This window comes from Ostrea edulis, chromosome 5 (genome assembly GCF_947568905.1).
Source record: "Ostrea edulis chromosome 5, xbOstEdul1.1, whole genome shotgun sequence".
Taxonomy (NCBI): Eukaryota; Metazoa; Mollusca; class Bivalvia; order Ostreida; family Ostreidae; genus Ostrea; species Ostrea edulis.
In genome coordinates this window covers 68,819,254-68,955,494 of record NC_079168.1, presented here as the reverse complement: position 1 = coordinate 68,955,494, position 136,241 = coordinate 68,819,254, and the positions used below count along the sequence as shown (strand labels likewise).

Genomic DNA, 136,241 nt, shown 5'->3' with positions numbered 1-136,241 from the left:
GAGTTCAGTTTTAACAAGTTCATATTGGTCTTAATCCTAATGTGCATGCAACTATTTTCCAGATAAGCCAGAATTTGTGGTGATTTATTAACAAATTACCCAAATTTAATTTTCTTCTCGTTTCCTTCCAAGTTCACTATAAAATATCACTTAATTTAGATGATATCTGGAGATGGTGTTACTTTTAATGTCACTCCAACAGAAAACATTTCGTTTTCATTTATTATTGTTGTCATTTCTATATAAACTGAAACATTTACATTGAATAGAGTCATCTGCCCATTTAACAATTTTTTTCATATGTAATGTAGAATGGCTCTGCTTTTCTTCTTCCTCTTCTTTTATAATAAACGAAATTTTGCAACATGATACAGACTCTGTAATGTCTTCATTTTTATCATTATTAACTAGCACCCATATTTTTTTAACACCCATACAAATACATTTTCCCCAACTCACCACTACCCATATAAATACAATTTCCCAAATCACCACCAGCCATACAAAATAATATCAACTGCCTTCCCCCCCCCCCCCCCTCCCCAATATGTTTTTGCTGGAATAGCCAGTAGATGGAAATCTTTTACCATGTTTACAACTCAATGGTACAAACCTATAGCATCAATCTCGTCCATAAATATGATACATGGCTCATGGTCTCTGGCAAATGCGAACATTTCTCGGATCAGCCTGGCACTTTCTCCAATATACTTATCAACAATTGCACTTGACACAACCTTCACAAAAGAAAAATAATTTTATTAGATCAATCTTCAATTAAATATCATTAATCTTGTAAAATGATATCTTTGTGGGTAAACACGAGTTGATGAGCTCTCTCGCAAGTATGTAATTTTTGTGTATGAGATAAACAGTCAACTTGTACAGAAGTATTTATGTATAAACTGACTTCCTGTGTATAAGTTGGTTTGTACGAGTTAAATCTAGCAACATATCAAATAAAGCAGTATAAAAACTATTGAAAATTGTAATTCATTAAATCAGTAAAATGCTTTGACATCCATTGACATGTTCCATCGTAATTATGATTCTATGGTGAATCAATTTAAACTAACATACTGAAGCTGAATATTTTCAAAATTCTGACTTCACCTTAGTAACATCGTTGGAAACCCATGGTTGATTACGCTTCGTTCCTCTCTCCATCATCTGATGGAGAGAGGAACGAAGCGTAATCAACCGTGGGTTTCCCACGATGCCTTAGTAACAGATAGGTTCAAGAGCAGCTAGGCATTGAAATCAGTTTTGAATTTAATATAACATATTACTTCAGCATCATTACTAAACATTTAGATTGGTAATCAGAAAACAACAAGGCATATTAAAAGAATCATTTCTGATATTTTGAAGAAAAAAATATTTTGCTATAAATTACCGGACTAATTATCCCTTTGGCAACAGTATGACCTACATATGTTTAGCTTTCTAGTATTTGTAGATTTATATATAAACCAACAATTTTTAAATAATTTCAGTAATATGAACAGATGAATATACTACATTCAAGCAACTCATCATTGAAAAATCTTTATGATGATCATAGTCACTCAGTTAAGTTGGAACTTAAAAAAAAAACAACAACCCAAAACTTGTTTTTCCAGTGTCTTTCATTTTAGCAGGAATGAAGACCTCAATACTTTATTTGACAGTTGGCCAATGGAATTTTGTCATGGTCCTCAGTACATGTAATGTAGGAGTCTTATTTAAGAAAGAATGATTGATATTTTGTAAATTAGGAGGCTTTTTTGTATAATTTGTCTTTTCTTGTTTGTTTAGAAATACAATCAAAAGGAAATCAAATTAGCTAATAGGGAGTATTTCACTAAAAGCATATCAACCACACACACATGTATAAGTACATGTTTTCAGTATTTATGTGCATACAGTTGCATCATGCATAGAGTATTGTAAAGTCTTCATTCACCTTAAGGAAGTTGGCATCCAGTTGACTAGCAACAGCCCGGGCTAACAATGTCTTTCCTGTTCCTGGGGGTCCATACAACAGGCAGCCTTTAGGGGGTGTTATTCCGACTCTCTGAAACAACTCAGGATTCATCAGAGGAAGTTCTATCACCTAGTAAATTGTAAAAGACATGTACACTGTGAAAATTGAATTATGAATGATAAACATAATACTGTAGATTCCTTTCTATACATAGGTAATTAATATTCGTGTTAATTTACAAAGTACCCTCTCTTGATTTTACTTATTAAATACTAATTACATGTAGATTTACAGTAGAGATGGGATAATATATTGATACAACTTCTTAATAGATACATGTATATCCATGTCTTTTGTTGCCACTAGTGCAAGCATGGTAAATGGCTACTATTGCAGAAAATAATCAACATATGCCTGATATTGAGAACCCACCATGCACATACAGTATAAATGTTATCAATTTCAAAGCAAATGTGATTTAATTTTTTCATCATATTTTGTTGAATACTGTCAAAATGATAATACTTATTCTGTTACAATTTTATGAATTATTATAATATTGAAATACATATATTGTACATTGATTTCTCACATAATCACCAATGTGAGACCAACTTTAGCCATGTGAGATTTTTCTGTCTCGCACTGCTGCTTGATTGTGACTTCATATATTTTCTATGATTTACGTTACACGGTGAAGTCAAATATTTTGTATTGTTTTCTTCCATTTTTTCTGGTAGACAGTCTTAGGTTTAGTTGTTTACACTCATAGTGTAAACCATTTTTGGGTATGCTCTTTCATGTTGCGTAGTTTTTACATATACGAGGGCTGTTCGATATGTAATGTGTATTGTACGATATCTTAAAAGCATTAGACTCAAATAGTGAAAGGAGCATTACATCCCTTCAAAGTACATGCATTCTCCGCGGTTTTAAATACATAATTTCTATCTCTGAATCCATTTCTGAAATGCGTCACGGTATACTGATTTAGGTAGACCTCTGAAGCACTGATTGATGGCTGAGCCAAGGGCTTGTCAGAACTTGTAACGACAACCAGATAAGAACTTATTAAGTTTTGGAAAAAGTCGCATGGGGCTAGATTTGGAGAGTATGGTGGGTGTGGTAAGTAACCTTCTCCAACTTAAAAAATTGCTTCACCAGCTCAGATGTATGTGATGGAGCATTATCATGAAGTAGACAAACATGCCTAAATCCTGACACAGGGTGTCATTTATGATAATATTTCTTGAGCTATTTTAGTATAACATCTCGGTAATACTGACCTGTAACACTTTTGCCCTTCGACACCGGAATTTGTACGGCTATACCATCACACAAGAAGAATATGCAATAAAGACACCTTCTTTAAGCTTATGGTTCTTTTGGCAACTACAGGCCTTCTACCGTGTTTAGTTGGCCATATTTTGTTTCCAATTTTTCTTACTGGTTCGAAATAGTGAACCCATGGTTTGTCACCAGTAACAATGTTTGCAAATTGTCTTTGATTGAATTTCAGAAACATTTTGAGCAATTGCTTAGCAGTTTGTACTCATACCCATTTTTGGTCATCTGTCAATATATGCAATCTGGCAGAAATCTTTCGTACTTTCAAAAAAGGCTTCAAAATGAAATGCACCCAAGATAGCGATATGCCAACAGCTTTGGCAATATCACGAATCGTGTGTCTGCCATCACCTCCAATTATTTCCCTGACTTTTGAGACATTTGCCTTGCCTGTTACAGTCACAGGTTGGCCAGATTTTGCTGCATCTTTGACGGACTCTGTGCCAGTCAGAAATTTCTTTCTCCACCTATGTACTGTCTCATAAGATACCTTATCAGACCCATAAACTTCCCCCAATTCAGTAATAATCTGCATTACCGAATGACTGAGTTTTGTGCAAACTTTTATATAAGCTCTAATTTCTTCGATATTCTCAACCCGTTTCTCAACCATTTTTACAACAGTGGTCAACGACTGGCTCTATTGAAATGACTATAAGTTTAAAACTATGTGGATCTGAGGGCTAGTGTTTATACCGTTGGAAAGGTATTGAATAGAGCTATTCAAGAGTATAATCATCCATGAAATCGTGCAAAGCATTACTGCGCTGTGGCACAACACACATTACATATTGAACAGCCTTCGTATATTCAAATGAGGATTTTGATAATTTTGAATTTTCTCAAAGCTATTGAATCAATGCACTAAACTGTGGATAATATGTGAGAAAAATACTCCTTCGTTATTTACTAGTGTGGCATTGTGAAATTCCACCTCTGTGACAAGATTCGTTCTATGAAATATCTTATCCATGCAAAAAATATTGCATGAACAGGATTGAACAGCAGAAGAGACTGAATCTTGTCCCAGAGGTGGGATTTCCCTATCAAATTAATGTAGGATTCTATCAATATCGAGATACAAATATCATAAGGTATGTGTATCACCCACCCCTGAGCATTGGTGATCATTTTACAATCTTGTGAAATGATGCTGAACAACATTCCCCCCAAATCAAGGTATTGCATAATATGAGGACTCTACAGTATAAATTACGTGTATATGAATGACTATAAATGAAATCTTAATTAAAGCTCCCAATGACACCCCCCCCCCCCCCCCTACCATTTAACCTACCTCTCTCCACATTTAACTTACCTCTCTAAGTTCTCTGATCTGCTCTCCAAGTCCACCAATCTGATTATAGCTGATTTCACCAGGGTCCTCCACCGACATGTTATAAACCAATGGATCCACCTCCCGAGGTAAATATCGCATTACTGTCAGTGTAGTCATGTCCAGAGCCACCCGAGTTCCCGGCTTAAGCTTACTTTTGTCTAACTGTCTTCTACAGCCCACCACGTACCTTGGTCCATTTGTTGCTTTGACGATGAATTTTTCCTCTGTTAATTGCTTCAGGACCTCACCAACAATCTGGCCTACACTTTGCAGAGCCTTCAAATCATTTTCTGACTTGTCATACTGTTTGTTTAATTCTTTGGCATTTTCTCTCACTAAAATAAAAAGTACAATGTAGAAGAAATTTCCGTTGTAAAATAAGAACTGATGAATTATTTGCTACCATGTACTAGTACATAAGGGTACATTGCAGTATTTGTGAAACTTAAAAGTTCACTGTTGTAATAAGAGAGCAGTTGTTCTGAAACTGTGAGGACTTCTGCCCCAGTGCTAATTAGAAATACCTTAAACTTGCAAAAATCCAAAATGTAAGGAAAGATATTGGACACAACTAGAGGCTAGTGTATGCCTTTTGGTATCTATTCATGATTTAGATGTAATCTCATGATTTCTTTTTCACTGAAATTTATGACAAACATAATTATTATCCTTCAGAATAATACAGTCAATTTTATTGGTCGTGGGCTGGTCATGTGGAGGGAGACAATTTGTGATGTCTCCCTCACGTGCAGGGTGATAACTGTGTTGTCTCCCTTTAGAAGATAACTTAAGCGAGCAAAGTAACCATAGGAAAATAAGCGGGGTCGTAAATCATAAACTTCAGCGTCAACATTAACAGTCACAAATAAGAATCGAGAAGAAATATATTTCCATTCTAATGCAATTTTGCATTTCACTTGATGTTTACGTTTTTGTCTTGAAATATGTTACAAAATGTTTACGTTTGACGTTTTGTTTTTGCGTCATTCTAATGTGATGTCACAATTGAAAGTTTCAATGTATGTAGTTGAGGGCAACATTTATTTCACTCCTCGAAAACTATTGAAAAGTTATCAGAATTTTCTGCAGAGAAAGTTATTATGAATTTGTTCACATTTTAAATAAAAAAAAAAAAAAAAAAAAAAAGCACATGACACAAGTCAATAAATGTGTGATAGTTTTTTTAACGTTCAGATTCTTCAGGATAATAAAACTATTATGGACTGTTTAGCAGGGAGACATCACAAATTATCAGGTCTTAGTAGGGTTATCACCCTCAGGTGCACAGGCACCCTCAGGTGATAAACCTACTAAGACCTGATGATTTGTGATGTCTCCTGCTAAACAGTCCATAACTGTATAATAACACTTTTATATTGGTCAATAGTTCTGTGAAAGTTGCATCATAAATGATCAACTTTTATAAAATGTCAATAAAATACAATGGAATTAATTTTTAATGCCTATACATGTATTTATTAAATACAGGAAAATCTGCTTTATTAGATACAGGTAAATCTGCTTTATTAGATACAAGTAAATCTGCTTTATTAGATACAAGTAAATCTGCTTTATTAAATACAGGAAAATCTGCTTTGTTAACGTTTAGGTTACACCAGGACCTATGGTTTAGCCATCATAACAGAAAGCAGAGGTTTATGTGCCATATATCATACCCAAACAATTTTAGTTTCCACAGTAAACAATTAGCTGTTGCTATGTGTATCTTCAAAATTCATTCAAAACTTAAAAAATAATTCTTCAGAAATTTTTCCCCATGCAAATTATTATTTACCTTAAAAACAGAAAAGTTGTTTTTTAAAACGGGTAAACACATACAAAATGTGTAATTAATCAAAATACATGGCAGGCCATTTGCAACAGCCACCATTTCATATTTACCTTCTCAACGCTGAAGAGTTTCGATAGTTTAAAACACCTTCAAATAGACTGAGTAAAAATTACAGTTTTCTTTTTATTACTTTTAATTTTTATGCTTAAATGCTTTGCACAAAGTAATTGTCAATCAGTAAGTTCTGTATTTCCAATCGTAGTACAACTGTCATGAAATAGAATATTGGAACTCTTCCGTGCTGAGAAGGTAAATATGAAATGGTGGTTGTTTGCAACTGTTTCGAAAATAGCCAACTTTATTTACATCATGTAAAGGTAAGAAATGCATGTTTCATTGTGGGGAGTTAATAGTATGTCTAAGGCAAAAAGTTGAAGCAGACAAGAAATTCAGTTAAACACACTTTAATTGCAACAGGCGACTGAAGTTCAGGCAAGATTTCCCAAATCACTTTGTGCGACACTGGTCTGAGATTTGGAAGAGGCGCAAGTACAAATATCCAGCCTCGACGAATCTCGCTGACATTATGACCACAGGAGTTCCCACTGTTGGCAATTTTATCCATAAATATGTAATAGCGAGCGCAGCGAGCCAGCGCAGAGCGCTGGCTCGTACTGCGAGCTCTAATGACTAGAGCGCGGGAAATAATCCGAGCTAAATCTCAACCTCTAACAAGAATTTTTTTTGACGCCAATCCCAGAAGTCTCTCGTACAAAATGGCGGATGGTTCGATTCGTAAAATAATAATAAAAAAAATCTTTGAAGTATTACAAACCTTTCTTATTTGAAAGGAAAGGATGAAAATCATATTCTTTTTGAAATATTGTCTAAAGAAATGTAAACAGTCACGTCACAACTACCAGGCTACGTCACAACACGCTCGTTGTATTTCCCGCTAAACTGGTTCCTACATTGCCGAGAAGAGCAAGACAGTAATCCTACGTATTGACAGTGAACCAGATCAGTTTTCCTTGTTTTCAATATAAATTTTTTGAAAATGTATTCAGATATGCTGCGCTCGCCCCAACGGTCACACCGTAATCATATTATTGTCAAAAATCCTAGCATTGAGCTCTGCCATTCGGAGGTAGAATATATCAGAGATTAACTAAGAATAAGAATACGAACGTGATCTCACAGAAGTCGGCAGTTTTACCTCATTGGACTGGTTGTTGTTTACATTGCAGATAAAACTGCCGACTCCTGTGGTGTCAGATCTAGACTAAACTGCGGATTCAAGATCCAGAGCAAAATTTCGCTGAAACACGTTGCATTTCTTTGGCTTCGCTCGCGAACCTCAGTGCTAGGAGTTTGACTGTATTATACATTTTTTACTCCTGTGCTATGAGTACGTATGACAAAGCATAATTTGGATTTTTAAAATCCCCAACTTCTTAACGATGAAAATCGTTCCAAATGATTTAAAGTGATAAATAAACAAGCTGCATACTTTCTTTCAATCTCGCTTCTAATTCTTTATGCTCCAGGAGCTTCTTTCTGTAGTCTGCCAACGCTTTCTCGCGAACGGAGTCGGTCACAGGCGCAGCCATTTTCTTTCTTTTCTTTTCCAAATTAAGTTAACTCGTCCTTAGAATGTTTCACGATTGAGTAGTAACTTGTACAATAGTAAACCATGCGATCACTGATAACTTCACGATTTAATTTAGGGTTAAAGGCACATGGACACGATTTGAACTTGAAACTTTTCAAATTTTATTTTTTTTATTTTTAATGCTTAGAATGATTAACTAAAGTATTTATAATTAATGATCAGCAAAAATTTGAATGTCATTAGTCCTTGTTATGTAAACAAGGCTCGTGCCATGATTTTGTTTACATGGGTTAATAAACTAGTAAAAGTTTCGTTTAAAGCAGATTTTTTTTCAATTTATGAGTGAATTCTTAACACAATTAAATATTTTCTAGTGTTTGGCATATCTCATTTTGCTTTAAACACACATTTTCTATTAGACAATCTAATGTAAACAAAAACATGGCACGCGCCTTGTATACATAACAAAGAATTGCGAGTGCTGTATCTCACTTATAACTCAACAACTAATATTCAAATTTTGGTTGACCTTTAGAAATACGTTAGTTAAGCACTGTAAACAATAAAAATGGAAAAATAAAATTTGAAAATTTTCAGCTCAAATCGTGCCCATGCCCCTTTAAATTCAACTGGTCAAGTTTGCAACTGTATGAAAAGGTGTTCAAGATAACGAACAGTGATAAATCTCATAACTCCTATAAATACTATCATTATTTAATTTATTGTTATCAGCTTTACACATGGCAATAACCATGTCATGTTGATGTGTTGCGCCAATAAAGAAATATTAAGGAATACAAAATAGAAAGCTGGGCAAACCAGAGTCCAAAGAGGAGTAAGTTTTCCCCTGTATATGTCGACCGATCACACTCGCCGTGGGCCCTATATCTTGATCAAGTGATCCGTGGTCAGTATCAGTCAAGAACGGCCTAAAAAGCGCGCAACAATTCACTTAAAGATCTCTTCAAATAATTAATGATATATTCAAATCTAAATTATTGTGCACATTATATTGTTGATAGCATTATTAATTATTCTGCTGAATTGATACGTATGGCGCGCTATTGTTGCTTTCTTCAAGTGAATTGATGATATGAAAAATGCAATTCATGCGCTTAGCGTTGAATTAGATTGGGTAGAGCAATAATTCAATTAATGCACACATCAATTCCATAATGCGCGCAATAATTGAATTATTACTCTCTGCAATTGAATTAATGATATCATTAATTCATTTGATCTGCGCAATAATTCAATCAGAGATCTAGCTCCTCAAAAAATTAATGATATGTTCAAATCTAAGTTATTACGAACATTAATTGATCATAGCATTAATTAATTATTCTGATGAATTGATGCGTACGGAGAACCAAATTGCAAATGTCTAATTAGAGATATCTTCAGTTCAACATATCCACAAAAGGAATTAATGTTCGCTTTAATTTAATTGTTGCTTTCTATAAAGGAATTGATGCGCGCTTTAATTCCTTATGCAAAATTGTTGTATATATTTTCAATGTGAATTAAAGAGATCATCAAATCATTTATAACGACCTCCAAATTAAATACTCAATTAATTGTTTGGAGATATCTTTAGATATTTAAAGATATCATGAATCCAATTATTGCGCGCAATAATTGACATTGATGTGCCCATCAATCAAATCAATTTTTGCCCTCATCGATTGAATTGATACGCGCATAAATTCAATTATTGCGCGCAATAATTGAATTAATGCGCGCATCGATTGGATTAATGGATTTACTATAATGCATTAAAACTTCTACATTGCATTAGTGTATTTACGCAATCATCAACGTATATTAATTAATATATGCAGGGGTGGATCCAAGACTGTTTAAAAGGGGAGAGTCTACCATCAATTTTGGTTTTCAAAGGGGGGGGGGGGGGTCCAGCCTTTTCAAAGCAAATTTGTCTAACAAAAGGGAAGGTTCCGAACTCCGGATCGCCCTCTAGAGCCGCCGCTGTATATGTGACAGAAGTCGCGATCGTTTAGATAAATTATTCTTTTCATTTTTCGTGTTCTTTTAACGGCAGAAATGAAATCATGCTGCTGTGTGCTTGGTCGCCCTGTGTTTTCATTTTTAAAAGGAAAAATGTAAATCCATGCATGAATTCAAAATGAAGACCTTGTAGTTATAAATTTCAGTGCCAGACAGATATATCTGCCTGCTACCTGGTATATCTTCACGAATGAATATATCATTTATTGGTGAACATACAAACATACGTGGTATAAATACGTATAGTGTTTATGTATATAGTGATAGTAGATGAGCGGATCATAGGATCTAATTTTAATTAGATTGATAGAATCTGGAACTAGGCTGGGTGATTTTTTGCTCAAATATCGATTTGTTATTGTAAAATTTGATGGGTTGTTTTAAAAATTGGTGCGCATTCGTGATTCTATCGAACGTCATTTTTGCCGATTTGAACAATTTCTAATCGTTATGTTGAATTTTTGGGGAAAAGAGGTTCTTTACAGGGCCGTAAATTAACCTTCAATTTGGTGGAGGCAGGAAATTAGGCGGGGGTCTGGGGGCCGCCCAGGCCCCCAGACGCTGAGCACATTTTGTGCACACTGAACACGTTTCGTGCAAAATCCTTGATTCTAGGGCCTTCTAAGATGTTACTTGACTAACTCATTCTAAAAGAAAGATTTGGAATGCTTTTTAAGGGAGGTATCATGTTCTTAGTTATTGGAAACAACATAAATTCTAATGAACTTTAAATTTTAATTTTTTTTTGGCTCAAAAGTTGGAGGGAGAGCTCGTTCGGGTTGTAACGCGATAACTAGCCTACTTACAAACTCCCCGTCGAGGCCTCATTACGTCACCTACGAATGTGAGCAAACGAACTCTGGTGGAAGTTTGGCCTAGTTATACATATAACGCGATAACTAGCTTACTTAAATACATCGCGATAACTAGCCTACTTATACATATAACGCGATAACCAGGCACATGCTAACTTGTTATGGTAGCGAAATGATGAACTCTTAACGAGATGCGGACTCATTAAGTAGACAACGGTATGACGAGATAATGAATTCGAGATAACTAATTCGTTATAACGATATAATCACAGGAACCAGTAATATAATAATATGGATATATACCATATCACCACCCCCTTATAAAAAGGGGGTAGTATAGTATTATATACCCATACTATTATTATTACAGACAAAATTACCGGTTCCTGTGACATAATTAACTTGTCATCACGAAATGACTAATTCTTTATAAAGAGATGATTGATTTTTTTTCTCACACACACACCCCTCCCTCCTGTGGGGATCCGGATTAGAATAGATCCTCAATACCCCCTGCTTGTCGTAAGAGGCGACTAAATGGGGCGGTCCTTCGGGTGAGACAGCAAAAACCGAAGCCCTGTGCCACAGCAGGTGTGACACGATAGAGATCCCTCCCTACTCAAAGTCCGTAAGCGCCGAGCATAGACCTAAATGTTGCAGCCTTTCACCTGCAATGGTGACGTCTCCATATGAGTGAAAAATTCTCGAGCGGGACTTTAAACAATATCCAATCCATCATTCATCCCACCCCCATCCCCCACTTTCCCTCTAAAAATCTACTATGTACGGCTATCGTATCATACGAAAACCAAATAGGCTCATTTTTAAAAACCGAAGAAAAAAAGATGACTCGTTAGGTTATAACTCGTTAGTATCTCGCTATAACTCGTTAGTATCTCGTTATAACGAGTTAATATCTCGTTACAACAAGGTGCTAACTCGTTATAACAAGTTAAATATCTCGTTATAACGAGTTGATTACCTCGTTATAAGGAGTTAGCATTTCGTCGGTGCGGTTAAATTATCTCGTTATAGTTATCTAGTTATAACAATTATTTCAATCGTTATATAACGAGTTAGTATTTCACTATAACGAATTCATTATCTCGTTATAATGAGTTAGTTATCTCGTTATAACTATGGAGCGCCAAATTAACATAAACTCAAATAATTGAAGATATCTTCAATTATTTGAAGATATCATCAATTCAATTATTGCTCTCTTTAATTGAATTAATGCGCGCATTAAATCAATTATTGCTCTCATCAAATGGATTAACGCGCGCTTCAATTCAATTATTGCTCTCATCAATTGAATTAATGCGCGCATCAATTGAATTAATGAGAGCAATAATTGATTTAATGCGCGCATTTATTCAATTATTGCTCTCTTCAATTCAATTGATGAGAGCATCAATTGAATTAATGAGAGCAACAATAGATTGGATGCGCGCATTAATTCAATTATTGCTCTCTTTAATTCAATTGATTAGAGCATCAATTTCGTAGAAATATTGCTCGCAATAATTGATTTAGTGCTCGGTATAAATAATTTGATGATCTCTTTAATTCAAATGAAGATATCTTTAATTATTTACAATGATTTTGTATAAGGGATTAATGCGCGCATCAATTCTTTTAAAGAGAGCAACAATTCAATTAAAGAGATCATTAATTCAATTGTGGATATGTTGAATTGAAGATATCTTTAATTACATAGTTGCTCTCTCTAAAAGAATTATTGCTCTCTTCAAATGAATTAAAGATATCATTAGTTCAATTGAAGAGAGCAATAATTGAATTAATGCGCGCATTAAATCCATTATTGCTCTCATCAAATGAATTAATGCGCGCATCAATTCAATTATTGCTTTCATCAATTGATTTAATGCACGCATTATATCAATTATTGCTCTCTTCAATTGAATTGTAGCGCGCATCAATTCAATTGTTGAGATCATTAATTCATTTGAAGAGATCATTAATTCAATTAAAGCGCGCATCAATTCAGCAGAAGAATTAATGTTATCATCAATTCATTTAATGCGCGCAATAATTCAGAATTGAAGATATCATTAATTATTTGAAGAGATCTTTAATTAAATTGTTGCACTCATCAAATGAATTGATGATATCTTCAAATAATTGAAGATATCTTCAATTATTTGAGTTTATGTTAATTTGGCGCTCCATATATAACGAGTTAGTTATCTCGTTATAACGAGTTAGTTAGATCCGGGTTAGAATAGATCCCCAGTACCCCCTACTTGTCATAAGAGGCGACTAAGAGGGGCGGTCCTTCGGATGAGACCGCAAAACTGAGGTCCTGTGTCACAGCAGGTGTAGCATGATAAAGATCCCTCCCTGCTCAATGGCCACAAGCGCCGAGCATAGGCCTGCAGCCTTTCACCGGCAATGGTGACGTCTCCATATGAGTGAAATATTCTCTGAGTTATTTATCTCGTTATATTACGAGTTATTTATTTCGTTATATTACGAGTTAACTATCTCGTTAAAACGATCGTTATTTACGAGATAACTCATAATAACGAAGTTACTGGCGGAAACATTTCAGGATCTTCTCATGTTGTCGACATTTAAGATTAGTTCCAAAAACAAGTTGTAGCTATTGTATAATTACATGTACATCAACAAATTAAAAAAAAAAAGTCAGTGCATGAAAAAATTGAACATTTTTACTAAATCGACCTGCATTTCTCTGCCCCATCTTCATTTTGGTTTTAGTTGTTTGTGAAAATACACATATGTTGTAAAAGTTACCAACGCACTTTTATTTTAAGAAAATCTTACATGTGACTTTAGTCGTACATACGATAATATGTGAATAAATGTTGGGTTTCCTGTGATTTTTTTAACAGCATGAATAAATTTAAGTTATTTCAAATAAAACTGACTAGTCCAAGCATGACTAAACCACTGAGTATTATTGTAAAGATGATTGGACTTTCCTCATTAGAGATTTCATATGAGACATTTAGTAATAAATTAAGAAGCTGTTATGAAAATAGAACATCTAATCAATTTGATAACACACAATAAATAAATTGTGGAAAACTTGTATTTTAAATCCAAGTATACAATTATGATTTTTAAAATGCAAGAATATTTGAAATTTACATTACCAAAAACTTACAGATCTCATTAATCTTCACGATCTAATAGATTTTGCAAAATCTGCTTGAATGAAGTTGCGTGAGGATGAGAAATACTTCCTATTATTTTGTACAAAATACGATAATTTAAGGAATAAATACCAAATGGGTGATTTGAATGCAAATTCCATTAAAAAGTCTCATGAATTCAGAAAATCATACATTCACAAAGCATTTTTGTCAATATTTAAATGAATGTTTAAATCTAAGGTACACTGAATTGAGAAATCGGGACAATTGGGTTAATTTGAGATTGTGTATTATGTTACATTTATAAAAGTGTATGATGTTAATTTATGATTGATATACGCCTCATCATGAGGCTCATGTCTGGTAATCGTCAATAAAGCATTTCAATAACGAGGTACTAACTTGGTATAATGAGTTAGGTTTTATTAAATTTTACTTCTTTCGTAGTATCATATTTAAGGCACTGCGCGTATTATTTTTGTTTATTTGCCCCACCCCCCATTTCAAGCGTATTTAACTCCCACCCCATTTTTAGTCAATACCGAATACAAACGTTTGTACGACTAAAGGTCGCTGAATGATCGCCGTCGTTTTGATGTTAGCAATGGCGGAATAAAAAAAAACTTTATCAAAATATTTTGATACTTTTGTTTTGTGCTTTGGTTTGAAAATGTACATACAAGGACTTTGGAACTTTAAAATTGGATGAATGGCGTAAAAGGAAAACGATAATGTCGAAGTGCAAAAAGTGAGTGATTTTTAATAGATGTTTAGCACCTGTCAAATTTCAGGTGGAAATAATGTCAGTCATGATGCATGATATGACCTATATAAGTTTGAAGCATTGTTTTGTAATGATGTTTACGTTTTTACATTGAGTATTCCATGCTACTGACATGGTTTATTGCAAGAAGTTTATTACCTAATATAAATATACCTGGACTGGCAATTTGACTACCGTGTTGTTCATTGGTATTCACTCGTGCGTGACGGGTTTCCCCTTCAAACTGTTAAAAAATAATTATTATTCCATGCTTATCATTGTTCGTTGGTTCAAGTTAGAATAAGCAGCATCGTTCTTCATCGTGTTTTAGTGAATGGTTTTGATATAAATCCTAAGATTACGGCAGATCTTTTAAACATGAAATTTAAAAGGTAAATATGATTTAATCAATTTGACTGAATCTTCAAACCACATAAGAGGCTGATACAGTGCAAGAATGGTGAATATTTATTATATTGTTCATATAAAGTGTGTTTTTGTACCAATTAATATGATGTAATTTATACTGTTGAACTAAAAAAGAAGTAGTTCGATTATGAACAAGCTTAATAGTAAGTACTGTAATAGTTTCTGCATGTGAAACTTGAAAATCTTTATATAATGAAATAACCCTCTACTTAACCATTGAAGAGATTTGATTATTTAAATATAAGCCTTTTCTTATAAGTTTTTCTTATATCCCTTTATGTTTAGAATTAATGGTTAAGTCTTAAAACTTGCAAAGTGATGACAAGTAATGATTTGTGAAGATGAGAGTGATAGTGTACTTAAGGAATTCAAGGGAGATATGTATTGTAATTTTCTTGATATTCAACTTTTTATTCCTGGAATCCTAAAAGCTTAAAATAAAACATATCACATGGTCATTTCAGATAGACATTGCAATTTTTTTTTCTGTTTAGTTTGTACATATTTCCCCTTTATATATATATATATATATATATATAATATATATATATATATATATATATATATATATATATATATATATAATTCAATAAAAGGTGAAGATAACGAACAGTGATCAATCTCATAACTCTCACAAGCAATACAAACAAGAAAGTTGGGCAAACACGGACCCTTAGATATACCAGAGGTGGGATCAGGTGCCTAGGAGGAGTAAGCATCCCCTGTCAACTGGTCACACCCACCGTGAGCTCTATATCTTGTACAGGTAAACGGAGTTATCAGCAGTCAAAATCAGTGTGCCAAGAACGGCTTAACAATCGGCATGAAACACGTCAGACAGGATTTGACCCAATGATAGGCTGTATTGGCAAACTAGATCATTATAACGACCATAGAATTTGCGAAATGCTGACTTTAAACGAGACTGATGGAACTCCTACACCATCAACTTGTTTGTAAGTAGCCTGCTTCAATTTAAAAACTGACCATACGCAGAACAAGCTCTTGTGTATCAAATCAGTTGAGAGATGTTAACACCATATATACAGGTGATATTAACGGAATATTGCTACATAGATATGGGAAGTTGGCGATGGAGAAGTTGAAATCATCCCGTTTGTCATAAAGTTGAGTTGTTAGTTTGCCGTTAATATCTACTTTCAATAAAATATCTAAGTATGAAGCAGAAGTGGATGACTCTGTGGCACCTTTTATTTCGAGTTCATTGGGATATATTGAATTGACATATGAATGAAAATTATTATTGTTAATAAATAATATGTCGTTGATATATTTAAATGTCGAATTGAAGGCCACAGCAAGAGATTTTTTCCTCTCGCATAAAAGTTTTTGAATAAATTCTACTTCATAGGAATATAAAAACAGGTCAGCTAACAAAGGAGGATAATTCGTGCCCATGGGGATTCCAACAGACTGTTGGAAGACCTGATCACCAAAGACCATGAAGATATTGTCAATGAGGAACTCCAGCATGATTTCAATAAAACCATTTGTATATCATGCAGAAATATTCTTGGGTCTGAAGGTCATGGATACAAAAGGCACCTTTGACATATTCGAAGTTATAGATAACATTTTTGTGCTTTTCAATTTCTACAAGGTAGTTCCCCCTGGATTATACATGTCATAAATGATCATATACTCAGTATAATTTTCAAACATCTATGAGGATATAAATACATTTGGTTACATCACTGAATCTTCCCTGGCATCAGGTTTTGTGGGATTTGTTCATGTGACCAAATGTATCGATATTCCCATAATAAGATGTTTCAATGTCGGGCCTGTTGTATGTTTCATGAAAAATATCCCGGCATGAAGCGTTGCAATTCATATGATGTATTTTCAAAAATGAAATTTAGTTTAAATTTTATACTAAAGTCTTATGTTGTTCTTTCATTTCTGTTGGAATTCCCAGCTGTTTATTAAGATTCATTTGCGCGTTGTTCACAACAGTCTGAACTGCAGTACATTCATTAGGAAATGGCTATCAGTTGCAATGTATTACTAGTTTCCTTCACAAGATGTAATATAAGGGTGGAGTTTGCATGCCCAACTATAGTCACAAAAGTAAAGGTAAAGTTCACTCGAATGTGCTTTGGTTTGCCGGAAGTGAATGAGTATAGTAGAAAATTATTAGCTATTCTCCCATTTACTAGCAATCTAGTTCAAAGTGGACAAAGTGTGATAAGTAGTTTCTGTACTAAAAGCATAGGTTAATTTTGAAGAATATATGACAGAAATTACAAAAGGGTGCATATTTTCCGTGATTATAGTTGCATGATTACACTTCTTTGGACCACTGTTTTACAATTGACTCTTGTCCATGGCATGGTAATTAAAATGCAACAATTGAAATTGAATTTCTCCACTAGGAAAACGACCTTAATAATTGCAATTAAATAACTATTTTAAATTTTGATTTGTAATTTCGGGGAAATTTTCTATCCCAAAGAACACGATTATTGAGAAACAAGTTGTAGTTGTTAGATGGTACATCTGTAATTCTTCAACGCTGTCATCGAAATAACATTGCAAAATTGATGATTCCACAATGGATTTGTTGCAGATGGCAACATTTTTACGTTTGAACTAAACTAAGTATTTGTTTGTGTTCATTCACTAGACATGCATAAACTAAACTGCTGCACTAGACCATAGTTAACACACAAACTCCAATTGTTTTAATTCCATTAAAAGAGAATAAAAACAAAATGGTCAACAGAACTCTTTTATATGAATTGTAATGATGATAAAAAAAAATTTCAACAGCGAGTGTATTTTGTTGTAGAATAAAATAATCTACCTATGACATATATTCATATCATAGGTATATTTTAAAATGTTCAATATACTAACAGCAAATAGGTATTGAATGTGTTACGGTGTATGATCATTCTATCCATGAATATACATTCAATTCATCGGCAAATTTCTTGTACTGCTACATTTTCCAAATCCTAGAAGGCATTACTTAATGAGAATTAACAGTATACCATATTTAAGTGGAATTTTTAGCAAGACACAAATTTAGCGATTTTTCCATAAAATGGGTATATATATTAAGCAAGAGCTGATTTTAGCGATTTTATAATTCCAAGAAAGATAACTATTGCCTACAGTTCAGAATAAATTATTAGTGATATTCAATTTTAGTGCTCTTTACACCCTCATTAATAATTGCTAAAATTAAATCCTCGCTAAAAACTCTGCACATATGGTATACATTAGAATAACATAGAAATTGATCTTATATCAAAAGCATGAATTTTTACTCAAACATTTCTTTGTTATGATTTCTTTTTCAGGATAAAGATGTTGTCTGTGCAGGACAACAACAAGCTAATTGAGAAAGTGGAGAACTTTGAAAAGATGGAGACAGGAGGAAAAGGAAGAAAATTAACTAGGTGCGTAAAAACAAATCATATATTAAAGGATCATTTGTTTTTAACAAAGTCGCCATGGAATGAATCGATCTGTAAAACAAAGGGGATTTTAAAACTTTCTTTGTATATTATATGAATACAAATGACTGTCAGTAGACAGATACTAGATAATGAATATATTTGTGTTAATATTGGACTTTTTGGTTCATGTACATGTATTTATAGATTTTTGAAATTTAATGAATGATTCAACTATAATAGAGTGATAAATATAATGATTTAAAATTTCTTGACAGAATTTTTTTTAATTACATTGAGGTATTGGCTGTGAATATGTTATTGAAAAATGATTGGAGGCTGTATTAAACAATTACCATTACATGTAATGATTACAAGGTGTTGTGTTCTATATAAAAGCTGTCATTTTAGTAGAAATTATTGAAGAATTTATGGAAAGTATGCCAGGGTATAGTTTTTTGTTTCATATTTATCAGGGCTGAAAAATCCAAAATCGCGGCCCAGAGTAGGCGAGACAAAGAGGCGGTTGAAATGGAAAAGCTGATAGAATTACTTCCCTTTGAACGTTCCACAATTCTTAAACTCGATAAGAATGCCCTGCTGGAGCTAATTCTGAACTACTTACAGATGAAACAGTACCTAGAGAAGGGTAAGTATATCTCAGCGGCTTACGGAACAGATATATATTCCACTAATCTGACAGCAACATATGTTTTAGCTGTGGCTCTGCTAGCCTTTCATTCTGGGACTCTTGAGACCATAATTTAAACCGTACTGACTTCTACTTTGAACTCATTCAATGAATTTTCTATATATTTTAATTGTAAGATGTAATATTGAGCCCAAAGTTAAGCCCATCTCAGATTTTTTGGCTCTAGAGCCAGGACTGTAAATGAAAACATCTTTGATTGCTTAAGATATTCTTTTTTTCTTCTTATGGTTTAAAAAGTCCTTTTTGTTTTATTATTAAAGTACTGTTATATTAAAATGATGCCATTGTAAAAGAATATTATGTCTAGTATCAAACCTTTACTGATACAGTAGAAGAAGACCTCTTTGGGTCTTAGTGAAATATGCCACTGTGATTACAACAATATGATCATCTTTTCGCTGGGATTACTTTGGAAGATGCTTCAGAACTATTTTAATACTAAAAACTTATGTGTTTACTTCTCATATTTACCTACCAGTTACCCCATCTCACATATACAGTATCAATTGAGTTTTATGCCCTCACTTTACTGACATTGGACATTCAATAATTGTCCTTCAATCTGTCTGTCAAGCTGAACTCTCTATACTCCATGGTAATCAGCATTTCTTATGAATCTAAGGAGAATTGGGAATTAAAGCATTGGTTTCACTTCCTACATATCCACAGTGATCAGCATTTTGTATGGAGGATTTGAGGGGAGTGGGGAATTCTAGCTATATATCCATGGTGATCAGGATTTTGTATGAAAGATTTGAGGGGAGTGGGGAATTCTAGCTACATAACCATGGTGATCAGGATTTTGTATGAAAGATTTGAGGGGAGTGGGGACTTCGATGATGATTATCATTTTGTGAGGAATTTTCGCTTCATATCCATGGTGATTAGCATTTTGTATGAAGGGTTTGAGGGGAATGAGGAATGACAATCACAGAGGTTTTTATTCTCAAAATGGCTACAGTGAAAGCGATCAGCCCGTGGGGGAAACTGATTGATTGATTGGCGATGCTGAATTATATCAAAGAAATTATTGATGTCCCTCCCCATTATCTGTGCAATCCCTGATCTTCCAGCACTCAAGTTTGTCAGTGCAGTTTCTCCTACACTTTAAATTGGATTGGATTAAAACCTGACAAGAATGTTCAGTTTACATGTAGTTTTCAAGATGTATTGATTTTGATAAAATAAATTTCTAAGATTTTTAGATATATATATGGGGAATTTTGGTGACTGCTGTTGCAGTTTTTCCTATAGTTTAAACTTTATTGGAATAAAACTTGACAGAAATTTCAGACTTAATGATTTTGAGATGTTCCTCTGCAGATGAAAGTCAATCTTCAGTCCTAAGTGTAGTTGTGTGAGATATATCTACCGGTAATTAATTTTTAAAATCAGAGAAATAATTACCTGTACTTTTGTATTTTTCTGAATAATTTTTCATTCACATGCAGCAGTTTTTATTCTGGTAAAATACTTGTAGTTGTTACTCTTACAGATTTTGAATTTATAAATTTATGATATTCATTCCATTGACACATTGTTCTATTGATATAAAAGTACAGAGGTTAAAGGTTAAAACTTGTGTTTCATGTCCAGTGACTGTAACGTCCTATTGCATGTTGTAGCTTTGTGATGTAAATCAAGCCCTTCCCTGTCTCTTGTGTACGTGATTACTGTCACTGAACTTCCCAGTACCAAGCTGACATAGAACAAGGATGATATAGTGTTTACAGTCATTTCAGGGGAAAAACCCCAGAATAGCAAAATGCTGGTTAATGTATTCTATGACCTATTGAACTTACAGGGGATAATTCAATAAAATAAACATGTATTTCAGGTTGATTGCTCTTTTTTTTTTTTTGTGATCTGCTTTGTAAGCATGACATTGCATTTTTTTCAGTTAGATAAAGGATTGAGACATGCTTCCCTGTCACTTTAATGAGATTATTTTTATTTTCAACTTGTGGTGACTCAAAATTATGTAAATTAAATTTCAGAAAATGTCCAGGAGACACATTTTTTATCTGTAATTAGAGTGACAGAAATGTGCAAACTAGTCATCATGATATTAAATTTAATGCATTAATTTTGAAACAAAAAACAGCCTGCATCTTGAATTTATGGTAGACAGCATGAAATTGTTTTTCATGAAATTCGAATTATAATGTCCTTTAAAAAAGAACTGAAAATAGATCTCTTATCTAGTGTGTAGAATTTCCAGTTTTTGTCTTGGACACTGCTCGGCTAGAAATCATGCAGTAACACACAAGGACCAGTTCTTTGCTGTCATTTCATTTTAGAAAAACAAAAACACCGAGATCATGTGAAATGCTCCTGAATGACATTCAGATTTTCTGTTGAATAGTTTTAATGTTAATTCTTTAGTGCTCAATCAGACCTTGACATTTTAGTTACGGTTTAGATGTCGCAAACAGAAAAGGACTATTTAGAAATGAGACCATGGGTTATGATGATAGTAATATTTATATGCAATACATGCATTTGCCTCAAACCAAGAAAGAACAGAATTTGATTAAAATTTTAACGAAAGCACTTGTTATATTCATATACTGTAGCTAGAAATAATTGCTTGTGCTCACAGATACAAGCATCTACATTGGCTTATTTTGGTTTGATTGATTTTGATTTGATTGATTTTGGTTTGAGTGGATAGACTCTTTGTCATAGTAGGGAATTCTAAACGTGTAGTGTCAGAAGAGATTATACGCTGGAAAGCCTGAACCAGTAAAATGTGGTTATATGTCTCTTCTTTACTGATCTGTTGATTGACCGGGGGGGGTTCAGGCTGTTAGAATTGATGTTTGTATGTCTGATCTATTGATTGACCGGGGGGGGGGGGGGGGGGGGGGTCAGGCTGTTAGAACTGATGTTTGAATGTCTGATCTATTGATTGACCGGGGGGGGGGGGGGGGGGGGGGGGGGGGTCAGGCTGTTAGAATTCATGTTTGTCTGTCTGATCTATTGATGGTGGGAGTGGTGGGTTGTTGTTGTTAGAATTCATGTTTAGGAAAAGAAAACCATGTATGTCTCTTCTTCACAGATCTATTGATTGGGGTGGGGATGGGGGTAATCAGACTGTTAGAATTTATGTTTGAATGTCTGTTCAGAGAAATTGACAACAGAAAGAGCTTAAATTTTTGATCTATTTTAAAATGTGTGCTTGTTTGGAATACTGGTGTTATAAAGAGTTATGGATCTTTACACAGAAGGAATACAGCATTCATTGCTATCTGGGTTTACCACCCATCTCCTGTTTTCTTTTACATATTGTAGTAAGAATCAAATCTCAGTACTTTACAAACTGACCTAGTATATATAGGTAGATATATGAACTTGTACTGAAATAAAATTGAAAATACTGTGACATCTAGCAGAACTTACAATAAAAATCAGTGTATAAGAATTTTATGGATGCCGTCATCAATTATTCCCATATTTGTCACTCAGCATTTACGAACATCATCACACTGGGGACTGGGTTGTCAAACGACTGACACAAAAATCTCCAGTTCATCTGTTTTCTTGATTCTGCAGTATTGATGTCTTTCCTAAACAATCAGATGATACGACTAGATTGTGAAAACTAAAGATTACTAGTTGATCATTGTTAATATTGATTCGTTTGGATGGACTAGGATATTTTCGTAAATTATCGCGTGCTTTAGATTAATTAAGAACGACATTTTTTTTATCCTTTAGTGTACTGTGTTATATTAATGAATATTAAATGAAATTTACTTCAGTTATAAAGTGGTATCCATTCTTTAGAAATATTTGTTATTAAAATTGATAGAATTTGAAATGTAATTGTATTGTCCCTTGCAAATTTTGAAGAACGTTGATGTCATTTTATATTTTCTTCTGATTTTAAAAATGTCACAAAAATAAGTACTGTTTTTCTTTAAAATTTGCTAATTGATTAAAAGAGTGCTTGCATAATTTTTAGTCATAGTGTATATAAAGAATAGATTTATGTTTAATTTTTTCTTTAATTGAATTATCTCCAGTAATTATAAGGTCTTTAGTCTGATCCTTTCATTCCTGTTATTGTAAAATTAAAAATCAAGCTTAGCATACAGATTATTCCTAAAATCATAACATCTTCCATAGATTTTCATCTTTCACAACACCTTGGATGTTACAACTAAGGAAATCCTAAAATTTCCGAACAATGTCCACCTAACATCGCTATGTAAACAAGCAAATTTTATTGAGGCTGTTAGTTTTGGCTTTGATAAGTGCTTGAATGTATGTACAGTCAAACCTTGTTATCTCAAACTTGTTAAGATCAAGAAATAACTTTGAGATATCCGAAGGTTCGAGATACTGAAGATAAAATACATAAAGAAAGTGTATTTGGGACTTCAACTCACTTTGACATATTCACGGTATTCGAGATAAATGATGTTTGAGATGCTGAATTTCAACTGTAGCATGGATTGGGTGCCAATATAAGACCTGAATTATATGCAGAAAAAATAGTGCTGTAAGTCAAAGTTGTTTTTTTTTGTATAGCAGATGGATCTGTAGCTCTCAATTTTTATTTTTTCCAGAGTGCTACAGTTCTACAGCTAGCTCTGTTGTGACCATGGATTTGATATTGTTAGATCTTTGAGTACTTACCTACCAAACTAAATGCGGATCAAAGGATCTGATTTTAAAATTTTGGTCTGGTTAATCTATTCATTTGATGCATGAAATGTTGTCCACACCAGGCAACCAAACTGATGACTTGATTTCATCTCTACATACTACATACTAATCTGAATACACTAAAACATCCACACAAGCGACATGATTCGATCTCTATACACTACAGAGTTGTGGAAAACTGATGGTCAATTGGCCATGCCAGCAATACTGATTTAAATTGCTCATGACAGGTAAAAATGCAGTCAGTGTCAGTTTAAATGACCAGCATATTTTTTCTGTTGTAATTTTCTTCAAAATTTGAATGTAATTGCACAATAGTGTTGAAAAATCGGAAAAATTTCATAATCGATAATCGTTCATAATCGGAAAAATTGTATCGATTAATGATCGATATAATTGGTATTTACATGTAGTTGATAAATGCTTCTTATTTTGGAGGTTATTTCTATTTAGTTTTATGGATATATGTGCAGCATACACGCTAGCTGGTGTCACTGAATTCCCACTTTTCAATGTGGAGTCCACTCTGACTCTCCCCACACATGTCTCGATATAAAAGCGGGATTAACAGTCAGATGAATCTCGGATTAGATATATTAGTGTACAGACGATAATCGATTAAGAAAAATAGAATCAATAATCGGAATTGAAGAGCCAAAAATGATCGTCAATTGATTGTCGGCGACAGTCGTTTCATCACTATTGCACAATGTTTTTTCGCTGATATGAGATGGAAGCTGTTTTAAAGTAAAGACATGTCCAAAGTGGACAGTTTGGGGCAAAACCTGCAGAAAAAAACCTGAAAGTTCTTGAGGATGGCAGGATAAAGTATGAAAAATCAGAAGTAGGAATTCAAAGAGAATCGGAAAGAGGGGTGGGAATGACTTAAAAGTTTGACGTTGATGAAATGACATGACATCTAGCATTTGCAATGACAGCACAAGTAGTACAGATAAGAGAACTTTACGAAAGAACTGCAAACAAAATACTATTGGCTGTTTAGATACTACAAAACATGAAAATTCCATTCAACACTAAAGAGGATGAAAATTTCAACAGTTAAATAAGATGCTGGGGAAAACTGGTCATCCATCCATTAGCAAGAAATGTTATTGACAGTGAATGAATCTGTTAGGGAGTGGAGTGGAGAATTTGAAACATACATGCCTTGATTAAACAGAACCGTCCTATATCAGGTTTTACTTGATTAAACAGAACCGTCTTATATCAGGTTTTACTTGAATGAATTCTTTAGATGAGGCAGAGGAATTGCAACATTTTTGGCGACATACAACGACGACTGGACAGTTTTCATTAAGTACACACTGTGAACTTAGGTGGCTCACTGCCAGTGTGATAATTAAGATGAGCAAAGAACCTTAATAACATCTTGCAACACATTTTTAGACATTTAATCTGCCTATTCATTTGATGCAGGAAATATAACGCAGTCGATGTAAACAGTGCATTGCAATGTCATATTAGCTGCAATGTTTTTTCTTTCAAACCAAGCAACAAAACGTACGAAGGTATGAGAAAGCTTGTCTGAAATTTAAAAACGTTGGTGGTACTTTCGAACAATTTATCTATTTTATCTTCGGGATTGTCAATGAAGTAAACCATGGTGACGGTGACATTTTTCCGGAAGCACTATGGGTAATCCTCATCATTTTTCATCTGATGAAGAACAAATCACATGTGTGATCATTGGGGCGAGCTCGTCACGTCGCTTCGCAGCGCCAATAAGTACATAAATGAAAAAGGCAAAAAATATGCAATTTTACAAAGTATTTAATTTAAAAACCGCCATCTTGTGACGTAGTGTCGTAAAAAGTATAAGTATGGATGTAATGAGCTACCTCAAGGAAGAGACAGTATTTCAGATTTATGGTTTCAAGTTTTCCCTCTAACCATGCATTGACAGTGGTACTGTTTAGTATAAAACAATTTTCACTAGCTGCTCTTCTGCTGCAAAAACTAGATCAACATTACTTCACTCGACTTATTAAAGTAAATGAAAAATACACAGGAAAATAAACTTTCTTATCAAATGCACAAACTAATATCTGATGAGACTATGAGCAAGATGTCTTAGAGAGTGAAAAATTAATGGGGAGGGGGGGGGATGAATCAAGCGATAAATGGAATAGTTATTAGGTAGTTAATAAAACATTATGGACTTTTTATTGGTATTCTATGACTTCAGCTTTAAACTGGCATAAATCACTCTAAACGGGCTTACTTTGTCTCCTTGATAGTCCGAATGTCTAGCTCTCTAGATACTGTTTTCCACAACTCTGTATGACCGCATCCAAACATAATTTAATGTGTATACCCTACAGCATCAGGACAGATGACATGATTTGATCTACGTAAACTTACAGCATCCAAACACATGATTTGATCTGTGCATACTATGAGATCCAAACACACATCATGACATTTGTTTCATATACACATACATTACAGTCGGTGCATTCAGTATAGTTAGTAGTGGAAGTGAAAACAAGGGCATGGATTGTGCAATTATCATATAGTAAAATTAGATTGGTATGATCACCCAATAAACCACTGGAGAATATAGTTGCCAATATTTAGTTGCCTTGGGTAATCTTTTGACTTTTCTGTCTTACACTTAGAACTCGTCAAGGTCTGGAAACACAATAAGGATTATGTGTGCTCTGTACCAGTAGGTAATTGGGTTAATCCATGATACTCAGACTTCTTTGGTAACCTTCCCCCCTCCCCACGGAAGATTTTTATCGTGGGCAGCATGGCTATTATTTTCTGCAACACAGAGATAAAGTTGAACGTATCCTGTCACACATACACCTATCATCTCAGGTGCACGATATAACGCTCCCCAAACAATAAATCTCCTCCGCCATCCTATCTCATGGCCAATGTGTTGTTAGTGTATTGCTGGCTACACAGCAATACAGAAGCCGGTGATCAATACCTTATTATTACCAGACTACACAGACTTCCCCCTTCATCATCGCTATATAGATGTCCGAGGAAGTAAAACTTGACACGGCACAGTGTCCTGGCTCAGCACAACAAACATGGCTGTGTGCACCCCTCGCGCTGCTTTTATGTTTAGAAATGTCAGGATTTTTAAAATTCGACTGCCAACTCTTATGCATAGGAAAAAATTCAGAGGTATGTTTTATTGGAGTTAAGCATTCTCAAATGTGCATGTAGGTAGATTGAAACATTGGGGAGGGGATCTGTTTAATTGGAGGTGTAAAGAGGATCTGTCTAATTAAAGGTGTAAATGGATTTGTGTAATTTGAGAAAGTACATTTAAATGATAACCTATGAGAACTTTATTTAAAAAAGTGCAGAGTATATCATGATAACAATGCTGTTTAATTGAAAACAAATAGAAGAACCTACACTACAGGTAATTGTCATGAATTTCTTACGAATTCCAGAGAGAGCAAGGAATTTACTTGGCAAAAAGTAATGGGGCATGTGTTCATGCATTTTAATTTATCTTTATGGAATTCCTGATAGGGGCCACATGATGCCATAATGAGGGTTAAGAAAGAAAAGCTTTCAATAAATATATATAATCAAGTAGTTATTATATAATTGATAATTTACCTATTTGATCCCAATGAAACAAGTTATTTGTCCTTTATGTATTTTATTCCCCAATATTTTCCAGTTGGGTTTAAAACATTTTACTTCAGCTGTCCCTGCAGACACAGCTTTAGTAATAGATCACTTGGTTACCCTATATATTGGCATCCCAGTGATTGGAATGCAGGCTCTTGTGTCGCTAAAAAAGGAAAGCAATTTGATTTTGGTATTTAGAAGTTATTTTTAAGACGCTCCTCGATGAAGCATCAGGTGATGGGATGAAGCAGATTTCTCTTGCATATGACAAGTCCTCTTCTTTTTTTATCAGTCTCAATTTAATATTCGGTTTGAAATGACATATGTAACTGAGGTATTAGCATTATTTAGATTGTCCAGCTGGTCCTGCGAATTTTACCGTTGAAAATCTTATATAATAGGTAAAACTTAAACTATACATATATAGTGTCATGATTGATTAATTATAAAGTGGATTTTTATGAGTAGATTTCTTGGCTTCATTGTCTTGGCAGCCCATCTGCTGTCATTCCTATGTATCAGACAGGCTTAACCAGTCAATCATTTCTCCTGTCTCCAAACCAGACAGCACAATTTGTTTATATACTGTTTACCCTGGTCACAAATATTTCTCTCCTTTTCTCCACAGTAGTCCTGCAGGGTTTATGAAGTTGAATAATACCACTGGACAGGTAGAATTTTTGGGAGGTCTTTTCTGGCGGACTAATGTTGACCCTAAATCTCTTTTGTCATTAGGATTCACATGTATTTGAATGTTTTTTGTAGCTGAGATTGAAAATAAGAGACAAGTTTTAGGCTGTTTTGTCTGCAAATATATTCATGGTTTAAGAGCTTTGGAGCTGTAAAAGATGAAGACTTTACATTTGATGAACTAAAAAGTCAAGATTGCAGTCTATGCTCTGTACGCCTATTGCTCTATGCTCTCCCCTTAGTGCTCGTATGCCAGTTCCAACCATCATCAGATGGTCTTCAACCTTCCTCAGATTTTTTGATCCAGGACAATGACATCCTACATTTGATGGGTCAGCAGTGGTGGCCAGCTACTCGATGGATTCTGGCTTCCAACACAGATCGTCTTGACGATGCCTTAGCCAGCATGTTGTTTCTCTACGGCTTCTAGTTTTTCACCAGTCTTACTTTATCTGCCATGTATCCCTGGTTTTCTGAGCATGAGCTGATTGTGTGCTGGGAACCTTCTACACCAGACCTCAGCAAGAAAACAGCCAAAATACTCCATTCCTGATCCCTACAGTCTGCCTACTTGAAACTCTTTTTCTCACATGCCTCCTCACAATGCTCTTGCCATGGTACGGTCAGTTATAGTGACCAGTGTCTTTGATTGCTGAGAGGCTTAACACTGCTTCATGTTGTTTCCATGATGTTAACCTTAACTCGGCCTCAATTCTCAGTCTCACCCTCTATCCAGCAATGGTGTTTGTCCTAACCATCAGCTATTGCTTCACTTTGTCTCACAAACTGAATCTTCTTCTGTTTTACTTCTGTGGGCTGTATCCTATTCCTTTCCACCTCCAGCACATCAGCTAACTCCTGCAGGACCTTTCATGCCACCGTTTATATCTCCCCTGAGAACCTGATAGAATATGTGCCCCTTTTCCACATTTGTAGTTTGCGTCTTCCGTTAGTCTCTACTGTTGAAGGTTTACAGGAGATGGGAGCCTGTCATACACCTACCTCATTAAGAATGAAAGTCTGAATTGGTCTTTTCTCCACAACTCTGCCCATGTCATCTTGCATAAAAGCAAGCCCCACTTCATCCAGGCCTCTAGCTTTCCAATTAGCTCTGTCTTCTGTGTGCTTTACTTTGACTTAAACCATACTGCGGCTCATTGACCACTGCTGGAAGTGTGTCATACCCACACCTTGTCTTACAGTATATATAATATAGCATGCTCTTTGCTTGGTCAACTAATGTTTTTGCAGACCACTCAATTTGTGTCTGGAGCCCTGAGCGTTGGCAACTCGGTCATCTGCTGAGTCCCTGGATCATTATTAGGTGGCACCTACAACTAACTACCTTGAATTCCTCCACCACAGATGACAAGGGATTGGGATGACTTGCTATGAAGTCTACTTGACATAAGTGATGGTAGAACTCCAGGCCATCTCCTCTGGTAACATACACCACTCGTTCCATGGCTTCCTTCCACTGTCATGGTACAACCTCATATAGAAGGATCAACCACATTTGTTGGAGTAGGATCCCGTGCTTGTAGGTCCAGGCTTTGTACAAATCCTGGGTAATCCACTACCATCAACTTTCTGAAGCCACATCTGTACTTCATTGTGGTGTCCTTGATGCCACCTTTTTCAGTGAATGGATTCATTTATCATTTCTCCAAGCATTTTATTAGATTCCCGTTTGTGGATGGGATCTCCTCCTCTTGGATGTACATCTTGATTTGATGGTATATAAGACATTTGGACTTTTCATGGCTGGATCTTCATGCAATCCCAGGAAACACTGTCTTCAAAATTACAGACAATAAAGCATGTTTAATGGGACATGCACCAAGGGAGGTATTTTGTGTCAGTTTGCACAGTTAAAAGAACAATACTGGGAAATAAAAATAATTTGATATGAAAATTAGAGTAGGAATTCACAGTAGAATGTGTTATACTGGTGTTTGATTCGACAGATTTAACTACGTGGGTATACAGTGGTTAATGCACTGGCTTCTCACCGCTGCAACCCGAGTTTGATCCTTTAAGGATCAGCAGTGGTTGTATGTGAGGTGGTGTTGTGGTCACCGACTCAGACACATGGTTTCCTCTGGGTACTTCTGTTTCCTCTGGGTACTTTGGTTTTCTTGGGTACTTCTGTTTCCTATGGGTACTTTAGTTTCTCTGTGTATTTCTGTTTCCTCTGGGTACTTTGGTTTCTCTGGGTACTTCTGTTTCCTCTGGGTATTTCTGTTTCCTCTAGGTACTTCTGTTTCCCCTGGGTACTTTGGTTTCTCTGGGTACTTCAGTTTCTCTGGGTACTTCTGTTTCCTCTGGGTACTTTGGTTTCCTCTGGGTACTTCTGTTTCCTCAGGGTACTTTGGTTTCCTCTGGGTACTTCTGTTTCCTCTGGGTACTTCTGTTTCCTCTGGGTACTTCAGTTTCTCTGGGTATTTCTGTTTCCTCTGGGTACTTCGGTTTCTCTGGGTACTTCTGTTTCCTATGGGTACTTCAGTTTCTCTGGGTATTTCTGTTTCCTATGGTACTTTGGTTTCTCTGGGTACTTCTGTTTCTTACGGGTACTTCTGTTTCCTATGGGTACTTCGGTTTCCTATGGGTACTTCAGTTTCCTCCTACATCAGTGACTCCTTCTTGCCAATATCTGAGCCGATGAGAAGATTAAATCCTTTGTAAATTCAAACACATCAGTTATAAGATACAGTGTGTGAGGTGTTCTTTCCTTGACCCAGTGCCTCTTTAGTCCTATTATCATTCTGTAGATTGATGTTGACATGTGCCGACTCAGCTTCTCTATGTGTGAGGATCTTATTACATGTAATATTCTAGGAATTAAGTAAGCCCTTAGTATGCACGATTTTAGCATTTAATGACAAGCCTGGTATACTTAATGAACTTCAATGTTAAATCTAGCTTCTGGTATAGAGGAGGAGACACTTGTTAAAACTATTTTCTACTGCATTCTGTGGTCATTGATAAGTATTCAGCAGCACTCTTACAAGTAGACAGCAACCAGATGAACAAAGTACATGAGATATTGTAGTTTCTTTGACTGCCAAGAAATATATGATTCCCTTATATTGTGATAGAATATGCATGTACTAGACATTGATACATTTAATATCATATATATTGGTTTCCTTAGGCTTGAAGAGGAGCAGATGATGTCAAAATTTCTATACACGGCTCTTAGTATTATTGCCCAGCAACTTATTAAATTAAGATTTTCATGTTGATTAAATAAATTGCTTCAGAAGATTTAGAAAATCAAATAATAGATTTTGAGAAGGTTATAGGATTATAACCTGGTTTGGATCAGTTTGTATTGTTTTATTTAAACCCCTCTGGAGAAATACTTGTCAAAAACTAGAAATGTTGCATTCTTGAAACAGCAGACACTCTCCAAGCAAAGTGTTGGTCGTGACTGAGTCACATTCAAGACTTTAGCTGTAGTCAGGGGTTTCTGGTTTTTTCTTGCCATGAAAAAAGTTATTGTGCAGCAGCCATCTGTAAAACATCAAACCGTGACAACCTTATAGAGTTTGCAGATTAATTTTGTAATGGTGGGTTATATTGACTCTACTGTGTATGTTCTGTTGGAAGACAAGAAATGATTGAAATGATTACCATGACATGGGTGGATTCATTGATTACCAGAGGAATTCTAAAGACAATATCATCATGGATCCCTAGTAAATGTTATCACTTAGAATATTACCCCAGTGATGAGGTGTTGATCGCGTTTATCAGGAAAATTGAAAGTAGAATTGAGGGGTGTTTTCAGAGCATAAATTTGACATTTATTGGCTGTTTATAATTCTTTTAAGTAATGAATAGATTTAGCTGAGGTTGTATGGGAACATATCAAGAATGACATATATAATTGTTCTGGCAAGCATTCAATACTGTTCATATCCCATTACTTCGCCACTTCCAGACTTCATGTACATGCTGTGTAAAAAAGAATGTCAGTAGCCTGCATTTCCTGATTAATGATGGTATTAATTGGAATCTGTGGTAGAATGCACTGGCTTGATAACATTGAATGCACTCTGCTGATTGTGACAGAACCCCAACTGCAACCTTCATCTATCCAAGAATTCTGCTTTGCTTTGCCATATTTTAAGAGGTGTAAATTCTATGGTGATAAATTGTATAAATTGCATGTCCATTTCGTGATATAGAGCATGGTCCTTTACCAACAGCATTGTTTTTGTCAGAAGTAATTTTTTCAGTTAACACAAAATCTAATGAATGATTGCACCTCTGGTTGTCTGAAGGGATTTCAGTCATTTGAAATAAAGAATAGACTTGGCTGTACAACACTATTAGCTACTACTGGTCTAGTGATATGTAGACATTCACAGCAAAAGTGACAGGCCTTGTGGGCATGGAATACAATTTCACATTTAGAAAATAGGTTTAGGGATATTTTTCCCCTTCACCAGAGTGATTTATCACTTTATCTAATTTCCAGACCAACTTCTATAATTCTTTTTTCTTTAGATTCAGTAGACAACAAGTTAATGTTTGTTGTCACATTGTTGGGTGGTGTAGTTGTCATAGTGTTGGGTGGTGTAGTTGTCACAGTGTTGGGTGGTGTAGTTGTCACATTGTTGGGTGATAGAGTTGTCTCAGTGTTGGGTGGTGTAGTTGTCTCAGTGTTGGGTGGTGTAGTTGTCACATTGTTGGGTGGTGTAGTTGTCACAGTGTTGGGTGGTGTAGTTGTCACAGTGTTGGGTGGTGTAGTTGTCTCAGTGTTGGGTGGTGTAGTTGTCTCAGTGTTGGGTGGTGTAGTTGTCACAGTGTTGGGTGGTGTAGTTGTCACAGTGTTGGGTGGTGTAGTTGTCACAGTGTTGGGTGGTGTAGTTGTCTCAGTGTTGGGTGGTGTAATTGTCACAGTGTTGGGTGGTGTAATTGTCACAGTGTTGGGTGGTGTAGTTGTCACAGTGTTGGGTGGTGTAGTTGTCACAGTGTTGGGTGGTGTAGTTGTCACATTGTTGGGTGGTGTAGTTGTCTCAGTGTTGGGTGGTGTAGTTGTCACATTGTTGGGTGGTGTAGTTGTCACAGTGTTGGGTGGTGTAGTTGTCACATTGTTGGGTGGTGTAGTTGTCACAGTGTTGGGTGGTGTAGTTGTCACATTGTTGGGTGGTGTAGTTGTCACAGTGTTGGGTGGTGTAGTTGACACAGTGTTGGGTGGTGTAGTTGACACAGTGTTGCCCTCGAGGAATATGATTTTTCTTGGGTGAATAAATCTTCATATCTCCCTCACTATCATGCAATAAATGTATAATATTTCCTGGTTAGGCAAACACACGAGAGATCTAGACATCACAAGGCAATGCTTAAGTGACTAAAACGTGGGTAAAATAAAGTTGTGACTGTTGAAGATGCTTGATGGAAGTGATAATGCCAATCTTGATATATGCATGATCATTCAGAATAACGGTGATGACTTTCTTAACACAGCAAAAGGAACTCAAGGTTAAGAATATGAAAGAAGCATGTATGATGCGATGATAAAGACGTCTTTGATCATAAACAGGTTATAAATTAAAATTATAGAAAATGCAGAAAGCGATACAATTGAAATTTCAAGACTAGACATAGTTCAGGCAATATTTATAGACTTGTTAGATTGGATTTTCATATAGTTTTTATTATTTATTCATTTATTTGATTATGCATAAACTGTTGACATAAGATTATTGAGTCGAAATATTATGCAAAGACTGCAATCTGATTAAAACCAGATCTTCAATCCGCTCCTCTATTGGCCATGTCGATCTGGTTTTATCAGTGTCGATCTGGTTTTATCAGTGTTTTATCAGTGTCGATCTGGTTTTATCAGTGTCGATCTGGTTTTAATCACAGGCAATTTCATCGCTTGGGGTCGAATTTACTATATAAAGAGTATTTATATAGTAAATTCGACCCCAAGCGATGCAATTGCCTGTGGTTTTAATCAGTGTCGGTCTGGTTTTAATCCATGTCGATCTGGTTTTAATCAGTGTCAATCTGGTTTTGATCAGATTGTGCAGACTTAACTTGGGGCTGGTGGGGAACATTTACTGTAATTGCTATGCAATACTTACAGAATATTCAAGTTTTACGTATACTTTTGAGCAATCACATTACATTATGATATCATTGGTATAGACATCTGAAGAAATTTTTACTTGGATATCCGTAAAAATAAAATTCTGGCTTGATTTCGTGGAAAACTTACAAATAACGTACTAGATAAAAACGCGTGTCATTCAAAGTACATATGAAAATGATTTTGTAGAAATGGCTAAGTTGTCTCTCGAGGACCCTGTGCCTGCTAGAGAGGAAGAATCTCCACTGCCTGTTGTTAAGAATGGCACGCACCAGATCGTCGTCAATGGTAAGTTACTGTGACCAATATATCTTCTGAATGAACAAATGTTTTGCAACATGCATTTTTTTGTAATTTTTATTCTCACTGACTGATTTATTATTACCTCATCAGAACTTTGTTTCTAGTTGTCCTGACTTGGGCTCTTGATTTTAACTGAACTTAAACGAAAATCCTCTCCACCATATGTCATATTTACAAGCTTGATTTAACAGCCAGATATGCTGGGAGAATGGACAAAATGTTGATTTCTTCCACATCTTTATGTCAGTTTCACTGGCTGTAAGGTATAAGCTGTCCTTAAAATGAAAGGTCTACATAATGACCAGCCTAAAACCAATGAATACTCTTGTGATAGTACATTTTGTTTGACTTGTCATTAAAATTCTTATGAAGCATATGTTGCTAAACTTTTTTAGCTCACCTGAGCCAGAGGCTTAAGTGAGCTTTTCTGATCAAAATTTGTACGTTGTCTGTTGTCGTTAACTTTTCACATTTTCATCTTCTTCTCCAGAACCACTGGGTCAATTTCAAGAGCTAAGATTTACATGAAAGCTTCCTGACATAGTAGATTCAAGTTTGTTCAAATCATGGCCCCCGGAGTAGGTTGGGGCCACAATAGGTGATCAAACTTTTAAATAGAAATATATAGGGAAAATCTTTAAAAATCTTCTTCTCAAGAACCACTGATCCAGAAGAGGTGAGGTTTACGTAAAAGCTTCCTGACATAATGCAGATTCAAGTTTGTTCAAATCATGGCCCCCGGGGATAGGTTGGGGCCACAATAGGGGATCAAAGTTTTAGATAGAAATATATAGAGAAAATCTTTAAAAATCTTCTTCTCGAGAAACATTGGGCCAAAGAAGTTGACTTTTACATGAAAGGTTTCTGACATAATGCAGGTTCAAGTTTGTAAAAATCATGGCCTCCAGAGGTAGGTTGGGGCCACAATAGGGACTAAGGTTTTACATGCAAATATATATGGAAAGTCTTCAGATAAGGGCCAAGGTGACTCAGGTGAGCGATGTGGCCCATGGGCCTCTTGTATGTTATTTGTATATGTATGTGACTCTTGTAACATCGGTATAATTAGTAATCTGTGAACCAAACTTCATTTTACCACCCACCCACGAATACAAATTACTATTACCATACCAATCTGTCTGTCTGTGTTTGTGTGCTTCACAGTGTGTTGGGATCATAACTTTGAAGTGGAAAGGCACTGAAGGCCTATGAAAAGCTACTGATATAAAGGGGTTGTTTTGTTTGCACATACAAGGTCATTTCGACATGGTCAAGGTCACATGAATTTGCTTTTTCAAACTGACTTTGCAACGCTTGAATTGTAGTTCTAATTTTATGCTGACACTACATTGCTTATGATCAAAGAGTGTGATATTTCTTAAGTAATGCAATTTGGTCAAGGTCAAGGTTATAGTGATTGAGATGGAGGCTATGCTTTTGTTAGTCAGTGTTATTTGGTAGACTTAGAACAAAGGTCACTAGATTGTTGAGCTCTCTAATGGGAGATTACAGATCACCCTTTTTATATTTAGTAGTAAACCACATGCCACTAAATGATCACATATCACTCACCGGCTAATTGTGTGTGGAAAGTAAGACCACCTGAATATTAATGGTAAACGTGTGTACATTATTTTTTACATGAAGGATATTCTTCACGCTAATTATGAATGAATATTATTAGACCCTTATGTTCCTTACTAGCATCTTGGTATTGACAGCTGTTGAAAATCAAGCTGCTCAGCCTCAATGTGGGAGTTCAGGAAGTTCAGTGCAGGCCTACTGTTCATGATATCCTAAGAATTTATACCCATCTGTGTACAAAAACTACTGTTGCATACAATAGATGAATCACTTCATTGATACCTTTATAATCACTAAAGAAAAATTATTCTTTTTTCTTGTTAGAAGATCTTTTTTTTAATGTACACATTTTTTTTGTGTACTTTATTCTTGTGCAATACTTACTGTATACTCTAACAAGTGAATTTCTCTTTGAATATCTCTATTAACATTCTTGTCTACCTATCCTTGTTCTGGGGGGGGGGAACAAATAATAACATTTAATTAAGACTACCAGTATATGCAAGCACAAATTATTTTCATACACTGTTTCCAAATAATAACATTTAATTAAGACTACCAGTATATGCAAGCACAAATTATTTTCATACACTGTTTCCAAATGTACTAAGTTAGTTAAGATGTAAGATCTAAATGATTTGTAGAAAACATTTGGTTGATGATGTTTAATTTAGCTCACCTGAGCCATAATTAGATTTACTGGTCAAAATTTATGTACTGGCATCGTTATTTATTCAGTGTCTTCTTTAAAATCACCTGGCCAATTTAAACCAAATTTGGCACAAGGTATCCTTGGATATTAAAAAGAAAATTTAAGTTTATCAAATAAAGAGTTGTACTTCTCCCAAGGGAAGATAACTTACAATGATGAAAATATAATGGGTTGTTTATATAAATCTGATGATGTAAAACCACTAAACTATAAAAGACTAGATTTGATAGAAAGCTTCCTGATGATAGTGAAGAAACCAAGATTTTTAGGACCAAGGCAGGGCCACAATATAAAGATTTACAAAGGAATTTGATGGAAAAGTTGTTCAAGTTCATATATATTATATTTGGGGGGTGGGTGGGGGGTGGGTGAGTTGCAGAACAGGGTTAGGGAAATGAAAATCGTAATAACCACAAAGACAACAATATGTCATTATGATATGCAAGAATCCTTATACAGCAATTTTTTTCAATTGGGAAAAATAGCGTCAAAATCGAAGAAATTGGGAATTTCCTACCAACGTATCGGCAAATGATTTCAACCAAAACAAAAGAAAAGAAAGAACAAAACAAGAAGTATTCATCACTTTACAAACTTTTTATACGGTAATATTTGCTGTTGTGAAACATAAAGAAATCATCGTAGGCTCGTTTTAGAATTGTCATAGCTCTACAATATGTGATCTGTACTTTCCATTTAATACCGGAAGTGAACATTTTAGTTAACTCGAACAACGTTTCAGACTAAGTAAATTACGATGTCAGTGGTCTATTTTTCGGCAAGTGAATAGGGAATTTTTAGTCTCAAAATTGGGAAAAATCAACGGTTTTTGGCATTGGGAATGGTACCGTTTATCGGTACCAGTTATGTAAGGAAAAAAATCGCTGCTTATATATACGATAATGTGATTCAATTATATTCAAACCATGACCATATAGGAAAAAATTAAAAGTCACTTTCTTAATAACCACAATGGTAAAATTTGTCAATGACAAATAGATACATGCAAGTATCATCACGTAAAGAAACATAGGTTTACAATGTTCTTCACTCCATTACATGAAACCAGAAAGGGGCCACAATTTGGGTTTTACACTGATTGGTGTCCCATGCAAATGAGTCTTTATTTCTGCATGAGCAAGGAGACTCAGGTGAGCATTGGGGGGATGGGGGGGAGGGGAGGCTGAGGTGGATTAATATGCAATTTCCGAGTTTCCCAATAGTTTATTTCCTTTGTTAAACTTTTACGTACGGTGAGACACAAAATATTGTTTCGTACATGCGCAGTGGGTACAAATGCTTACTGTTGCGTTCATACATTGCCTAGAGGATGATTACCAGCTGTCGTGCAATTACTTGAACTCCAGGGAAACACTAGCAATTTTATGAGTATTTGATAATAAAATAGCTCGCACAAAAATCGCTAATCATCATCTTCCTTTAATAAAAGTAGCACTCGTGTCCAAGAGGAAATACATAATTATTTTATATTGAATTTAATGGCCTAATTCAAACAAATTATTCTTGATAGGGAGAGGGCTAAAATAGGCTATGCCTGCTGCCCAGTTCTGTTCACTTATTTGTGAATAAAATATTGTTTAAATCAAATTATTCTTGATATGGTCATTCTAATGTATACCAACAGCTGAAATATACAAAGTTTACACTTTCATAACTTTTATCTTTATCTACATAACTAGTCATGATATTGTATATGTATACATCTTGTACCTACCCAAGTGGTCATTAGAGTACTGAACATACCTCCATCACAGAAGAGCTGATATCTTGGAAATTGTGGATGATGATGGTATTTCTATAGTGTGAGGTGGATGAGATGATTAATCTGAAGTAATTACGTTGTGCATAATGATGTGATGTAGATGATGTTATTTTTAGTGTTAAAGTGTTGAATATGAACTTATTTTTAGGTGTGGAACAGTGTAAAGTGGAGGAAAGCCAGTTGATGCTGGAAGCCATGAATGGATTTCTGTTATTATTGGACCGTAAAAAGAAGATCCTGTATGTTTCTGATGGAGTGGCCACACATTTAGGCATTGATCAGGTACGATGGGTTATTATGCAAGTTGGTAGTTCTCCCTCGAGATTGGGGCATAGGAAGATAGACTTTGAACTGGCACTAATGGTTCAAGCAGTGAGAAACTTTCAATCAGACAGCAGTTGGTGTACATCCCAGTTCACTTCAATGCTTGGATTTTTCCAGCACTACACTGAAAGCATTTTTCATATAGATTGAACCAACTCTAGAAAATCTTATGATTATGAAACCCTATTATGTTAATGAAAGATACAGTGGAACCTAAACTGACCACTGGTCATCCACGTCGCTCAGGTATTCTTAATAGAATCTTTTGAGTATGGGTGTGGGAAATTCCTCTGAAGAGACAAGATTCATGTTTAGGACAAGGACTGAGTCCATCAGTTTTTATACTTTTGTTTTCAACTTGGCATTAAATCACCTCATTAGTACACAAGAGAATCTATTGTTGTGATATAAGAATTCACGGGACACTGTCTATATACTGTATACAGGATTACTTTTCCCCCATGTTTTTTTCCCCCACCCTTTTTTATATGCCCGTCGTTAGACAGGACGTATTATGTTATGGCATTGTCCATGCATCTGTCTGTCTGGCAGTCCATCAGAGGTCATGTTTTCCAGACTATTTTCTGCAAACTTGGGTCATAATTTCTCCCTCAAGAAGTGTAAGAGTGAGTTTGCATTTCAGCTGGATTGGTGCACCATGACCTACTTTAGGGCTAATGGTAGGTCAAACAGTTTTGTTATGGATACAGGTATTGCCCTGAAATTTGGTCATAAACTTCCTTTGGAAGGAATACAAGTTCCTTTTGCATTTCAGAAGGAATGGGCACGATTACTCAAACATATGATAAATTTATAATTGACTACCGGTACTTGGAGGGGGTTTTGTGTAATCGATTACAGTCATTTTTCTTCTGTAATCAATTGCTGTCAATTACTTAGGATGATGTAATCGATTAAAATCATTTACTTTAAGGTTTTTATTATACATGTATATAAAAACAGTTATATATAGTGGAAACAGAGTTAACAGAATTCAACTATTTGTACACTCAAGTGAACCTGTGTATATCCATAGGGCTATTAAATTGTGATGAACAGTCATCAACATTGATTCACTAATTAAAACAGCTTTGCCAGGAATTTAAACTTTAAACTATAATATTTCCAACTTAACAAAATGACAATATTTTAGTGTAGAGTAGTTGAATGGAATTGAAAAAGTAATTATAATTACACCACAAAATTTAGCTGTAAATAATTAAATTACGATTACAAGTAATTCAAAATAGCTTCGATTACAGATTACTGTCGATTACTTGAAAAAAAGTAATGATTACTAACGATTACTCGATTACGATTACTCCATGCCTGCTTTTCAGTAGGATTGGTCCATCCATGACCTACATTAGAGCTTAAAGTAGGTCAAACAGTTTTCCAGATTTTTTTCCATTATAGATACAGGTATTGCCCTGAAATTTTGTCACATCTTCCCTCTCAGAGAAATACATAATCAGTGTACATTTCAACTTAATTGGTGCACAGTGACCTATTTTAGGGCTAAAAGTAGGTCAAATAATTTCCTGGACTTTTTCCTCTTCATAGATACAGATATTGCACTGACATTTTGTCACAACCTCCCTCTTGGAGAAAACATGCCAGATGGATTGGTGCACCATGACCTACTTGAAGGCTTTTCTATTCAGAATATGTGATATCAATTCAGAGTGCATAATATACTTGCAGGTTGAATATCACTGTCCGACAGGCGTATGTTGTACTGTTTGTGTTACTCTTGTTACACTTGCAAATGATTTCACCCCATTTTAAATTTGTTTGGACAGTTTTGTTAAAAGAGAGATAACTTGTCTCATTTACATTTGCCCAGTCTTAAATTCACTCACTGACAACAAGAGCAAAGGGGGCAAAAATAAAACGGGGCTTATATTTCCCTGTATACTGTGGATTGAGAGTTTAATATTTGCTAAAACTCAAGATTTGCAACCCCACCCCCCCCCCCCCCCCCACCCCAAAAAAACAAACAACCAAAACAAGATGTGTTTGTGAAACACAAATGCCCCCGATAATGGCCAATTCCGAAGATGGCCAAGGTCACAAGGGCAAATATCTTGGTACCTGTAGAAAGATCTTGTCAAAAGAAATGCTCATGTACAATATGAAATCTCTAATATTTACCATTTAGAAGTTATGACTAATGTAAAACAATCAAAAGTAGGTCAAAAGGTTTACTACCAACGGAAAGGTCTTGTCACAAGGAATACTCATGTGAAATATCAAAGCTCTATCACTTACTGTTCAAAAGTTATTAGCAAGGTTAAAGTTTTCAAAAAGTAGGTCAAACTCCAAGGTCAAGGTCACAGGGTCGAAAATGTTGGTACCCATGGAAAGGTCTTGTCACAAGGAATACTCATGTGAAATATCAAAACTCTATCACTTACTGTTCAAAAGTTGTTAACAAGGTTAAAGTTTCAGACAGAATTATAGAATGACAGACAGGACAAAAACAATATGCCCCCTGATCTTCGATCTCGGTGGCATAAAAATAGCCGTATTGAAAGGTGAAGATAACAAACAGTGATCAATCTCATAACTCCCATAAGTAATACAAAACAGAGAGTTGGGCAAACACGGACCTCTGGATATACCAGAGGTGCCTAGGAGGAGTAAGCATCCCGTCGACTGGTCACACCTGCCGTGAGCCCTTTATCTTGATCAGGTAGATGGAGTTATCCGTAGTCAAAATCAGTGTGCCAAGAACGGTCTGATAATTTGTATGAAACACGTCAGACAGCATTTGACCCAATGATAGGTTGTATTGGCAAACTAGATCGTTTAAATGACCATAGATTTTGCAAAATGCTGACTTTAAACGAGACTGTTGAAACCCCTTTACCATCAACTTCTTTGTCAGTAGCTTGCCTCGATTTAAAAAAAAATTTAACCAACGCTGAATGACCAGATGTAATGTATAGAAGCTTTAGTATTATAGATAAGATTTTAGATTCAAACTTTTTTTAGTATTTCAGAATTTCTAAGTATTTCTTGCAATTTCACATGATACTTTTAGGAACTTGTTCCATTGAATCTGAGTTTATAGAGTTCTCCAGATATCTATATACAAAACTTCAGATATCTTAAAGATTTATTTGAAATCATAATTCATAACAAAGGTATGTTCATTTTGAAAATAGAATGGTCTTTATCTTATGACTAAGAGTGTATATGAATGTGTAGGTATATTATGTTAACTAAAAATGTAGTGAGAGAACAATTTCAATTAAGGGGAAACAACAACAAAAAGTGGTTCTTGATAGTAAATCTTGCATGTAATGTTAATGTTAAATATCACAAAGCATTACAACAGCCCAGTCAAAAGTAACTCGAACTTGAGAATATTAAGGAAAACTGCTGTGGACATCATGAGTTTAACGATTTTCCAGGTATACCTGCTTGGTAAGAAAGTGACGAATTTGATCCACCACAGTGATATACCTGAGCTCAAAAAACAGTTCAACCTCAAACCATGTGAAATGCAGTGTTCTTGCCCAATTAACAAAGAGAATAGTGGTAAGTAAGAAAAAAATGCAATTATGTTTATGGGGAAAACAAGATTGACAGAATCTTTCAAACTCTGATATTGTCTTACCTGAGTGAAGTATTGCTGAGAGTTGTCTCTCTTTGCAAGTGTTACCTGTTTACATTGATACTTTCAGACAAGCATGCCCCACATCTCGATGATAACCGAGTATTCTACCTCAGAATGAAATGTGTCCTGAAGAAAAATGGCATTAAAACAAAGCAGTCGGGGTTTGTGGTAAGTGTACTGGACAGTGATGGTCACCAAATTAGGTAAACATGGTCCACATGTTGTCAGTGCATTAAAGAGTTGAAAGATTGCACTAGAAATTATTCTAAACAAAACATTAGAAATCAAGTATCGTTAAATTGTCTAACCATTATTGACTACCTCCAAATGTTGGTTCTTATCTGGTAATACGTTACTGATAAACTGATTTATAATCGGGTTCAATGCTTCATCAGTCTGGAGAAGAAAGGATAGAATTGTTAGAAATGTGGTGATTTGGGACTGAAGAATCTGTAATCAATGAATATTTGATTCACTATGAACAATGAAATGAGCTGCAGGCTTAAAGCCTGATGACTTGAGTTCACTCTTACACAAGTTGTTATGAAATCTGCTTGATATATTCACAATAGTCACCATTGAAGGTACCAAGTCAAACCAAGAAATCATGAAAAGTCCTACAACCCCAATACTAAGACTCATATGGGCGTAAAGGAGTGTGAAATGCTTTTCAAGAGATGTTGCATCTCGCGGGAACAGTTCTATGTTGCATCTCGCGGGAACAGTTCTTGGCTCTTGTTTCAGTCAGATCCTCAGTAGTAGCCTGTAGAATGCTTTGAATTGTCATTTTCTTTGGAGCCTGTAGAAAATTTCTGTAATAAGAAAATTTACATGTTCCATTTAAGAGGCCTATTGACTGATAGTCCTGTTTTATGCAAATGAGTCAAGTATTGTTCAAATTATAGCCAGGCCAGTAAATAATATACAAATATTACAAAATACCCAAATTCAGAAGTTTTGATTCATCTGTGAGAAATTTATATGAGTATTTCCTGTTTCAACAGTAGCAACACACTGTACTTGAAACATTGTACTAGTGTGCTGAATATAAATCTATGTCATATCAATCACAGGCAGTTATAAATGTGCAGGCATTTAGGAAATGTTTAATAAAAAAAAACCCATGGGATTTAAAACAGATCTATTTTTAACATGTATCAATGGATAATGAAAATACAGCTGATGATATCATTACAGTATTGTCAATTAAATCTGAAATAGGAAAACTGTATATTTAGTTCTACTAGGGTTTCTGAATTTGTATTTAAATTGCCTTTAATGAATTTAAAGTTACTAAATTGTGTGAGATGTATCAGTACAATAGCCTTTTTTTCAAGCAACCTTGATCTATTATTGTCAAAAGATGAACTTTCCGAGAGACGGGAATAGTCCTCTGTAATTGAATGTCTCATTTTGTATTCTGAATGTCATCCTAAACTAACCATTAAACAATGAAACTGCGACAGAGGATAGAATCTTACCATATACAATAAAATCCATTTCTAGTTTTGGGAAAAAATAGAATGAAAACGATACTTGGATTAGAAGTTGATATTGGAAACTTCTATTGGGGATGTCTTGTGTGGCCAGGCATGGCTGAAATGACCCTGTATATTTGACTGCCCACTTTATTGTGTCAGTGGGTTAATGAGGAGTCAGGTTCCGGAATTCGTGAGATATTTGACATGGAAATGAGGAGCATTGCTTGGCTATAGGTTTGAAATATCATACATGCCAATATCTATATGGAACATCTTGTGTCCACATTATGTAATGGTCTTTTTTTGTCATGCTTTTAATGGGGACTTAAATGAATTTTGAGAATAATGAATTTACCTTGAGATGAGAGTGACAGATACTGACAAGATTTATTGCATCTTAACCCCAATCAGAGAGATCATGTGATGCACCCCCTCAACTCTCAGAATAAAATGATGCAGCATTCTGATAAAGCTAAACTTCTACATTTATATTTAAATGTTATGGAGTGTAGGTCTTATTACATTTACAAGTCAGTCATATATATATACTACACACCTAATAACCATTGTATTCTCTTATTACATTTACAAGTCAGTCATATATATATACTACACACCTAATGACCATTGTATTCTGGTGTTCTACATTTTTATTTGGATTAAAGAATTGAAATAGCAAATAAATCAAATTTTTGGTTTCAAATAGACTATGTAAATTTTCATATTGGCTTGGAAGGTATTTTTTCATCTACCAAATGATGTTATTTTCCTTTTTAAGAAATAGGAAAATGAAAAACTTGGCTTTTTTGCACAGAAGCATCTACAAACCATGTATATGTACTATTATTTAGAATATGAATTTATTTTTTGCCTCAGTATTTTTTTATTTAATGGGAATTAATTTAAATTTTTTTGAAAGTTTAATCTGTTAATGAAGATGGATTGTGGAAACCTCCTAATGATGAGGCTGTACTGTGTGTGTTAACTATATAATTGTACTACATCCAATATCCCTACGGTAATAACCAAATAGGTAGTGTATGACGTAGAAAGTAATCCTTGAACCTTAAATCTTTTGTCACTACCATAATCAGAATTGGACATGCTTGACCAATCTATAATTGGTCAGTATCAAATTTTCCGTGACATTCATCAGATATGTAAATTGCCTCTAATTTCACTTTTCGCCAGCATTTAATTTACAGGATTTGATATATGTGATTTGGTTCTGATGAGTGGTTATTTGTCATGTAACTGTGGCAGTTTGCCTGATGTGTACTGCTAACATCACATGATGCTGTTGTGAGATCCCTGGCAGGCATTGTTAGATGTCCTGGGGTGTAAAGTGACAGATATACATGCTAAGGGCCAGATGAGCGCCAGATAAGCGTGGTGAAGTGTCTCCCTAATATACTCAGGCTATCTCCAGCATACCCACTGGGTTTAAGATGGTTTTGTGTTACATTGAGAGTCATGTCAGAGGGGGTCACACAAAAGGACACGTTTACACCGAAAGTTTAATTTTAAAATCTGCCCATCATAGATGTAGGAATGGAGACAAGGCACATGTAGATCCCAGAGATGCAGGGATAATATGTAATAGCAAAGAGATGAAATGGTGTCTGAGTCAGCAAGGAGAAGAAAATATTTGCAGAGACATGACACACCAGACACTGCAGTCTAGGCATCATGGCAAGATGACAGATGGGGGCAGAGAACTGAAACTTTACATTATGTATGTACAGGTGCCATTAAATGAAGAACTCTAAAAGTTCCCAGACCCAATGTAAAACTTACGTGTTCAGGTGCTCTGAGAAATCAAGAATGTAGAGTTTATTAGGGTGTTCATTAATTACAGAGACATATTGTATGTATGGATAAAAGTTCAAATCTGGTAGTGTTGCTTGAACCTTCCATAATACTAAGTAATACATTAATTAATGCAAGGGTAACATTTTTTGCATCTCTTTTAGTAGAATCTATAATCTGGTGGCTTAATCTCAGTTGATCTAAATTTTGAATAAACTATAATATGATATCAATATAATTTGAGCCGTTCCTAGCAAAAAGGGCCCTTAAGTATATTAGTGCTAAAGTGTGAACTATAGAGAAAATCCCTCAAAATATTAGAGCAATGTTGATTGTCGTTATAAAATTACAGTCAATCAAAGATGACAACCAACTTGTGATTGGTAATCATGACCTTTTTCTTTACAAGTATGTAAAATATGATGTTGCGTTTTTTCATCATGACGTGGGGCCTCCGTGGCCGAGTGGTTAGAGCATCGCACTCAAAATCACACGGCCTCTCACCTCTGTCGGCGCTGGTTCGAATCCCGCTTTGCCAGTAAGTGAGAAAGTTTCCCAGTTTACTTTCGGAAGGTCGGTGCTCTCTTCCCAGGTACATTGTATCTGTGTTCTCTCTTCCACCAATAAAAACTGGGCGCCACCAAATAACTGACAAATTGTTGAGTGTGGCGGAAAACATCAATCAATCATTATGACGTTTCTTGAAAAACATTGTTGGATAAGATAAGGGCCATTTTTACTTGGAATGGCTCAATTTTAATTCACAGTAGGGCAGGAACAACATGTATATAAGCACAAAAATATGAATCGTACTAAAATGAGATCTATTGTAAAAGTTATAAAGGGATTCTTGATAAATGCACTTTCATATCGATGAAATTTTGATATTTTATGAATTAAATATTGTCAGGATCAGGAATATTTATACATGTATAGCCCCATGAATATAAATATTTATGTGTATATTTCCTTTGATGGTTATAATAGAATTAATTTTCTTATCACATGACAGTCATGTGGCTTGGTTATACTGAATGATAAATAAAGAAATACAAAGAATTTTAGTTATCATGAATATACAATTTTGAAACACAGAAGAACACTGGCTAAAACTGCAAATATTGCAAAATAAAAAGCTGAACTGTAAAGTTTTAAAATGAACATGCATTATGTGCATGTGCTGGGATTTCGGAGAATCAAGGCCATTGACATAATAGCTCATCTGTCAAAAATTCCTTTTCTATCGGAATATTTAATACTGGCATATCCCTGTGTCAAGGTCAAACAGTATACATTGTTACCATGATGGGTTTCCAAGGACAGTGTGCAGTCTCTTTTGATCTGGTTAGGAAGCGTGCTATTGGTGTATGTTTACTGCAATAAATCACTGTCTAATTGTGCATATTTCTGCTCATGTTCGTTTTATCAGACCTCCATAATAGACAAGAGTATATCAAGTTCTTCACTCGACAATGAGGTATTAGAAATATGGTTTCAAAGTCATTTCAACTTGAATTTTTAAATCAGATGATTTTATGTTTGAAGATACGTATGACATTGTCCTGTTTTAAATGCATTTGTTGAGTTATATACATTATGGTAATATGCTTTTTTTTAATGAAACATGATATGCATGATCTTATTACAAATATTTTTGGAAGGCTCGGCATTAAGTAATACATATTAAATAATGCTTCATCACCTGTCATAAGACCTTATGAAATTAGATTTTGCAACAAAAGCAGCAAAAACTGAAAAATATGAGAACTATCACACCTATTTTTGTAGTGGGGAGAAATGAGATAGTCAAGTGGTATTAAATTTGATCTTGTTGGCAACTATTGTTACTCATTTAAATATGTTCATCCATTTCCATCAGCCTTGATACAAGGGGGAGAAAAAAGAGTGCATCATTTTTATCTCTGAATTGAAAGACCAAGATGGGTTGGTGCAGAATTACGACCCCAAAGCTGGAATGTACCACTGCCCCTTTGACCTAGTGGCCTACTGATGTAGATACTACTCAGGTTACTTACCTGGGCTGATGTAGGTATATATGGGGTGTACGAAGGCCATTGGACCAGCAGGTGGCACACCAATTACAGATTAATTGTCTAGTTTTAGGAAAATATCCCAGACCTCTGCTGTGCTTTATCTACATTTAAAACTGTCATTATCTGGAGATATTAATCCTAGAATTAGCTTGCCTGAGGTCAAAGCTCCAAGTAAATCCAGTATTTGTCTTTTTGAATTATGGCTATCTGTTAGATTTTTACTTTTCAGAATTTTTACCCCAGTCTTATTTGACGAAGGGTATTCAAGTTTGTTCAAATGAGGGGGCCAGTTCTCATTTCAAAGTGGAGACAAGTATTTTTCTAAATTTGTATACAACACTAAACGTGTTCACTGGGAATTTTTTTTATCATATTAAGCATTCATTTTGCACAACTTTGATTGGCATTTGAATACATGATTGTATTTAAAGTTTCAAGCTTGTTAGAATTATAGGGGAATAAATGCAATGGAAGCACAGTTTACTTGCATAATTAGTAAATATATTTGTATATTGTAATTTAACTTGTTCACCAGACATTTAATATGGATTTGTATGTTCGGAATACTTTTAATTGAAGCAAAACCGTGCGGAAGAGACCAGGAAAGTTTGGGATTTAGCAACAAAAGTTGCTGATTTATTGCAATACACATGTAATATATTGCAGAAAGGGCTCATGAAATTGACACACAAAAATTTAACTAGACTGGTTTTCAATGGTCTTCATTAATTTATAATTCTATTTTAACCAAAATCATGTTTATTGAAGCTGTATAATCTGAAACTCCAAGCAATATCATGTTGCCACTCTTGCATGCAGAGGGTTTTATTGCAAAGTAAATGAATATATATATTAATTGTAAAAGTCTACAAAATAATTATTCTTCTGCCTGCACTGTATAACACCAGTTTTTGGAGCCACTATTATACAACTACTATAATAGGAGAACATCGATAAGAACTTTGTTATCTGTATATCAGGAATTTCTGTCAGCTGACACTGATACTGCCATAAAGTCACATTTCACACTTATTCACTTTTCCAAGGATCGTGTGATGAATTTTTATAAGTGGTAGCTTCTATTAATAACTATGAACGGTTAAAAATTAAATTCTTTATGTTTTTATATATCTTCATTTTAATTTTAATTATATTTTCAACTGAACAAATTTGTATGTCATACAGACAAATTAGTTTGAAATTTCTGTAAATCTTGATTCCTTTGCTCCTCAGGAAGAAAAAATTATCTTGCTTTCATCACTGAGTTTATGTGTCTGTGTTCATGTAAGAAAAAAATGAACTTAGTGATTCCTATCGATATTGTGTCAATCATTCATAAGGTACTTTAGACTTACAGGCTATTTTAAATGTATGAGTGTTGATTACAGCAGTGATTTGTAACTGTCAGGCACATCATCTTACGCAAGAAAGGTCATTAAGTACTGCAAAGAATACAACATATAAAAATACAAACTACACATGTGTTTTTAAACAGAGCCAAGTTCAGAAGATCAAATAAAATTTTTGGACAACTTTAGAAATGGAGAATCCAGAAATTAGTAATGTGACCAATTATAATACTGAACAGTCAATTACAACACTGAACAGTCAATTACAGCACTGAACAATCAATTACAACACTGAACAGTCAATTACAGCACTGAACAGTCAATTACAGCACTGAACAGTCAATTACATTACTGAACAATCAAATACAACACTGAACAGTCAATTACGGCACTGAACAGTCAATTACAGTACTGAACAGTCAATTACAATACTGAACAGTCAATTACAGTACTGAACAGTCAATTACAGTACTGAACAGTCAATTACAATACTGAACAGTCAATTACAGCACTGAACAGTCAATTACAGCACTGAACTCAATTACAGCACTGAACAGTCAATTACAGCACTGAACAGTCAATTACAATACTGAAAAGTCAATTACAGCACTGAACAGTCAATTACAGCACTGAACAGTCAATTACATTACTGAACAATCAAATACAACACTGAACAGTCAATTACAGCACTGAACAGTCAATTACAGCACTGAACAGTCAATTACAGTACTGAACAGTCAATTACAGTACTGAACAGTCAATTACAATACTGAACAGTCAATTACAGCACTGAACAGTCAATTACAGCACTGAACAGTCAATTACAGTACTGAACAGTCAATTACAGCACTGAACAGTCAATTACAGCACTGAACAGTCAATTACATTACTGAACAATCAAATACAACACTGAACAGTCAATTACAGCACTGAACAGTCAATTACAGCACTGAACAGTCAATTGCAGCACTGAACAGTCAATTACAGCACTGAACAGTCAATTACAGCACTGAACAGTCAATTTCAGAACTGAACAATCAATTACAGCACTGAACAGTCAATTACAGCACTGAACAGTCAATTACGGCACTGAACAGTCAATTACAATACTGAACAGTCAATTACAGCACTAAACAGTCAATTACAGCACTGAACAGTCAATTACAATATTTTATTAACGTTATTGTCCTTGGGCTTTGATGAGCTAATCTTTGGTACGTCTGTATGTATTGATGACTTATAAATCCGGGTTTCGTCTTGATCGATCTATTTTTTTATGAAAATTATTTATTTTAGACTTTGAAAAATTGTAATTATTTACAGTTTTCCAGACTTATTTTGGCTGCTGAAGTAGGTAATGAACTGACTTTTTGTATGTCTCCATGTAATGAAGACTTATAGATCAAGTCAATCAAAATATTTTGCTAAGTTATTAACCCTTCACAGGAATTTGAAAATTATTCATTGTTAATTCCAGTCTTTTTTGTGGTGTATATGTTTGCAGATAATGAGCTAAATGATGGTGTGTACCTTTATTATAATAGATTTACAGTTTTATTTGCCTGCCTACGGACTTTTACCAGGGTTATTGCCAATAAAGTTAAAAAGTGTCCAAGTCGGTAAATATGTATTCATTGGACTTCACATATGTATATTGATGAATTGAACAATAATGAATACAGGGTTTTGATTTTTCATTTACATTTTCAATTTAGTAATTTGTAAAAAAGTGTTTCAAATGAACAGTGTTGCAAAAATTGTCTTTTTAATTTAATTCATACAAAATGCCATTTAAATGGGTGTGTGTGTGTGTTGAGGTTTTTTTTGGGGGGGGGGGATGTATCTTAGATAAATACAATTTTCAATATTAAACTCAATAAAATAAGTCATATTGTTCCTTTCTGTAACATTCAAAGTGTGTCATACTAATTAAGGTCCACACTCTTTGAGATAAATGTAACTGTGAATCTATAGTCTTCACAACTTATTCAGGAAAACTAAATCAGTATATGTAATATTATATTCTTTTCTTGTTCAATGTTATTTTCACATCTTTGGACTTTCAAATATTTCAAACTTGTATGTCAGCGGGGGCATTTCTGTCACACTGACACAGCTAGTTTTTTTAGATGAAATTTTACGCAGTTTTAAATAGACAGCTTTATGTCCATTCTATTTGATAAATGTAGTATGGGTTACATTCGCTGCAGGTTTAATTTCAATGTTTCGGCCAACAAGGAGTAAAATTAAATTGCCTGTAAAATAAGGGTGAATACTGAAACTTGCTGAAATGATGATATGTATTTTGGTGCATCATAAATTCAGCCTAATTTCTTACATCTTTGAAAGAAATGCAAGAAAAAGTGGAATAGCAGCACAGATTATTCAAGTTTTGAATGTTAGATAATCATAGCCAGTTTAAAGATACTGTGACAATTTTGCACACCAATGTTCTACTTTAGAATTAATGTTGCCAATGTTTAGTCATTAAAATGAAATCTACACTGTTTCAATATATCAAATGCATTGACCTTTTTAACTTGATTTTTATGATAATTAAGAAACAAGATAAATTACAAAATACAAATGTAAGGATGAACTTTGTATTGTATACAAATTAGCCCAGGCTTTCATTGTTTTTATTTTTAAGTGTGCAGGAATTTTACTGAGTTTGTCATTTCCAATGGAAAAAAGAAACTTTTCATTTTGGAAAATAATTTAATGTATTTCATTTCTGAAACTTACCAATGTATACCACTTTCATTAGCCAGGTAATACCTGTTGTCCCTTATAGAAATACCTGTTCCATCAACAAAGGTCATTCATATCATTGCAAAGAAACATCATCTTGTGCTTTTGGTGAAGATAATGATGCCTAAGTTTCATGTTTATTGGTCACCTAGTCAATCTTGTTGTGAAAGCTTCATGACCCTCTTCTCTGGATTTTGTCATTTCTGGATACTATTCTGTGTCCTATCAGTCTGTCTGTCCAAAACTTTAACCTTGCACATATTAACTTTTGAATGGTGAGTGATGGGGCTCTCATATTCCACATGTGCATTCCTTGTGAAAAACTTTTTATGGCACCAAAGTTTAAACTTTTTAACGTTTTTATCTTGACCTTGGAGTTAATCTAAGCTATTCAATATTTCCTGAACTATGTAAGGAAGAGCTTTCATATTTTGTATGAAGATTTTTTATGGCAAGAACTTCTATTTTTGCTCTATGATCTTTGACTTTGTGACCTTGACCTTCTCCAGAACAGCATTGTCATTTTAGTCATATTGGTATTGGTATCATTACAGTATGATATGTTAAAACAATTAAAGGCACTAAACCTTTGCATAACGTATGAAATGGTTTGCTGACCGACACTGTTGTTCATTAGTTGAGAGGAACTATTTGTAATCTTTGATTATGCATTCCTATTCAATGTTTTTTCTTTACAGTTGATGCAGTGTTCGGGACGATTAAAGATGCGAGCTACAACTAGTAGGTCCAACAGTTACGCTATAGACGGCCTGATCTGTATCTGTCGTCCAATGCAAACCAATTCCATTATGGAGATCAAGCTAGATGGCAGCATGTTTATCAGTCGACATGACCTCGGCATGAAATTCACTTTCTGTGACCCAAGGCAAGTTTTGCATGTGTATGCACACGCACATTTGTAAAGACATACACATAAGTAATGTTAATTTTTTATAATGTACTGAAGGATGTATGTATGTAATGACTAGCTCATTGTTTATCCACTCATCTACATACCAGTAAAAGTATTTCACTCTCTATTAGATAAACTAGTTAGTATTGTGGAATAAAACCAGTCTCCCCTGGAACAAACATTTCTTCACATAAATTTACTTCACCATCACAAGTAATAATAATTTTTTTAAGATTGTGAAAGTTTTGTTTTTGAAAATTTATGGGTGAAAAAAAAAAGATGGAAGGAGATATACTAGTACAGTCCATGTTGGATAATTTGGTGCTTAACTGCCCTTTGAAATGGTTCTTCTGAAAACTATGTGATAAAAGTTTTAGCTTAAAGAATATGTGTTCAAAGTACTGTCTTCAAATATAATTGAAAAATAAAATTCTATGAAAATGGTGGCATATTTAATAAGATTTGTGGAAGGATATACACCATCATCATTATACTAACATATTTTCTCATATTCCATCTCATGAAGGTTCAAGCAACTGTTTCATACACCATGTACCCCAAGTATGACAATTGTAATGTGATGAGATAAGCTATTTTAGCTGACAGTAATCTGATATGAATCTAGTCTCGTCTCATTTTATTACTGTCTTGGCACCTTTAGGGTGTACTAATGAGTGCAAAAGACAGACAGACTAGCACCCTTTAAAAAGCCATGCCCAAGTCATTATTCATTTCTGACATCACGACTACAGCGTTAGAGAGGATTAAGGAATCGTCAAATATCCATTTCAGCGTCCTTCTGATGCTGACTCTAAAGACCAACGAGTTTATTATTCTAACCTTTATGATTTTTGTTTCAAGACTTGTTTACCATTTTTCCTGGAGTACTTTTGATTTTCATAAACAAAGTTGTTTTTGTTTTTGATATCTTTTGCACCAGCCTTGAGTGTTGGTGTCTGGTTTCTGAATGTAAATTTCGACTCCCTGGACCTCGGTGAAGCTGTTCTTTTGTCATTTCTCTGAGAGCATCATTGTGTCATGCATAAGCGATAGTCCTTTACATATACAGAGTACACCTAGTGTACTTTTAATAATATGATGTTAAATGTCAACTTAGTACAACAGTGTTATTTTCTCAAAATGTATGAAACACTTGATCTGGGTGTCATAGAATCGTTGCCTCACCAGTCGTTTACATACATCATTATGGTAATAGTTACTAAATGAGCGTTATTTAATGGCTATTTTATATCTAGTCGTGTTGTATTTTATTGTGTGTGTATCTGCGATTTGAATAGATCATCTTGTGATATAATACATAATAGGATACGTAAGGAATATATGCAACAAACTAAGTATCGCCACCCCTTCACATCAGGTTCACTGTTCGGGAGGGATATTAATATTCAGAAACTCCATTCAAACTGATATAGCTGTTTGGATTCTTTGAATGACTCCTCCTGCTTATCGTTTCCCAATCTGAATTGGGGTATTTTCCTTTCAGTTTGTTAACCCTAAGTCCGGGGAATCTCACATAAGTGTGAGGAGAGTCTAGTATGTTGAAGCTTGGTGAAGTAACACAGATTGTCACAGTATTTCTACAGGACAGTTACGTTTGTCCATCTCTGATATTGTTACAGTTTGATTAATCATATGTACAAAAAAAATCATAGTAATTGGTTTTCTCGGAAGGAAGACTTTAGGGTGTATTGAAGTGTAACCAGGCGTATAAATGGAGGATTAAATTGCCACTGAATTGTCAAATTTTTATGAAATACATTTTCAATTACGAATTCCAACACTTCTGTAAATAGTAATTAATAGTGAAGTTAGAGAACTCTTCTCTTGAATTAATGAATGTTTCTTTTCTGATACGATTCCATAAGGGGGGGGGGGGGGGGGGGGCAATTATGTGTGTGCCACCTTTTCTATTTCAAATGCAGACCTTAAGTCAAAAAAAGCACATATTATGAAGAAACTAATTCCTAAAATTTTACTTTAATGCAGGATTTTTCTCCGATTGTGCAATTTCATTCAATATACAGACAGTTGTCACTAAAAAAAACTGGATTGAACGAGTTTGTAACAAACATGTATTCATTGCCTACGATGAAAAATGTCAATTTCAAAAGAAATATAAGAGAAAAGATTCAGTGAATATAAATATTTGAAATTTAATGTTATATATAAAGAGAAAAGATTCAGTGAATATAAATATTTGAAATTTAATGTTATATATATTTCCATTTCCGATGTTTTGCCTTTGATATCTTTACAAATTTTAATGATAGCCATTTTCTCATTAATGTGTTGCAGTTATGAACACTTGATAAATATAGTATGTTTATATTTGAAAGGTTGGGAATTCCAACAAATGAATATAGAATGCAAATATAAAAAAATTAAAAAAAAATTAAATTTCATTTTTGAAAATACAAGAGGACTGCAACGCTTCATGTTGGCATGAAGGGTAATTAATTTGTCCATCTTATTCCTCTCACCATTTTCAAGTTAAGGTCTTTGTAAACAACTCGAAGATGTGTGCATTGCAAGAATTTTAATTCCCAATTATGTTTTTGATTTTCTTTGATGTTTGAAAAAAATACATGTACATGTTGAACTTCATCAATTTTGGGGAAATATATAAGACTCCGAACTCTTGATTTATCTATCTCTTACCACAGTTTTCAAGCTTGGACATTTTCTTCATACGATGCAAAAGAAAGTATGCCGCAGCTTGATGACTGATACCACCTTAAGTAACTTTTAACATTTTTGCCATGTTAGCCAAACAATGTCATAGAAAACAAACTACTTAATAAAAAGCACCCTCCATAAGCTTGTGCTGTTTCTGGTACTCTTGTTTTAACTCACCCATGTTGAAAGCCCAAGTACGCTTTTTTGAAAGAAGTTTATCTGTAACCTTTTTTACATTTTCAATTTCAGATTTTTATGCCCCCGATATCGAAGATCGGAGGCATATTGTTTTTGTCCTGTCTGTCTTTCCATCTGAAACTTTAACCTTGCTAATCAGAACAGTATGTGCTAGAGCTTTGATATTTCACATGAGTATTCCTTGTGACAAGACCTTCCCATGGGTACTAAACCTTTTGACCTTGACATTTGACCTACTAAAAAAAAATTGACATTGGTCATAACTTCTAAATGGTAAATATTGGAACTTTCATATTGCACATGAGCATTTCTTGTGACAAGATCTTTCTACTGGTACCAAGATATTTGTCCTTGTGACCTTGGCCTTCTTTGGAATTTACCATTATCGGGGGCATTTGTGTTTCACAAACACATCTTGTTTTTCAAGAAACACAGGACCAATTTCAATCAAACCATCCTTTTGTAAAGGATATTCAAGTTTGTTTAAATGAAGAATCATAGCTCCTTTCAATGGGAGATTAATTATGAAGATACCGAGTGGGGTGTGTAGAAAATCTTCGCTAGCACCACAGAGCAAGGAAAGCCAAAACTTGTATGAAAGTTTCCAGATGTAATCAAAATCCAAGTTTGTTTAAACCCTGAGCTGCCCTGGGTCTACATAAGGGTACACAGTTTTTATAAGTTTCGAATATCTATAGTAATAATTAACAAATTGAATTGAAATTTTGAGATTGACACTCCTAATTAAACTATACACACAGTTGTTGTTTTATTGTTGTACCTAGCCTCCATCTTCATTCTGAGTTCAATTTATTGGATCTCATCGCCATTGTGCAACGGTATACAGAGATATAAAGATAAAAAGTTATTATATATACATTTAGTAAATAATACATGCGTGTAATAAAGTATTTATCAAGTCAGAAAAAAAGACCTGTGAATTATTAATGTGAAGAATGGGCATTCTAGGTAGGGGGCACATCTTGTTCATTTTCTTATTGAAAGTACAGAGTTTTCTTTAAAAAAAACAAAAACAAAAAAACCCACTATTTATTGTTTGACATGATTTGTTTAAAAGTAAAGATATTTTTAATTTTCATTTATTTTTAGGTGATAAAAATTTCTTTCTTTGTTCTTGTATTGCATTACTGTTGAGTACATAATGAAATTCATCTCCAATTTCTTGTAAATTACAGTATGTACATATTCTATCTTCTCTTGGTATGTTAATCCAACACCCACTTTCAATCGGTAGATGGTGATTGCATGTTCAAAATCTACAAAATGTAATCGCATCATTTTTTGATAATGAATTAAGATAATTCTCAAATTTCAGTTCTTAATAAATTCTGTAGTTTAATGCTTTTGGTGAAATTTGAAGCGTAGGATGCCAATTTTGTTTGAATAGATCAATTAATGTTAATTTCTGAGAATGATAAGTGCCTCACTGTATATTGATCAATTTAATGATTAAAAGTTCATAAAGCATAATTCCTTGTTCATCGTATAGTTCATAAAGTGTAAGCATGCAGTTTAGATAACCCTAACATTGCTGCACAGGAGAAAATGAATTCATTGAGGATCAAATGGTTAGTGTACAGAATGTACATGCTAGCTCACTGTACTAGGCTTAGAACTACTTCAAATATGAGATAGGATAATGATTGTAATTAATTCCAGAAAAATTTATAAACAAAGGAATAACCCTAATGTATTTCAAACTTGAAATTTAGAAATTTATTTGGTGACTATAATTGAAAACATGTTTAACAAACATTGGCTGTTACAATTCTTTCTGTGAAATCAATACTGTTTTAAAATTTGTTTAGGTGACAGAACAATCGAATTAAAAGGGCAGTAGCTGTGAAAGTGATGACAACCTTTTTTCTCTCAAAATCTGGCAATGGCATAGGAATATATATTAATGACTAATAAAAACATTTATTTTGTACAAAAACAAGAGAAACCTAATAAAACTACATTAGATAACTGCTTTTAGTGTAAAGAAATATATAAGGAAGAATTATTGTCTTGCAAGACAATAATTATTTAATCACAAAAATTTCATATTCATGTGCCTGCTTTTAGGTTTAAAAGTGTTTGAAATAATCAAATACTGGTGTTTAATTACTGAAATATATGATATTGGAGCAATTTTCATTGAATTCAATTTTTGGTGACAAAACGACAGCTAATGCCCCTTTAAAAGTTGTATCATGGCTGTGGTGTTTTTCCTTTAATAAAAAGTGTACAATAACTGGAGATACACCAGTGGGCGGAACCATCATTTGCATATTTTTTAAAACTATGCTGTGTAAATAAATTATTGAACACCACCTGACAATTTCAACACATGGTGAAGTTCAAATTAAAATTCACTAGATCTAGGATAGCGGTTGTGTCGATATTCCATGCTTGTGAGAAAATCCTCATGATCATCATTGAATAAAAAACTGTACACCCAAATCGTGTAAATTGCCAATGATCATAGTTGAGGTGCTCTGATCAGACACATTCTGCACATCCGCTCTCACCAACTATCGGGCGATAAGTGTGCGATGAGCATGCATGAAAGGAAGAGGAAAATACTCAAGTGATCACCTGACAAAAACTGTACTTTTCATTGGGGTAATTAAAAATATCATGCATTAACCACAGGTCACATGACAGATATTATATTTCTAATTGGTCATGATACAAGTAAGTTATTGGATATTTATTTCGGTGTATCTTGATTTGCTTCGCACTCGTCACCACCCTTCGTCCAAATAAATCAAGATACACGGAAATAAATATACAATAACTATTGCATGTTTTCTACTCGCCCTGATTGGAGCTAGTAATTTTAGATAGACTGGGGAACAGAAAATAGTCCCTATAGCACTTCTAGTTTTATATGATAAGTGTTGTCAAAGTATTCTGTTGTAAAATATCAAATTTTGTGGACAAGTGGGTAAAATGCCATGGACTTCATTTGATTTGGGAAGCAGGATCTGAAAATTTTCAAAAATGATGTCACAGATTCTGTACAGAAGTGTCTTTGCTGCTTGTAATTTGAGTAAAGGACTACATGTAATAACAGCCTCCCATAAAAACACCCATCAAATTTCTGTTATCCCAGAAAAGAGATTGTGTCCTAAACTGAGTTTCACATAAGTTGTCTCTAATTACATCTGTAGTCTTTTACGTTGCATGATGTCAAAAGTGTTTCAATTTCTTGATATTACTCAAATTTAGTGAATTTAAAAATGTGCATTTTTTCTCTCTCGGAAACACTGACTACAGCAAACCAAAAATTTCTGTCACCCAAGTGTACTAGAAAAAAAAATAATAATAATAAAAAAAAAATTGTTAGATTACTTAATATAGCAGGAAAACATTATCTTCATGGTGTCATAATTCTGAATTAAAGTCAAATTGGGAATAAAAACGGAGTTGCATTGAGATTTTTGCACAAACCACACTCAAAATTTGAACCAGAAGCGCAATTTTGAGGGCCATAAAGTGCCCTTATCATATATAGTTCTTTGAATATTAAGCTATGAAACAAGTGATTTTGGTCATGAATAATGATTATGTTATTAAAGAAGCTGATTAATAAAAGATAAAGTTTCTCATTTACATAACTACCATTTAGGGATTATGGAATAATGTGTCTAACCTTCATTTCTCCCATGCTTCCTTGATTCAGGAGCTCAGTGACCTTTTTCTTTTTAGCTCTGTATATTTTATTTTTTTCTTGACCGACTCACTACAGGTGAAGATAAATAAAACTTTATGTTGGATAAATTGTATAGTTATGTAGTCGTTAAAATTTCAATTTAAATCATGTAAGGGAACTTTTTAAGAGGAAGAGAAAAAAGTACTGATAACCTTGGACTAGTCTGGGGGAAAATGGTCTGAAATAAGGGATTTTATTCAGATTTCAGGGTACAAGCAATGGATATCATAAATTGATATTTTCCTGTTGCAGATTATTTTCATTAAAAATGTGCAAAAAAGGAGAATTTCTGAAAGCAGACTTGCTAATAGTGTATCAAAAAACTAGATTGAATTACCTTTCTTCTATGGGTATGACAGAATAGGCTTTACAAAAAAAAAGTGAAATTCAAAGGAAAATGTGCATATTAATGTGTTTCAATATAATGTGTCTTTATGACTTTTTGAAGGTCTCAGTGCTAATTATATATAGATTGTTTGAGTGCAATTCAACTAGGCATTAAATATTGTTCTGAAAACTGAGCAGAACAAGAGTTAATTAATCAGATGATCTTTATTGCAACAGCATATCATGTTTAAGGGACTTTGAATTTTTTTTAAGTGGCTTCTCAAAGATCACTCTCTAGCTTGTCTTTGAATTAGTGAAACAAGAATAGCCTAAGGACACTGGATACCTATCTGTTTGAAATTCTAAATAGTGCTGACGTTCATGAATTGTAAGCATAATGTAAGTAGATGATACCCTACAAGACACCGAGCTAATGGTCCTCACATTTCAGCCATCAAGATTTAAAATTTAGAGATTTATCATGAGGCTTGATAAAATCAATTGTATATCAAATAACTAATACATTTTAATCTGGCAACTTTAATGACTGTCTATGACAGTTATCCGACAAACTGTTGGCTGTGCTCTGATGTGTTACTGAGTCCACCCTCCTATTGTGTTGGATGAAGTGGTAAGTGTGTGTAGGACCAGGGGGCGCTAGCTGTCATCCCAGCATCTTAAGTACACTATCACCTCAACCTCCTGTGTCACTTCATTTAGACTTAGTCCGACATCGGCTCATGTCTCTCTCTGGACTATTACAGGATTGCTACACTGATTGGATATGATCCTGAAGAAGTGATTGGAAAGACTGCTTATCAATTCCACAATCCATTGGATGCTAGACTAGTGGGAGACTGTCACCAAAAATGTAAGTTTTCTTGGAATATAAAAAAAAAAATTTCATGTAAATGTTTTTGTTTCCAAAAGAAATTTATTATATTTATTCAATATAATTTTATTGAAATTTAGTGTAGAATATTTGATACAATAAAATGAAAACTTGTGAACTTTTGTAAAAAGTTAATTTGAAAATAGTAAATATATTGATTTTCAAAGAACTTATCACCTTTTATTAAAATTTGATTTGAAAATAACTCAAATGTTGATTTCTAAGGAAATTTTCACCTTTTTATATGCTTGTAAATTGTATTCAAATAATAAAATCACTTTACTAAAACAAATAGCAAGTACATTTTACTTTTTAAATTAACAGTGTTGTAGAAATAGCATTTATTACCGTAAATGTGAACTTATCTGAAGTCTGATTGGTTGGGATTTTCTAAAGGTATTCTTGATGAAAGGAAAATACTGCTAGCTGATTGGTTGCTCCAAAAGTGAATTACAAATACATATCACTTATCATTATTATTATAACCAGTTATATGGTTTATGTATGTGACTGCATTTGTAAATTTCCATGTATCTTTAAGGTAGAATTGGACAATTTTCCTTGTCAAACAATTTTTTTGAGAATATTTTATATAATCATCAATATTTTAAGGCTATTTACTTGTAGTCATTTGTTGATAAAATTAAATTTCTTTTCAGTAATTGTAAAAGGATCGTCAGTGAGCAAGTACTATCGTTTCATTGGGAAGAACTGTGAGTGGGTTTGGATGCAAACAAGAGCAACTATTATCTACAACACGAGTAATGTGCCTCAGTACATTGTCTGCATGAATTACATAATTAGGTTGGTATTCATCTTTAAAAAAAGAGAAATTTTGCATGATATTTGGACACTTTATTTTAATTTCGAGATGAATTGCTGTCTGAATCAGACTATAAATTAAAGGAAATTTATGAAGAAAATTGACCACAATTAAATAATTATTCTGTTTCTTAGGAAATGATTAATGATAATTGAATTAGATGATTTATTTTGTGTTAAAGCATAAACTTCTTGTGAGATAAACAGATATTCTGAATAGAATTGATTTGAAGGATCCATCTCTTGTAGTGAAGAAGAAGGGGAGCAATTCCTCAGAATGCAACAGGGCAACACTCTTCAGTGCTTGGATGGAATTCAGCCCATTGAGCCAGCTAAAGCATGCAAGATGGATGATCAACACAGCGACCTGGGCTACTGGAGCAGTAACAGTCCTTACTCCAGCCACCATCCAAGTCCCGGCTCCACTGATGGACAAACAGGCGAGTCTGCAGAAAACACCTCGCTTAGTAATGAGTTCCCAACGGGTGTTTTCCAGCAGGTTGTGAACACGATAGACTCCGAGTGCAGTCGTCCTTATGAAGTGATGAAAATTCTGGAAGAGATTGAGGAAGAGGGACAGAAACACACAGTTGGGCAAGGGTCGTCTTCATATCAGAAATCATACAATCCAAGTCCTGTGTCGTCAGCTAATCTGACTACACAAAATCTCGCGGACAGTAATTCTCAATCTTTGAGGAGTGACACCCTCTGTGTCCCTCCATCAACTTCAGGATCTGCAGGATTTTGTGACAGCAGTATCACTGTCCCAACACAGAGTGTCATGAACATCCAAATCGCGTCTCTAAACTCAACAGACTTTGTTCCAAATGATGTATCAGAAGCATTGCCTCAAGAAATAACCGATTTCTGTATGCAGTACTGTAATTCACTAGTAGATCAACAAGCCCAACAGGTTCTGTCAGAACTTGGACAAAACAGTTTTGTGACAGACCAGTTTGGTAGTGAAATGAATGGTCTCAACCACTGTGACATGAGTTTAAATGGGGCTAATCCAATGAATGAACAGATATGTGTTTCAAACACCAGCACCATGTTGAGCATGTCACAAACAGTGACATCTGCTGAGTCCATGGCTCCTCCTCAGTACCCACTGCAGGTGGGGGCCCAAATGACATTGCCCAGTACATCTACTGCCTCCTATCAGTACCCTCTGTCACCAGAATCGTGGATGTCCTCCCCGCACTCGTATGTCTCGCACCAATCACCAATGTCTGCTTGTTCACCGTTGTCTTCAGCATGTTCTCCAATGTCTGCAGCATCACCATACCCCTGTAGTCCTCATATGCCAGAAGTGGCTGGCTTTATAAGCCCAGAGGTTACCACTGCACCTTCCAACATTCCATTTACAAATTCCAGCTTTATGTCGCCATGTACTCAAGCTAATGGGGTGATATCCCCAAACTCTTACCACAGTCATCCATTGCCCTCTCCCGTCATGACCATTAACCATGGCTCCCCTCCAAGTCAGAGACACACAGGAAACTCAAATATGACCGAGCTAGAAAAAGTGCTCCGTGGTTGTTCCACAAACACTAGTATATTTACTTCTAAAAACAATTGTAAGGAGTCTCCGAGTTCCACTCTTTTGCAGAAGATGTTGACGGGTCAATTGAGTGGGGCGTCTTACCATGCAATGGAAAAGGAAAGGAAGAGATCACAGAGCTATCAGTCTTAGAATATAACTCTTAGTGTGATAATCTGGGTTCACAGAGCTATTAGGCTTAGTTTGTCACTTTGGATGTGGGTTCATTTATGTGTTCAGTGAAACTTCATCATCCTTAGGATATATAGTTACCAGATTGCAATAGTTTGGTTTTGTTTGTACTTTGATGTAAATGATAAATGTTATTGCACAGCACTGTGGTACAGTAATGTTTTAATGAGAGGGTAGACCTTTGTTATTAGACTTGAAGGGATGTTCCCTTTATTGTTTTAAAAGAAACAGGTATTGATGAATTTTACTGATTTATTCTGTGTGCCTGTAATTATTTGTTTTTGTTGGGGTTAACCTTTTTGAGGGTTGTGCTGAATTTCATAGTGATGAATGCTCTTGTATGAATTAATGATGAAATTTCTGTGACCAAGGAGTTAGCTTGCCAAGCAGCGTCCTTAAGGTGGATACTGCTAGTACTGAGGGTTTTAGGCTGATGCTACAATTGTACATACTGCCCATCCCAGACATGCCCTACTGTATTTAGGGTTTGCTCTGTCCTGCTTGATGAGTTTTTTGCCTGTGTATCATGCATGTTGATGATCTCGGTTCCAGAAGGTTGAGTATTATCTTGCTGTTTAGTCCTATGGTACTCTCTCATTCAGAATAATTCCAGACCTTTTTCCTCATCAGAATTACGATATGTTTTAAAGACTGTGTTTGCTAAGAGTTGGATGATCATGTTTATAATATTACACTTTGTTATGTCATGCATAATGGGCCTGTGATTTTATTTTGTTCCATTGACGTTATGGCACAAACTAGATTGTTATTTTTGTTATCGTAGAAATTAATATAATTGTAAAGCTTATTTCATCAGATATATATATATATATATTCTACATTTATTTTATATCATATGATAAGTTACTTCTTTTTGTACATAGTCATTCATGAAATCATACACGTTCATGTAACAAGAACCGACATGCAACTTTTCACGAGTTTGAAAAACAAAAATGATTCCATGTAGAATGAAGACGTAGCATTATAGAGGAGCTATTTTGTCACACACAGATTTTCTTATAAAGAAAAAACAATATTGAAAATTCACTTTTAAAATGATATGGTAATTTGACCTATATCATATTTTTAATAATAGATACTGTGTTGATTTTGTTCATAGTATAAAGAACATAGAACTTAAGGTTGTAAAAAGAGTTTTTGATTTAAGATAATAAACATACAAAATTGGGAGTATTCATTACACATCAAGAGTATTTCTGTTTGGTTGTAATGTAATTTTATTCATGCAATAAAACTGTCACATGACTTTTATTATTGTTTAATGAAGAAATTTGTTTTTTGATTTACATTTGAGATTACAAAGCAATAACACTGCATGTGATGATATATTGGGCTATGCATGTAATTTGTGTTTTATCCACACTTTTCCCAGTACCTCCTGACTGCTGGTTAATACACAATGAACTGCTGATTGTAAAGCTGTAAACACACAATACCTTACTGATGCAATCATTCATTGACATGTTCCATATTATCATAGTACATGTACATGTATATGATTTGGTATACATGCATATTCATGTTTGACTTTGTTTTTAGACTGACAGCTTTTGTAACTCCTTGGGGATGTTTTTGTGTCGCAGTATAATGACATACCAGTTGTATGTTATCAAAGGATAAACTTTAAAAAGTCAACATTTTATATTAAAGGGAGACAAATCTTGATCCTTCATACTCTACCCCATTATTTCAGTGTAAACAGTATTTATTCCATAAGTTTCGGGCAATGATTACAAGGTTCAAATGTCGAAAGGGAAAAACAAGCCATGGGATGACTTGTGTCAATCTGCTCTCAAAATTATTCCATTAATTTGATCACCATCATAATACAAGCTGTAGGAAAAATACTTCATTCATCCAGTTCAGAAGAACTAATCACCACCCCATTCTTAAAAAGTATGTCTGATGATAATTAGTTCAACCAACTCTAAACTTTATTTACATTCATTATGCAAGTGGGGAACAGTCATTACTTAGTTCTTAAATATTCTAATACACTGGGGAAAAAATCTTATAAAAAATGTGTAATGTTAAGAGTCCAGGACAGCTTTCAAAATTTTGAAATGATATTTAAACTATTAAATCTAATCAGTTTCACTATAAAAACTGTTTGGACTTTTGGAGATGAACCATAGTAGAATGAAAATCATGTTCAACAAAATATAATGAATCTACTATAATATTTATGCAATTTGTATAATTTCTTTGACTGTAGAAAATACAGGCCCTGTTTTTCAATGTTACAAACTTTAATGCTGATTGGTGGGGTAGTATACTGTGATGGTGTTGTCTGCCTATATTCTGGATGAGATTGGGGTTCTATCCTAATGGGTAGAGCTTTATTAAAAACTATACACGGTTGTTTGGTTGCTCAAGCTAGTGTATTTTGAGTTATTTATGACAATCAGTTGGCAAATCTTGCTTTTTAACTGGCTTTCGTTTATTTAGATACCATCATTTACATCCTGGTATATTGTTCTGACTGGTTTTATGGTCATTCATCTAGATACATTGTGATTATTTTTGTGATTAAAATTATAAAAGAAGATTTTGTGTATTGCATTTAAGTTTTAAGGAAACGGGAACATTGCCTCTTGGACATAGATGAAATTTAATAGGCATTAATTCAAGATGAGAATAATGTCAAAATATATGAATACAGAGGTAATAGCAGATGTTGGAACTGTGAATTATTACCAATGTGGAAGATGATTTTGTGAGCTAGAAACAGAAAGAAGGGGATTAATAATGCTGTTTTCCAGAGTTTGTAAAATGTGGCATTTAAGCAGAAACCTTAAGCTGGTCAACAACTGGGGGGACACCAGCTAGTAAGTGGTGTTGAAATAGAACTAAATGAGACGTGACCTTGAATTACGGAAAAAGTATTTCACTTGCATTCATGTATTAAATGACCAGGAAGGTGTAATGACAACCAAGTGGGTCACATCATGAATTCAGGTCATTCCAAAAAAAAAAAATGATGAGTCAGATATGAACATTATCTGCCATACTCATCTTCTATACACAGCATGAAACAAGGAGAGAAGGTTACTACTTGACGCCCTACTATCCTACACAGTTCATTATTGAAATCACATTTCAAGGTTCTAGGTATGAAAGGAATTCAGTGTAATATTGAAACTGATTAGTTACTTTTAAAATAATTATAATCGTGCACAAATTATTACTGAAATCATATCCTTGTAGGAACGTCTGAGTATCAAATGATAACTGCAATAATGTAACCCTCCGACTTTTTTTTTTTTTTAAATATAAGAATAAAAACAATTGGAGAGGGCTATTGAAGTGTAGTGTTGTTGAGATGCGGAACAGAAACAGAAAACATGTTATATGACAAAGTTGGTGTATTATAAAATCAAAGGGCGTACTAAGCAAACACTCGTGGCTATGCCACCCCTTTTCCCCGGCTTTGTCATTTTCTGACACACCCCCCCCCCCCCCCTCCTTCACTGGCTTCTATTGAGACAAAAAACTAAGGTGAAGTTTATGACCCTGGTGAGATTTATTTCGTAATATATTGAGTGTCCAGGGGTCTGTGTATACGCAACTATATCTATTTTGTATTGCTTATGGGATTTATGAGATTGATCTCTGTTGCTATCTTCACCTTTACATTGAATAGTTAAAAAGCTATAACAAAGGAATTGAAGTTCTGATTGAATTAAAAGGATAATCTTGTTATTAATTTGGGTCCAATTGCACAGAATGAAGTTAAGTCTGACGTACAGTTAACTTCAAGCTAACGCTATGTAAATGCTCAAGTTAATGTCAAATTAAGTGTCAGTTAAAGTTAACTAACGTTCGTGCATCTGGGTTCTGAATACTCTCGCTTATTTACAATCTCATTAATATCAGACCTTCTCTAACCACCGTTACACTCTAAGGTAATGCTTAGAAAAGATATATTGGCTTTGGAACCGGTCAATATTATTGGGGAGTTGGGACCGGTGCAAAATGTGATCGGAGACACATGAAGGGGGGGGGGGGGGGGGCTTATCCACATACTGACCGGACTTTTTTTTTTATTTTCAACATTGGTTGGACAGCAATATTTTTTTTTATTGCAAATGTATTAAAGGGACTGGTTCACGATTTTTGATAAAAATATTTTTCAATTTTGATGGTAAACATTAAAAATATAACTCATATAATATTGACAGCCAAATTTTGACCTTCTGAATGAAAGAATAAAAACAATATTTTAACCTTAAATCTGTGTTATGTAAACAAAGACTCGAGTCTTTTTATGTATACAAACAAACAAGTGAAATATTGATTTTTTTAATATAAAGCATCTTAATTTTACATAGTCACAAATTTTAACTTTAGATGGACACATTCTACCCAAAGAATGCTTGAAATGTGAAAGATATAATAACTTAAGTCGATATCCATTTCTTTTGAAAATTTTGTAAACAATAACATACCACAATCTTTGTTTACAAAACAAATAATAAACTCTCTAAAATGAGCTTCTGTGATAATGTATAACCTTAATTTCTATGTGAAATCTTTTAAACACATTAAACAGTAGATTTTGATCATAAAAAGTGAAAAAGAAAATTTTGGGGAAAATCGTGAATCAGTCCCTTTAATAAAAACAAATATTAAAAAGTATTTCAAACTTTTAATTCAAATTCTGGAACTTATCTATCTTACAAACAATAATACTGAATTGTATGCATGCTTTATTTCATGTCCAAGTTGAATATACTAGAGACAATAGGCAATAAAATACTGGACCTTTGAAAATTTTAATATTAAAACATGAAATTAAAAATCACAAAATAAGTATTCAGCAGTGAATAAACTTGCAAAAATTACACCAAGTATGGATTTCAATCATAGAAAATAAAAATCGGTATACATGTATATCATGTTGGTCATAACTTGAAGGATATACAGACCAGGATTTGACTAACGTCTAAACACATATTTAATAATTTGATAGATAACACTAAGATTTGGAAAAAAATACTTGTATGTACATGTATGAGGCAACAATTCCGAAAAACAGTATTTGAATTAAAAAATATGCAATTGTATCATTTCAAACAACGATTTAACAAAAGAAAAGAATAAGTTGAAAATAAGGAGACTTATGAATTCACTAGACGACTTAATGAACAAACATGGTAAAGTAGACAAAGGGTTTTCAGGAGCTTGAATCCCCCAGCTGATATAAGAATGTAGGGACAAATTTAAACCGATAATTATGAAGAACTCCTGAATTTTTGTTTAAAAGAAGTAAAATTGTTTATTACACAGGACACACTCTTTTTTTATTACACATCTCACATAGGACAGCAACCTTTTTTGCATTCTTAGAAGATAGGACTTTTTTTTTTTAATGGTAAAGTGGAATGCACCGCTCCCAACACCCCAATACATATTGACCGGTCCCGTATCTTGGATTGGGGCAGGCAAGTATCATTCAGGGGCGGATTCAGGAATTGTGGTTAGGGGCACAACTTTTTATCAGTGGGTCTAGGGCAAAGCCCTGGTGGGGGTTCAGGGGCGAAGCTCCCCCCCCCCCCCAAGCTCCTGGATTTTACAGTTTTTATAAGGCTTGAAATATGTCTCTTATGTAGTAAATTTTACTATGTTCTGTCATTTTTAATAAGGTGAAATTAATAATAATACTAATAATAAAAAAAAAAAAAAAAAAAAAAAAAAAACCAAACAAAAAAAAACAAAAACGCAAATTTTAAGGGTTTCTCGAAAAAAAAAAGGTAAGTTCCCCCAATAAAAGTCATTCTGTATATCGAAAGATTTTGTCATTTATTCCTCAGAGAGTGGAAGAAATTAATTATTGCTTCTTTTATCGTTTACATTTTTCTAAACAAGAAACCACAAGATTTACCTTAGATTTGAAAATTGGGGTGGGGGGGGGGGGGGGGGGGGGGGGGGGCTTAAATCCGCCTCTGAATTCATAACTCTTCAATGGATAAGGGGGAATCCTAATTCACAGGGGGATGTCTTCCACCTTCTACTATACGTTAAAAATCTTGTGTGTTTTTTTTTCAAATAAAATGTTCATACTTTGCAGATACTTTTTATTTTTATTCATAACCTTTAAACTTACAATTCACTGTTACTGATAAAAATAGTGGGTAGACCAGTCACCCAATTTATCTTTTATTTGCATTGCAAAATAACAAATAATGGTCAAAGTGGCTCATATATTATTATATATATATAATAATATAGGCCTGTACTTTAGTCAGATTGGTATTATGGCACATGGAATTTTGAATTTATTGATCATATTATATGAAAGAAATATCGCTGTATACCTCTAATACAGTTTAGTATTTGTTCTCTTCAGCTACACGATTCAGTGGCAATAAAATACGCACATTAATTTATTTGAATGCCCATTAGGTTTATATTATAATTGTTGAGAGCAACAAATTAATACATCTCGTAAAATAATTGAATATAGATAGCTCAAGTAATTATGATATCTCCATTGATATGAATTAATATAGTATCATATGTATATGCAAGTACAATACGTTTTTATTAAAATTAAACAATTTTAAAACACCAGCCAGTGGCGGATCCAGGAATTTCATAACGGGGGGGGGGGGGGGGGGCGCAGTAGAAGGCTGGGGTTGCCTTGAAGCTTTACACTGATGGGGGTGCAGGGGGCGAAGCCCCCGGATGCTAACGAAATCAGTGTGCCAATAAGAGAGTGGTTTCGTTTTCATTTAGATAATGAACATATAAGTAATTGCTTGTTGTACACAAAAGAATTTAACCACAAAAAAAATAATAATAAAAAAAATATATAAAAAAATTCAAACGGGGGGGGGGGGGGGCTGGATCCGCCTTTGCCAGCATTCTATAAGAGAAATTCAAAAGTAGAAGTTTGATTTCAAGTATGCATGCTTCATACATAATGACACTGACTATGTTATATCACATAAAAAGGTATAATTTATACTTTTGTTTTCCGTTCCAAGTTTTAGCAACACCCATCAAATTTATCATTGAATCTCATCCATGTTTCTGGCAGGCTGACTTCCCAAATCAGGTTCAGTACAATTAATACCGTTAAATGGCCCGGGATCGGTGTACATGAAATCGATATATTCTATTTTCCATTTCGTTGCACCTGTTACGAGAAGAGGTTTAGACGAGGAAATATCGATTATTTAACACTTTTAAATGATCAGATCGTTAAAGGTACAAACTAGATAGAAGGCGAAATGATGTCGGAGAATGAAAATAAGAAGCCAGATAATGACAAGGAAACGAAAGAGATGAGTATTCAGGATAAAATTGATTACTTTGATAGAGAAATTCGTCTGCTTCATCAGTTCTGTGTTAATTCGGGATACAGCAAGCATGAAATTCGAAAGTCTGCAGAACCTTTCCTTAGTGCCACAGACGTTTTAGCATGGCAGAAGACGAAAAGAAAGCTTCTGCAGATCAGTGTAGTGATAGCTATTCTTGCTGTTGTTTACTACTGTGACCCTACATACAGATTTATTGTCGCTGTCAGCAGAATCACTGCCATAAAGGTATTTCTTATGCTCATATTCTGTTGCCAAAATATGAATTATTCTGTTATGGTGCTGTATTAAAGTGATGTTTTTTTCCCTGTTCATTTAACAGCTTTGTATTCACAATAGTGCATGCGTTGTATCTCATAGTGTTTACACAGCAGAAACAGTTAGTATACACATTTACAGTTTTTGTTGTTGACTAAATTGTAAACTATTTGGTGTTTTGTATGTCAACGATAATTCACAAATTGCAAGTAATTCAAAAGTTGCCTCTATTCTGATATGATATGTTTACTTATATGTATAGGCCTAGGTATATTCAGTATTACAGCTGTTACTGGTGAACAATGTCAATTTCATATCAACCTGAAACAGTGCTATCTGATGATGTGTCAGTTAATAAAAAATCAACAGAAATTGATCGGAGAGTTTGATCATTTGAACTGTAGAAGGTTGTAATGTGCGTACTGTGTAGATTATTTGTGAGATTATAGCCTGGTAACACATTGCAGTCAAGTGGTTATGTACAGAAGGCCAAAAATATAATTGTTGTGTTTCTGCTAACATTAGGGTATGTAGGTAGGATAAAAAATCAATACTTTTTTTTTCTCAAACTTTATTTAAACATGTATGTTAAATCGATTACACATTTAGAAACATTCTGATCAAAATCTCCATTTAAGTTGCAGGTATATTCTATAACATAATGAACATGAGGGGCTCATTTTTTATTGTTAGTGCAACCTTTGAATATATGCTTTAATTTAAATTCCCAAGTGTCAATTAAAAAAACAAGTTCCTTCAAAGATTTCTAGGGTAGGGGGTTGCAATCTAAGGTTGGTTGGGTTAGAAGAAACAGCATTTCTAAAATTTAAATAAAATTAGAGCATTAGTTTTGAATCCCTCTACTTGAGACTATGATATGTTTTTGTGTCCACATTGCATTAGATGATGATGAATAAGAAGATTACAATCATTGTTCATGGAATTGATTTGATGCAGTGTGAAACACACTGAACCAAAGTATAGATATTAAAACAGTTAATAGGAAATTAAGAGCTCTAACATGTCTAATGAATAAAGACAATGAACAGTTGTCTCTCAGATGTCAGGAAAATTTATCATAAATTCAATTCATAATTAAAGATAACTTTAGTCACCAGGAACAAATTGAACTGGGTACAGTTTATCATAATTAGCGACAAATCTTGGCCATGACACCTAATTTTTTAATAGAAATCATTAAGAATAAGGACATTTTTTCTAAGAGGTTGTTCTTTTAAAACTAGGGCAGAATTTCAACTTGCAAGTAATGAATACAATGTACAGCTTACTACTGAATTTTTTTTCAATGAAGTAAGGTCAATTTTTTCACAGGAATAATCCAAACATTTATATTCTTTTAATATCAATAATCTAATTTTTTTTGTCAGTGATGCCAAATGTATTCACTTGAATGATTTTAATGCATAGAGCAGACATGAGACTAACTGTAGCTGTCTAAGAAAGTCTCGGATCAGTCCCAGTTCTGCAGCTAACATGAGACATAATCTAACTAGAGCATATAGTTGCTGTCATATCTGTCCGCCCATCCAATCTCATATCTCCTAAACATTTCTTCAGAAATTGATCATAATCTTTGGGACAGGGTCTTTTGGACCAAGGTCATTTTAGAAAGGTCAAGGTCATTCAGAATATATACCTTACATGAATAGAAATAGAAAGTTCCTTATTTCAAGAGTTTTTGAACAGGTATTGATCATGTATCACACAAATATTAAAAAGTATTGGACAAAAGGTGCTCAGACAAGTCATTTTGTAAAGGTAAACGTCACTTAACATATACCTTATATATATAAAAAAAAAACTTCATTTCAACAATATTTCAACTGTTATTGATCATTGTGCGAGCCATTCGTCATATGAAGTAGTTCATTGGTTAGATGCAGTTTGGCGAACATCCATCAGTTTTGCTGATATTCTTGTTTTATTACAGCTGATTCCAGTGTGGGACTGGACCAAAGTTCACCAGTGGGAGTGTATCGTTGACAATCCACTCTACGCTGGAGTCCAGCTGACCGAGGAGGACTGTGATGTAAGTAGTACAAGGACATCAGAACAGTGTCATTAATTGCTGTAGAAAGTTTTACTCAGTGGTAGAATTATTTCCCCCTCCTCTTGGAGGGATAAGTGGGAAGGTGTCACTGTGTGTGGGCGAATGCATGCATAACATCGATATGAAGTGCGTTGAGGTCAATGTTCAGATGTTATGATTATGAATAATACCAGAGAGAATTCTATTTTGTGGGTGGTAGTTTCAAACTTGTACAGTTTCCAATGAAATTCAGAAAGTGGTGATTTTGTACATTGTAGATTTGTAAGAATCTGTTGAATGTGGAAAGAAGAACCAATTTAAAAGGAAAAGACTTCACAGAACTGTATTTGAAAGCAGAGCTTCCTGTAGTTGTAGAGGATGGGACTAAAGACTGGCCAAAAGAAATGTTAGAAATTGACATTAACACTCTGTACAAGGTAAATTCTGATAGCTAGTGTTCAAACGATTGTCGCCGACAATCGATTGCCGATCGTTTTCGGCTCTTTGATTCCGATTATTGATTTTATTTTTCATAATCGATTGTAGCCCATACACTAGTTGATAACTAATCCGAGATTCTTCTGACAGTTAACCCCGCTTTTACGTTGTGACATGTGCAGGGGAGAGTCAGAGCGGACTTTATTGGGAAAAGTGCAAGTTAAATTGGGAAAAAATTGGTAATATTTGGGAGGGGAAAGAGCCATTATTTGGACCTAAAATGGGTCTTAAAAAATCACTGTTCACGAGGTTTGTATACCGATATCCACATACTCCACAAAGTTTGTATACTGATATCCACATACTCCACAAAGTTTGTATACTGATATCCACATACTGTACAGTTTGTATACTGATATCCACATACTCCACAAAGTTTGTATACTGATATCCACATACTGTACAGTTTGTATACTGATATCCACATACTCCACAAAGTTTGTATACTGATATCCACATACTCCACAAAGTTTGTATACTGATATCCACATACTCCACAAAGTTTGTATACTGATATCCACATACTGTACAGTTTGTATACTGATATCCACATACTCCACAAAGTTTGTATACTGATATCCACATACTCCACAAAGTTTGTATACTGATATCCACATACTGTACAGTTTGTATACTGATATCCACATACTCCACAAAGTTTGTATACTGACATTTACACTCTGTATAAAGTTTGTATACTGACATTTACACTCTGTATAAAGTTTTTATACTGACATTTACACTCTGTATAAAGTTTGTATATTGACATTTACACTCAGTATAAAGTTTGTATACTGACATTTACACTCTGTATAAAGTTTGTATACTGACATTTACACTCTGTATAAAGTTTGTATATTGACATTTACACTCAGTATAAAGTTTGTATACTGACATTTACACTCTGTATAAAGTTTGTATACTGACATTTACACTCTGTATAAAGTTTGTATACTGACATTTACACTCTGTACAAAGTTTACAAACTGATTACCAATACATTTGTATGATATTTTAGGATTGTCATCTGCATTGTTTACAAGGTTACTGCACCAACATCATTCTCTGTTCAGGACTTACTAACATTCATGCTGACAACAAATTTTATTTCATGGACACTCACAGTTCCTTACAATTTTTTCACATTGACACTCACACTCTCTACAAGAGTTTGTCACTGACATAAATGAAAAGGTGAAGATAACGAACAATGATCACTGATCAATCTCATAATTCCTATAAAGGTGAAGATAACAAACAGTGATCAATCTCATAACTCCTATAAAGGTGAAGATAACGAACAGCGATCAATCTCATAACTCCTATAAAGGTGAAGATAACGAACAGCGATCAATCTCATAATTCCTATAAAGGTGAAGATAACAAACAGTGATCAATCTCATAATTCCTATAAAGGTGAAGATAACAAACAGTGATCAATCTCATAACTCCTATAAAGGTGAAGATAACGAACAGCGATCAATCTCATAACTCCTATAAAGGTGAAGATAACGAACAGCGATCAATCTCATAACTCCTATAAAGGTGAAGATAACGAACAGCGATCAATCTCATATCTCCTATAAAGGTGAAGATAACGAACAGTGATCACTGATCAATCTCATAACTCCTACAAGGAATTCAAAATTAAGAGTAGGGCAAACATGGACCCCTGGACATACCAGAGGAGGAGTAAGCATCCCTTGTCGACTGGTCACACAAGCTGTTGAATGTTGAATAGATGTCTGATTTCCAATCTGTAATGGGTGTTTGTATTTTTATTAGGACCATGCTTTGAAAATGCGGGATCCTCTAGTAATCCCATTGTCTGTCCTCTGTCAGTCAACACCTTTATCGTGATGCGATAACGCAAACAGTTTTCACTGTAATTCTTTCAGAATTGGGGCTTCTGTGGCCAAGTGGTTAGAGCATCGCGCTCAAAATCACACGGCCTCTCACCTCTGGTCGGCATGAGTTCGAATCCCGCTCATACCGGTAAGTGATTGGTGGTCTCTTCCCAGGTACATTGTATCTGGGTTCTCTCTTCCACCAATAAAAACTGGGCGCCACCAAATAACTGAAAAATTGTTAAGGCGAAAAACAACAAAACAATCAATCAAACAATCTTTCAAAATTATTTTACAGAATTATTTTACAATGAGAGAAAACCACCTGTAAATTTGAAATTCATATTGCTATATCTGTATGTATCTGTCAACACTTTTGTTATGACTCGATTATTCTCGGCCAGTTTCACCGTAACGTTTTCAAACTTTGTACAGAAATACTTTACAATGAAAGACACCCATAGATTGTGGGTTTGAAACCAATGAGTGCAGGCTTTGATGAAATTCATATTCATACCACAGATTTACCCATTCTGTACACATTTCTTTGTCCAAAGCTGCACTGAGCATGTTTCCTGAAAGAAAACTGAATACCAAAAAAAATAGCATATCAACTGAATTCGAGTCAAATTAAGAAATTTCATCAGTTTTGATGCTGTGTACTCCAAAGGACTGTAGATATTAGAGACAATTGATGTGAAATTATATTGAACATGATCTCGTTTATGGAAGAAGATTCAGTGTTTCCTCGATAAACAGAAGTACATCCGGTGTGAGCTTCGTTGGCGACACTTTCGGTGCAAGAATTCCCATGATTGACAATTTTATAATGTGGCCTTTGCGACGCCTAATTTCTTACTGATTTTACCATAAAATAAACCCTCGGCATGTAATTTTAAAATCAACGTCATTGTTTTAGTTGGTATTGGTTTCCCCTTTTCGCAGAGTCTCTTCCATCGTGCTAAAAGATTATGTAATGACACGTTAGTGTAAAGACACGTGTGCCCATCTAAAATTATTTTCATTCCCACCCCTTTAAATATTGGTCCAATCGCAGTGATTGTTCTTTCCTTGATGCGTCATCATTGACAGATTTGTTTTGAAATCAACTATCCGGGACTGCGAATGAACTTGAGAAGCTGATTCGTTCACACTTAATGTAAATTCACAGTAAGAAATTTTGTCAATTTTAATGCTGTGTACTCCAAATGACTGTAGATATCAGAGACAATTGATGTGAAATTATATTGAACATGATCTTGTTTATGGAAGAAGATTCAGTGTTTCCTCAAAGTTTCAAAACTTTGAATTCTCTGGGGGCCCAGAAATGGTGTTATGATACCCAGTCCTTCATTAACATTCAGTGTATACTACTATTAATTCTAAATATTTATAGATCGGGTAATTAACAACATTAGAAAAATGTTTTAAATTTTCAGGCCTACAGAGAAACTGATGCCCTTTACAGGAACCCAGTGTGTAGATTCCATACAGATTCCAAATTCAACAACCACCAAGTGTTCCTGCATCAAGTAGTCAACTCCAATATGGAATCCTTTACAGCTGACTGGTAAGCAACTATGACTTAAGCAGCCCCTAGTGAGCATTAAAGGGTGTGCTGCACAGATTGCTATGGTTAGTAGAAAGGTTATATTTCATACAGCTGTTATGTGGTAATGTTAGAGATATATGGACTTTTTACTAGCTCGGGTTAACCCAGGGTTAATGGGTTAACCGTCAAGTTTAATTGGTAGAGCACTGGTTTGTCATGCCAGAGGTTCTGGGTTTGATCCTTTGGTGGAGTTAGAACACTGTACTCTGTTACATTTGGATGCCTACCATGGTGGGGCCCAATTTACTTGGAATTAGGAAAATTCTTTACAAATCCTTAGGATGTGATATGTCAAAATCATACCATACTCCTTGGACCAGGGCTGGGTTACATTAGAGTTAAAGTTTTAAATATGAAGATATAAGAAACTTCTTTCAAAATCTTCTTAAAAACTTCATGGGACAGTTTGTGAAAATGATACTGCAAACAAACTTTTATTTGGGTGTGAGAAAATTTTGCAAGTTTGTAAAAACTTCATCATCACAAAGATTTCTCGCTGTGAACTAGTGCTTTTAATGTCTTTTGTATGTTTAAGATAATGTCGGTTCTGAAAATTCATGTCATATAAAATGTTCACGCCATAATCCCTAAGGCCAGGGTGGAACCACATTAAGGTTTTCAAGTTACATACTAGGATTATATGGGAAAATTCTTCTGATGAAGAAGTGTAGATTCAACTAAATCTAGTTTGTTCAAAATAGCTAGACCATGGTGGGGCCACAATTGAAGTTTAAATTATTAGATATGAATGTACTGGTATATCATTACTGGTAAGTCATTCATTAAAACAATATCAATAATTTAACAATGTATGTGAACCAGAAATGATGAAAAATCTTACTGTATTGATATAAATCCTTTTATCAGGGAGAACTGTGTGAAGAGTGCTGCCAAAGCCTTCCGGAGTTTCTACCGCAGACCGTACTTCATGCCACAAACTGTGGAAATTTCCGACACCAACTGGGTGTTTATCTCAAAAGGCTCAGTGGAGCACCATTATGATGCAAGTATCTTTAAACAAAACAGTAAAGCAATAACAATCATTTATAGATACCATTGTTTACCTGATACATTTAAGAAATAAATTTCATTTTTGAAAATACAGGAGGGCATGAACTGTGATGCTTCGCACTGGCATACTTCCTGAAGCATGTTAATGCTCCCTGAAGTGTGTCAATGCTTCCTGAAGCGTGTTAATGCTCCCTGAAGCGTGTTAATGCTCCCTGAAGCGTGTTAATGCTTCCTGATGCGTGTTAATGCTCCCTGAAGCGTCTTAATGCTTCCTGAAGTGTTAATGCTTCCTGAAGTGTTAATGCTCCCTGAAGCGTGTTAATGCTCCCTGAAGTGTGTTAATGCTTCCTGAAGCATGTTAATGCTCCCTGAAGTTAATGCTTCCTGAAGCATGTTAATGCTCCCTGAAGTGTTAATGCTTCCTGAAGCGTGTTAATGCTCCCTGAAGTGTTAATGCTCCCTGAAGTGTTAATGCTCCCTGAAGCATGTTGATGCTCCATGAAGTGTGTTGATGCTCCCTGAAGCGTGTTAATGCTCCCAGATGTGTTAATGCTCCCTGAATCATGTTAATCCTCCCTGAAGCATGTTAATGCTCCTTTAATTGTTAACACTTTCTGAAGCGTGTTAATGCTCCAAGCATGTTAAAGCTCCCTGAAGTGTTAATGTTTCCTGAAGTGTGTTAACACTTCCTGATGCGTGTTAATGCTCCCTGAAGCGTCTTAATGCTCCCTGAAGCGTGTTAATGCTTTTTGAAGCATGTTAATGCTCCTGTTAATGCTCCCTGAAGCGTGTTAATGCTCCCTGAATTGTGTTAATGCTTCCTGAAGCGTGTTAACGCTCCCTGAAGCGTGTTAATGCTCTCTGAAGCATGTTAATGCTTCCTGAAGCGTGTTAATGCTCCCTAAAGTGTTAATGCTTCCTGAAGTGTGTTAATGCTTCCTGAAGCATGTTAATGCTCCCTGATAAGTGATAAGTATTAATGCTCACTGAAGCATGTTAATGCTTCCTGAAGAGTATGTTGGCGTGAAGCATTGCAGTTCAAACCTTCATGTGTTTTCGAAATCTTGAAGTTTCATTCTATCTGTCAGAATTCGCAGACATCTAAAAAGATATACTGTATTTATCAGTTACATTCACGCGTACATTGTTCACAACTGCATCACATTCATGAGGAAATGGCCTTCATTACAAGTGGTAAAGATATCAGAAGCAAAAACATTGGATAAACATGTAAATGCATGTATTCAAGCAGTGTAACCAACAGGGGGGGGGGGGGGGGGGGGGTGCTATGTAAAGTTCCTCTTGACAAGTGTAAAATTGGTCACTGTGATGAAAGTACTGAATAATAACTCTAACTATACAACTTACTTCCCATTTATTGGACTCTATAGGCATTTCTGTAGCTACCGATTTGAACTTCATTGTATGATGATGTATTAATACACTTCATTGTATGAGGATGTTTTAATACACTTCATTGTATGATGATGTTTTAATACACTTCATTGTATGATGATGTTTTAATACACTTCATTGTATGATGATGTTTTAATACACTTCATTGTATGATGATGTTTTAATACACTTCATTGTATGATGCTGTTTTAATACACTTCATTGTATGATGCTGTTTTAATACACTTCATTGTATGATGCTGTTTTAATACACTTCATTGTATGATGCTGTTTTAATACACTTCATTGTATGATGATGTTTTAATACACTTCATTGTATGATGATGTTTTAATACACTTCATTGTATGATGCTGTTTTAATACACTTCATTGTATGATGCTGTTTTAATACACTTCATTGTATGATGCTGTTTTAATACACTTCATTGTATGACGATGTTTTAATACACTTCATTGTATGACGATGTTTTAATACACTTCATTGTATGACGCTGTTTTAATGCACTTCATTGTATGACGATGTTTTAATGCACTTCATTGTATGAGGATGTTTTAATGCACTTCATTGTATGAGGATGTTTTAATGCACTTCATTGTATGAGGATGTTTTAATACACTTCATTGTATGGTGATGTTTTAATGCACTTCATTGTATGACGATGTTTTAATGCACTTCATTGTATGATGATGTTTTAATGCACTTCATTGTATGACGATGTTTTAATGCACTTCATTGTATGACGATGTTTTAATGCACTTCATTGTATGACGATGTTTTAATGCACTTCATTGTATGACGATGTTTTAATACACTTCATTTTATGACGATGTTTTAATACACTTCATTGTATGACGATGTTTTAATACACTTCATTGTATGACGATGTTTTAATACACTTCATTGTATGACGATGTTTTAATACAAATGGTTTTAATACAAGTTCAATCAACTTGCAAGGTCATTGTAGCTATTATTAGACTGTGACTGTCCTAAAACCAAAATTTAGTACTATTGTCCACATAAAAATCCTAAGGTTACCATGTCCAGCTAAGTAATTATGATGGACAATACCTACGTGCGATTCCACTTTTCACCATCAAAAGGTTTATATCAATAATAGTATACACATAAAATGAAATCAAATCTGTAGCAGTTACCACAAGAAAATGATAAATTCAGGATCTTTCAAATAAAAATCCAATAGGTTCTCTGGCTAATGGTTGTCTTTTGTAGATCCCCCTTTCTAATCCCATGTTGATGCTGATAGTATTGAAGGGTCAGTTTGAGATAGCGCTTTCTCCCAAAGAGCCTTGTACTAAAGCATGTGTGGATATACCAGTCGAGTTACACAAAGGGGAAATAAGTAAGTTAACATCGTATTCATGTATTATGCTGTGGCTCTTTCTGAAACAGGTTCCAGCACTAGTGTAATGCTTAGTATCTGTGCTTATATTTTTGTTTCAGTGATAGTGACAATGGCGGATTTACTGTGGTTCAAGTCTTACCGACCTACAAAAACCGGGGAAAATATTCTGGTAGGAGTTGGGGGAGCGTATGAATGATGCGTGATGGAAAAGCCTCTCACCAAGATCAGTCAGCAGATTATTTCTAAATCACTAGAAATCTTGTACATATACCTGGTACATGCATGTATCATGAAATAAAACAGATTGTATGATGCGATATCTGATTAATCACTGGAGCCAAGAGCTATCATGTGGATATGAAGATAATGCCTGCTTGGCATAAACTTTTCATTACAACTTTTTAGGTCACCTGAGTCACCTATTGATATAAATCACAAATGTTCCTTAAGACAAGGACTCTTGGACCAAGGTCTTTCAAGGTCATTTTGGAAAGGTCAAGGTCATTCAGAACAAATACCTTATATAAGTAAAAAGTTCTTTATTTCAACAGTTTTTGAAAAGGGATTGATCATATACCACACAAATAAGTAATAGGGAAATGGCTTTCAGACAAAGGTCACTCAAGGTCATTTTGTAAAGGTCAACATCACTCAACATATGCTTTATATATGAAAAAGAAACCTTCATTTCAACAATATTTCAACAGTTAATGATCATTGTGCGAGTCATTCGTCATATGAAGTAGTTCATTGATTAGATGCATTTTGGGGAGCATCCATCAGTTGTAGTGATATTCTTGTTTTAATGTTTTAGACTCTTCCTCTATTGACCCAAATAAAACTTGCATATTCATAGATATTTATTTACTTCTGGGACTGGAGTTCAGACTCCATCCAGGACAGAGCCAAATTTGCCATATAATTAAAAAAATTTTCTTCTGCTAACATGTAAATGTAATACAGCTGTCAGCCAAAATGCTGAATCTGATTTAATTAAACAGAATGCATATTTAGAGAAAGTCTGAAAATGTTTTAGATATCATATCCTGGATAAGTTCTGACCCAGAGGAGACAAAATTTGTTTAGATCTACTGCTTTATTTAGCTTGTAAGGTAACCCAAGTGAGATATATATTTTGCAACATCTGAAGATGCAAGGGGTTCAGCTGAGTAGACAAAAATAATTGGATGAACATCACTCAAGCAGTTGCATTTCCATGTGTAGCGGTCAGCCGGGTTCAATCGCCGGTGGCCAATTAGCTCAGTTGGTAGAGCACCTGACTAGAGATTCAGGGGGCCTGGGTTCGAATCCCGGTCTGGTCCGTTGCATTTTCTCCCTTCCTGTTACATTTCGTGCTGTAGACCAGCCCCTGGAACTGACAGGTGAAAATGCCTGCCAGGGGATAAAGATCCTGGGTTGATGTCTTCAGATGTGAAGACATTTAAGGAGGGAGGAATGTAGCGGTCAGCTGGTTTCGATCGCCAGTTAGTTCAGTTGGTAGAGCACCTGACTAGAGATTGAGGGGGCCCGGTTTCGAATCCCGGTCTGGACCGTTGCATTTTCTCCCTTCCTGTTACACATGTAAAACTTAGGAACAATCCATATGTTCACTTTTAGGTTGTTTGCATTTGCACTCTATGTGGTTCTTGAGAATCTTTCTATTTTAAAAAAGCTCTATACTTCTTTAGCTACCCACCCAAGGGTCTACAGGTTAAATATAATTTTAATAAATCTATAAATATGCTAAATTAGGCAAAGTTAGCGTTTGGTAGGGAGAGTATTAGCTTGGTCTACTGCTGACGTAGTATAATTATCAATAATCTGCGTCTGTTGTTAAATTTAATTGTTTGATTTCCCCTAAGCTGTTATAAATTTACTTCAAACGTTGAGGTACTCATCATCAGAGTACTTATCACTTTGAAATCGCCGCATAAAAAGAATCAGTAAAGCAAAACCGTTATAAAATTTCTAAAATGGGAATTTAATGATTTTTCAACGGGAATTAGTTGAGACATTATTTGTCAAAATGCGCATCTGGTGCATCAAAATTGGTACCAGAAAGAGTTTTACATTATGACCCCTGGGTCGAGGCCTCTGCTGGTGGACTGTTGGTCCCCGAGGGTCTCTACAGCTTAGTAGCCAAGTACTTCGTTACTAGCTTGAAAATATGGATCTATATTTAATTGCTGTGGTAAAAAGATACGACTAATTTGGACCTATCCTAAAGTCAAAACCCTGGGTTGTGAAATTCACCAATCTTTGTACATCCTTTTCTGCTATTCCTTAGTATGCATTTAGATTTTATACAGTATCAGCAAACTTACACATAAACACTATATAGTAAGTTTGGCCCCGCCCTGTGGTCAGAACCCCTACCCCGGGGATCATGAAATTTACAATTTTGGTAGAGGCCTTCCTGCTCTACATCACCATGTGTTTAGTTTTTTTTTTTATACATGTGCGGTTCATGTGAAGATTTTTGAAAAATTGTCAATTTTGAACAGTTTCTGCCCCACCCCTAGGATTCCCGAAATATACAATTTATGTCCCCCTTGTCCCAAAGATGCTTCATACCAAATTTAAAAAGAATTGGAATGATAGTTAATATCAAGAAGTTAAAAATGTCAATTGTTCACACATTTATTAACTGACCATTTTGGCCCCACCCTGAAACCAAAACCCCTACCCCTGGGATCATCAAATTTACAGTTTTGGTAAAGGACTACCTTGTTCTTTCTAGATATCCATTTAGTATCAATAGCACTAAAGAAGATTATATATTCGTGTTTTACACATAAACGCTATATAACAAGTTTGACCCCGTTCTGGGGTCAGAACCCCTACCCCGGGGATCATGAAATTTACAAGTTTGGTAGAGGCCTCCCTGCTCTACACTACCATGTGTTTAGTTTTTCTTAAACATGCAGCTCTTGAGAAAATTTTTGATAATTGGTAAATTTTGCCCTGCCCCCAAGGGTGCTGGAGTCCTGAAATTTACAATTTATGTCCCCCTTGTCCCAAAGATGCTTCATACCAAATTTGAAAAGAATTGGACTGGTAGTTATCAAGAAGTTAAAAATGTTCAATTGTTAACGCATGGCAACCAATTGCAATTGGTCACCTGAATTTTCACTCAGGTGACCCAAAAATCCAATTGGAAAACTGGTGTCCACTGGGATATATCGAATTGATGTATGTGTTTTGTCATGATCTGAACAAAACTCCCCTTGGCATTACGCATTAATTTTCCTTGACGGAATGTGAATCTGGAGACTTTTGGAATGTGTATGTTCCTTTTTTCAGGTTTGGAAGCATAAATTTGAATAATGAAAAAAATATGGAAACATGCAAACATACTATGTGATGTCAGCTGAAACTTTTAACTTTTTTCACATCACATTGGTGAATACACAAATGAATGTCAAGCTGACAATTAAAATAAAATCAGTTTTGCATTTGTTAAAGGGGGGTTGGGGTTAGAATCATGGGGCCCCATATCTGCTTGCCAATGGCTTTTGTTACACTGCTCTCCTTGCAAACCTTGAACTAGTGAAGATGGGGCAGGGAGGATAGTGTATCAGAAACCCTTGACTAGGAAGCCCATTTGACATCAAAAGTTTAAACTTTTATATCATTTCATCCCCAAGCATCCATTGTACATGCAATATCAATACATGGTCAACAAGAGTATCATAAATGTGAGGTTCTTATTATAAGATGTTGGTGTTGTGACATTGATTAGCAAAAATGCCAAGAGTTATAGAACTTCATACTTGTATTAACATCAACCATCAACCTGTGACATACTGTTATACGACATATGAATGAAGGTCAGCAATATATTATCTGGTGTTTGGAATTTTCTTATCTATTCAGGATAGCTTTTTCGATGTAAGAGTTAACCTATAAAAATTTGAATCATAGGTTCAAATTTCGCAGAATTTGAACAATACATGTATTGTGTATTTTTGCACGAGTGAATGCAAAATCCATTTCCATCAGCTTAGTATTATAGGAATGTAACACTTTCCTTATGAATTTCTTGGGAGTTCCATCCCTCAACAAGACATACGCATGTTGAGATTAGCAACTTGCAGTATCTTCTAGTTGTTTACGAAGGCCCTAGGTTTAAAACTGAGGAGTTAGAAGGATAAACCTTGCACTCGCTTTGTAACATTTCTTCATTACGAAGTTCAACAATGAGCAACTTTCTCCACAAGTTGAAGAAAATCAAAATCCTTGCCACATGCACATCTTCAATACGCATAAAACACTCTTGTCAAATAAGGTCTTCACTTGAAAACTGCTGGAGGAGTTAGAACGACACATTGTGTACCCTCCACATAACATCAATTTTCAAATAAAGGGGCAAAACTCCTGCAAGAGAAAAATTGCAACATGATGTAATGATTCACAAAGAAGCTACATACTGTGGAATCATCATTGTTGGGGGGATTGATGTTTGTGGGTCACTCCTACCCATGAATTTAGGTGTCCTCGAACATTTTTTTAAACCAAGTAGTTATCTCCCCTAGTTGCATCGTATCTCTTACCCACCAACACTGGCCTCCACGAATTAGAATGATTCCACAGTATCAAGTTCCAGCTCGATGCAACAGATATGAAAACGGAAACCTCCAGACGTACGTAGATATTGCTGTACTGGGCCCTGTCTAATAATTGATCAATCTCAACTCAACTTCAAAGTATAGAGCTTTCAAGCAAGTGTTCTGGTGCGGTGGTTCTCCAGATTTTAAGCTCACCCGAGGCAACGATTCAAAAGATCACATTGTGTTGGCATCCAATTCACATCATTATCCCAGGAATCTTGCTGGGAATACAAAAGGAGTTCAAGTTTTCCATAAAAATATATGGAAAATCCTCCAGAGATCCTTGTGAAATGAATAAGAAAAGCATCCGCATCAAAGTTTTCCTCGATATATAGGAAACTATATCCGACAGCGACAAGAATGCGCAAGGGCTGCAACTCTGCAAAGTTATTCAACAAGACACAGAAAAGTACTTCACCTGCATATATTTCTCAATGTCTTGATAAAACGAGGATTTCGATTGGCTGATATTTTTTGATTTCTGCATCAAAAAACGTGATTTTGACTTCATACTGTGTATCGATATATCACATGAATTTGAAAACAAAATCATGTTTTATCATTGAAACTCAATGTTTTAAAAATTAAATGAGAAGAAATGAATCTTAAAATTCTTTTCTTGATGGTGGTATAAGGAAAATTGGGCGGAAAACTTTTTCCATCGATGAAGTTTTCTGCCCAATTTTTCCAATGATACCACCATCAAGAAAAGAATTTTAAGATTCATTTCTTAAATAAGTTATCCAAAAAGTTCTATTCAAAAAGTCCATGTTTGACCCAAATAATGAGTGAAAACTTGGAATTCTTTTAAAATTTTCCAAGTCCAAGGGGCATTACTCTGCCAAAAATTATCTGACAAGAACCCAATAACTTGATCTGCATATTTTCACTCCAAATTTCAATTAAATATGTATTTGTATGACTGAGAAAACATGTGGAAACTGATTTGCTTGAAATTTTCACAAGTCCAAGGGGCATAACTCTGTCCAAACATTCTTGACCTGACCAAATTCAAAGGACATGTATATTCTCATGCCAGACTGGGATATTATCTGTATCTATAGCAGAGATAAGATGGCAAGCTTTGTGGAATTATTTGCAATGTTCAAGGTCCAACTCTTTCCAAAATAGGTCAAGAAAGCCAAAACTCGAACTTGATTTGTAACCCATTGGTGTAAGTTCATGTACTGAATGAATAACTCCAGTGATAGCCAAAGTCCAGAAAACTGTCAAATGTATGGCTGTACAGACACACAAGCTGATCACTATAGGGCTCCCATTTGCAGGATGGACCCTAATTATGACTGAAAAGGTTTAACACTGCCCAACCCATTTCATGGCCAGGCATATAAACTCACTACGGGATAAGTTTGATAATACAAGATTTCACTTTTAAAATACAATATTTTACTTGTAAATCTCAATACATGATTTTATATCAATCACAATGATGGCATCTTAAAGTTCATCACAACAAAATACACAGATCAGATTTTCTAATTGGTGGCAATTTGGCAATGATACCGAGCCCTGTAACATAACAATGCGGGCTTCATCCAAGTCAATTTCTATGATATAACTAATGGTCATGACCGCAACCTCAATCACAAAATGATGAGAATCTGATGAGCAAAAGAAGGTGAAGAAGATGCATGACAGCTGCCTCATGACGGGTAGTAGTGCTGTCCGTAACCCCATTGCTGGGGTGGGTAGGAGTAACCACTATTCTGAAAGAAAAAAAACACAACAAAAATTAACATTTTTTAATACATACACAGTACTTCATTTTTTCAAACACAAAGGATTTTATCTCTTTTACTCAAATCACACTAGCCACTGCTGAACATTTTGTTTCTTGGAACATTTTTTAAACTTCCAACTTTTTTCAATATCCAACACTGTACATTTTCCCTCCACTTACTGCATACGATCCCCAGTGTCCATAATAAGGGTCCATTCCCGTCATCTGACTTTGATCACCGGATCCATTTTGTGTTCCTTCCACTTTTGGTCTTTTCTCAACAGGTTCATCACTAAAGGAATAACAGTGTCAGGACTTTATAGAGGATTAACTCGGTACAAATTAACTCCATCAACCACTCTTTCATCAGGTGCTAGAGTGAATCTTTGTAAAGGTGCTTACAATATGAGCTTAACCATTTACTTACTTCGTTACAGTATCAAGAGGTCTCTTCTTCCTCTCATTGTGAAGTTCCTTCATCAGCCGTTGATGTTCATCATATGATTCCTTCAAACTACAAAGAAATACTAAAGAAATGTTTACATTGTCCAAGCTTCTGGAAAACTGGTGGGTACTAAATTTGGGTCTGTCCATCCATTTGTCTGCAACACATTGGTTTTCAGATAAAATTGAAAAATTAAATTCAAACAAGATTGCTACACGTAACCATGTCCCCCACCGCCGCAAAAAAAGTTGAAGCACAAAAGTCCCATAACTCCTGCACTAAAACAATCCTATAAAATTTGAATGAAATCCAGTGAGCGGTTTCGTCGGAGTCGCGTCCACAAAGTGTTCCTTTAGTGTAGCATGTACAAATTCAACAAAGTTCCACAACTCCTGTAAAAATTGTCGTATCAAAATGGCGGCATAATATGATCAACTACACATGGTGACTAACAATGCTACAAAATATGAACAAAATCTGTTGCGTCCAAAGTGAAGTGGGACGAATGGACACCGGTATTTCTATGTCCCCTTTCGCGTTGCGGTGGGGGACAATTAAGAGAATTAATAGTCATGGAGACTATTGATTTGGAGATCCAATGTCAAGGTCACCAAAATACAATATATCATAATTGACATTCTGGACTTGGTGATTATTTCTCCGGTAGCAAAAGCATCATATATACCAAGAAAATGTCAACAATTGTCATAACACTGGTATACGACTGAATAATCTAAAACATCAAATTAGGTTACTGTAGCCCATGAAATGATACCTGGATCTTTGCTTACACCTAGAGTACAAGACCTACCTGGAAGTGATTAGAAACACACGTTTTCATTGAATGACCAAAAAATAATAAACGATCACATAAATCTAAGAAATTCCATTTTGTTTTTGGTGCTGGAAAAATCAGCTGTTGTAGTTCTCTAAAAAGAACGTGAAAGTAAACATACCATACTGTACTAACTACTGTAGTTTGTCAGAGAGCTGGGAGTCATTCAAACATATCTAATAAATTGTACGATCATTTCCAGATGACATCTTATATGCTGTGTGAACTTCAATTTTCCATGACTTCAGGATGACTCCTTTTGCTTTAGGTCCAAATGCTAAGGACAATGACTCAATGAATCACATAGGATAAGCAATGGTTTCTTGCTGATATTTTTGAAATTATTTGAGCTTTTGCAAATGAAAGTTCACCAGTTTGTCCTTTACATTTGGGTGCTTATTTTAATTCCAGGATTATACAGTAACATTAAAATATTGAAAACAGTTTTTGTATTCAAATTAGTAAAAATATAGCACCACTAAACCGGTGTATGATACGCCCGCATACATTATTGACCCAGGAATTTGAACAAGTAAGAAAGGATTATTCACAAAAGGATTTCGTCTGAGTTGCAATAACATTGTATTTTGAATTAAACAAATCTAAGTCCAAGGGATGTAACTCCTTCAAAAATAGTGGGACAGCATTCCCTTTGTAATATGCACATCTACACATTGTGATCTTCCTTGTACCAAGTTTCATTGAAATCCCCCAAAGGGTTTAAGAGGAGTTGCAAATACAAGGTGCTTGCATAAAATAAATATGTCCAAGGGCCCTAACTCCTTCAAAAATAGTGGTGGAGCATTCCCCATGTAATATGCACATCTCCACATTGCAGGGCTCGAAATTAACATATACCCGTCAGTCTGTGACTGGTTAAAAGTCTGGTGGACTGACAGACATTTCATCAAAATCTCCCAAAGGGTTTAGGAGGAGTTGTGAAGACAAAGTGAAAGGGACAGACGGATGACAGCGGTATAGCATAATACACCCGTATTTTTGTGTGGGAGTATAAAAAGTTACAGCACTAAAAATTTCCTGTAATACCGTAACTTTCTGTCAAATTTCAAATTCAGAACCCACAATACAGTAGATTCCACATTTCAAATATCTCCACTTATGAATGTATACAATTAACAAACTTAGCAAACTCATTACATAGCAAATATATTAATGGTACATACGTAGTAATACTAGCACAGAAATCCTCTAAAAATTCCAGCTTGCGTTGAGACATCTTGGCTTTGGTTTCCAGAGGGAAATTCTCACAGTCCAGGATGGAGGCGAATATTTTGATGACCCTTTCTTCACTAATTGGTCGGCACTGGTACTCCAAGTCTAGTAGCTGCAGGTAGAGCTTAATATTCCCCTGAAAAACACAAAAATCCACCCCTAAAAAAGACCTTGTAATACGACAGGTTTGTCATCACCATCAAGCGGTCCTCTGTATGACGACAAGATTACAAGACTTTTGTTTCACATTAGCATTACCTCAGGGCGGCCAAACTCATAAGCTTTAAAGGTTCCAACTGAAAATAATGATCAATATGATAAGAATGGCAAGTAACCTGACCGTTGAAGCTGTGTGTAATATTTGGTTCACACTTGGTGACTGACTGTTTACATGCAGTTTAGTCTTACCCTGTCTTTTTCTATAGCTGACTGTAAGGTGGTGCGTGCCCGGTCCGTATCTCCAATAATCTACAAAACAAGAGATGGAATTCAAACACTGCCAAAAAACATTTCAACATACAATATAAGAACACAGTTGCACACATAGATCTGATCGGTTAGTGCGAGGTTCAACAGTACCATGGTAAACATTCAAGATTCTTCATAAGAGCTGCCATAATACATGATTTTGGTATCTGTAAAGGAAATCACAAAGGCATACAAGATCATCCATTAAGGGTGTTAGAATAAAGCATACACACAACAGTGTCTGAGTTCTGTGCCCTGTAATGGTCAGCTTGGGGATTTCTCTTACCTTAAGGAGATACCGGGCGAATTTGATGGAGAAGAAGGAGGAAATTTCGGGCTGGGAGGCGTTGTTGATGTAATCCTGGAACAGTGCTTCTGCCATTGCTGTGTTTCCCTTCCGTCGCTCCAAGCTGATCTTCCTCATGTTTACCATCACCAATCCAGGGACGTTGTTATCCAACTCCGACAGGATCTGGGATGCTAGCTCATAATTTCCTGGGGGAAAAAAGAAGTATATTTTTCAAAACATATGCAATGTATGTGATTCAATACATGTGCAATGTATGTGATTGCTTATGGGATGTTTACAAAAAATATCAATCATTTCCTCATGTGCCTTAGTTTGGGTAATTGTCATGATGTTCACACTTCGGACACAGTCAAATAATAGTTGGTCTGGAATTGCCAACCCACTTCTGAAATGGGCTGTCAGGTAGGAATTTTTGTGTGTGGAGATGGAGGAACTATACAAATACAGTGCTCCAAGTTGCGAGTAAAACGGTTGCATTTGTGACCAGAAAATAGATTTTGCGACTAGAGATTATATTTAAGTCGCATTTTTGTGAGTGGAGAAAAATTGGGCATCCAGTAAAATTTTGTAATCGGGATCGGAAGTCTGAATAAACATTTTTCAGTCTCGGTCAAAACAGCGTTTGAAAGTAACCAAGATGGCGTTAAAACGAGGGTTAAAGAACTTTGGATTTATCAGTAGTAAAAAGTAGAAGCCTCGGCCTAGTACATGTAACGAAGAAATTCAAGAATCACAAAGAGAAAGTTCTGCATTTAAAGATGACGTAGCTGTGTCTAAAGAAAAATGCAAAAGTAAAGGAAGAACCCCAGTTCTAATGGCTGCAGGAATTTTTGTGGTTGATATACAGAGATTGCAAAATGTTTTGCAGAATTTGTGAGGCCAACCAGCCAGTAACGTCCATCTTTTCTGGACATCCATTGTCCGATTTCACCACGACCTGGTGTACATCTTTCAAAGGTGGAAGTGTGACTATTCACGGTAACTGTAAGAAACACGTCTTTGTCCGTGACTGCATTATTAGCAGTAAGTTGAGCGGGGCAACTGTTGCTGCTAATTTTCACAGACAATTACAAACTCGGGATGAAGTGTTCTTATTGATGCTGGAACTGATTGTTCAGCAAAAGATCCAACAAGAGTAGAAGCTCTTATTCGCATAAGCAGTCAAGGCCCACTTATTGAGGACTTTAAAGCAAATCCTTGTGTGGAATGTTGGGTTTTCTTCCCCAGAAGCATACTGTAAAATATACAGGATGGCCCAATGCAATACAACTTTTGCCAGAGTAAATAATTGACTCCTTTAGCATCCAGTATGTTTCACAGCACATTTCTATTCAATTTAAAAATAAAACAAACAAAACGCATACTTGTACTGTACATGGGTATTGATTTTTTTCTTGAAAGATATTCAAATAAAAAAAATAAATTGTAGGTCTTATTTGCAATTTTTTTTACCATAGCGAGTAGAAATTTTGAACATGGGGACTAGAAATTTGAAAATGGCGACCAGAAATGTTTCTAGGTTGCCATTTTGCGACCTGATAGCAGATGTGACTTTGAGCACTGAAATAAATTTCACCCACTCCAAAAAAACCCCCCCCAAAACTCGGGGGTAAAAAATTAATAAATGTGTTGTTATTTGCATTATTTATTGGTTGCTATTTCTATTCAGATAACAGAAAAGTTCAAACATTGCCAGAAGAACATGGGCCACATCGCTCACTGAGACACCTTGGCATATATTTGAAGATTTTCCCTATATGCATTCACATGTCAAACTAAAATCCCTATTGTGGCCCCAACCTACCCCCAGGCGCCATAATTTTTACAAACTTGAATCTGCACTATGTCAGGAAGCTTTCATGTAAATGCAAACTTCTCTGGCCAAATGGTTCTTGAAATGAAAATTTTCCCTATATATTTGTATGTAAAACAATCCCCCAATTGTGGTCCCCCATCCATTGGGGGTGTTCCTGATTTTAACAAACTTGAATCTCTACTACATGAGTGTCATGAAATGTAAACTTTTCTGGCTCAATGGTTTTTGAGAAGATTTTTAAATGACCCTACCCTATTTTGCAATCATCTCCCCTTTGAAGGGGACATGGCCCTTCATTTGAATGGACTTGAAAGCCCTTCACCCAAGAATGCTTTTTGCCAAGTTTGGTTGAAATTGACCCAGTGGTTCTGGAGAAAACGTCGAAAAAGTGAAAAGTTTACAGACAGACAACAGGCAATCAGAAAAGCTCATTTGAACTTTCAGCTCAGGTGAACTAAAAAGGGTACTTTCACAATAGTGTCTCATAAAATCTCTTGAAATTCCAGAGATGTTAAATCATGCTGGTAGTTTTCACTCATATGTCCGATAAAAGTTGAAACTATGTCGACTATTTTGTCTGGTAAATTTGGATTATGAGGAGTATGTGGAGGTGATACTGTATTGTATTCTAAAAATAGCTCCATGCATTGTATGGGGAAGTAGAGGGAAATTGCAATCAGTTAATGAGGCAGGTAAAAGGAAATATTGAAGTAAACTATGAAGTATCACAATTACAATATTTTAAAGTAATTGATATTTTTAAAAACAACATAATAATATGAAATTAAAATGATATGAAAAGAATTTAAGATTACAAAAAGATTAAGACTGAAATTTTGGTTTTGGACTCAAGTAATGTCCTCACTTGAAAACTGGGAGGAGATAGATGGATGAATTATGTACGCTCCACATAACATTAAATTCCTAATAAAGTGGCAAAAGATCAAAATTGCAACTTGGTCCAGAGTGACCCACAGAAGAGCTACACAGCTTAGCTTAATATGTGACAGAGAAATTAACAAATAAAACCAGAAAACCCAAACAGACGGATGTACATATATTGCTGTACCATAATACATCCTGTCTAACACAGAATGGGTAAACAAGAGGTACTGTGAGCAATGCTCACTAAGAATACCCCCCGCTTACCCCAATCTCCCAAAGGATGTTGGTAATAGGTATAAACTACCTCTTTTCTGAGTGTAAAAAACAAATGGCATGACAAACCGAACCATATTGCTACTTCAATGTCCAGTGCGCGTGACCTTTGACCTTTTGACCCCAAAATCGATAGGGAACATCTTCATCTCATGGGTAGTCCATATGTATGATATGGTGACTGTAGGTGGAAAGGATAACGCTTTAGAGCCCGGAAACCATATTGCTACTTCGACGTCCAGTGTGCTTGACCTTTGACCTTTTGACCCAAAAATTGATAGGGAACATCTTCATCCCATGGGTAGTCCATATGTATGATATGGTGACTGTAGTTGGAAAGGATAACGCTTTAGAGCCCGGAAACCATATTGCTACTTCGATGTTCAGTGCGCTTGACCTTTGAACCCCAAAATCGATAGGGAACATCTTCATCCCATGGGTAGTCCATATATATGATATGGTGACGGTAGGTGGAAAGGATAATGCTTTAGAGCCCGGAAACCATTGCGTCTACAGACGGACAACCCGATTCCAGTTAACCCCCCCCCCACAACTTGTTGCGGGGGGTATAAAAATTGTTGGAATGAAAAAAATCAATTTTCTATCAAATCAAATTTTATTTTTGGCCTAGTAATAGTAAACAAGTACTGATAAGCGGTCTTACTGTGTCGCTCCTCAAATGCTGCCCAGGCCAGACTTATGTATGGTTTCTTTGGCAGATGGATTCTGCAGGCTCTCATGTATACTAGACGGACGGCTTCAATGCTGTGGTTCTCCATATACTTGGCATACTGTAAATCAGATTTAAACAAAATCTAGTTTTGTTTACAAATATCTTACAAATAAAAACATAGTGACATTCGCTGAAATTTAGAATTTTAATTTTAAAATCAAAAGATTTGAGATTGTTGCTAGGCAATATTACTTTTATATTAACCAAACCTAAATACTGATACAGTATTACCTGTCTAGTGAGACAATTTTCTGATTTCACTTCCATCACTTTTACTACAATCATTTTCACAATTAAACAAGTATCAGGGGCTTTCTACCTAATGCAACCATGTCTTCATACCTAATATGTCTTACAGCGTGACCATGTTTGAGGGCAAAGCAAAATGTATTGGGATAACAGGACAAAAAACATCCTGAAGTTAGCACCTCATGTGTAAGGACCGAGATCTACCAAAGCATCCAACCTTTGGCCATTTGATCTGCTTATTCATTGAATGTGGGAAATATAATGCAATTGATATAAACTACATTGTGATGTCATATTCAGCGTCGGTATTTCAACAAATTTACAAACATAGGAGACATGGTACAATCACGTTAATCATGGAGAGATTATATATGATTAAGAAAATATGGTTTACATGGTTTTACAGATTTTATGTAACAACTCAGAACGACGTGAACTAGGGTAGTCAAGATTCAAAATGGTGAAATACATGTCCTCCCACTTGTATTCGAATCTGCGCCATTTGGACCAAAATTTTCAAATTCTATAGGTATGGTTTAATTATTCATTAGTTTTCTATATTTCCCTTTTAAACATGTATATATGTGTTTCCTATAGGGAAAGCTCCACTCTAACAACCCTTTGGGCCGTGAGAGGGCTTTGCCTTCTATTACACAGGGATGTGACTGGATTCCTCAGAAATCAGAGGAAAACTGGTCAAAAAGGGAGGAAAACACCTCACCCTACCTGGAAAAATATCATTTTCTGCCACTTTAGATCAAATCCAGAGTGTTTCATTTTTTCAAAAATTGAGCAAATCAGAGGATTTCCTCTGAAAAGAGGAAAAATCACATCCCTGATTACATTACATATTACTCGTTGCGTGTAGCAAAATTCAATGGTCTTTTTATGTACATACTGCACACCATACTGTCAGATCTATTTTTACATCAATTGAAAGGAACAGTTCATTATAAGGTACTTGACCTTTGTAAAGCATGTCAATTAACAGAAAGCAGTTTTACAAACTTGATACTACGACCTACTGATCTCAACACTTCAAACATGGTTCTTTATATTCGCTAATACATTTAAAGCATAACGTTGGAATGATGTCTAATGACAGCTTTTATATACAATGTTGTAGATGGGAACGTGTCCGCCAATGTAAAGCTTACTTGTACAAGTACCTTTATGCATTCATTTCCTAAACCTCTCTAATTACATCTTTATAATAATGATACAACCCAAATCTATAATTAACTGTCAATTTTATCCTCCTTTTAACACTCTATAAATGAAAAAAAAACAACCCAAACAAACAAGCAAGCTCACATATCCACAGTGAATGACAGTACAAAAAGCGAGCAAGCTCACACCTCCACAGTGAATGACAGTACAAAAAGCGAGCAAGCTCACACCTCCAGTGAATGACAGTACAAAACATAATGAATAGCAATGCATAAAATACAACAAATTACCTACACATCTTAAATGTTTATTTGAATGGCAGCATTTTGGGAATATGGAATTGACATTACTCCAATATCAAATATTTTTCTTTTTGAATGCACATAAGCCAAACTTCTATGTTCAAAAGGGGCATAACTCCCAAAAGTATGCACATCTACACAGTAGGTCCATATCAGATACAAAGTTACAAATTCTGTTGAGCACAATGCTGACAATAACAGGACTGATGGGTGATACATTATACCCTCCCCAACTCATTGTGTGTGGTATAATTACAAAACAAAGACTTCGTGTATTTCTCATTGAATAATATTCCTTGCATTAAAGCAATCTTTCAAGGAATGAAAGCTTATACATAGATATATCATTCAGGGAATGGAGAAGTATCAAAATGATAGCAGAACTCATGTGAAAGATAGTTCAAATGAAGACAGTTCAAGTGAGGAACACATCACGATATATGCGAGAGATAGCTCAAATGAAGACAGTTCAAGTGAGGAACACATCACGATATATGCGAGAGATAGCTCAAATGTAGACAGTTCAAGTGAGGAACACAGATATATGTGAGAGATAGCTCAAATGTAGACAGTTCAAGTGAGGAACACATCACGATATATGTGAGAGATAGCTCAAATGTAGACAGTTCAAGTGAGGAACACATCACGATATATGTGAGAGATAGCTCAAATGTAGACAGTTCAAGTGAGGAACACAGATATATGCGAGAGATAGCTCAAATGTAGACAGTTCAAGTGAGGAACACAGATATATGTGAGAGATAGCTCAAATGTAGACAGTTCAAGCGAGGAACACAGATATATGTGAGAGATAGCTCAAATGTAGACAGTTCAAGTGAGGAAAACAGATCACGATATATAGACACTATACAAGTCTGACCAGCACAAAAAAGGCTCAATGAACCCCGTAAACCCATGATTTATGTGTTGCACAGGTAATTAAATACTCTAAAGGTAATTAAATAATTCAATACCCTACAATGTGCTTTACCCTGGACTGAAGAGGAGAAAGCAAAGTCTACCAAATGAAAGTGATAACTCAGATCCAACCTAAAGTCTAAAATCACAAAAACTTGTCATTGAAGATCACCTGTCTTGTGAAATCATTACTTAACAGATATGAACCCAGACAAAGAAAAACAACTGTCTTGTGAAATTATTTCTAACGTGCAGTTATTTAACAGGTATGAACTCAGACAAAGGAAAGCAACTGGCAGGAGTATTACAGTACTCTGAAGAAATACCTTGAGCCAGAAATCTTCATACAGGGCTGTAGCTATCATACACCTCTCAAACAATATCACCACCCTCTCATGGTCCCCAGCCTCAATCTCAAAGTCCAGATACTCCTTCCAATTTTTCAGTTGGGATTTCTCCAGTGGTTTAACATGGAAATATGGCCTCTTGATCTGCAAATACATAATATATACTACATGTAAATTGCACATATGAACTTTGAATAGAACATACTTCTGACATGCTTGCCAGAATATTTTAGGGAGCCACAAATTGGACACAAGTTCTGCAGGGTTGCAAATAATTTTAAAAATCCAGGGGCCATGTGGGCTCCTAACTTAACAAGTTTTACTAGCCCACATTGATATTTTGGGGCCCACATTTTCAATGAAATGTTGAAAGCAATAACAAAAAAGAAAAAAAAACTTTTTACATGATGTTTTAATTTAATTGAACTCAGTTTCCATTTCCAATTCCTGCAATCTCTCAAATACTCTCTCTTCATCCTCACTATCAATGTCATATTCACTTTCAGTCTCACTCTCATTCCCAATTTCACTCCTAGACTCTCCTTCCATCTCTGTTTGTTCATCTATATTATACACTGTATGGCACATCGTTTAGAACTTTCATTGAAATATGTATACTCAACGAAGTACTCCTTGCGGTCTGCTTTTCTTTTTTCTACTGGGTTAGGTACCCCCTGTATAAAATCTAATCGCGCGTCTTCTTATGACGTTGATCCAATGAACAGTCTGTCTCTAGAAAACGTTTTATCAGTAGCAAATAGTGAAAACGAAAGTGCATTTAAAAGTAGAGTCAAACCCCGGTCGGGTTCCGGAAAAGTCCGACAAAATTTTTACTCGCCATGTGGGCGATAAGATCCTTAAGATTTTGTCGCCCACAGATAAAATTACTCGCATTTGCGAGTGGGCGAGTGGTTATTTGCAACCCTGTTCTGTATTGAAGGACATGCTCTCCTTGAAATAGCAGGAGCAGTGAAAGATTCATCTTTAAAAAAAAATTCGATTTCATCAGAAAATGGTTGAATAATAAAATAACACGATGAACATACAGCTTCCTCATAATTCCACCGCTTGCTCACTTCATCTTCCGTTTTCTTAAATATCTCTTCTCGCACGTTGATGATTCTGTCTCTGAGCTTTCCTGCCTCCTCGTCATCAGTCTAAAAACATCAAGCAAATTCAACATACATCATCCACAAAGCATCCAAACATTTAAAAGAAACAAAACTATTTCCCCCTCTTATTTCCATGTAAAAGCCTCCTTCAGTTTCCCAAATATATACTTTTTTCTTAAATTCAAGGATATTAAATCTATAGTCAAACAAGACATATTTGTAAAACACTGCCCCATATGGTAGCAAAGTAATTCTAATAATAAAAAGTGTAGTCACAAGCAGGAGGGAACCAGTTCACCATAGTATCAATTCAATGCAGTATGAACCAGTTCACCGTAGTATCAATTCAATGCAGTATGAACCAGTTCACCGTAGTATCAATTCAATGCAGTATGAACCAGTTCACCGTAGTATCAATTCAATGCAGTATCTTTTTGTTGGCATAAGTTTTTTTCATAAGGTAAACAATTTTGGTACCAAAGGTCTTGTCACAAGGAATACACACTTGAAATATGAAAGCCCTAGCACTAAGTGTTCGAAAGTTATGACCATGGTTAAAGTTTTTATAGACAAACCAAAACTGTATGCCCCTGAATCTCTAATAACGGGGGCATAAATTTCTCAAATTAAGATTAGGACTGAAACGATTCACCGAAATATCGATACTGTTCAATATAAACGCTTGATTCAATGCCTCAATTTTCGGTTTGATATGTTTATTACAAATGGGTTCAGTAAATACATCGGGCTTGGCCTGTACTTAGTATTTTTACCTGCATGAGGGACAAAATAGCGTCCTATAACGTTCAGACTGTTGCTTGCCTGGAGTCTGACCAAAATACTAAGGAACTTTAGTCAGTTTAAAGCATATAGAGCCAACAGGCATCTTACCGTTTGGAAGTTTGGAAACATTTTGCTTTCAATATTATGATTGTGAATCTTGGTAATTAAATTTTTCTTCAATGATATTATTAGTATCTTCTGTAAGTTGTATCGTATTGAATCATTGTTATATGTATCACATCGGGAAGGAGGCGTATCGTTTCAGCCCTAATAATAACCTCCTTCACAACAGCAAAACACCCAAATCATACAACCTGTATTCATATTTTGTACAAAGAAACGAATGACAAAATACTGACCTTTTCCCCTTCTACTTCCATGCCAGGAGGGGCGTCCTCCCCAGGTGGTCCTATCACCCCTGGGGGTCCGTCGTCCCCTGCCGCTTCCTCCTCTGGATTTAACTCGGACGTTCCCACAACCACCTCCTTCCTGAGCAGGAGAAAGTTGTCCAGAGTAAGGATTTCTTTGGGATGATGAGATAAGACATGATGCTTGAAACTACAAAATTGAGAATCTTTGGATGTTACAGAGCATATGGCATATAATCTTCTGAATATTTCTAAAGAGGACTGCCACGGGTCAGACATTTGTTTGATATGATTTGATTAAAAAAACAAACCCATTTTTTGGGATTTGATTTCATTTTGTGTGATAAAATAATGAATTAAAAAACAAGGAAGACCCTGACGTAATCATTTTTCTGTACATCTTTAATACATACTTCTAATGCATTTTATTCAACAAAATAAACAACAATAATTTTATTTCTTACATTAGCTCACACTTGCATATTTTGCATACTGTAATTGCTTCATAACAACTTCTAACTCTCCCTCTCTTAGAAAACTAAAATATTCACATTTGCGATTTCAACATGTTGCCATGTTTTGTTTACTGTTACATGGAATTTCATTGGTTAAAACATTGATATAATTATAGATCCAATCAAAGCATGTGTAGCAATTCTGAAATGTAAACAAAATGGAACCGAGATCCAGAAAATACAAACAATGAATTGAACCTCAAGTGTTCTTACTGCAGATACCAGACTTTCCTGTTAACAGTGACAGCACTATTTCTAAAGTATCTATATCATACATTGCAATGACCATAATGCCTCTGCAAATCAATTCATTCACCCACTGTGATTGGAAATCAAACTCTTTCTTCCCTGAAACTATTATTTACCACACAATCTGCTATACAGAATTACAAATGAAATGCATTCAAATTGAGCATACTTGTGTTTTCCCTTGTTAAAATGAAAGTTGTTTAATTTCTTATAATATACAATCAATGGACTCACTTTTCAAAATGATGACTATACAGTTGTGTTGGGATCTGTAGTATTCGATCATACAAGGTGGTCTTATTGATCAGGTTTTCTTCCCAGGAAATGTACGCGTCCCACAGTTTGTCTGACCTGAAATCTCTACCGCAGGCTGTAACAGCTTTCTCAAAGATTCTGAAATTACGTAGATCAGAAAACTGAGATCTATCACACAAAGCAGATGATTCATATTAAATTCATCAGAGTCAACAAGGTTAAATAAAGCAACAAACCCTCGAATTCCTTCTTGTCCATATTCCAATTTTCCATATTCCTCAGTGTAAAAGTTTATGTAATGTAACCATAGTTCTACGCTCAGGGAAATGGCTTGTGTGCCCCTTTCAAACACCTGCAAATGAAACACATACATACCCTTCACTTTAGATTTAATGACAGCAAGTTTTATAAAAAAAAATTTTTTTTACCAAGCATTGTACAAGTATCTCATGGGAAGCACTCAGAGTTTTAATTACACATCTACACACAAAACAATTCTTTTTATAATATATCAATTATATGACAATGCAGATGGGACTTCAGCCATATAAATTAATTCTCTGGTTGTCAGGCCAATTTCTTCTAAGGCTAAAATAAACAAGAGGCCCATGGGCCACATCGCTCACCTGAGTCACCTTGGCCCATATCTGAAGACTTTCCATATATATTTGCATGTAAAACCTTAGTCCCTATTATGGCCCAAACTACCCTTTGCAAACTTGAATCTACACTATGTCAGAAAGCTTTCATGTAAATGTCAACTTCTTTGGCCCAATGGTTCTTGAGAAATTTTTTTTAAAGCTTTTTCCTATATTTGTATGTAAAACTTTGACCCCCCCCCTTGTGGCCCCATCCTACCCCCCGGGGGCCATGATTTGAACAAACTTGAATTTGCACTATGTCAGAAAGTTTTCTTGTAAATATCAGCTTTTCTGACTCAGTGGTTATTGAGAAAAAGATTTTAACTATATATTTGTATGTAAAACTTTGATCCCCCTTGTGGCCCCATCCTACCCCCGGGGGCCATGATTTGAACAAAGTTGAATCTGCACTATGTCAGAAAGTTTTCATGTAAAAATCAGTTTTTCTGGCTCAGTGGTTCTTGAGAAGAAGATTTTTCCTATATATTTGTATGTAAAACTTTGATCCCCTATTGTGGCTCCATCCAACCCCCGGAGCCCATGATTTGAACAATCTTGAATCTGCATTATGTCAGGAAGCTTTCATGTAAATCTCAGTTTTTCTGGATTAGTGGTTCTTGAAAAGAAGATTTTTAAAGTTTTTCCCTATATATTTGTATGTAAAACTTTGATCCCCCTTGTGGTCCCATCCTACCCCCGGGGGCCATGATTTGAACAAAGTTGAATCTGCACTATGTCAGAAAGTTTTCATGTAAAAATCAGCTTTTCTGGCTCAGTGGTTCTTGAGAAGAAGATTTTTAAAGATTTTTCCTATATATTTGTATGTAAAATTTTGATCCCCTATTGTGGCCCCATCCAACCCCAGGGGCCCATGATTTGAACAAACTTGAATCTGCATTATGTCAGGAAGCTTTCATGTAAATCTCAGCTTTTCTGGCTTAGTGGTTCTTGAGAAGAAGATTTTTAAAGTTTTTCCCTATATATTTGTATGTGAAACTTTGATCCCCCCTTGTGGCCTCATCCTACCACCAGGGGCCATGATTTGAACAAAGTTGAATCTGCAATATGTCAGGAAGCTTTCAGGTAAATTTCAGCTCTTCTGGCCCAGTGGTTCTTGAGAAGAAGATTTTTAAATGACCCCACCCTATTTTTGCATTTTTGTGATTATCTCCCTTTTGAAAGGGACATGGCCCTTCATTTGAACAAACTTGAAAGCCCTTCACCCAAGGATGCTTTTGGCCATGTTTGGTTGAAATTGGCCCAGTGGTTCTGGAGAAGAAGTCGAAAATGTGAAAAGTTTAACAGACAGACGACGGACAAAAAGCGATCAGAAAAGCTCACTTGAACCTTCGATTCAGGTGAGCTAAAAACGTAATGTTTGTCCTTGAAATTCCACAATATTAATTCATCAACTTGCATTAAACTATAAGAAACTGCAACAGGGTTGTTGTTTATAATGCAAATCCCATACTATGCATCAAATATCCTCTTTCAAAAAAAAAAAATCGATTTTGGATATCTCGAACCCCCGGATATCTCGAAGTTTTTTCGAGGTCCCTCAGACTTCGAGATAGAGACATTTTACTGTATATCTGGAATATATTGTGTTTGTTTTCCTTATTTTAGGAATTATTTTGAATTACAGTTTACCGTTTGATCCCGATCAAATTTAACTACATATTTACATAAAGTACCAGCGCATTACATTTAATTTTCCAAGATTATGCCTTTATCTTATTTTTAAAGTATTAAGTCTTTTTTAGTCAATTAAACAGTGAATTCCATGAAAAAAAAAATCATTCAGTGGTATTTAGATTTACATAAAAATGATATGATTACATCTATGAAGATGAGTTCTTTGATGATTGTCGCTGTTGTTTAAATCAACACTGGATGTGGGTTTTTTTAAAGGCCAGCAATTATTCAATTGATTTGAATCAATAATTGGCCAGTGGACAAAGAAACAAAATATAAAATAAATTGATGAATTGAAAAGGGAGATTTAAAAAGGCATTAAAATCCCCCAAAACAACCAAAAGAGGGGGGACAACAAAATCAAAGATAATGAATTCCGAATAACTGTCAATCATACGTAAAATTAATTACTAATGTAGGCCTAATATGCCAGTCACATTGCTCCAAACAAAATAGTAATAATCGGGATTGGGATGCCATAAATTTTCAATAAATTGAATGTTGTTTTCTGGTCAAAATATCGCTAAAAAACAAATACTTTCGATAAATTTTGCAATATTATTTTATAATCATGTTTATTTAAGTGGTATACATATAAATAAATGATTAAATTGCATTCAATTATTAAACTAACATACTCTAGCGTACTGTTTAGTAGTACCCGTGGTTGAATATTGTGTTTTGGGTAGAAGTAGCTGACACATTGATTACAAACAAATGAAAATGTTTATGAATAAATACATGTAGGAAAGTGTGCACAACTATTTAGCATAATCTGTACCACCTTTAAAAATTTGTACGGTTTCTGCTCCATATATGATGTCTGATAATTTTAATATGCTGAGACATTTATTGTAATTGTATATCAAAACTCAATCACAAACTGGGCATTTTGCAACTGCTACTGGATCCAAGTGCAAGATAAAAAAAATAAAAACGTTCGACTATGAACGGGGTCTCGTTCGGTGCTAGCCACACTTCACGTCCGCACGGAAACTGTCCGCCTTGAATAGGTCGCTTATTATCGATTTGTGCAAGACAGTTGTCATAATATTTATGGGGTTCTGATACTGGCATTTAGGTAACATTATTGCCGACACCGAAGCAGCTTCTAATAGATGTGCCGCCATTGTTGTCGTCGGTATTGTTAACTCGTACCAAAATGATTTCGGGTAATAGTTCATACATTGATAAATTGAAATGGGAAAATTCAAAAAAAATATATCGGGTCGGTGGATATATTGAGGGTCGGTCGGGCAACCGGAAACAAACATATTTTTTATTTTGGCCCAAGTAATTAGTTAAACTGCATATATTACCTCTATTGCTTTCTCTGGCCCTGACTGCTTTTTCTCCATATCTGCATACTTCTTCCAGTAGCCATAACAGTAAGGGTAATGTTCAAAGAAGGCATCATAAGCTTTCCTTGCTTGATCAAGTTTTTTCTGCAATAAACATTTTAAAATATGTAAGAAATTCATAAGAACACACTTGTGATACTTTCATCATTTTCTGGTAGCAGGGGACAGTTTCGCACTATAGGCCCGGTCAACTTTTTCAAAAAATGGAATTACCCCGTATTTGAAGTGATATTACATGTGTAAAAATGTATACAATAATTTTAGGATGCATGTCAAATGTAGCTGAGTGCTTAGTAAAAATGTTGATATACAACATGTAGGTGTCACCATGATTCCTAGCATATAGATGGGTGCAAATACGAAACTAACACACGTGGTCAGTTGCTGAAGAAATTCCGGTGAAAACATGCAGGGTCTAGCAAAAGGTCTGTAGCTGTGAGGGAAGGTGGATGGCCCCATATGAGAGGTAGATTTTTGAGAAGGGCAGATAGGGTTCTTGATTGTGCAGTGTCTAAATCCCGATGTTTGGTACTGTGATGGTGTGGGGGTGGTGCGGATTAGCCCAAATGAGAGAAAATCAAAGCAAAAAAGGGGAACCTGTTCAGAGTATGTTTTGTGCACCAGCACCAGTATTTATAGATTACATGTAATTTAGGGTCATAATTTATTAACTACACTAATATGAAATACAAGTATGGACATAAAAGGGAAATATGATTTTTCATTAGTCTGTCATCATCTGACTTTGGTGTATACCCCCTATCCACATGTTTCAAAACCAAAGAAACTGTCCCCTGTCACCTCTATTCACTTGGCACTATCTCACCTCCTGCTCCACATATTGAAGGAGGTAAGTCCAGCCTGTGAAGTCCCCTGGGTTGTCCCGGACGGCCTTCCAGTACTTGTCCAACTCAGTATTCACTACTTCTTCCTCCACCACATTCGCCTGTACCTCACCTAAATCATTTCATGTTTATAGTTAAAGCATCATAAAAGTTCCTTGTTAGCGAGAACAAGGTCTGCTGGTAACGCAATCAACAGTCTCCTCCTTGAAATCAATTACTACAACTATGCATATTTTACATGGTGGTTCATATATGGTTAGATATCAAACCCATATTATGCAGATATTCTTGAGATCTATCAACTTAATCTCACTGCTGAAACGTCTTTATATTGTCAATATTATTCGTCAATATCGTCATATTACATGACTATACCGAAAGTTAATGTTTGAACATCTGTATTTTTAATTGTACGATGTAAATATCATCCAAATAACATGCATTTTTTCTACAGGTCTTTAGATTACGTAGTTTTCATGAAATGCAAGTTCTAAAATAGTTCATTACCTTGATGTTCTTCGATTTCTTTCTTCTCTTCGTCTCCCAATATCAGCGACATTTTTGTAAACACCGGAAGTGGTGTAGTGGAACTCTTCAATGTTTATGACACGATAGGTGTTCGTCGTGATGATGTTGTGATATTGCTTGACTTGTAATTCTAACGATGGGAATGGGCAATGTACTCCTCCTATCGCAAGTAATTGCCTTTTTAGTGTCGTTCTTGGGGTCATTCTTCATTTTTATTCCAATGGCAATGAATTTGCAGGAATTTGATGGACACTGTCTACTTGGAGCAAAAGGGTTTTGGAACTACAGTTCAGCTACGAAAACTGTGATCTTGATGGACATAGAATGGGGTCTGCACAGTGACTGTGGATTCTCAGTATTTGTTGGAGTAATTATCATGATAGCATCCGTATTTTACATCATTTGGCAATCTGTGTATTTGTTTAAAAACACAGACAGGTGCGTTGATCAAATTGGTGGATCTAACTTTTATTTGATATATTTCCATCATTCCATGGTTGCAATTTTGTACATATTATTTCTATTTAGAGTAGAGGCAATATAACAACAAATGCAATACAAGAAAACAGTCCAGATATAAATGAGACAAACATCATAAACTGACATAATATTTTTCTCTCTCATTTTTCCTAAAATATTTATTTTTAGACTTGGTCTTGTGATGACTTGATGATGTTTGGCATTGACATTTACGATGACAATAAATTGTACACACGTTAAACAACAGGAATGCCATGTAAAGCAATTGTTTTAGCGGCTATTTATAAACATTCTAATTCATGATAATCATGTATATAAATGAAATACATTGAAAGTAAATTTAGGCAAACATTTCATTGTATATTTTAATATTTTGTTTACTTGCAGCCTGTGTAATTGTTTCTCAGTCAATATAATAAGGACACTTGATTCAGAAACATGGAAATATAGACAATGTGTCGTAATTAATGTTTTGCATAATTACACATAACACATATCTTAATTAAATACCTTTCCAACTGTAAAGTTTGGTTGTTTGGAGTTATAAAACATTCTTTAGAGAATATCATATGGATATGTCACCAGCTTCAGATGAAGTATGCTGTACTGGGCTGATAAGTATTGATAATATAGAAGATTCCGGTCACGTGATGGCAGTAGGCTGACGTACTTTTGAGCGCTCCGCTAAAAATTCGATTTTGTTTCTCAAAAACTTTATAAAAGCTTCAAAAGACGCCTAATCAAATAAAAGACCGATTTGTGCATGTTTCTGTGGAATTTCTGTGGTATTCTTTGCGGTTTTGACTTCGTATTCCTTGAAGTTTAAAAATCATCGTGAGCAGAGATCTACTCACTGGAATATCGGAGAACATGGACGGGAAAGAGAAAACAGAGAAAAAGAATGAGAAACAAGTAGATCGCAGCGGAAAATCTCTGGAGAAAAGGTTGGTACAGAGTCAACTGAAGATAGATTCGGTACCATCATCTATAAGAACTTTAAGAAGTACGAATGTCTCTGACAAAAGGCTACAACAACGGACTAGTAGTTCCGAAGCAGAACCCACGACACCCATGTCTCCAGGTGCCGACATATCGGGTGAGTTAAAAAGAATTCATGAAAGCCTAACAGAGATCAGGGAATCTATGGTAAAGAAAGACGATATCAAAAGCATAGTTGCAGTGATTATGTCAGAAATGAAGGGAGAAATAAAAAATGAAATCATCTCGGATGTTAAAGAGACACTAACAAAAGAAGTCATTGAAAGCGTGAAAGCTCAGGTGAAAGACGAATTTGAAAGCAGAGTCGACCAAAAAGTAAAAACGTTTGTGTCGAAAACTAAAGAAATTGAAGATGGGGTGAATATGGACTTAATAAACATAAGAGAGAAGTTTCAAGAACACCTTAAAGAATTGAGATCATTACAGAGCACGATGAAAAGATATCGATCCCTGACGGAATCAGCGTTGACCCTCGCTAATCACAACCAGCAGTACTCTCAGAAAAACAATATAAAATTTCTAGGATGGAAGGAGAAACCACAAGAAAACCTTCGAGAAGAACTGTGTGTCATAATGAAGGAAGCAGCGAAAGTGACCATCGACCCCGCTGATATTTTAGCCATTCACAGAATTCCAGGGGCGAAAGGAAAAATCAGACCAGTAATTGCAAAATTCAAAAACTCAGAATCTAAAATTACAGTTATTCGAAACAGGTCTAAGGAAGAAGTCAAAAGACGATTCAAGATGTTCGATCATATAACACAGATGAACTCTCAATTACTAAGAGATCTCAACAACGACGAGAAAATCCAGAGTGCCTGGTACTACAACGGAAAAATTTTCGGGTTGGACCAGAAAGGTGTTCGACACAAGTTCGATATTATGGACACAGCCTGTTACCCTGTAGAAAGCTAAACAAACTTTAAATTTACATGCGGGAGCAACAAATTTGGATCGGGTTTGAAATACCATTATCTGATGAGCGACAGGACTGGGATCGGGATCATCGAACCGATACAAATTGTTTACATGTGTTTGTGTTATTATGTGAGTGTTAGTGTGTGTGAATGGGTAAACGATGGACGGGTAAGTTACTTGCTGAAAATGTCTAGATGTTTAGTTGTTTTACTTATTTTTCTGCGATGTCGTTGTCTGAAAATATTTTAATAGCCACAGTGAACTGTCAGGGGCTGGCAACTCCATCTAAACGTAAAGATGTTATTAATTACTTGAAACAAAAGCGTTTTTCTATTATATGTCTACAAGATACTCATTTTATTTCTGAATGTGAACCATATATTGAATCACAGTGGGGATACAAATGTATTTTTAATTCTTATATGTCAAACTCAAGGGGTGTGTGCATCTTGTTCAATAATAATTTTGAGTTTAAAATTCATGGTGTAAAAAGGGATTGTGAAGGTAATTTACTTGCACTTGATATGACAATTGAAGAAAACAAAGTAACTCTTATTAATATATACGGGCCTAATACTGATAACCCTCAATTTTACGAAAATGTACGAAATATTTTCTTGGAATATGACAATGAATATTTTATTCTATGTGGTGACTTTAACCTCACATTAAACCCTTCACTGGATACTTATAACTATTGTGGAATCAATAATCCCAAAGCACGTGCTAAAGTTCTAGAAATCATGGACGATTTACAACTTTTAGATTACTACAGAGTGCTAAATCCAGATAAAAAAGCTTATACATGGCGGAAAAAAAATCCCTTAAAACAAAGTCGCCTTGACTACTTTCTTGTATCTGATAGTTTGTCAAATTTGGTTGAAAACTGTACCATAAAGCCAGGATATAGATCTGATCATTCTGTTGTTATTCTTGAATTAAAATTTAATCCCTTTACAAGAGGGCGTGGCCTTTGGAAATTTAATAACAATTTATTAACAGACAAAAAATATGTTATGAAGGTCAAAGAAACTATTCAATCTGTTACTAGCCAATATTTGGATAACATAGATAATATAAATTTTCAGTGCAAAAACGATATTGATGAAAGTTTATTTCTGGAGGTTTTAATGATGGAAATTAGGGGAATTACTATATCATACTCAGCATTTAAGAAAAGAGAAAAAGACATCAAAGAAAAGAAACTTTTAGACGAAATTGAAATTTTAGAGTCTGACTCTCCTATTGATTTTGATATTCTAGATGAGAAGAGAGCAGCTCTTGAAAACATTAGAAAAGAAAAGCTACAAGGTCACATGATAAGGTCTCGTGCACGTTGGATAGAGGAAGGGGAAAAACCTTCAAAATACTTTTGTAATTTAGAATCCCGAAATTATTTAAATAAAACTATCAAAAAAATTCAGTTGGATACTGGTACAATTTACAATCAGTCAGATATATTAGAAGGTGTCAAGAAATATTATGAAGCCTTATATACTAATAATGATTTTAACTTAATTAATGTCGACCTGGAAAGCATCATCTCAGATTACAATTCTCCCAAGTTAGATACACATGCAACCAAAAAACTGGAGGATGATATTGAAGAAGCAGAGGTTCTTAAAGTATTAAAAAATATGAAAAACAACAAATCCCCGGGTAGCGATGGTTATACAACTGAATTCTTTAAATTTTTTTGGAATGACATTAAATATTATGTTGTTAGAGCTATTAATTGTATATATCATAAGAGGGAACTTCCTATTTCGCAAAGACTAGGAATCATTTCATGCTTACCTAAAGGGGACAAACCAAGACAGTTTTTAAAAAACTGGCGACCAATTACACTTTTAAATGTATTATACAAAATTATATCTGGTTGTCTCAGCTTTAGAATTAAACAAGTTTTGGATTATATAATATCCGATACACAGTCTGGTTTTTTAAAAGGTAGATATATAGGGGAGAATACTCGATTTATATATGATATTATGTCATACACTGAAAGAAATAATATCCCAGGCCTTCTAGTTCTCATTGATTTCGAAAAGGCCTTCGACTCAATGTCATGGTCATTCATATATAAAGTTTTAAAGTATTTTGGTTTTGGGGAAAACTTTATTCAATGGATAAAAATCTTAAACACAAATTTCAGAGCCTCAGTTTTACAGAGTGGCTTCTTATCTGAACAGTTTGATATACAAAGGGGATGTAGGCAGGGTGATCCCATTGCACCTTATTTATTCATTCTATGTGCAGAAATTCTTGCAATATTAATTAAACAAAACAAAAGTATAAAAGGCATATGTATAGAAAACACAGAACACAAAATATCGCAATATGCAGATGATTCTTCACTAGCCCTTGACGGATCACCTGAATCGCTTTTTGCAGCTCTAGATACGATAGAATTTTTTTCCAGTTTTTCTGGTCTAAGGATTAATTCTTCTAAAACAAAAATTGTTTGGATTGGTTCAAAGAAATTTTCAGATCAAGTTTTTCACCATACAAGATGGAAATTAGATTGGGGATCAACAACTTTTAATTTATTGGGTATTAATTTTTCAGTTGACCTTACAGAAATTGAAGATATAAATTTCGGAATTCAAATACCAAAAATCGTTGCTCTTACTGAACAGTGGAAAAGAAGGATTCTTACTCCCATTGGGCGGGCTACTGTCATTAAAACCTTGCTTATTCCAAAATTGAATCATTTGTTTATATCACTTCCTACTCCAAAGAAAGAAACAATCTCTTATTTATACAAAATTATTTTTGAATTCCTATGGAAATCTAGTGTAGATAAAGTTAAGAGGTCTGTGATAACACAAGACTATCTATCGGGTGGTATCAAGATGGTTGATATAAGCAATTTTATTACATCATTGAAATGCTCTTGGATTAAAAGGCTTACTAGGTCCAACTGTCAGAAACCATGGATGAATATTTTTTTTGCCATGTATGGAAATGATATTTTAAAGAAATTATATGACTTTGGAGATAGTTTTATTGTGGAACAATTATGTGTTAAAAGCAATGTTTTTTGGAAGGATGTTTTTAATGCTTGGTTTTTTTATTTGAAGACTAGTCAAAATCTTCCAAATATTAAAAATAATTTTCATAATATTCCAGTGTGGTACAATTCTAATATTAGAATTGCGGGAAAACCTGTGTTTTATGAGAAATGGTATGAAAAGGGGATTAAAGCTGTTCAAGATTTTTTTGATACTGATTGTAACTTCCATACCATAGAAAAATTTCAGTGTTTATACAATCTTCAAGAAGTATGTGTAATGAAATACAATAGCATTATTACTGCAATTTCAAAATATTTAAAACGTCTGTCAATTGATAGACACTCAACCAAACAAAATGTTAATCCATGTATGCCTATATTTTTTGAACCAGTTTTATTACATGAAAGATGTTCTAATATTATTTACAATATTTTAAATGCAAAAGAAGATATCCCAACTTCTATGGGCAAGTGGAAAACTGAACTATCTTCATATGGAGTAGATGATATTTCAGTGCAAGATCTGTTTAAAATTTGTTTCAAAACATCTAGTGATTCTTCTGTTCAGTGGCTACAGTTTAGAATTTTACATAGAATTCTTCCTGTTGGTTATTATTTGAAAAACATTAGTGTTAAAACAGATGATCTCTGTAGATTTTGTACAAGTAATATTGAAACAATAACACATATTTTTACTTCGTGTAATAAGACCCAAACATTGTGGAGTGAGTTAAGTCTTCATATATATAGAAAAATTTCAGAAAGAATTGGTTTTAATGTGTCAAATATAATATTTGGTGAAATTCCACTGTCTTTAAATAATAAAGCCATAAACTTTATAATTTTATATGCTAAACAATACATATTTATCTGTTTAATGCAGAATAAAGAACCAAATCTTGTTAGATTACTATGTCACTTAAAGTTTAAATATCATGTAGAGAAATATGCTGCAATTCAAGCATTTAAAATACATAACTTTGATAAAATATGGATGGAGTGGGAAAATATTTTTGCAATTGATTAATTATTACTACATGTACTTGTCATTATTTTTAGTACATGTATTATTGTTATTATTATTACTTTCACTATTGTACAGCAAGTAACCTAAACCACAGGGAGATGTATGCATGTATGAAAGGTATGTTTGTGTAAGTGTTTGATGTATTGTATGAAACCAAAAAAATAAATAAATTATAAAAAAAAAAAAAAAGTATTGATAATATATCTATCATGATACATGCAGTCAATACCTTCTGTTCAATGTCGGGCTAAAAATGACCAACATTCCTATATGCATATTGACCCCCACCCCCATCCCAAAAACTACCTTCTCTTTTTGATTCACAATACTAATTTCTATTCAGTCAGATAATGTTGTAATGCTACATAATCAAATGTATTTGATATTGTCCCCTAATTTTCTAGAAAATCTTGATAAAACTCTTCAGTCTGACAGAATGGGTTACCTTCTTACTTCCCAAAAAGGTGAGAAAATCTGTTAAGTATGATGTGACCTTGGTGTTTAGGGTCTCATCAGAAAGACATACAAATTTCACTTGAAATGCTGATCAGTAACATTCCTTTACCTGTTTTTAGTTTGTTTTTGTTTTTGTTTTTTACATTTGAAGTCTTTCTGAGGATTATAAAAGCAGGGCTAGGGCTACAACCTGCCACCTCTCAATTCTGAAACACATGTAATGGTAGAGGAATATTTTTACAGTAAAATTTGTTTTAAAAATATGAGCTGGTTAACTTAGGATGAGTCTTCGATCAATCTAATTAAAATTAGATCCTTTGATCCGCTCATCTACTATCGCTACACACTTGTGTAGCGATAGTAGATGAGCGGATCAAAGGATCTAATTTTAATTAGATTGAGTCTTCGATTAGAGTGAAATAATTTTGATTGCAAAAGATGTTAGCCTGTCAGTGTAGATTTAATGGATATTAATTGTATTATTTGTTAAATATAGGTATATGATATATTTCTTACATTATTTCATTCCCAAGTTTGGATGTATATACATTGTATGTGTATCAAATAATGAAGCAAATTTTGGTACCAAGTTGCGGAATGACTGTGTGACCTTGTATTTTTAGTTCGTGGTTGGATGCTTTTGTGACCTGTATGATCAGTATCATTGGTTGCCTGCTGTTATTCATCTGTTCCCTGGTTCTCAGTGTGGGCTTTAATAGATGGTGCCACACCTTGACGAAAGAAGGATCACCATACAACAAGTAAGAATGGTGTCTGAATTTTTTTTTAATGTTACTCATAGACATTTGTTAGCTCACTAGACGAAAAATCTCAAGTTTTTCTGGTCAAAATTTGTCCATCCTCTGTCTGTCTATTGCCTGTAAACTCGCATTTTCAGCTTTATTTGAAGAACTATATGGCAAATATTAGCCAAACTTGGCTCCTTCTAAAGGGAGTGATTAAAGACCCGATTTTGTTTACTGTATATGGTTCCCTCAGAATTAGGTGCAGACTATTCAGTACAGGTGTTATTTATATACTTTGAGTGCTGTGAATTATTTTGTAAATTGTTGAAAACATTTACTCAGGTGAGCATTGTGGCCCATGGTCAGTTATATCATACCTTATTATATACCTATCAATGTATCGTTCTTTGATACTGTGGATTTCACAGCGTGTGATCCGGTTTTCCGGATCACCACACTGTGGTTTTCTGATTCCGTATCAGTATCCTCTGAAACTGATGCCGTCACAATGACGTCACAATGCATCAACGCAACGTTCTTTGTGGAAAATATTGACCGTGTCACAAAACAAAACTACGTACACAAAACATAATTTCATGGTATGTCTGTGTTTTTGCAATCTAATTAAAATTAGATGTTGGATCCACTCGCATACTCGCTACACAAACATCTAAAAACATCCCATAGAGGGTCACGTCAGAGGTCAAATTCGGTATCACTTTAGACTTATCGGCTTCAACAAACATTCAATGATTTTGCCAGCGGTGATTTCATTGGTCAATCGAATTTTACCTCTGACGTGACCCTCTACGGAATGTTGTTAGATGTTTGTGTAGCGAGTATGCAAGCGGATCTAACATCTAATTTCAATTAGATTGGTGTTTTTAATAATTTGGATTACATTTATCATCTTATAAATGTGGATTTAAAATGCAGAAGGGGGTATATAATAAATTTATCATTACTACAGTAACTTGATCCGAAGAGTCGGATCACGTCGAGTTGACAGGCGCGGATCATCAGATCAAACTCGACGCTTCGCGTCTCGTGTGATCTGATGATCCGCGCCTGTCAACTCGACGTGATCCGACTCTTCGGATCAAGTTACTGTAGTAATAATATATATTTATCACACCTAGATTGTTGTTGTGTTATTGAGAAGAACAATCATCCTTTTAATACCACATGCACCAAAATTCCTGAAAACAGCTTTTCTTTCCATCGAACCTGATTAAATTTTTCAGATAGAAGAAAGTATTGTTTTTCTCTCTCTTGCAGATGTGAAGACACAGAGATGAATGAAGTTGTTATAGACTCTAACATCTCCACTAGAAATATGTTCTCAGAACTAAACATGGCTCAGGCAAGTACAATGTTTGATTCATGGCATTATACTATTTACAGTTACATGCTACATGTATACCAATGAAGTAGGCGCATTGTGCCAACATGGTAAATTTCTGGTGATAAAAGTTATCCGACTAAAATTGTGCCATGTTTCTGTAGTGGTTTGGCGCGGTTTATGACATGGACTGTGGATAGCTCAGTACAGTGTAGTTAAGAGCACCTGACTAGTTATGCAGGGGAGTCCTAGGTTTGATTCTCAGTCCAGCCACAAATTTTCTGCTTTCATCTTATTTTATACATGTAATAAAAATATATTATCTCTCATAAAAACTAATATACAGTACAGCTTCCGAAACATTGCTCATTACTCCAGAAATATATAGATACTGAGCATACCATTATTGCAAATTATATTTTCATTTTACTAAGCCCAAAATGATACAACTATTATTTGATACTTGTTATATGACACATCTATCCTTTGGATGGCAGAAAGTGCTATCAAATTACAATACATGTATAATAAAAAATATACAACTTTTTCAATAAAAATCATGCACTTTCAAACCCTGATCTTCCATAGTTAAAGAAATTCTTCACTGTAAACCAACTTTTATTCATGACGACTTTATTTCAAGAGTTTTTAGTGATGAACTGGTTTGCGGACACTAATTTTAGCGACTGAGATTATCTTTATCATACAACAAACAGTAAAAGGCTGCTTCGCGGTGAGAAATATTCATGATGATGAGGTTCTCGTGAATCTCACAAAAATTTCTCGCACGCTAATAAAAATTGGTCTACAGTATATCTTTTAAAGTACCAAGTTTCTACTTCATATTTATATTTAAAATTAATGGTAGCCGCAAATTGGAATTTGTTTAAACTGAAAAATCAACAGGGCCATTTTATGCATAGAGTGAATCTATTTCTTTATGGTTGGCAGTTTGATCCATCATCAACTCTAAGGAAAGATGCATCAAGTAGTTTTGTGCGTAATTAGCTAGATAATTTTGTTCAATGTTTGATGTCTTTGTAGTTTGGTTCCTGGTTGTGCTGGATTTGTTGGCTGGTTCTGTCTGTATTGTCTGTCATCAAGGTTTACCAGTATCACAAGAAAGATACCTTCCTGTCCAGCATGAATCGTGAACGCCAGCGCCTGTTACAGAGTGTGGGGCACCGAGAGCCCATGGTGCTCTAGTCATAGGGACCTTATATGACCAGGGATCAAACTTACTGAAAGTGCTATTTCTCTACAGAGGAGTCCAGTTCAAGATTTAGTAAATGATGTGTACTCTTTTATTGTATTTAAATAGTAACTCTCCAAGTCTGTTCCTTATATGGCTTCAAAATTGATGCACAATGTCTTTCTAAGAATGTTACATTATATTTTGTATTTACCACCACCAAAGAGATTATGTTTTCAGTGAGTGTGTATTTATGCATTGCGTGTGCTTAGCTGTGGGCAAGATTGTGTAAAAACTACAGCTTTGAATTCTTTGACAAAAGATAGGTAGTTTGATGACTAAGAAGGAGAACAATTGCAGATGGAGATTGGGGACTTTTGGTGGAGGTTTACAGTCTCAGATCACTTGTTATATTTAAAATATTACAGACAGCTACTGATTCTTAGCATCTGCTTTTGATTTTCTGAAAAATGTTTCATTTTTATGTAATGTATGTGACAATGAAGTACAAGAATTATCACAGGAGCATGTTCTGTATAAGATCAGTTTTTAAATCAAGGCAGGCTACTGACAAATAAGTTGATGTTATAAGAGTCTTGTTTAAAGTAAGCATTTGGCAAATTCTGTGGTCATTATAATAATCTAATTTGCAAATATGTCATTTGGTTGAATGCTGTGGGACGTGTTTCATGCCAATGGTTATGGCATTCTTTACATACTAGTTTTAAGCGGATTACTCCATTTACATGATCAAACAGTGGGGCTCATGGCAGGTGTGACTGGTCAACAGGGTATGCTTACTCCTGATCTCACCTCTTAAGTCATTGTTTGCCCTGCTCTCAATTTCGAATTTTTTATAGGAGATTGATCACTGTTATCTGTACTTTTTTCATGATAAGGTAACAAAAGTCAGAATATCTTATCTGAACTCAATTGCTAAATCTTGATATGAATCCATATGGTATTTAAGCCTGTCTAATTTACTGTATTTTTTGTAGTATGTTGGTGGCACTCTGTTTAGTCCGTGATCACCACATTTTGTGTACATATTGACTGTTATGAGGTCTGAGTATGTGAATGTAAAGACACTGTGCTTAGTAGTCATATTATTTTCATGGAATCTCGAGATGATGTTTTTTTTCTTTCTTCAATACAATTTACAATTATGAAGATCTGATGTGTAAAACAAGTGTGATGATCACACACACATTACAAAACCTATAGGCAGGATATATGCACATTAAAAAGCTGGCACACTTATCACAGTAGCTGCAATAATGTAGCCCTATCCAATTTTTTTTTATTCTGACGTTCCCCCCCCCCCCCCCCCAAAAATCAGAGTGGGCTACATTATTGCAGCTGTTATCACAGCTGAAATTGCATGAAAACATAATTTCAGTATTTTGAAATATATTTTTTAATCCTTTAGTAAGAACTTTTGTGTATTATTATCAGTGTCATTGACGTCTCTGGTATTACTTTCTAAAACAAGTATTCGTGTATAGATTTCATAATATTTATTTCTAAAAATAATCATGATTTATATTCTTGAAGACTGGTACATCATGTCCTGGGATACAGGATGAAGAAGATAAACTAATTCTTGATGACAGTCATGTCTACTGTCATGCAGTATGGGCAATATATCTGTACTCCTATTTTTTTTTGTGCATGTTCAGTTAATTTTATATATGATATTATCATCTTCCGGGCTCCAAATGACAATGTACATTACAAATTTGTGCATATAATGTAGCCTTCGTTTCTCTTATCATAAATTGCTTAATGCTTGGAATTTGTTGAGTTAGATTTCTACAAAGTTTAAATGATGGGTAACTAGTAAGAAGCCATGCTTGCAAAGATGGTGGAGATGAAGGCTGTATTATAAAGAATACTCAAAGTAAACACACCTTATATCTACCAGGGATTTATCTAGGTTGTTTTTACTACCGGTAAAAGGTATACCTTTCCCCTTTGGTAACAAATGGATATTTCCCCTTCCACAGATAATAAAATCCCCTTCATTTGTAGGAACTTCACAAAATTGTATAAGAATTTTTTTTAAAAATCATTCTTTTAATATTCTAAGTCATTTTAAACTTACAATATAGATAAAATAAGTAATCAATCATATTATATGGCTGTTATAATCCTGTGGATATTATATTCCATGGATATCCCCATCCCCTGGAAGCTCATGACTACATTCTCAAAAATTCTCCTTAAATATAAAATGGGTAGTAACATCTAAATGCTGGATAAATCCCCGACTACCTATAAGACTGCTGAACATTAAGTGGTAAAAAGAAATATACATTTAACTCGGCGCTGAAAAATGTTCCAGTCTGTGCGGTGATAGATCTTTTCAATCTGCGCTGAGTTAGTATATGCAGTTGTATTGTGACATGAAATGTTTTGACTGTAACACAAAACTGTATATTTCATTTCTTGCCACTTAATGTTCGGCAGTTTTGACTACTGAAAACGTTATCTTCATCTTGTAACATATCAGAAGAAATGATTGTGGAATTGCTTACACTTGATGAGTGTGAATTTATGACAGATAAACAGTAGGTACTTCTGCTGTATTCGTTAGGTTATGTATCCAAAATCTTTTATTTACTGTAGATTTCTTATATTTCATGAATGTTTACTGCAGTATCTCTCTGTGTGGCAGAATGTTATTCTCTTCAACAACACATGAAATTCAGCAAGTAGTGTTGTAAAATTGAGAAAATACATGAGCAATGATTGTCACACAGTTAGTAAGTCAGTATGCATAACATTTATGAATTTCTCACTCCTTATCTATAAAGAATCTACAGCAGCCATTACTATACAAAAATATACATACAGTATCTTAATGTAATCAATGTCAAATATCTATAGCCATCAATAAAATTTTATTGAAGTACAATGAATTTCTGTGTACAGGAGTTATTTTTGCTTTATTACAACGACGAGCTAGACAACTAACTAATTCATAGCAATCAGCAAATGTAGCCATTGTGGAGTAGTCATTTTATCACTTCACCTACAAATCTATGAATAACAAGAAATGTTTGTAAAACAGATATGCTCCCCATGGTGCAAAATTGAAAAGGGTTATACACATACATCATTTAATTGATAGTAGTGCCAAACCAATTCAAGATATTGAGCAGACATTATCTTCCTATGTCCAGAGTGTATCTTGCAACCATGTTACCTAGAAATCAATAGGGGTCAAGCAAATGGTTCTCTACACATTGAGTGGTCAGTATATTCCTATGTCCAGTTTAACCATAAAATCAATAAAGGTAATCTACTCCTTAGGTGTACCAAGTGTCATGTCTGTTCTATTATCCAGAGTGGATTGACCCTTGATCTTTAACCTGAAAATCAATAGGGGTCCTCTTCTACTCATAACTAACTAACATATGAAATATCAGTAAGATCAAGTGAGTGGTTCTCAAGATATTGAGTGGACAACATGTGGTCTACCTACTGAATGACAGGTGCAAAGCAATATGCCCCTCTTCTTTGAAGGGGGGGGGGGGGGCATAATAAAAATAATTTTGAGACATTCTTGATGACAATTAAATCTACACCCTCCCCCCCTGAGTTTTGGGATCACCTTATCTATTGTCCCATACCAACAAGACTGCTCAGCTGGGTAATGCTATGCATTGATTAAATTTCATTCCTGTTATTTAAGAAATAAATTTCATTTTTGAAAATATATGAGGGTATGAACTGCAAGGCTTCACACCGGCATACTTCATGAAGGGTGTTAGCACTTCATGTATAAAATATGCGGGCGTGAAAAGAAGAATGAAATTTATTTTTCATATTTACATATCACTTCATTTCTGTATAAATTCCCAGCTGTTGAAAGAGACATACTATTTTCATCAAGATTCATATGCACATTGTTCACAAATGCATCGCATTCATGAGGAAATATCAAAGGCAGTAAAAACCAAGGCCACGTGTCACAGCAGGTGTGGCACAATAAAGCCCCCCCCCCCCCCCCCGTTCAAACACTGTAAGTGCCAAGCATAGGCCTAAATTTTGCAGCCCTTTACCATCAATGGTGACATCTTCATATGGGTGAAAAATTGTTGAGAGGGACATTAAACAATATACAATCAATAAATCAAAGGCAAAAACACCAAAAACATAAATATTTATTTATACAAATATATTTATACAAGCATATCAATCGGAATTTGATTGGGGCCTTTACAGAGAGTATATGTTGGCTTTAGCTTCTTATTGGCCATGATAACTAATACACTAGGCATATTCCTCCTAACATCCCTGAGACATTAAGAGTCACTAAATATATAGTGCCTTTCATAATATTTCAGACTTTTAATGGCCATATGACTTTCTATCCCCCTGGGATGGTTTAATTAAGTACTAGATGTGAATACTTGATCATGATATTGTTCAAGCAGTGCAACAAATAAGCATATGCTGTTTCACGAGAAGTAACATATATTATCAGGTGCACAAATGGTTAATGTTTCTCTCTGTCACATACAATCAATGTTGTGTATCATAATAACCAATGTAAACAGGACATCAGAAATTTCTCATGAAGCACCCTTAGTAGAAAGATATCACTGATATTTCTGGACACTAACAACTGCCTGCAGTCCCTTAAAGCAGTAACACAATCAACAGCAACCCTGTCATATGACTGTGATGGCAGGAACATTCTGAGAAGGTTCTTCAAGTCTTTTCTGAGTCTGCCTGCTTCTGAGACTGGTCTGATGAACTCTGTTTTGTGGACAAACTATCCTGGACTATATTTTCTGGTGCTTGTGAATTTTCAGTCATGTGGTCAAGTGCCTCTAGATCCACCCCTAAAACTGTCAGATCAGGGTTATCTTCCTGAAGAAGTAAGCTCACCAACGACTTGTTCCCAGCATTAGGTAAATCATTGATGCGTAAATATTTCAGATTTCTGAAATAAACCGTTAAGAAATAGGAATAATAAATTGATAAATGTAATTTGTATGTTTCATATGCTTCAGGGTACATTTAGCTCTGGTGATTGTGTTCTTTCAATAAAAATAAGTTGTAAAGTAGACACTTTAAGTGATCTTTAATTAAGGATAATACAGTGCTCCCTCGATATATTGCCCCCCCCCCCCCCCCCCATTATAATGCCATCCCCTCTTATTGCCTGAAAATCCTAAAGAACAGATTTCCTCCCATGTTAACACCCCCATTATAATGCCAATCCCGCTTAGTGCCATATGCAACTGATTTTCACAAACAAATGGTCAAATTCTATATGGTTTATCCTTGATTTTAATGCCAATTACCTAACACCCATCAGTAATCACACCTGTACTTTGATAGCAATGCAGTGAAGTGTGACAGTTTGGACAAGGTATTCAGGAGGCAGGATTAATTACTAATAATAGCTGAATTGAACTCAAGATAATTTAAATGTTTATAAAGAATGGAGTCCAAATAATTTTATGGTATTGAATTTCTGTTGATTGCTCAGTGAATTGTCTGTAATGGTGAATTCGTTAAAATGCCACCCCCGCTTTATTGCCTAAATTCGTCTCAATCAAAAGTTGGCAATATATCGAGGGAGCACTGTATTTCATACTTTAACATATGTTTCTGTTTTATACATAGGCATAGGGGCTAAGCCAGTTTAGATGCAAAACTCATTGCAACCATACATGTAAATATTTATGGTTACAATGAGTTTCGGGTCAAAACGGGCTTAGCCTCTGTGTACATAGGCATGGGAGACAGGACTAAAGCATTTGACTCTTAACTAAAGTAAGGAAACTTGCTCATAAATATTATCATTTCTGGTATTAAGGTTTATACTTGATTTTTCGATTGCCCCTTTGAAAGAGAGCTGTTGAATAGATCAGAGATCTGAGAGGTACTACATGTACATAGTATTCTAATAAGGAAGTTACACTCTGTAGAGTGGATCAGAGATCAAGAGATCTGAGAAGTACTGCATGTACATAGTATTCTAGTAAGAAGTTACACTCTGTAGAGTGGATCAGAGATCTGAGAGGTACTACATGTACATAGTATTCTAATAAGGAAGTTACATTCTCAAGTTGAGAAGTTGTACACTTTTACTTCCATTCAAAACTAAGAAAGGTATTTTGACAATTTCCTTGTTTTTTTCCTTGATTTTTTCTAATTGACAAGCATTAATCAACGTTAGATCTTTTGTATTTTTACATTGTACTAGAAACTATACTTAAAGTGTTGTTCACAAAGGACGTACATAATAGATTTCTGGGCCATCCTCCCATCAAATTCATAAACAAACTTGAGCGGCTAGTAAACTTGTATATCTAAATGTTTGAATTTTAAAAAATTCAGCATAGCACTTTGAACAAAAAGCTGTGCTCTCAGGGCCCAGTTGCACAAAAGTTAGTTAAATTTAATAGACAGTTAACTTCCAGTTAATGCTCTATATTAATTTAAGAGTTAAATTGTCTGTTCAACTAAACTTTGTGCAACTGGGTACAGGTATTTGATTCAACAAATAATGAAAGGCCAAGAATGCAAACTTTAAAGATCCTTACTTTAATTTCTGTAATGCCCCTAGGCCATTGTCTGTCACCAGTGAACAACCGCTAATATCTAAGAATTCGAGTGTGTCACTGAGCACATACAATCTGGAGAGACAGAAGTCATCAATATTCTTGCAGTCCTTTAAAATCAGCATTTTTAACGAGGTTCCTTCTGAAAATAGATATTTAAAGGTACCATTGAATTATCATGACTAAATAAGCAAAGCGTAGATTCACAGCATAAACAGTGAATTTTCATATGTTAATGAACTCTTATTTTCACTGCACATTGAAGAGATCCAATGTGAACTTTCTTATAATCTTATCAAGAGATACTTAATGATTTATGAACTGTTAGAATAGGCTTTTTATACTTGTCACATTGAAGGGTGCAGTGCATGTATGATGGAGTGAATTATTATAAAACAAAGATGAAATATGTTTTATGTGTTTGCTATCACTATGCACTTAATTCATTTCTTGATGCCGAGGAGGAATAAAACCTTCCACTTTTTTTTATCCATATAGCCCATGCCAATGACATGAATAAAAAAAACATAAAGGCTGTCTGTTTTACGGTTAAATCTTAAATGGAAATACCATACACAATACAAGATATAACAATTGTACAAACAGACAGATGGACCTAGAATTGTCTCCAAATCAATATCCCCCACTTTCATCATTTGAGATATCAGTTTGCCATTGTCACAAAGAATATCCAGGATTCATGTAAGTACTGGACATCCACCTTACCAAGACATTCTAGTCCTTCATATAAAACTTTGGTTCCTGTGAAATCTGCTACTTGTAAGTAAAGGTTATCCACTTTGTAGTTCGGTAATGGCATACGATCTCCTTTTGCTTCAATCCATTTGTCAAAACCAGCAAATTGTACCCGTCCCTGTAGTCTTACAACTGTATGAGCTGCTGTCAAGTCAGCACCAAGCCTCCCCAACTTTTCTGTATCCAAGCTGAATAAAGTACATACATACTTGATAATGAAGCTTTCTTAGTTACTTAAACTTTTGTGTATATTGTACACTACACCGAATTTTATATTGTTAACAACTTAAATAAGTTGTCTTGGGTCACATAAACTATAGTAATTTTGAAAACATTCTCCCCTGTAGCTGAGAAAACACCATAATATCATATCTTTTTTATTTCACAAATGAGTTTTGATAAAGACATTTCTTTCATTTTGTCATCAAAAAACTTTTTATGCAACTGGTTTGCATTTGTCTGCATTGGTGTCTGTCTGTTGAAAATAATTCTCAGAATTTCCCCTATTCCCTAACATAATTCTGGAGTGCTTCAGAAAATAACAAAGTTTGAAACAAAACTACAGTACAAAACTTTTAATCTGGTTGATAAATTTTGTTAAAACAAGAAGCTCCATGTACTAGTTAATACCTTAAGCAATAATATACCCCACACAGAGATTGGAAGTTTTATAGGTCTTTTTATCTGTCTGTAGACATTTTTTGTATGATTATCCCATATTCCCTGCACATTGAATAATTTTCCTAATTATATGCAAATGCTAAATTCCATGGGAATGTATTCATCTAGAATTTTAAATTGATTTGTTCAATTTGAAAAATTTATAGGTATTTCAAGATCATAGTTCTTAGATTTCTTTGTAGATTCTATGAATAGATGAACTTGACCCAAAGACATTAATGATATGAAAATGTGTCCTGATCCTTGTCCAAGGTCATTTGACAATGCCAAGGTCATTGTGAGAAAAATTATGCTATTTTTGTCTAAGCCACATCTTTGCAACAAAGAAATTATTACATATTATCAATTAAGTTATAAAATTAAAGATTTATACTTGACACAATTAAAAGGTAATTTTTGGCATGAAGATGAATAGAAATTACTACTAAGTAGTATAATGTGTTGTAGAAAATAGCAATACTAACCTTTGTGCAATTACTTCATGTCTATAAATTGAATGTCGGAGGTAGTGTCTCATGCTATTTAATGAATAGTCAATCTCAAACAGGTTCATAAATCTGTTGAAGTTTACAAATGGCGACTTTCCATCATCAGGGAAGCTCCTCATGTATTCTGGTTCCAACATGGGTTTCCCCATTCTACGTTCTCTTCCATCTGATGCATATCTTTTTGAATGGCATATGGATAATCTCGAGTAAAGGGTGTTGGCTTGCCTAAGGGACTTCTGTATGTCATATGAAAATAAATCGTAAGGCAATTACATTACCATGCACACATGTGCAATTCAAGAACCTCTGGAAATCAATTTAAAAGTTGATTCTGAGACATGAAGTTGTATTGATATCAAAGGTATCATTGAAATCGTCAATGTTATATCTATAATCAATGCAAACTTTCTAATATCAATAAAAAAAATGATAAATTTTAATGATTTGTACTTGTGAGTATGAAACTATAGTTTCTTTTTGTGTATTGACCATTAACTTAATTAAGGTCAAACTCAAAGGACCTATTGCTTCAACACCACAGTTTATTTCTTAATGAAAGAAAAAGTGAGCAAGCTCACATACCCCACGCTCCAACACTGCTCGACAATGCCTCACATAATGAATGGTAATGCTATGCATTACTGCAAGAACAGGACAGACAGGCTCGAAATTCTAATTCAAAAGGGGGCAAAACTCCACAAAAATTATTGAATCAGAATTTTTCAGGAATATGCACATCTACACAGTGTGTCCTTACTAACTACAAAGTTTCACGAAATTCTTTTGAGCGGTCTCCGAGGAGTTGTGCTGACAAGAACAGGACAGATGGGCTAGAAATTTAAAGTTCAAAAGGGGCATAACTCCAAGAAAAATTATTGATTAAATAAGAATTTCCTGGGAATATGCACAGCTACACAGTGTGTCCTTATTAACTACAAAGTTTCACGAAATTCTGTTGAGCGGTCTCAGAGGCGGACGGGTCAACTACATTAAATCCTCCGCAACTTCGTTGTGTGGGGTATATCAATCTCTACCCAGAGTTATTGTTTCTTACACTCACAAATACATCTGTTAACATCTCAGAATAAGCAATGTTATTTCACATGTAAATCCACTTTTTTAACGGCTTTATTGGAACTAAGAACTACTTTATAAAACTTTGGGAAGATGTAGGACATGAAAATATTTGTAGATTTTTTTCCATTACTATATATTCTTCATGTACGTATGTATAGGCCTGGTGCAATAGTATTCTCTTTAGAGAAGTCGAGAGGCATAGCCTACATCGACTTCTCTTCACAAGCATTCATGTTTTAATTCTGGAAAACGTGTAATTGCTGGAGTCGGTGACGGTTTATGTTTCAACCAACGTTTTGACTCAGATGTGCCTGGATTTACGCAATAGACAATTTGTTTTCAAACATTTAACAGCAATGCACAAAACCTTCACAAGGAAATCAACACTTACTTGCTTTTAATCCATTTTCAATATGCCCCTGTCCCGGGTTTAAATCACAACTCTGATTACATCAGCCTGCTTTTCTCTTAACTGGTCCCCTATTGTGACAGCTCCCAAGACCAGTTAACGTAAACCCGGGACAGGGGACATGTTGAAAATGGATTAAAAGCAAGTAAGTGTTGATTTCTTTGTGACAGTAATCCAGGCACATCTGAGTCGAAACGTCGGTTGAAGCATAAACTGTCACTGACTCCAGCATTTACACGTTTTCCAGAATCAAAACATGAATGCTTGCAAAGAGAAGTCGATGTAGGCTATGCCTCTCGACTTCTCTAACTAGAATAGGTGCAATAGACAACCCAATATTCATGTTTCAACACAAATCAATGCTTCTTGTGTCACAAAAAAGACTTGACATCTGCTCAGTATTTATTTATTTACGTATATTTTTGTAACTGAAGTCAAAACCATACTTTATTTGAGCATACGTGCCATTTCACAAAATTTTTGTAAAACCCGTGAGAGCAAAGAACGACAACTCTGGGTAGCGATTGTAGGGTACATATGCCCCGTTGAAAAGGGACATGCTCCTATATTACAACAAAATATCGTACAACTTTGGTTCAAAAGTGGATTTACAGGGTCATCAAATATATTGGTATTAGTATTAATATTACCTTTAGATATGACATGATAATAAAAGAATCCTTTCTTTCTTTCTCTGAACCTCGCTAGCTGGTAGCCCAGAAGCTGGCAACTCTATGATTTTTTATTTTACCGCTTAGAACAAATACAAGGCATAATGGTCAAGGTCATTTGCTAATTATTTTCTCACACACTATCAAAATATAGGCCTAGTTCAACGTATTTTATTAACTGCCTGCACCACTCATCTTTATAAATTTTGAAAGGGTTGGTTAGTTTGATGATGCTGGCATTTGTTATTGTTGTTGTTAATGATATAAGCTGGGCCTATTTAATACTTCATACGATGTATTAGTCGTAGTGAAAAAAGAGGGTCATATCGACAATGATGAATAAGTTGCATCTTTTTTATTTTTTATTTTTGTCATTTTTTTTAGTGTTTATTGTTTTTAAAAATAAATTTAAGCATCGTTTTTTATATTAACTATGGTACAAACTATTGAATACCACTGTTTTTATTTTGTACTTTCACTTTCCCGTTTGAAAGGCTGCAGATAAAAGCTATCGAGATGTCAGCTTTAAATAGAAGACGGGTGAATATTTTTGTGCTTTAAATTTTTTACACGGTATATTCCCATGAAGTCAAAACACAATTTGTGTTGTTGTTTTTTCAATGTGAAAATAAAATTTCACAAACTGTAATTTCAATGCAAGGGGGTGGAGTAGGATTGCTAGGAATATTAAGGTCAACAAAAGGTGTGTCATTTCAGAGCCACCTATATCGTTATACATATATCATATTTTATATATGTCTCTGTTTTATCTCATGCTACAGAGACCTGGCAAGGTAATGTTTTGTGACAATTTTTATTTAGAGAGCTCTTGGTGTGAATGGCAATGTATGAGTCCTGAGAAATAGACTATATGCCCAAATTTTCAAAACTTTTTCATCCCAACAAAAGGACTTGAAAACAAGATTCCTCTAAGTAATTTGTGATAATTATACATGTAAGTAGGTAAAATTAAGTAATTAATAGTTGGCACTATTTAAACAAAATTATTATAATAATTATGATTAACACAAACTCTGAAGATCTTTTTAACTCGGTGACTATCGCATGTATCAAAGACAAAAGACACGTAGTATTCATATATATACAAATATATCACTGGCAGATAAACTAAAAACATTTCATGCAAGAATATAATATTTATAAGCAAATGTACATGTATATGATATGATATCAGGGTTCGAAATTAGCTCATGTTCATAAGTCCAAGACAAGTAAAAAAATTTTTTTAAATGAATTGGACCGTAGTAAACTTTATGATAATAGTCCTTATGGACTAGCTAAAATTCAGTTGGTTCAAATTTCAGTATACTTTTTCTGAGTATCTGATCGAAATGTTTATACTGAATGAAAAACAAATGCACAATTTAGAGTTTTCAAGATCATGATTTGATTTCCCGTCAAGTAGAAGTTTATCAGAGTTGAAAACCAAAACCAAAAAAATACCCCCAGAAATTAGATAACCCCAACTTCTATGAAAAACAAAGATAAGGAGTTTGACAGAAAAAGCAACTATTTCAAGGTTCATGTAAAATTTGGAAAGTTGACTGAAGAAGCTGCAGCTCTGAAAAGATTTTATTAAGTGTGGTTGCCTATATGTATTTCTGAAACAAGTGTAATAGGTTGTTACACACAATATCATTAAATAAATTAATGTTTAGTGAAGCTCTGTGTTGGCATCATTTTTATTACAAGGGAGGGGGGGGGGACTAGTGAAATGCTTTGCGACTAATGAAAATTGAAAGTCACTAGTCCATACTAACTAGTGCTTTAAAAAGTTAATTTTGAACCCTGGATATGATTTATCTATTCCAAATTAGCTGGATTGGCCCATCCTTGACCTATACTTTTGGGCTAAAAATAGTCAAACAGTTTTTTCCAGGTTAACTCAGGTGACCAATTGCGGTTGTCATCTGTCGTCGTGCGTTAACAATTGAACATTTTTAAATTCTTCTTGATAACCATTATACCAATTCCTTTTCAATTTGGTATGAAGGATCTTTGGGAAAGGGGGTACATAAATTGAAAATTTCAGGACTCCTGCACCCCTTTGACCCAAGGGGCTGGGCAAAAACTGCCAAAAATTGACAATTTTTCAAAAATCTTCTTCTCTAGAACTGCACATGTTTAAGAGAAACTAAATGCATAATGATATAGAGCAGAAAGGCCTCTACCAAAATTGTAAATTTGATGATCCCAGGGGTAGGGGTTCTGACCCCAGGGTGTGGCCAAACTTAGTATATAGTGTTTATGTGTAAGTTTGCTGATACTATATGAAATCTAAATACATTCTTAGAAATAGTGAAAAGAATGTACAAAAAATGGTGAATTTCACAACCCAGGGTTTTGACTCTAAGATGGGTCCAAATTAGTCATATCTTTTAATGTTTTAATGTTAATACACCTGTTATATTATTTAAAGCCATTCATCAGTGTCATCAGTGTATGCGCTTTTGTGAGTATTGAAGTTTTAAGAACACATCTTGTTTTATACTGTTGCTGAACATTAGAATTTAGCTTAGATATTCAGAACAGGAATTTTTTTCTAGATTTCATAGCCCTTGGGAGTAGTGATACCCTTTTCACTAGTACTCAGATGACCGATAAGGCCTGTTTGCCTCTTGTTTTCATTATAGAGACAGATTTTGCCCTGAAATTTAGTCACAGGATCCCTCTTGGAGGATTACAAGTTCAGTGTGCATTTCAGCTGGATTGGTTTGTCCTTGACCTACTTTTGAGCTAGAAATAGGTCAAACAGTTTTTTTGGGGCTTTTTTAATTATGGATACAGATATTGTGCTGAAATTTAGTCACGGGCTTCCTCTTGGAGGAGTACAAGTTCAATTTGCATTTCAGCTGGATTGGTCCATCCTTGACCTACTTTTGGGATAACATTAGGTCAACCAGTTTTCTGGGCTTTTTTCACTATGGATACAGATATTGCCCTGGTATTTAGTCAAAGGCTTCCCGTCGGAGGAAGACAAGTGCAGTTAGCATTTCAATTGGATTGTTACACTATGACCTACTTGAGGGGTAGAAGTAGGTCAAACAGTTTTCCAGATTCTTTTGGTATAGTAACAGGTATTGCTCTGAAATTTTGTCACAACCTCCCTCTCAGAGGAATACATAATCAGTTCACATGTCAGATGCAGAGCTCCAGATAAGGTGCGTATCAGCGTAAATACTCATCAAATTTTACCAAATACGCATTTAAGTTGAAAATCATGCGTACAATTACGCATTAGCGAAAGTAAATGTGCTTTACACTCCCAAAGTAATGTGTATTAGTCTGCGTATTTGTGATACATGTAGTATGATATAAATATGAATTATCTATTCATATGAATTGAGGTTAGCCCAGGGCTTGATCATACATGATATTTAGCGCTATGAAATACGTTTTGATGACAATCACAATTTTGAAAAATTGGAAGAGTTAACTCAAAACACTATTATATAGGCCTACTTGTTTTACTTTCTTTCTTAAAGAGTTAGTGTGCAGTCGAAAGCACAGGAAAAAAACTTGTATTATCAATTGTGGATGAATGATATACAGAATTGGATCAAAATCATGTGACTGAGTGTCTGACATATTCATATTTGCTGCATCAATGATAAATATCAAATTCCCAATGAATAGTTTTAATAAAAAGAACTGCAAAGGATTTTCCCCGTAAATAGCTGGAGCAGCCTTTTAGTATAAACTTTAAGTTAAAGTATAACGGAAGAAGTATCGTTTATCTGGTGACATCTTCTGTGCAAAAGAGCAAAGATAATCAGTAAATTAACAAAATACACTTTTGAATTTTTCTGAAAAGCAAAATACTCATTGATTTGAAAATCAGGGGGTAAATACTCTTTGTGGTAAAAAATTATCTGGATCTCTGGTCAGATGGATTGGTGCACCATGCACCATGACCCATTTAAGGCTTTTCTATTCAGAATGTGTGTTGTATCAATTCAGAGTGCAAAATATGCTTCCAGGTTGAATTTCACTGTCCAACAAGTGTATATTGTACTGTTTGGGGTAATCTTGTTGAGAAATGTAAATGACATACAACGTATGACAAATCGTTACACTACTTCACTATCATTGTTTTATTAGTCCCCAACTGACGAAGTCGAAGGGGACTTTGAGTTTGTGCTCCGTCTGTCTCTCTGTCTGTCAGTTCCGTTTTCTGCACTTGTTTTCTCTGTTCTTGCAGATATTTATTTGATATTTGGTACGTTGCTTTGCCACAAGAAGTTACAGATCAAGTTTGAATTTCATCTTGGTCCGTTGATTTTTCACTTACGGCCCTTGAACTTAGAAAAATAGCATGAATTATTAGTTTACATCCAAAGTTTCTTATTTCTGTAGATAAGAGTACTACACTCATTAAAACTTCTAGCATAGTAATACAATAATATAGCTAAATTATACATGATCACCTACATTTCTTTCATTGACTTGGTTAAAGACCTAAACCTAATTATATATTTGTCTTTTTTCCTGGTCTAGTCTCTACTCGAATAGTAGTTGATTTCCAACCATTCCTATCCTTGTGCCCCAATTTTCCCTTTTACCATAACCTACATAATGAACTTTGAATATCGTTGTGGTCCAGGAATTTTGCAACCGGTAGGGGACTATGTATTGCCATGCAATACTCTCAGAATGCTTTTTTAATATCCTTAAGAAAGTCCCTTAAAATCAGTTTCTTTGTCCTTAAATATGTTCTAGTTTAACCTCTAAAATTATTTTTTACATGCTTAATGCATATACATCTTATGACAATAATACAATTTATCAAGTCAAAGTACTTTGATTAACCTGACATTTAGCATGTTTAAAGAGTGTGAGATGTCAGATGTACAAAGAATTTATTTTTAACAGGAATCACAAGATGATCAAGAAGAATATTGGATGAAATCAGCGGCAAATAAAAACAAATTCAACATTTTTGATGATGATGTAAGTATACTTTTATTGTGTCGCACAAAATTATTGACATCTTTTATCTTATTTCTAAGAATTAATGTGCTTTGTTTATTAATTCTTCTTAGGACTCTCGGTAATATTTTACAATATTTATTTTAAGCATTTGAGAGTAGAATTTGATTGAATATATTGAGCTATGAAAGATCTCGATAAGAATAATATACATGTATATCTTGAATTTGTAAAAATAGTGGATTCTCAACAGGGGATGCTTACTCCTCCTAGGCACCTGATCCCACCTCTGGTGTGTCCAGGGGTCCGTGTTTGCCCAACTCTCTATTTTGTATTGCTTATAGGAGTTATGAGATTGATCACTGTTCGTTATCTTCACCTTACATACTCGTGCTTGTCCAAGCATATACTGTAATTCCTTTGTGAGCATGCAAGTTATGATCACAAAAATGAGCATTAACTATGACAGCACAAAATTCCTTCATGTGTTGCTTACTGAAAATGTCAACAACTTCAGCACAAGGGCATACACTATATAATCTGAAAACAAAATTGGTATGAGAAGAAGCAGAATATTGTACCCAATGTAAGTATTGCTGTGCAAATGTCACCAGTTCATCGGGTTAGATTTGATTGATAGATTTCATGCATATTACATGACAAAATGCATAAACTGATATCATGCACATGTGCTTGAAATTATTTTTATAAACAATGTAGTACACAGGATTTGCACAGCAGTTACATGATATGTTATTCCACTTTCATGTATGTAAAAATTATTTAATGTAAGAATTAATGAAATTTTCTTTCGACATGCCCTTGTTCTAGATATTAATTCAGTGTAAAAGTGATATCTGAAGACCATGATTGTGATGTCATACTACGAGTCGCTCAGGCATCTGCGTAAACACTGTTTAGTGGATTGTAAACATTCAGAATTTAAAAAAAAAAATTCATTTGCGTGTCAGAAGTGCCCATACCCAACATGTAATTGTTTATAAATTCAAGGGCAGGTCACTTAAAGTGTTGAAAAATTTGTCTTACTGAAGTTATTTGGTATGTGAATCCTTTAATTGCAGGTTACCGTGGAAACAGCTGAGGAATTAGCTAAGTCTAAGAAGCTTCTCACTCAGTGTGATGACGTGGACCTAGTGAACTGGGATGACACACCGGTATCCTCAGCGATTAGTGGTGAGAGGGTCAGCCATAGGGCATATCTTGCATAAGGCCAATTCAACTTAATTAGTAGATTATCATACACAGTCACCAAAAAGTATGAGGCGGGTGGGAGGATTTTATATTTTAATTTTTATTTTCTGAGAAAATATTTTGTCAACAGAAGTGTGTCATTTAATCATAAATGCTAGATGGATATCAATTTATGCTTATTTCACAGACGATTCCAGGTTAAGCTTTAATTTCAAACACAGAAAGATACCAAACTTTTTCAAGATTTACGCTCGTTAGAACGCGATAAATTAAGAAAACCATAAATATATGATATGTCTATTTTCTTCACCGTTCACGTAGCTTTTCACTTTGCTATAACGGAATCGGGCATGAAAATTTTCTGGAAATCGCAAGTTTCGCAAAATAAAAAAATTTGGGGCGGTCCGATTTTTAAGGGACGAGCAGGGGTTATAATCTATCAATTAAGTTGAATTGGCCTAATGTTCATGATCATCAGGAAAGGGCTCACGAAGAGATCAAAAGTTCCATGAGAACAATAAAACTCTTAGAATAAAATCAAAATCTGTACTAGGTGTTAAAATCAAATAAGAGTCAAAACAGTCCACAGTAAAATATTTTGCAGTGAAAGTGTTTCATTTTCAGCTCACTTGGGTTATAGACTCAAGTGACCTTTTCTTAGTCAAAATTTGTCATTATTGTCTTTGGTAATTAATTTTCACATTTTCAACTTCTTCAAAACCACTCATTCAGTATCAACTAAACATGGCACAACGTATCCTTTGGTAAAGGGAATTTATATATGTTGAATTTAAGGGCCATGCTCTGATGTAGGGGAGATAAATATAGGGAATCATAAAATAGGGTACGTAGTATAAAAATTGTTTTTAAAATGTCTTCTAAAAAACTGTAAGGATGATATTTGCCAAATTGATATAAAAACCTTGTCTCATAGTGTGAATTCTAAAAACCTTGTCTCATAGTGTGAATTCTAAAAACCTTGTCTCATAGTGTGAATTCTAATTTGTTCACACCTTGACTCCCTGGGTCAGGATAGGAACACATCAAGAGTTTTTTTTTTTTCCCCATCTCCAATGAGATTAAAGTTTGTTTTCTGCATTTGCTTCATTTTCCCATTGTCACTGTATGCTATATTATATACCTGATATTGACCAGACTTTTAGTGCCACATGAGATTGATATTTACAGGATTTGTGTGCTATATGGGATTAATATTAACCAGACTTTTGGTACTACATGGGGTTGATTTTGACCAGACTTTTAGTGCCACATGAGATTGATATTTACAGGATTTGTGTGCTATATGGGATTAATATTAACCAGACTTTTGGTACTACATGGGGTTGATTTTGACCAGACTTTTAGTGCCACATGGGATTGATATTTACAGGATTTGGTGGCTATAATATATTACTATATATTTGGTGGGATCAAACTTCGCTTACACTACAAAGGGTACTTTAGAGTTAGGGTTGGGATTTGGTGATATTAACTATATTATTAGTGTTATTAACTATTACGTGAGTTGATATTGACCAGAGAGATTTAGTGAGCAATTCATATGAAGAAGTACTTTGTACATTGCCCAAGCTTACAAGCCCTAAATGTTGTGATAAAACCAAAAACCTTATTTGTAAAGATTGATCTTACTTGGCATAATATTTTTTCTATATTTATAGATGACATTCATCAGGGTGAGCTGTTATCTTTGAATGCACAACAACTCTTAATACAGTTAAAAAATGTTACTGTATATTGTCCAGATGTTTTAATCTGAGGGCATGCTGATATATTGAAGATACACTTGTATCACTCAATTGCATGTTTTAACATGCATTGTAAGCTTTTCACAAATAAGGCCAAGAAAAATGTCTTTTTTCACAAAGTTTCATTGTATTCAGAAGGTATTGTGACCCCAGATTCTGCCTCTTCTTTTCCTAAACCCTCCTCCTCCTCTGTGCCTTACACCAGAAATATACCACCTTATATGACACATTCCAGATCGCAGAGTGAAAGCTTTGGTAAGCATGCATTTAACTGCCTCTTTGTGATTGTCCAGGAGAGAGCTTTTTATCTTGTATGTTACAAATCGGTCATTTACAACAGTATTCTGTCACATTCATTTGTTGATATTCAAGAGAAAAACAATTACATGTTGATCATAAATTATGTATTTAGTAACAGCAACATGATTTGTTATACTTTCATGCAAATTATTAAATGAATTTGATTGGTTTAGAAGTATTTGTTAAAAAGTACTGTTACCCCTCTGCATGCATAAACCACGCCCTCTGGGTAACAGCTAGTACATATTAACAACGGTTGACAATGCATGACGGCGGGTAACAGTATAAAAATTGTTAACTGCGCAGAATGTTTGCACGTACGGTTCACCATGAATTAGCATGAAGGTCTATTACTCTAAGCATTCAGTATAACCCCCCCCCCACCCCCCAAAATAAATTTTACATGTTTTGTTGGGTAACATGTGAAATTATTATACTTTTGTGTAAAATACTTGAATCTGATTGGTCGAGAAGCATTTAAAAAATATATTGTTACCCTCTGAGAACAGAAAGCACGCGCTCCAGGGTGAAAGTATCTAACAACGGACTTGACAACGGGTGATATTATAAAAAAAATTATCTCATGCATCATTTATGCGCATACGGTTCGCCGTAGATTGTTAGAAGACGTTGTTTGAGTGTTTGTAATAAACGCGAATATACATGCATTGATATGCGAAATATCGCATGACAGTGATTGATCAAATGTCAACAGACGTAAGTTTTTCTGCTTTTCTGTTTATATAACATTCAGTATAATAAAACAAATATTGCATGTAGTTGAGGGTAACATTGAAAATTTTCATCCCCAAGAGACCATTGTCAACCTTGACCATGCCTCAGTTGATAATCGTGGTTTTCTCGGGGATGAAAATTTTCAGTGTTACCCTCAACTACCTGCAATATATATATTGTCACCCGGAGAAAAACTGTTATTGTATCATGTTACCCTACAACACATGTAATATTTTTATAATGTAGTCACAGTATGTAATTCAAAGGGAAATAAAATTTTAGAATGCATGATCTAAATTCATTAAAAAATAGCTTACATATTCAGGTGTTATTGATTGATAAAACTTAATAAATCATGAGGGCATTCTATTGTGGTTCACATCATGTAGCAGTTGACCTTGACCTTGACAGGTGTTTCAGCTCGAGTGTCCTTCACACCTTCACGGGAATCATCTGTGCCCTCCATACAGTATAGTAAATCCCAGGAGAGACTCCACACCATTACTCAGACAACCCGTGATCTTAGGCTGGAGGATGGTAAGAAAGATCTCAATAAAGTAAGGAAAGTCACGGCCATTAGAATTCAGTGGTACTTTATTTTTGGATATGATAGAGTATACAGAATAGACAATACAAATATTTTACGGTATACCATTTTATTTTTATTTCACCCTTTTCCTATGTTCAAATTCAAAATTGAGTGAATTCAAAACTAAATGAATTGACATAGGAATTAAAATGTGAATATCATAATCAATAGTTAGTGTCTTTAAATATTAAAAGAAGGTAAATAAAAAAT

General features: G+C 34.8%; 7 protein-coding genes across 12 annotated transcripts in view; 4 read left to right on the top strand and 3 right to left on the bottom strand.

Annotated features, from left to right (window-relative positions):
• The window catches only part of LOC125649030 (26S proteasome regulatory subunit 10B), an 11,303-nt gene extending 3,198 nt beyond the window's left edge, over positions 1-8,105 (bottom strand). Inside the window, exons 1-4 of the mRNA XM_048876244.2 lie at positions 7,955-8,105; positions 4,632-4,987; positions 1,946-2,095; positions 614-737 (exon numbers count right to left, since the gene is read on the bottom strand). Coding sequence (XP_048732201.1) covers positions 614-737; positions 1,946-2,095; positions 4,632-4,987; positions 7,955-8,054 — 730 coding nt within the window. The 5' untranslated portion in view covers positions 8,055-8,105. The remainder of the gene's footprint in view (positions 1-613; positions 738-1,945; positions 2,096-4,631; positions 4,988-7,954) is intronic.
• A 6,478-nt stretch (positions 8,106-14,583) lies between these two features.
• Positions 14,584-66,117, top strand: LOC125649021 (endothelial PAS domain-containing protein 1-like). 3 transcript variants are annotated; one of them, XM_048876223.2, is made up of 11 exons: positions 14,584-14,787; positions 18,561-18,659; positions 19,133-19,305; positions 34,655-34,753; positions 38,996-39,129; positions 42,591-42,717; positions 42,864-42,964; positions 52,939-53,126; positions 60,861-60,967; positions 61,648-61,792; positions 62,060-66,117. In XM_048876223.2, exons 1-11 carry the CDS (start codon positions 14,771-14,773, stop codon positions 63,504-63,506), a joined length of 2,637 nt encoding a protein of 878 aa, XP_048732180.2. In that variant the 5' UTR covers positions 14,584-14,770; the 3' UTR covers positions 63,507-66,117. The 3 variants fall into 3 exon arrangements, with proteins under 3 accessions (XP_048732180.2, XP_048732181.2, XP_048732183.1); XM_048876224.2 differs by lacking the exon at positions 14,584-14,787 and adding an exon at positions 15,004-15,194; XM_048876226.2 differs by lacking the exons at positions 14,584-14,787; positions 18,561-18,659; positions 19,133-19,305 and adding an exon at positions 24,199-27,204.
• A 4,557-nt stretch (positions 66,118-70,674) lies between these two features.
• Positions 70,675-81,267, top strand: LOC125649032 (uncharacterized). The gene is made up of 7 exons (XM_048876247.2): positions 70,675-71,119; positions 73,101-73,199; positions 73,478-73,636; positions 76,984-77,114; positions 78,024-78,159; positions 80,818-80,947; positions 81,049-81,267. The coding sequence occupies exons 1-7, from the start codon at positions 70,805-70,807 to the stop codon at positions 81,144-81,146; spliced, it is 1,068 nt and encodes a 355-aa protein (XP_048732204.1). The 5' UTR covers positions 70,675-70,804; the 3' UTR covers positions 81,147-81,267.
• Positions 81,268-86,950: 5,683 nt separating this feature from the next.
• On the bottom strand, positions 86,951-105,717 carry LOC125649025 (pre-mRNA-processing factor 39-like). The gene is made up of 15 exons (XM_048876231.2): positions 105,617-105,717; positions 105,091-105,221; positions 104,223-104,348; positions 100,804-100,919; positions 100,547-100,705; positions 99,540-99,738; positions 98,332-98,442; positions 97,265-97,429; positions 94,231-94,357; positions 90,569-90,777; positions 90,223-90,282; positions 89,766-89,950; positions 87,729-87,815; positions 87,482-87,593; positions 86,951-87,287 (listed from the first exon to the last, which is right to left on the bottom strand). The coding sequence occupies exons 1-15, from the start codon at positions 105,666-105,668 to the stop codon at positions 87,225-87,227; spliced, it is 1,902 nt and encodes a 633-aa protein (XP_048732188.1). The 5' UTR covers positions 105,669-105,717; the 3' UTR covers positions 86,951-87,224.
• On the top strand, positions 105,682-118,734 carry LOC125649036 (transmembrane protein 179-like). The gene is made up of 4 exons (XM_048876251.2): positions 105,682-106,075; positions 113,157-113,294; positions 114,558-114,642; positions 115,666-118,734. The coding sequence occupies exons 1-4, from the start codon at positions 105,774-105,776 to the stop codon at positions 115,825-115,827; spliced, it is 687 nt and encodes a 228-aa protein (XP_048732208.1). The 5' UTR covers positions 105,682-105,773; the 3' UTR covers positions 115,828-118,734.
• Positions 118,735-119,964: 1,230 nt separating this feature from the next.
• LOC125649034 (ATP synthase subunit s, mitochondrial-like) lies at positions 119,965-126,587 on the bottom strand. Its single transcript, XM_048876249.2, has 5 exons — positions 126,459-126,587; positions 124,299-124,558; positions 123,124-123,341; positions 122,380-122,539; positions 119,965-120,767 (listed from the first exon to the last, which is right to left on the bottom strand). Exons 1-5 carry the CDS (start codon positions 126,471-126,473, stop codon positions 120,533-120,535), a joined length of 888 nt encoding a protein of 295 aa, XP_048732206.2. The 5' UTR covers positions 126,474-126,587; the 3' UTR covers positions 119,965-120,532.
• Positions 126,588-126,684: 97 nt separating this feature from the next.
• Positions 126,685-136,241, top strand: part of LOC125649026 (spermatogenesis-defective protein 39 homolog) — a 48,786-nt gene continuing 39,229 nt past the window's right edge. The window contains exons 1-5 of one of the 4 annotated variants that reach the window (XM_048876235.2): positions 126,685-127,019; positions 131,373-131,450; positions 132,512-132,623; positions 134,543-134,662; positions 135,854-135,979. In XM_048876235.2, coding sequence (XP_048732192.1) covers positions 126,996-127,019; positions 131,373-131,450; positions 132,512-132,623; positions 134,543-134,662; positions 135,854-135,979 — 460 coding nt within the window. In that variant the 5' untranslated portion in view covers positions 126,685-126,995. Of the gene's footprint in view, positions 127,020-127,043; positions 127,274-131,372; positions 131,451-132,511; positions 132,624-134,320; positions 134,336-134,542; positions 134,663-135,853; positions 135,980-136,241 lie in introns of those variants that run through there. The other 3 variants (XM_048876237.2, XM_048876232.2, XM_048876236.2) reach the window with 3 other exon arrangements.

Coding starts and splice junctions, on each gene's coding strand:
- LOC125649021 (XM_048876223.2), top strand. Junction 39,130..42,590: donor CACATTTAGGCATTGATCAG/GTACGATGGGTT, acceptor ACGATTTTCCAG/GTATACCTGCTTGGTAAGAA. Junction 42,965..52,938: donor CAAAGCAGTCGGGGTTTGTG/GTAAGTGTACTG, acceptor TTTTCTTTACAG/TTGATGCAGTGTTCGGGACG.
- LOC125649032 (XM_048876247.2), top strand. CDS start 70,805: ATGATGTCGGAGAATGAAAATAAGAAGCCAGATAATGACAAGGAAACG. Junction 71,120..73,100: donor GCAGAATCACTGCCATAAAG/GTATTTCTTATG, acceptor GTTTTATTACAG/CTGATTCCAGTGTGGGACTG. Junction 73,637..76,983: donor ACATTAACACTCTGTACAAG/GTAAATTCTGAT, acceptor TTAAATTTTCAG/GCCTACAGAGAAACTGATGC.
- LOC125649025 (XM_048876231.2), bottom strand. CDS start 105,668: ATGTCGCTGATATTGGGAGACGAAGAGAAGAAAGAAATCGAAGAACAT. Junction 99,739..100,546: donor TATAGTCATCATTTTGAAAA/GTGAGTCCATTG, acceptor TCAATTTTGTAG/TTTCAAGCATCATGTCTTAT. Junction 89,951..90,222: donor CAGCTATAGAAAAAGACAGG/GTAAGACTAAAC, acceptor TGTGTTTTTCAG/GGGAATATTAAGCTCTACCT.
- LOC125649036 (XM_048876251.2), top strand. CDS start 105,774: ATGGGAATGGGCAATGTACTCCTCCTATCGCAAGTAATTGCCTTTTTA. Junction 113,295..114,557: donor GAAGGATCACCATACAACAA/GTAAGAATGGTG, acceptor TCTCTCTTGCAG/ATGTGAAGACACAGAGATGA. Junction 114,643..115,665: donor CAGAACTAAACATGGCTCAG/GCAAGTACAATG, acceptor ATGTCTTTGTAG/TTTGGTTCCTGGTTGTGCTG.
- LOC125649034 (XM_048876249.2), bottom strand. Junction 122,540..123,123: donor TGAAGGACTAGAATGTCTTG/GTAAGGTGGATG, acceptor ATCTATTTTCAG/AAGGAACCTCGTTAAAAATG. Junction 120,768..122,379: donor GGGGCATTACAGAAATTAAA/GTAAGGATCTTT, acceptor GGTTTATTTCAG/AAATCTGAAATATTTACGCA.